Source organism: Biomphalaria glabrata, chromosome 2, assembly GCF_947242115.1.
Source record: "Biomphalaria glabrata chromosome 2, xgBioGlab47.1, whole genome shotgun sequence".
Taxonomy (NCBI): domain Eukaryota; kingdom Metazoa; phylum Mollusca; class Gastropoda; family Planorbidae; genus Biomphalaria; species Biomphalaria glabrata.
Window position 1 is genome coordinate 55859411 of NC_074712.1, and position 128821 is coordinate 55988231.

The 128821-nt window shown below is 33.6% G+C and overlaps 5 protein-coding genes across 18 annotated transcripts; 4 read left to right on the forward strand and 1 right to left on the reverse strand.

Moving 5' to 3' along the window:
- The first annotated feature begins 5997 nt into the window (after positions 1-5997).
- On the forward strand, positions 5998-69380 carry LOC106056184 (glucosylceramide transporter ABCA12-like). Its single transcript, XM_056021506.1, has 60 exons — positions 5998-6224; positions 17514-17607; positions 18349-18478; positions 18641-18783; positions 18914-19044; positions 19222-19419; positions 19758-19975; positions 20463-20610; positions 20865-21007; positions 21132-21265; positions 21362-21486; positions 22075-22254; positions 22675-22868; positions 23335-23462; positions 23735-23859; positions 23986-24183; positions 26679-26872; positions 27136-27272; positions 28152-28270; positions 28372-28560; positions 29822-30002; positions 30519-30680; positions 30783-30922; positions 31532-31639; positions 32418-32673; positions 33584-33734; positions 34292-34468; positions 34781-34898; positions 36063-36253; positions 37487-37625; positions 40972-41170; positions 41973-42089; positions 42250-42421; positions 42688-42807; positions 42958-43041; positions 43186-43382; positions 43633-43805; positions 44161-44197; positions 44366-44583; positions 46603-46738; positions 47543-47801; positions 47942-48037; positions 48210-48437; positions 48748-48911; positions 49238-49298; positions 57486-57663; positions 58152-58267; positions 59235-59382; positions 59634-59752; positions 59903-60037; positions 60388-60499; positions 61300-61368; positions 62361-62467; positions 62834-62975; positions 63105-63239; positions 63360-63463; positions 64506-64598; positions 64685-64784; positions 65003-65140; positions 67200-69380. Exons 1-60 carry the CDS (start codon positions 6159-6161, stop codon positions 67479-67481), a joined length of 8856 nt encoding a protein of 2951 aa, XP_055877481.1. The 5' UTR covers positions 5998-6158; the 3' UTR covers positions 67482-69380.
- A 1985-nt stretch (positions 69381-71365) lies between these two features.
- Positions 71366-83860, reverse strand: LOC106056194 (glutathione hydrolase-like YwrD proenzyme). Of its 5 annotated transcripts, none has more exons than XM_056021512.1 (12): positions 83565-83860; positions 80957-81321; positions 80073-80226; positions 79285-79438; positions 78978-79068; positions 78669-78784; positions 78039-78228; positions 77599-77770; positions 77232-77403; positions 76026-76134; positions 75756-75900; positions 71366-73627 (listed from the first exon to the last, which is right to left on the reverse strand). In XM_056021512.1, exons 2-12 carry the CDS (start codon positions 81042-81044, stop codon positions 73372-73374), a joined length of 1647 nt encoding a protein of 548 aa, XP_055877487.1. In that variant the 5' UTR covers positions 81045-81321; positions 83565-83860; the 3' UTR covers positions 71366-73371. The 5 variants fall into 5 exon arrangements, with proteins under 5 accessions (XP_055877487.1, XP_055877486.1, XP_055877485.1 ...); XM_056021511.1 differs by having other exon boundaries at positions 77988-78228; positions 80957-81071; positions 83571-83858; XM_056021510.1 differs by having other exon boundaries at positions 77988-78228; positions 80957-81071; positions 83565-83857.
- LOC106056208 (E3 ubiquitin-protein ligase CHIP-like) lies at positions 83860-105131 on the forward strand. 8 transcript variants are annotated; one of them, XM_056021516.1, is made up of 8 exons: positions 83860-83879; positions 95832-95980; positions 97667-97865; positions 97966-98131; positions 100010-100082; positions 100870-100926; positions 101642-101758; positions 101871-105131. In XM_056021516.1, exons 2-8 carry the CDS (start codon positions 95891-95893, stop codon positions 101994-101996), a joined length of 828 nt encoding a protein of 275 aa, XP_055877491.1. In that variant the 5' UTR covers positions 83860-83879; positions 95832-95890; the 3' UTR covers positions 101997-105131. The 8 variants fall into 8 exon arrangements, with proteins under 8 accessions (XP_055877491.1, XP_013068296.2, XP_013068303.2 ...); XM_013212842.2 differs by lacking the exon at positions 83860-83879 and adding an exon at positions 83960-84099; XM_013212849.2 differs by lacking the exon at positions 83860-83879 and adding an exon at positions 83981-84091.
- On the forward strand, positions 88064-95825 carry LOC129924775 (uncharacterized). Its single transcript, XM_056021507.1, has 2 exons — positions 88064-88597; positions 89168-95825. Exon 2 carries the CDS (start codon positions 90570-90572, stop codon positions 94446-94448), a length of 3879 nt encoding a protein of 1292 aa, XP_055877482.1. The 5' UTR covers positions 88064-88597; positions 89168-90569; the 3' UTR covers positions 94449-95825.
- Positions 105132-106108: 977 nt separating the features above from the next.
- Positions 106109-126658, forward strand: LOC106056250 (serine/threonine-protein kinase 31-like). 3 transcript variants are annotated; one of them, XM_056021518.1, is made up of 30 exons: positions 106109-106138; positions 110982-111064; positions 111280-111387; positions 111512-111606; positions 111759-111805; positions 112353-112505; positions 112659-112733; positions 113012-113161; positions 114148-114377; positions 114742-114838; positions 115087-115149; positions 115261-115304; positions 115589-115754; positions 115846-115968; positions 116812-116916; positions 117025-117114; positions 117562-117672; positions 118442-118690; positions 118775-118870; positions 121618-121698; positions 121809-121928; positions 122060-122179; positions 122299-122382; positions 122580-122729; positions 122880-123014; positions 123261-123329; positions 123438-123568; positions 124410-124524; positions 124653-124997; positions 125351-126658. In XM_056021518.1, the coding sequence occupies exons 1-30, from the start codon at positions 106124-106126 to the stop codon at positions 125486-125488; spliced, it is 3588 nt and encodes a 1195-aa protein (XP_055877493.1). In that variant the 5' UTR covers positions 106109-106123; the 3' UTR covers positions 125489-126658. The 3 variants fall into 3 exon arrangements, with proteins under 3 accessions (XP_055877493.1, XP_055877492.1, XP_055877494.1); XM_056021517.1 differs by lacking the exon at positions 106109-106138 and adding an exon at positions 107368-107519; XM_056021519.1 differs by lacking the exons at positions 106109-106138; positions 123261-123329 and adding an exon at positions 107368-107519.
- Positions 126659-128821: the final 2163 nt, after the last annotated feature.

The following is a 128821-nucleotide window of genomic DNA, read 5'->3' on the forward strand; positions in this document are numbered from 1 at the left end:
AGGCATGTTTTTATTAACTTTGACATTTTGTGATGAATTAGTAAAGTTGAAATTAATCTTGTAATGATGAAGCTGTAATGAATTGCAAAATTCTGTGAATAGAAATAAAAGAAATAATTGATGTTAGAGTGGTTATAGAAAAGAGTGTAAGAAAAAAAACTCTTTCAGGATGTCAATTCATGTCTTGCTGTGTGGGAAAAGCTTCTTGAAAATAACTGAGAACTGTAACATTGCAGAAATGAGAAAAATGTGGCTCAACATCTGCATCAGCTAATAGTAATCTATGATTGTATCTTGGCAGCACACTCTCCAGAAATGGAAAAATCGATAGTGAAATCGACCTGCGTATCGCCAAGGCCAGTGCATCCTATGGCAGACTGTCTACAAATGTCTGGAACAGACGTGGTATCACCACAAACACCAAGCTATGGGTCTACAGAGCCGTCATCCTCCCTACATTGCTCTATGCCTCAGAAACATGGACAGTGTACAGTAAACATGCAAAGAGACTAAACCGCTTCCACATGACATGTCTGAGAAAAATACTAAATGTCAAATGGCAAGACAAAATACCAGATACAGAAGTCCTTCGAAGAGCGTGTCTGCAAAGCATCCACACAATCCTGTACAGTCCCAGCTGCGATGGGCAGGTCACGTCTACAGAATGGAAGACCACCGCATCCCAAAACGACTCTTGTATGGCCAACTAAGCAAAGGAAAGCGCTCACAAGGTGGGCAAAGAAAGCGCTTCAGGGACACCCTCAAAGCTTCTCTGAAGGCGTTCAGCATAGACCCTGGCACCTGGGAGACAGAGGCACACGACAGAGCATCATGGCGTCACGCTGTGAAAACTGGCGCACAGGTTGCTGAGGAAAAACGAACAACGCAGGCAGAAGAAAAACGCCAGAAAAGAAAAGCAAGACAAACGACACTAGCTCCAGCTGGAATAACCTGCCCAGTGTACAGCCGAACATTCCGGGCTCACATAGGTCTCACCAGCCACATGAGGAGGCATAAAACCCTAGTGCAAAGCCCTCAGCCCCCTGGATGACAAAGTGGTCATCATCGAACCACGATGGACGAACTATACATGATTGTAAAGAGAGCTTACAGAACTTTGATTCACAAGCAATAATATTAAACTGACATTTTTAGCTGGATAGCAGGCTGCTCTCCATCTTTGAACATGGTTAAACGATCAACTAACATAATGTTTAGTTTTACATAATATATTTGCATGACTAATACAATTAGCATCTATGAATTTAAAATTTCAAGGCTTTGTATCTAAACATTGTTTAGGAGCTACATTTCTTAGTGAAGGCTAACTGCTCAATTAAAAGATCATTTAGTTCAATAATTTGGTAGGCGCCTCAAAGATCACTTAAATTATGAAAGACATTGACGACAATATGCGTATGACCAATGTAGGAAAGCCCGCTGCGGTTGTGCACAATGCACCTGTTTCTATATAAGTTAATAGCATTTGGCTTTCCAGACCTGTCGAAACGGAGTTCCGAAACTGTCTGGGACAGTTGTAAGGAATGTGAATCACGGCGTTCAGTTCATTTTCCACAGCTGGGGGCATAGTGAGTCAAAGTTTAGCTTGAAAAATGAAAAGTAAATATTATGTTAATAATCATATGATTCATATCCATATTTTTCTTAATTCCCATTCCAATCAAGTAAGAGTGACATTATTACCACAGTTTGAGAAATTAGGTCACGTCATTTCGTCACCTAAGTTAGCAACAATTGATCCACGAGCTCTTGATAATCTGGCAAAGAAAAAAAAAACACGATTTCTCCTATTACAAACCTAACCCTTTAAACTACATTAGAAGATCTTGGCTCATTGTTACTGTGTGTCAATGTAAAACATGCTAACGTCCAATAACTTGTTGGCAAGGTACGTGTCGTCTAAATTGAGGCGTTGCTTGGATATTCTTATTTTAAAAAAAACATCGTCAAATCCCACACGCACAACATTATTATATTTAAATGAACTTTTTAAACAAGGTTAAACAAAGACAGTTCGTGACGAAACACAAACTAAAAATCGGCCCCCGAGGTGGTCCATTCAAGCAGGTAAAAAGGCAGGTTTCAATATTTTCAGCTTGACTATTAGAAATTTTGAACCACAAGCTACCAACCATAACCAGTACTGGATTTACTTACATACGCTGAAGCTTAGGGTCCCCGTTTGTTCGGGTGCTTCCAAAATAGTTACCGGGATATTTTCAATCATTTTGAAGAAAGGGCAAAGGAAAAAATAATCCTAAAAGGAGCCCCATTATCTCTAATAGTTTAGAGCCTTATCAACTATAAATCCGGCCCTGACCACAACCAGTGGCGTAGCAACATTGGCGAAAAACGGTTCGTTGTGCACGACCACGACCAATAGAGGACCATACCGGTTCTTGTAAGGGGAAAATGTCTTCATTGTAAAAATTTAGATGCTACATTATTTTCAGTTTCAATCAGTTTATATTTATTGTTCTTAAAATATTCTACTTTTAGTATTTTTATAACAAAAAAAATAAAAATAACATTGATATCTTTTTTTTTTCATTAGTATGAAATCTATTAAAGGGCGGTAACTGATTAATTATCGTCAGTTCAGCGTTTCATTCAATTCTAACTGTTACATTTTAATAACAATAATAATAATAATAATAATGACACATTTTTAAACAAAGTGAAAGTGCTCTACTTGATGAATAGAATTGTTTTTGTTTTGTGTTTAATGCGTTCTTTCTTAAATATTACGGTACGTATTGACTAGTTAAGATACATGAATTAATATTATGAGAAAACTTGGAACAACGAAAATTTGTCTCTTTCTACATTTGTGCTAGTTATAGTCAGATAATTGATATGTCTGAATGATATACATGAATAGCTTCTTGCGTTGATTAGCCCACATTGTGGTACATAGAAACAGTTTAAGGAAGTCAAACGCACCAATTGAAACATTTATATTTCTTGGGCCTCTATGGGAAATTGGGATAGATCCTTCCGAAAGAATCCCACTATCTTCGTTCGTCAACAAGAGGACAATGGACAACCTATACCTAGTGATGGTCAAGTTTGGACAGTTCATGAACAATGCTAACGTGAATTGTTGTGTGAACCGTGAACTTTCGTTAGTGTCTTAAGCGTTGTTGGCAATGTAATCTCTTCAATACTGAATATAAAAAACTACAAAAATAAAAACACTTCTTCTTTGATTAGCAGTAATAAGTATATACTATTGGACATTATACAATGTATAAGAGAAATACTGCTGATCTGTCAAACGCACCATCAAAAACCTTTTTTATCATTCTGTTTCTTTAACTTTTTCAGCTTCCATAGAAACTAAAGACAGTTGCTTTTAAAGCAATCTCAATTTCAAGGACTGCGTTCGTTTGGCGTGTGAGAACGTGTCTAGGCCTAATACATGTGTACATACTACAGTGAACAACAGACAACCAAATGATCATCAAGTTGAACAATTTCTGAACAATGTTCACCTTAATCGTTGTAAAAACATGGAACTTACTGTTTTGTCTTGTGTTTTTTGTTTTGGCAATGTAATCTACTGATTAAAAAAAAATCACTACTATGAACCATAGAAAAAAAAAAAGAAAAAAAAAAGATCTGTTTGCACATTATCATTATAGTTGGTCTCCTATGAAGTTGATGTAAACATTCTCTCTATCAAGACAACTGCGCTGTTAGAAGTCCCTATGACTATGTTCTTGTTGTACCAAGCCCATTGATGACAATTAATACAAGTTCCCCTACTTATGACGAACAATACACATTCACACTATACAACTCTGTGCATACAACGTATAGCCTACTCTGACTAAACCATTACGTTACACATGACTCTGAATCGTAGCAAGTTACAGGGTTGACTTGTCCTTTCAAACAAGCAAAATATAAAAAAATCCTTTTAAAAAAATGAAGATTATCTTAGGGGAAAAACTCCACACTTACACCTATATCTATCAATATTGTAGAATTTATTTCCCTTTTTCGATATCAAAGACAATAATTAATTATCGATAATTAATTGACTAATTGTGTAACTTTTTAATGATTTATGTTTTTTTTTAGGTAGGCCAACAATAAATAATTGAAGTTTCAACTTGATCAGAGAATGGTTGTCTTCTTATCTTATCTTATATGATACAGACGTTGTGGTATAAATAACGTGTACAATTATTTAAGGGGGAAAAACGGTATATTGGGTCAAGAAGGTAGTAGACCTTACGTCACAACTGACGAATTCCTCAATATACCATCGTACTATGGACATCCTTTGCGTGAACAGACTAGCTACAAGACGTCACGAGGATGAACTTACGACTATCAGGCCCGTTACAAACTTACATGCTCTACAACCTGGAATGTCTGTCACACTTGAGTCTCAGCCGTCCACTCTTCTTAATTTACTTTTTAATTCACCTCCAATCTTCTTACTAGGAGAAATAGTGCATTGAATACCCAAGGAGAATGAGTTTCTGACGCTCAGAAATACAGTGAAATCGCTTGCCGCTCTGGACCCCGCTCGTGTAGCGTAAGGAGCTCCCAAAGACCCCAGCTGAGGGGGCGACGAATGTACATTATTTAGTCTAGATTGGCATCACTAATAATATTTGTAAAATGTCTGACATGTTTCGGGTGTTCCTTCGGAGTTGAAGATAATCTACTTCCTAGCCCAAACCTCCCGCAGGACGACGGGGGATGGAAACGGCAAGGATTTGAACTTGGGTAAAATTTTAGCCACACGGCATTAAGTAATGCCATTCTAAAATTCTAAAAGGTTTTAAAATTTAAGAAAATAAACAAGTTTAGATCATGTTAAGTCTCTTTCTGATTATAATAATCTAAAATGTCATTAACAACGATTTAAAAAAAACAACAATCAACACCCATTTTACAGCTGGGTAACAATCAATGAATGTGGGTAATTAAATCACTGTTCAACAAAGAAAAACAAATAGCGATAGTTTTTATTTAGAAATTTGGGGGAAAGTTGATGGGGGTGGGGGGACGCCCGGAACTAGCCGCATCGGGTGACACCGACCCTTGTGACACCATTGTCAAGGTGAATCAAACATAGAAAATTGTGCTAGATGTATTATGAATTTTGTATCTAGAATCAAACATAGAAAATAGTGCTAGATGTATTATGAATTTTGTATCTAGAATCAAACATAGAAAATAGTGCTAGACGTATTATGAATTTTGTATCTAGAATCAAACATAGAAAATAGTGCTAGACGTATTATGAATTTTGTATCTAGAATCAAACATAGAAAATAGTGCTAGACGTATTATGAATTTTGTATCTAAAACATCTTATTGTACATTGTCGTCATCCTGTATCCATTCTCATTAAGTCTTCTACAAAATATAGGCTAGACGCTAGCATATGTTCAGGAATGGGGCATATTTTCAGGAACACCACTCCTTTAATTTCTGCTTTATGGATTCCAAGGTGGCGACCAGAGAAATCTTTAAGTAATTAGTGCTTGCAGATTATGCCTCTAAAATTATAAGTCTTGGACCTGATCATTGGGGCACAAAAATAAATTACTGGCGTCGCCAAAATCAATTAATTAAGGGAGATGACTGTTGAGGAAGCACATGAAGAGTCTGAAAGAGAAAACTCATTAGAATGGTGAAAAGACATTTGAGAGGAGCTTAGAGTGAAGATCTCATCTTATATATATGAACCATAACACTCTCTTATTAACTTTTTTTTCTTGACAATGTCCTATATTAGCACGTGAATATTTCATTTGAAAATGGTAGGCCTACTCCTTTATATTACCTTTTTCGAAGATAGATAATATAAAAAAAAAATATTTAGCAATGGGAGATAAGTAACAACGAATAAAGTGGCGTATTATTTTTCTCTCCCTCTAGTCTAGGCAGTCTTGCCGAGAACAGCTGTACAATTTTTAATGTGTCAGAAAAGTGGGGGGGGGGGGGGGGGAGTAGATGTTGAAAGGAACGGGTCATGTGTGAAAGAAAATGAATAGATTGTGTTTGATATTTCAGAGTTCTTTTTTTTTTGGTCCAGTTGTATAAGATTGGAAAAGCAGAGTCCAAATACTTGGCCATGGAGTTTGTACTGAATTAGAAACACAGCCAAAGAAATGGGATTATTTCATCAATTTCTGTTCCTCCTTTGGAAAAATGTTCTATTTCGTCAAAGATACCCGGTACGTTGTCTTTTATCTTTTTTAGACCTATGAAACAATCTTTGTTCTAGTTAAATGTTAAATTATCGCAGATAAACACAAACTCATTTTTCTGTGTAAACAGAAGTGACTATGGAGTCAACTTCTGTTCCTGAAAGATGTCTGGGTTTAACTTGGGAATGCATTTACTTAACCAATCGGATTCCCTACCTTCACAAATTAATGCAATAATGAAAAGAACTGTTGAAAATAGATTCCTTATCTTATCTTCTTATATTACAGACGTTACTTCAACAAAGATCATTAAATCCCACACATTTAATGTGTCAGTCTAGTCATCCATGTTAATTAATGACTTAAAGTCAGCTAACTCGTTGGTTTTCCTGGCTGATTCAGGCAACCCATTTCATTCTCCTTATGTCAAATTACTGATCAGCACGCTTTTAAAAATATTTTATGATCAAATGAAAAATTACATATATGAAAGATTAGTGATTACATACAACCTTAGCATATTATAGAATGTGCAACTAGTTCAACGTGAGCATACCTCAACACACACTTATGTATAGCCCACCACTTTGACATCATACTATCTAGCCAGTCACGCTCCTCAACACATACTTATGTATGGCCCACCACTTTGACATCAAACTATCTAGCCAGTCACGCTCCTCAACACATACTTATGTATGGCCCACCACTTTGACATCAAACTATCTAGCCAGTCACGCACCTCAACACACTGATGTATGGCCCACCACTTTGACATCAAACTATATAGCCAGTCACGCACCTCAACACACTTATGTATAGCCCGCCACTTTGACATCAAACTATCTAGCCACTCTATCTCCATCCCCAATAGACATGAGGCGTAGTGAGCAAAACGTGTGCCCGGGGCAATAGAATTCGCAATTATACATAAAACACTGAACCATAATCTTCAAATACAAAATCTAATAAAATACTCAGAAAGACACAAAGATAAAACCAACCTCCTCACTCCATATGCTAGGACAAATTTGTATAAATGCTCCATCTTCCCTAGTGCTATTAGGGTAAGGAATGGGTCCAACTGTCTCTTTCAAAGACCATCTACTGCCAGCTACTTTCTTCTATGCCAATTAGGGCGAAATGGCGACTGAGTTGATCTTTATATCGCTTAGGCTACTGGAAGGGGGGGGGGTATCTCTGTTACGACTAAAGAGTGGTATTGGTCTGCACAATTCACATTACCCTCTAAAAAAATACCAGGCGCACAGTGGATGTCTAATATTTCATAAAACTACGTAATTTCCTATCCAATTTCATCAATAAGCTGTAGATCACATTAATATACTGCCTTGATGTCAGATTATATACCTGCGTTCAATAAAGAATAATGAAATCAAAATTATTGCTTGCAATTAATGCGCTGTTAATGTTCAAATTTAGTAGGATGTAGCTAAATAAGATCTAATCGTTGCAATTTTTTTTTTTGATATTTGAAACATATATCTTTTTTTTTCTCATCTTCAACACATCAAGATTGATAGCTTTGCAATTAAGAAGATTGCAGACCTAAAACAATGTTTCTATTACTTTTAATAGTGCAGTGGCTTTCTCCTAAACTACCACCACCAAAAATAAATGCGTTCGCGCCTTCCACTTATCCAGCTAATAGGTCTGTAAGCACAGGGATCAAGCATTTTCCTGCATTGTAAGCTTCCGAAATTCATTATCTTTTGGTCTTTATGTTTTTACTCTTAGAAAGAAAAGCGCAAGTCAAAGTGAAGATCGGGACAGGTTGATACTGAAGTGTGAGATATATTCTAGGCTTTGGAGCATGTACGTTCGTAATGGGTTTGATTGAAAGATATACTGGTGTTCAAAAAGATGTCTTGTTACGTGCCTAATTGTTTGCGTAAAAAGTGTCAACTGAACGATGGTACTTCATTCGAAAGAAATGTAACCTTCCTGGCAAAGTGCCATGTAATAAAGTACTCACTAGAATCGTAGTCTTCTTTAAATCTTTATGAATTGCTATTGTTGCAGATGCCTCTCACAAAACAGTATGAAAGGTCCACATTAGTAGAGGAAACGACTTCACTTAATTTGATAATTTACTTCTAAGAATTGATAATAATATCATTTGTTCTTGACTAATACTCAAATCTGGATTATAACTAGGCCTATAACAGTTTGTTTTTGATGGTATCGTCAATTAGGAGAGAAAGAGTTAATAATAGAAGTATACCTGAGTGACTTGGTTGAACGACAGAATTTCGCAAGAGACATTTTTTTTTGTTTGCTTGTTTGTTTGATCGGACAACTGTTCTCGATAGATGAATGCTATAAATCTGTATTTGTCTTTGTATTTTTTCTTATTTAGTGTGTTAAGCTGTGGCCAAAAAAAAAAAAGATAATGTAATGTAGCTAATAACAAAATGTCAGTCAGTGTTCACAAATCAATCACATACACAGGCAGCCTTTAAAGGTAAACTATTTTTTTTTATGTCGTCGTGTCAGTTTTGCGAGATGTACCCCCCCCCCCCCCCCACACACACATTCAAATCGACGCCTAGAGTAAGCCTAATTAAGTAGCCTTTTTTTTTTTCTAATTAGTCCAGTTGTTGTTCACGGATTTGAAATAATTAATTAATTTGTTAATGAACCATCTCATTTTTCTCTTGTGTACAAACTTGGTTTACTTCAAAACCATTACAATGTAAGTGTTAGACATTACTGCTAATACTGCGTAAAGAATAGGCTACATACATTTCGACATCCCTACTAGATATTTATAGCTTTACATTTAAAATTAGACCTCGAACGTAAGATATCTTTTGGACATTTAATTACATCATTCAATCATGATTCAATAATTCAACATTGTATAACTCTTTTGACACTCTAATTAAAGGATTTCACCTTTTTACCTTTACCTATCCCTTAGTCTGTTGGACCGTTGTGGCACCATGCAAGATTTGGCGACCGTCTTTTTCCATTCCTCTTTGTCTTTTGCCTTAATTAGAACCTTTTTTTTTCAACATTTGGATAACAATAAAACAAGCAAAATATTTTTAAAAATCATTTTTTAAAAAAGCTTATCTAAAGGGGAAGAACTCCGGCCTTAAAACTATATATTCCACAATGTACAAGTTATTTCCCTCATTCGATATCAAACAAAATAATTAATTACCAATACTTAATTGACTAATTGAGTTTTTAAAAATTAATTCATGTTTTGTTATAATAATAAATAATTTATTTAAAGAATCAACTTGATCGGAGAATGTGTGAGGGAGAAATAGCGTTAACAATTATTTAAGCGGACTAAACCCAACAAATTTAGCCATATATGTGAATAGTGAAAGATTAGTTTCCATTATTACTATTAAACAAAATAATGAATTATCAGTAATTAATTGTCTAATTGGTTACTTTTTTTCTTGATTTTTTTCTTGTCTATGTCAATGAATAATTGTTTCACCTTGATCCGAGAATGGGTGTGGGAGAAATAACGTGTACACACTTTTTACCAGACAGACAGACAGACAGAGTGAGTTGATATAAGCTTTGTAAAAAAAAAAGTTAAGCACGCTTTCATTTAGCCTCTGATAAAAATAAATACGTTTAAGAATATATTTAGGTACAACAGAACTGGGTGTGCTGCGTACCATATACATAATACAAGACATCTAGTAGATCGAGTACCTTCACGTCAATTGATATTAAGTCATGCGAGACTATTCAAATTGCACATTGAATATTAGAAGTAAACTTATTACTTCACTTATGTCACGCATGACTGCATTCACAGACCTAGAAAAAGACGAAACACTGTCTATGAGTTATAGTAGGCTCCTTGTTATATCCTCTTGTAAATATAGAACTATTTACGGGGCGGGTAGATCTATTACCTTGGCCATTTTTATGGGTACCAACACCGATTCCTTCACAATTTTCCGACACAACATGTGTCAGTCCAATCACTCAAATGTGACATCAGCAGTGTTAATTTACCGACTATCTGAAGCAAGTACAGATCTAGATTTAATAAAATAAATAAATTAATTAATAAATTAATATATATATATATATATATATATATATATATATATATATATATATATATATATATATATACCAGGGTGCGTCCAAAAAATTTATACACACTTTGTACTATTATAGACAATTTATTTCCCGTTCTACAATACTAAATTTCTGGACATGGAAAGCTTAATGTCCAATTGAAAAAATACATCCGACCAAATTATGCCACCCATAAATCCCGGTTCACGTCTCACCCTCTCCTGAACCCATTCACAAAATTCTAACTTTGGATCTGGATCGTCGTCACTTAGCTGTTGCACCAGCCTTGAAATGTACACACGAAACTTGCCTCTCCTCAGAATGCGTAGCACACTACTAGCACTTCCATCACTCTCACGTGACGCTTGCCTTGATGATTTTTTAGGTGAACGCTGAAACAAGACCGCAGTTGTGGACTCATCACTTGTAGCTGTACGAGGTCGCCCTGATTGACCTTTATGCACATCACACACTGTTCCATGAATTTCAAATTTGTCTCATAGACGTGTCATTGTTAACCTTGAAGGTGGTTCTGTACCATACTCATGTCTCCACTGTCTTCGAACCGCAGCAACATTCTCAAACTTCCAGTACCACTTAATTATCTGCTTCCGCTCTTCTAAACTCAAACGCACGTCCGCCATGTTGCAATTAGTAATGCTGAAGGCCACCAGTTTGAATATTACTCGCAAGTCGCATTAGTCACATCAATTTTTCCCTTGGACATTAAGCTTTCCAGGTCCAGAAATTTAGCATTGTAGAACGAAAAATAAAATGTCTATGACAGTTTAAAGTGTGTATACATTTTTTTTGACGCACCCTATATATCTATAGTATAAAGAATAAAGTAAGGCGTCTGGTCGTGCGGTTTGCGCGTTGGACTGTCGTTTGGATTTATCGATGGTCCCGGGTTCAAATCCTTCCCGCTCCCATCTCTCGTCGTCCTGCGTCAAAGACATTGAGAATCCACTGTATATTCATATGCTTATCAGTTATGTAATAATCATAATTTCAACTTTTTTCTAATTCTCTTCATGAGTCACAGGCATCATTTGACATTTTTCAAGTTTGTTGGCTTTGATAAAGTCTATAGATTCAATCCCTTTGTGATAATTAGCTATAAGTAGTATTAGGCCTACACTGTCGAGTCTGTAAAACATTTTAACACGATGCTTAGATGGCCCCTTTTATAAGAGAATATTATAAAATCTTAAACAATGTAATACGTGTCTTAGTAGCTTGCATGCGACCCTTTCGGTGGCCCTACCGGCCAATTGGGGTACCGGCCCACCAGGCATTTGCCCGAAGGCCCATATAGCCAGTCTGCCCCTGATCGTCACACTTACTGGATGCTGATTGGTTGAAGTAACTATAGGAGCTAGGCCACAGTACAAAACAAGGAATCCTTCTCACACACCCTCGTCCCTTTGTTTTTTGTCTATGTCGGACTAAAGTAATAGTATATTTACTTTACATGTACCAATTATTTTTATACTGTAACCGCACATAACATAACAGCACTGTATGACTCTTTATTTACGAAATAAACCATTTTGATTTGCACCTCCTGGTTACGTGTTGTTTTTTTTGTTTATGCCAAGTGAATCGATTAAAATATACAGTTCATGAGATGCTTTCTTTACCAAAGCTGAACGATATTTCGAAACCAAAAATGTCATTTTAAGAGCTTACATTGCAATATATGTATATATATATATAATACAATATATACAATATATATATAGGCCTACAAGTTTTTCTCAAACTTTTACCAGTGGCGTTATTCCCAAACCAAAAAAAAATTTGTTCGGTCGCCCTTAACCAGCTAGTATCCGGATGAACGCTATTAGCTCCCACAGAGAGAGGAGGCGGGTGCTCTGGTATTGCATGTTAATCAGTGACGTATACTCTGCTAAGTCGTTTTTCTTGCTGATTTAGGCAACTCATTCCATGCTCTAAATGCACAAGGAAAGTAGGAGCAATTACGCGAATTTGTCCTATAATATGAAAAAAGAAATGTGTCTTTCTGTGTATTTTATTAGGTTTTATTGTGTGTTTTTTTGTATTTGTAAATTATAATTCAGTGTTTTGTGTATTAATGCTACTATCTATCATCTATTCGTCTGCTTGCTTTCCCACTCAAGGCCTTGCTCCTTACAATATTGTTTTTCAAAGGCCTTTTGATCTTATCTCGTGATCATACAACATGACGTTGATATTTTTATTATTATTTTACATAACAAAACACACACATATACAGTGGCGTAGCATCCATGGCGCGAAGGGGTTCAATGAACCCGTGCCCACGACCATTTAGGGGCCCACATCCGATGGTGTAACAACCATAGAGCCAGGGCCGGATTTACCTCTATGAAACATAAGCTCTAGCTTAGGGCTTTCAAAAATATTTAGTAGTAATATCTGGACTTATATGGGGCCCCCATATCTCAAATAGCTTTTCAAACGTCTTTTCAATTCTATATACGGCACTGCATGACTCGTAGGGGTTTCATATCGCCTGGTCCAATGACTAATGACCTATTGTGGCCTACCCTACACTGCAATTTTGTATAAAAAAAAATGGTTAAAAAATTTAAAAAGTTTCCTTAAAATTTCCTAAACGTCATATCAAACTTTATATTAACTTCAAAATTAACTTAAAACATTAACCCATGTTTTCACCTAAAGATGGTATAAGGAACTGCTTTCATCAGGCTTATTGTAATGTGGTGACGGTTGAGTCCCATTATTTCTTTTGTTGTTTTTTTCCCTCTATGTTAATTAACCCGTTGATAGTATTACCTTTTTTCTGCTTTTTTTTTAAAGTACATTTAAACTTAATATTAGATATATATTAAGCAAGCAAAAGAAACATCATATTCTTTTACTTAGGGAATCGTTTAATATGTTGACTTTTTATCGACTTATCATGACTAAATTGGGGAGAAGGTTTATAACACAAAAAAAAAACTTAAGATAGAGCCATAATTACATTTATAAAAAAATATTGTGTTTCAATTGAATGACTGCTTTGTCGTCTGGTATGTGCACCGGAGAGTCGTTCGGATGGTCTCGATGGTCTCGGGTTTATACCCTGAGACAGCACCAATGTTTTCCAACCGTATCGTCAAAAAAAAAAGATAGGCCTACTATATATAATTACCTAACTCCATCAACAAGCTTGCCAAACATACAGACACCATGAACGACTGAGAACGGTGGATGATGCAAACAAGAAGCACATTGAAGAAGTTGACATTTACTGACTGAAAGTAATACATCGCATAGTGAATGTTAGTTTTAACTTAAGAATGAAACAGCCTTTAATTAAGTCACAAGTGGTCACCGCGAAGAGTTTTGGTGACACTGTTTTAGCAGTACATACATTCTTAAGGAAACAAAAACCTAAGCCTTTACCTCGACCCACAGATTCAAAACGAGATATTAGACCTGTTATGCAATGCATTTTTTTTTTTGCAAAAATACTAAAGGAGATCCAATCTGAACCATTTTTCTCTATTATGCTTGACAGAATTTATTAAATTTGCTTTATTTTCTGAAAATGTTTTGTGAACTCCGATGACGAACTACACAAACAAATTTGTTATTTATAGGTTTTCATATTTGTAAGTGACATAAGCGGTCTAAGCCACTGGCTTACTGCAGTACACTAAAACATTTCTTTGCAAACATAACAAGTTTTATTGAATCAATAGACCTAATTTAACATTTGCGCACTAGGAGGAGTGCAGTATTATACGTGGCTACGAAGCACCATCTACGACCCACATGGTTTGCCACATCCAACGCAAACATAACCAAGCATAATATATTCCGGTGGTCGATTTAAAAATTTAAATTCTCTTTTCGCCGTCTACCTCTGTCCTTGGCAGTGGATTTTATTTTGTGTATCGCTCGGCCTTTGTAAAAAAAATATCTCCATTTTTCTCGTTCTGAAGCCGCCTTCAGCCAGATGCCCTCTTCTATGTCAGTTAAATCGAGTTGTTGCCTAAACTGTTCTTTAAAGCGTTTCTGTGGGACATCTGGTTACGTCTACCAACTTTCATCTCACAAAAAAAGAAAAAAAGACTGCCCTTTTGCCGGATAGTGCTTTCTCCAGCGTAACTGTCGGACCATAAGAAATCCCTCTATGCTGTCCATACCGGCGTTCGCTAGAACATTGCTGTTTGCGGTCTAGCCATCGTATGTCCTTGATGAAACGAAAACATCTTTGGTGAAAACGTTTAAGAAGTTGCTTTCTGTATACAGTGTATAGTATTCATGTCTCAGATCCAGGAGATCTATATAGAAGGGTTGAGAGAACCACTGCTTGGTAGACACTGATTTTGTAGGCATGAGGAGCAATTAATCCGCCAACTGACTCCTGGAGGCGTCCAAAGCACTTCTGGCCCTGGCCAGACGGTTTTCAACTTCCCTTGAAAACGATGCATCATTCGATACCATGCTTCTTTGATATGTGAAGTGGTCTACCATTGACTACCACGTTAAGGAAATGTCAATTTACGGGATCTTTGGGGCTGATTAGATTGGGTGAATTCTTGACATGACTTCTGTTTTTTGTGGGTTTTTTTTTTAGTTTTATCGATATACAAAAGAAGCGACTGCTCCGACTTTTTTTGTCCAAAAATTTAATTAAAAATGGGTGAATCCTTCTTTAGAATACTAACACGATGTTTTTAAGTCTTTCTGTCATTTTATTTTGTTAAAAGTAACAAATAGTTCATTATGTTTTACTTATAGACATATATAAATATGTCTATGGTTTTACTCTAGAGATTTTGCATCACTTGATGTTTCGTACTAAAGACTCAGTTGCAATATTGTCTGAACGTAACCATTTAAGTAGTTACACCGCAAATACTTTTTTTCGAAGCCAAAAATATCCCAATACTTCTAGGCAAAAGATGCAATGTAAACGACTCGACGTGAGCTGTGGTCGGGGCCAGTGTTATGGCACTGCAATCCTATGCGGCCGAGGTGGGCCCCGCACTTTCATTGTCCCCGCGCGAATTCTAGGTGTAAATTATTAAAATAAACCATTTTAACTTATTATTAAAGGGTTTCTGGAATTCTCCTGAAATTGTAAAATATACGGAAAAGTCATGAAAATCTCCTGAAATTATTAAGATCTTCTGAAAACTGATGCAAATCTCCTTTAAAACAGACAAAATTGTCATTTCTGGGTCTCATTCAATATGATCCTTAGCAATTTGAAAAAAAAAAAACAAAAAAAAAACGGCATTGTCAGCTTTCATTTAATAAAAATGTTATAATAAGGCGAATTTTAGCCAAAACAAGAAGTTCAAATTCTTAATTTACTTTAATAGTCACTGGCATACAAATATACTCTAATATAGATCTAAATCTATGTCGATCTCTTTAAAAAAAAAAAGCAAAACAAAAGCGATAGATCTATAAAGTTAAAGGCAGATCTGAAAGAATGTTTATCAGCTTTTTTGTTGGAAAACTACTATCTACTGTAGATAGACCTAGATGGCTCGTAAAGTTAATTTCACAGTGATTTTGTACTTAGTAAAGTATGAAAAAAACGAATTTATTTTCTAATACAAAACCTAATCACAACTCAGAATAGTTCAATAGGCCCCTCGCCCTCGCAATCCGTTTGAAGGTTTCACATCCCCTCACTTAATTACAACATCATTACATGCAGTGATGTAAAGGTGGTATTTGCTTCGGTGGTAGAGCCTAGTAGTATCGACACTAGCAGCTGGGGAAAAGTGGCACTGGATATAGATCCACATGGATATGCAGAGCGAGCATAAACTGTGATAAAGGAATGGTCCCGGATTGCAGATGCCATAGGCATACACAACAGTTGTCAAGTGTTATAGAAAGAACTAAGAAGGGTGAAAATGCAACGGTGCCTGATTATTACATATATTATCATATGCCCAACCTGTGTATCAAGGATTGGCCTCTTTAGTCACACAAGAAGTTGCAAGGGGAAAAGATAATCTCAAGAGACGTAAAATGCCACAGAGAGAGCCTATCAGAATCTAGAACTAAAATAGAGGAACCAGACGTTTGGCTCACATTTTTTCCAGAGCTGAGGTCATTATATTATAGATCTACTGTCCACGCTTTCTTTGTCACCATCTCTTAGTTTAATCTTTAATATCCACATATAGTCTAGTAGGACTATGTCTTCTTTGTAGTATGCCTAGATCTTAATCTTAGCTATGCAGCCACTTTTCTTCCCATCGACAAAAAAATCTCTTGGCTTTTATTAATCTAGTCTAGATCTATAAGATACATGTCCTACGAACTAATAAGGCATATCATTATTGGCCTTTTCAAGTTGAAGAAGTGGATTCATAATGCTAGTTGTTTGGGAAAAATCAAATTGAGCTTTAATTTACTCTACTTGAACTGAGACCAGAGACATTTAGGGAAAGGGGGGATTTTGAATTGAATGAGATGCAGATGGGAGGCACAGTGGCTGAGTGGTAAAGCACTTGGCTTCTGATCTGAACCAGGGGTCAAATCCTGGTGAAGACTGAGATTTTTTTTTCTAGATCTTTAGGGTACCTCTGTGTCCACCCAGCTCTAATGGGTACCTGACATTAGTTGGGGAAAAGGAAAATCAATTGGTCGTTGTGGTGGCCACATGACACCCTCATTAACTGTATACCCCATAGACAGAGACGCAGATGACATCATCATTAAAAGAAAACTAATTTGCACTTTTTGTAACTGTGTTTTTATTTATCGCAAAGAAGCCTGCTAAAACTCACACAAAGTCAGCTGCATTAAGGCTATTTGAAATTTACTTAGTTGCCCATTTATACTTAGTTTCCCATCTATTTTTTCTTGCCAGAGAAGACTAATCCATTTAGTAGTCATATTTGTTGGGAGTTGAAAATATGAAGTCAATGTCTGTGCATTAAAATCAAGTAATCTGTTTAGTTGGAAATAAAGGTTTTGAAAGCTGTCCCTCTTTGCTTTCATGAAAATAATTTATGCATTTCTGGATAGTTGCCAGGTCATGTGCTATGCACTCTGAACTGTCATCTTCATGGCATGAGGTTCAGACCCTGCCATCTTATGAGAGGTTTGGACTAGAATGTAATAATTTTCAATTAGGAAGGAACATCTGAAACATGTAAAAAAAAATATATATATAACCTGCATTATGAATAAATTGATGTTTATTTATTTATATAAATGTTGCAAGGTAATTTTTCATTTTAGGCTGTCCTTATTTTGGAGTTTCTATGGCCTGTCGTTATGGTAGGAGGTTTGTCACTTATCAGAAGTGGAATACCTGTTGTGAAATTTAATGACTGTAAGTTGAACATTTCATTCATCTTTGAATTATCGTAAATGGGGGCAATGTTATAAATGACTTTTTTTTTTTTTTGTTTGTAAAAGAGTACAGAAGAATTGATAAACTACCTATTATAAAAGCATATAAAAGAAAAAATAATTTTTATTTAATTTTTTAGCATCACAAAACCAAATTTCTAAGCTCTTTTGTTTGTAGCATAAAGTAAATTTTTATTTTTAAGTTGAGAAGAGTGATTTTTCACTTTAGCGTCTTTGTTTGACATTGTTTATTTAGTCTGTTTATTTCACTGTCACTCCCAAACTTTATTTTATTTTTGACATTTTTATCTAGGTAACATTATATTGAACCCACATTTCTCTATATTTGCTTTATATTTCTTTCTCTCTTATTGCATTTTATTTCTTTAAAAAATGTCTTGTGAATGTAAAATAAATATTAGAAATTAAAATGTAAACATAGAACACATTATTGGGATTATCAGAAGTGGAATACCTGTTGTGAAATTTAACATAGAACACATTATTGGGATTAACTTAATTATGATAATAAAAGTAAAAAAAAAAATTAAAGTTAAAAATCGTTCAAGATAGTGTTGTTCTCTGCCATGACACTAATGGTAGTTGTTTGCTTATTGCTGACTGTGAACCTAGATCTTAATTAACATGGATTAACTTAATTATGATAATAAAGTAAAAAAAATATTAAAGTCTTATTAAAACTGTCTTATATTCAAACCAGGTTATTACCAAGCTAGAGCCATGCCAAGTGCTGGGCTAGTACCATTTCTACAAACTTTTTTATGTAACTTAGATAATCATTGCTATGCTAAAGAAGAGAGGCACAATCAAGCTGAATATAATTCCAAAAAGTATGTTTCATTACTTAAATGAGAATAGCTTACAAGTTATTTTAACTATATCTAAATAAATTTGAAATAATTCTATAATTACCTAAACTTTCTACATTCAATATTTATAATTAAGTGATAATGTCATCTCGTTTATTTTAATCCATTTTTTTTGTCCTCCAGTTTTGCTCTGGTTGCCCAAGATTTGGGTCAAATTTTTGCATCCAATGAAACTTTATATTTGCTTGAAATTTCCAATAATAGCAATGGCTTAATAAGTCTAGTTCAAAACATCATACAAAATCAAATAGTATTTGAGAAATTAGGTGAGTGAATTTTGTATATTACCGTATAGTACCGTACTTTTTAAAATTGTAATGTTTGAATAAAAAGATTATTCTAAGTATTTGGACCAATTTAATCAAAGTCAGTTATGGCATTCATTTCTGTTTTCAGAAAATATGACCTACATAAAGTATTACCTCAGAGATCTTTCGCAAGTTACAAACATATTGGTCAATGAATTTAAAGTTCTCACTTTTGAGGAAACCAAAGATATTTTGATGGCAAAATTAAATTTTTCTAAGGTATAAATCAATACCTGATGAGACATTTTAATATAATCTGTAGAATCGGGAGGTTTTGTCTGATTTTCAAAATCTATTTCATTTTTCAAATTTTCCTTCATTAACTAAATTAAATTTTTGTTACTGTTTAATTATTATTATACATTAATTATTCAATTTTAGTATTTTGCATCACAGCTCTTAAACTGGTCAAGCTTCTCCAATCTAAAAAATGTTACCTGTGATCCTAGTCAGCTGCAGAGTTACATTTTATTTCCTGCTAATGCAAGCATTGTGGATATCTCAGAGTCTTTGTGTGTATTAAACACATCTGAAGCTACACAGTTGTTATACAAAATTGTTCCACACCTGAATCTAACATCTTTAGTACAACTTGTAAGTGTTGACACTTAACTTTTAGTCTAGATCTGCTAGCTCAAACTTAGAAAGTAATGTCAAGTCTGCTTCGATCTATTATTTCCATTGGAATTATTTTAACAAAAAAAAATTGCCATTCTTAATTTTTTTAATCCTGGTCCTTTTAAGTTGTATTTCACAGTCTCTTTGATAGAAATGTTTCATTTTTTTAAAGATTGAAAAAAGAATAAATAATGATTTAGTACTTAGTTCAGGATGTCTGTCATATTTTATTGTTGGCATTTCTCTCTCCATATAAGAAATACAAATAACAGAAGTTTTTCTTTTCTTTATGTATTTTTTACTTTCAATCTCAGGTACAGTATATTGAGGAAATGAAAGAAAGGTTTATTTCTACGAGTCACTTGAGTTCAGTCTTGGATGATGTGGCTCAGATGACTGAAATTTTGATGACATCAGAACCAGTATTCAGGGCCCTTGAGAAATTAGCAGGTGTTTACAGTGTCTTGCAGGAGGTTAAAACATTGTCATCCTGGATAGGAATGTTTAGCTCATTGACAGATGTTGTTCCCAGGTCATTACACTTTAGTGTTTATATTAGTAGTAGTGTTAGTGTTTATATTACTAGTAGTATGAATGTTTATAATAGTAGTACTGTTATTGTTTATATAAGTAGTAGGGTTAATGTTTATATTTGAGGTGTTATTGTTTATATTAAGTAGTCAATGTATGAAATGTTTTGTGATAATTACATACAGAACTAAAAAAAAACATGTCTATCATTAAAGTATTATATTTGTATATACAGATTGTGATGATTGATATTGGAGATATAAATATAAGTATTGAAACAAAATCAAAGCAATCAACATAATTTATAAAAATATTGAAAACTAATTTGATTCAGAACAATAATTTACAAATTCAAGTATTTTATTTTAAAAAATTATTTTCAGTTTAACACCTTTTCACCTAAGTTACATCCTGAATGTTGAATGATCATTATCTTACACAGTGTTTGTTTTTTTATATTCTTTACTACATTGTTATCATATCACTAGGATTAAAAGCTTTATGCTGGGTGTGAAACCTCTTATGATTGTCGCAGGATTAGATAATTCAACACTTTGGTCTGTTTTACAAGATATTATCAAACTTGGAGAAAACATCAATCAATTGAAGGAAGGTAACTGGACCCTGTCTGCTCAAGTAAGAATATACAATTCTCTTGAACTGTTTGATTACTTTTTATTATAATATTCTATTAATCAAATTGATGAAGTTCACATATTTTGTTAACATTTTATATACTCATTCACTTATAGTTTTGTGATAATTTAGCATCATATTAAAAAAATATCTTTATTAATATTTATAATTGTTGAACATTGTATCAGTTTTGATATTTTAAGGCGCAATGGTATAATTCATATACATCATTCAATTTAATATTCTTTTGACAGACATTTATGGAGCCTGTTACAGCACTGGTACAAAATATAAACCTACTTTCATCAGATATTGGTGGGCAGACAACTTTTCTTTTGCTGGATTATCTTACCAAAATATCAGATGAGATCAAAAAGAATAATTCACTTCTTTCACAGTAAAATAAATTTTCTACAATAGTTAATTAATTACAAAATAGATTTTAAAAAAGAGAGTTAGATAAATAATATTTGCATTTGTTGTTTAACTGTCTTACTTAATAATAAATCAAATATATTTAGAGGAATGATTGACAGTACAAAATTTCTCCAAGAAACATTGGAAAAACAACAAAACTGGCCCTCTATACAAGTTGCAGCTAACGTTATCAACCAAGGACTGGAGTTGACTAACACTATTGCAAATACATTGTTTGGTTAGATTTTTTTTTCATTAGCATGTTGTTAAAATTGTTCACTTTATGGAGAGTTAGAATTAAAATAAAAAACTAACAAAGCAAATTTTATTTCAGATATTAAGCAGACTCTTCAAACTCTAACTGATATATATGTAAACAGCTTGAGTCAGATTAGCAATAAATATCCTCTAGTAATTCTTTCTCTTGTGGAAACAGTGCTGGATCCAACATTTTCATTAGTAAGTAATTGCCAACATTTGATAGCTTTTAGCAAATGACTAGACAGATATTGCAAAGAGGGGAAGAAAATGTACACTCAAAAGTACTACAGTAATAAAGAAGGAGAAAATCCAAAAGGGAAGGGAAATTAGATCTACTAATTAAATATTTCACAGTAAGATTTTTAAGATTAGATACCCAGCAGATGTTAGAGAAAGTTATTGTACTTGCTTTATAGCAGCTGTATAACTGATCATCATAAAAATGGATATTCTGCTTATATTGCTTCATAGATTATGATTGCCTGGTCATGTTGTATGTGCACCTGACTGTCATCATAGTAGTCCTTCTTTGAATCCCTCCTGTTTCCATTCCCTGTCGTTTTGAAGCAGGTTTAGGCTAGAATGTAAAAATCTTCATTTCTGAAGGAATGCCCTAAACATATAGAGCAAAAACAATACAAATCTTAAGGTTTAAATGGAAACATAACTTAATAATATGTATACAAGAGAACAATATTTAGATCAACTATTTGTAATGAATTTTTCTTTATTTTAAAATAATTTCTGATGTTTGCTCAAATACTCTTTTTTTTTTCTCATTGAAAGGCTTCACTAGTGAATGGAAGTGGTTTTAATTCTGCATGCAGCAAACTGTTTAACAAACTTTCAGTCATCATGAACATAAATGAAGTAAAAAGTCTAGGTGGTATACTATGTGGGAACAGTCCACTTGAAGCAGTATTGAATCTGACATCAAACTTCCCACTCACAGACTTGATCAATAAAGTAAGTAAAGTAATGAGCAGCTTCAAACTGTAGATGACTTTACAGATAAATATAAAGAAGTGCACTAAGTTATAATAGAGTGTGGCTGTTTTATTGTGAAAATACTAGTAAAAGTAATTTATGCTAAATTAAATCCCTAAGTAATCACAATGTGTTGTAACAGCTCTGTGTTCAGGTACATACACATTCCATACATACATTTTGTATAATAATAATAATTATGGCAAAGTGTTCGATCCCAGAGATTAACAATGGGTGCATGTTTTACAGGTTTTCTTTCAGAAGATACCTTTTTTTCATAATTTCAAAAAATTGTAGAATGAAAATGAAATTTAGTTTTTAATTATATACAGAGTTGAAACATATTACGACTTGTTTTTAAAATTTGACTTATTGAAGGTTTTGTCTACTCATTTACAGATCAATGAAACAGTAAATAAATTGACTCCTCTGAGTAATGGCACTGTCTCTGACCAAGCTGCCAACTTGACCAGTATTTATCTGCTGCTGTCTAAAGTTCTGACAACTTTTAAGCTCATTACTACTAGTAATAATAATCAAACTGGAAATAATATTCTGAACAGTATCATTACAACTAATATATTACCTGTGGAGTAAGTGCAACAGATTGATACACTAATTATGGACTAGCTGTTTATTTGATAAGTGTTACTAGTAATTTATGCCTTTTACTGAGAGCATAATATTCATTAGTTGTGGAAGTAAACCTTATTCATATGAACAATTTCTAAAGACATCACAATTGTTTGTTTACAAAGAAAATGTAAAAGAGAAAAGTTTTTAGTGAGGTAAGGGTAGTTGTACCTACAAAATTCGTTAAAATTTTTAAAAAAATGTTTTTGATGCCAGTGAATTTATTTTTAATTAATATAAATAGATTGTTAAGCACTCTCAATCAAATTTGGGACTTTTTAAAACTATTTGTTTGAAATATTTATATAAATGCTTTAAGGTTTTAATTTATTAAACAATTTATAACACTTTTTTTTAATTTGTGAAATGCACATATCTAAAAATAAATTAAGGCTATTTATCCTTTGTTTTCATATCATTCTAAAGCATGCTTACTTCTGTGAAGGAAATTGTGAGCTTTTTTCAACTTCCAGCAACGCAGCTACTGTTAAAAGATCCAGACTTGGCAATACTTTTTGATTTTGCATTTAATTTTATCAGCACCCCTAACAAAGGTTAATTACTATTAATAATATATAAGCAATTAGCAATATTTATTGTAAAGAATTATAATAAAAATATGTTATTGTTTAATTATTGTTAAAAATACAATTTTTGTGAAAAGGTCATGCGAGCTAAATATATATTATAAAAAAAACGCTAACTTTAATTTCTGAAGTTATCTGCTTGTAGTGTAAATTTTGTATAAGAAAGTATCTGCTCATATTTAGATATTTGAGTAGTGATTAATTTAGTACATCTTCTTAATCTCTTTCTTATTTCTCAGGTTCACTTACTGTCTCCCAATTGTTCCAAACTAATGCAAACATAACCTTGTATTTGACTAACATTTTGGGACTTCCCAGTTCAGTAGTCTACAGTTTTATCAATGCAAGGATTGGCAACAATAGAGTGAGTACTTATGAACTAACTTTGTGACCAACTATAAAATTTCTAAGAGCACAAAAATTATGGAGATGTTTGAGTTTTCTTATTCTAATTCACTGTATAGCTTCAATCTTACTTTTACCTTTTCAGACAAATATATTTCAGCAGTCAGTTCCAGGCATAGTTGGTATTTTATGTGATTCTACTTATCTGTCAACAATAATTACTTTACCAGTAAACTCTTCAGTCAGTGTCACCAATATCAGTAGTTACCTTTGCAATATGAAAGTGTACCAAACTGCAGAATACCTGAGAAACTCTTCACAGAATTCCACTATTGTTAGCAGTGTGAGTAAAATATAAGGACAAATATTTTTTTATGCATGATATTCTTTTTAAAAAGCATGAATTAACAATTTTTCTCAAATAGTTAAATAAAAATCTTTATTTTGGAAAAAAAACAGATATTAAAAAGAACTACATTTCACTTCACTTTATTAAGCTAAAAAGATTTTAGAAATCTCCCTTCGGGTCAGGATTTTGTGATTTTACCATCACAAAAGAGATACAAGACACTGATAGCAAGACAAACAGACACAAACACTCTTATGTTCCCCTGGCAATCAAATCATTAATTAAATCAAATTCAATTCTCTGATATAAGCATTTCACGTGTAAATTAAGAGTGCTTCTGGTGTGAATGTATATTTTTGTTTTCTATAATTATTATGTTTTGTTTGGTGTAATGTACAAATTGTAGGACAAATCTCCTTATGGATAATGAAGATTATTAAATTATTATTATTATTAATTTAAAATGGAATTACTGTTGTGAATTAATTAATTATATATATATGAAAGAAGTTCCCCTTTCAGACCTTGTGGTCTATAGGGCAGATGATGTAAAGGTCATCTATTTATGTGGCCTATGGTTAATGAAGGTATCATGTGGCCAGCATAATGACCAACCACCTTTACTTTTCCACAACTAATGTCAGGTACCCATTAGAGCTGGGTGGACTCAGAGGCGCCACAGGATCCCAAAATTAAAATCCCAGTCTTCACCATGTTCCGGACCCCGGTTCAGTAGCCAAGCGCTTTACCGCTAAGCCACTGCGCCTCCATATATGTGTATATATATATATATACTAGCCATATGTTGCCCGTGGGTCTTAATTTGCGTATCTCTGTTGATTAAACAAAATAATAATGTTATAAGTAAAGTGAATGCGTGAATGTAAAAATAGTATGAATGGAGCTATCAAAATAGCTAATCGACCTAAATCCATTTTTTCAAATAAAAATATTTGCTTGTAGACCTGCATATATTTGATTAAAATATGAAATGAATAGACTTTATTTTGTATGTTCATGTGTTAAAGTATAAAGTACATCTTTGAATCAATAAAGTATCATCTTTGAATTAGATCTTGAATTATAGATATCTAGATCTAGAATAATCTCTTGTTAAATATTGGCTTGGATAGAGTTCTTTCTGCATGTGCGTGGAGGCTTTGTTCTGCGCATGCGTGTCCTTTTTTGTTAGATGTACGAATCATGAATGGAAATATTAAAATGTATGTCAATACGGCTTAGCAGCTATAGTGAACGAATGTATGAAAAATGCTTTAGAAAAATAAATTTGAATGTTAATTTGATTAAAATATGAAATTAATGGACTAGCTATATATGTTTATGTGTTAGAGTATAAAACTATCTTTGCGAAGAAGAGAAGTTCTATCATATTAGAGTTGAATTAGAGTTTTAGACCTAGGAATAGAGAGATGTGTAACATTTCAGTCTTGTCTAATGAAGGAATGTACGTCAGGACTTCTAAATTCGCAGATATAAGGAACGAATTCATGTAAAAATGCTTTTGAAACAAATTTGAAGGTTAATCTTATTAAATAATGAAATCAAGAGGATATATTTTGTATTTTCATGTGTCAAAGTAAAAAACTATATGTGGAAAGTGTAGTTTTAAAAATTAGATCTAGATCCTTTCGATCTAAACATGGTAAACATGGCCTTGATTCATCAAATACTAATACTTTCATAGAGTTGGGCAACTTTTTTTTTTGAGGGTCTTTAGTTTGTTTTAGGGCTACTATACATACATCACGGTTCCAGTTAGCACCCAAGGAACATTTGTGCAAAGTTTCATCAAGATTGGTCAAATGATTTTGATTTCTAATTGAGACACATACTCCTTACAAATATCTACTTCAACATTCTACTACATACCCCTCAACTCAAGAAAACATTAAGAAATTGGAACAGACACAAAATAGAGCAGTGAGATTCATAACAAACGAATATTCACAATTGACTAGAGTAACACCTTTAGTAAAATCACCAAATTTAGAAAGCCTTCAGGACAGAAGACTCAAAAGTAAAGTAGCAATTATACATAAAACACTTAACCATAATCTTCAAATACAAAAGCAAAATTTAGTAAAATACTCAGAAAGACACAAAGATAAAGGCACATTCCTCGTCCCATATGCTAGGACAAATTTGTACAAATACTCCTTCTTTCATAGTGCTATCAGAGCATGGAATGGGTTACCTGAGCTGGCCAGGAAAACCAGTGACTTGGCAGAATTTAAGTCATTGGTTAATATGCATGACTGAATGCATGACGCGTAGGACATAATCATCTTCTTTTTTGAAGTAACGTGTGTATTATATAAGATAAGATACTTTATAGTATATATATATAATATTATTTCACAAGCATTAAATATTTATAGAATTGTCAAAGTTGTTTTACGTTACAGTATAGTATTATTTTTTATTGCTCATTGTACTGTCTGAAAATGTATTTCATTTTCTATTCTCAGTTAATATTTCAAGCCACTGTAGATGATCTGACAGCATTGGTTACATCCTCAGTGCAGATGTTCACACAGTTTTCTGATGTCATCACATTCTTGATAAATTTGTTACAGAACATCAACAGTAATATCCTGAAAGACAACACTGATGTTTTAGACAAACTTCTAGTGAACAACACCTTCACTGATATGTCCAAAAGGTTGGTCTGGGTTTTGTTTTTACTAAGTGCATGTTCATGCTTTGTGAGGTTTGACTTTGCCTATTGGATTAGATGGAAGTGTTTCATAGCATGATCTATAATGCATGTAACCAAAAAACTATTGGTGTGTATCTAGTGAAATAGATTGTGCAATGTTGATACAGAATAGCATATTTTGTAATTAACTTACATAAAGGATAGTTGACTAAGAAGTGCCTATGAAATTCAAATGTGAAATTATTTATGTGTATCCTTTTTTTCAGTGTACAACTTATTGTGAACATTTTGGCCAAAAACAAACCTTTGAGCAGCAACATTAACCAAGTCGTTTCAGGTCTACAAAAAGTTGCTAATGGTCTCTCAGCACTGGATGTTATTAAAGAATATTTTCTGAAAGAAAGTAAGGTTACAGGTTGTATAACATTATAATAGTGTTGTTTTTTTTTTAAAGTTTTGAGTACTAAAAGAAACAAAGTTTATTTATGTAGTCATTAAAAGGTCATGTTTTACTCTTAGAAAAGATGGGTAACTCAGAATTAAAACTCTTATAATTAAAAAATATATGAGCATAAAAGAAAATAGAAAAATAGGTCAAGTTTTAAATATTACCATTTAATATATTTAGAACAAAAAAATGTTCAAAATACTTTATTTCCAAGGTAGGCCTAATACATCAAAGTAGTTATTTTAGTTTCAGAAAGAAAAAAAAAAAAAGAGCTAGATCTAGATCTGTCACCTAGATCTATACAAATTTGGTTTTTACTAAAAATGAGTCACTAACTTTCTTCTCACTTGCAATGAGGCATGATCAGCTTATCTTATACCAACCTTACAAAAACTGACAGTAACTTTCTAGTCACTAGGCATGATCAGCTCATCTTATACAAACCTTACAAAAACTGACAGTAACTTTCTACTACATTGTTCTACATTACTAGACTGCAGCAAGTAAAGTAGTAGTAAAGTTCTCCTTTGAGACCTTGTGGTCTATAGGGCAGATGATGTAAAGATAACCTGTGTCTTTGGCCTACGGTTAACGAGGGTGTCATGTGGCCAGCACAACGACCAACTGCCTTTACTTTTCCCCAACTATTGTCAGGTTCCCATTAGAGCTGGGTGGACTCAGAGGCGCCCAAGGATCCCGAAATAAAAATCCCAGTCTTCACCAGGATTCAAACCCGGGACCCCCAGTATAGAAGCCAAGCGCTTTACCGCTCAGCCACCGCGCCTCCAGACTGTAGCAAACATCACATAAAAAATGAAAACTATTTTTCTACAGTTGAAGTCAAAAACCTAATTAAAACAGCAGACAATATGACAAACTATTTTATGACTAATTTTGGATTGAGTGGGGAAACTACACAAACATTATTACAGGCTATTTTCTCCTCCAGTTCAGTAAGTAACTTTACAAACAAACTTTTAGTATCAAATAATTATCTCAGCATTAGTAGAATAGTAAACAAAATATGCACAATTGTTGTTCTTGTGTTCTACAGTTGCTGGGAAATATCAACAGCAGTCAACACTTATGTAGTGATGTCATGAAAAGACTGCTCTTTATAAATGCCACACAATCCTCCATTCAAAGGTTTGCATCTGAAGTCTGTGCCTTGAATTCTACAAAACTGGCAGAACTCTTCAACTTGCTGACCATTCAATTAGATGTACAAGCTTTAGTAAAGACTGTTAGTCTATGTTTATTATTATATTTTTTAGCCTTTATGTAACAAAACAAGTGTAACTTGCATTTTCTATACTATTTAACATTGCTATAGTAAACCAATTTTGAATGGTATCTTGATCTAGGTATAATGATTGTAGACTAAATAAGTGTGATTCTTATTATTTAGCAAGAAAATACAATGCCTTATCTAAGAGCAATATCAGACACAATAAATGCTATCAATATCAGCTGTGACTAAGAATTGAAACAATGAATAGTTATCAATCAAAACCAACCAATAGTTAGATTAATTTAAAAAAAAAAAGAAATTCACGATTCAGATGAATATATTACTCCCTGCACTATCTGAAACTAGATCTTAGGGGTTTAATAGCTGCTTTTATTTTTTACATTGCTAAATAGCATGTTAAATCTAAAGAATGAAAAATATCTTTGACACAGTATGCCACATAGGCCTACATTTAAAGATGGGAAAAAGTTAAGCTTGTAAAAATAAATAGTGAATTGTTTGGATGTTTTGGTCAAGCCCACAAAATAAACACAATAATTGAATATAAAAACTTCTCACTCTAATATTTTAAAATTTCTGATTGCATATGGAATGAATTAATGTTTTGAAAAATGTTTGCAAAATATTTTAAATGTTTCAAATGTTCTCTTCAGAGTTAAAGATAATCTAATTTCTAGTCTAAACCTCCTGCAGAATGGCAGTGGGCAGGGTATGAACTTTGGACCATTGAAAGGACTGAACAACAGTCCAGCACCTGTTTACTGCTTTGCCAGGCAGCCATCCAATTGAAATAAAAAATGTTGAGCAATTATGACATTTCATACTTAGATTAGTAAAAATCTTGAAGCAAAAACTTTTGAAAAACCCAGTAGTAAAAAAAGAATAGCTGCTCTTAAGATACAAAACAATATTTGTCATTGTTATAGTACAACCTATTTAAAACATTAAAAAAATAAAATTATGACACCTAGTTGTATTTAATATTAATAGGTATAAAAGATATTGCTTAGCCTTTCAATAGCAGAATTATATTGTAAAATGAAAATAAAATTTAGAAATTTTCTTTTGTAAATTGCTTTTTGAGAGACTGAATTCTTTATTCAATGCTTAAAAAAACATACATACTTTGAAAACAAAAGTTTCATATAAATAGGTTTTTCTATTGTTGTTATTTCCACCATAGTTTTGTCAATGAAAAAATAGTATTTTCAGAAACATAATATTTCTTCATTATTAACTTTTATTTTGACAGTATTTCAGCAAAATTAGCCAGTCAGTACTGGAGGCCAATAACCTGACTAGTGACCATTTGTTGGAACAAGTCAAACTTATAGGAAGTGGAATGACAAATCTGATCAATGCTTATGACACACTTACAAAAAGCCAATCAGAAAATGAAATAATTAAAAATCTTGCTGATGCAGCTTCAAGTGGTTAGAAGTTAACTTGTTATATTAAATTATATTGTAATCTTTATCTTCTTTTATATCACTTTAATTGTCCAGTAGTTTATTTATTATTTAAGGAGCCACAATTCTGACACAAATTGATATCAACTGTTAAAATGTTGCTTGTGTAGGTATAATTAGTTTTTCATATTCAGGAGATCTGTTGTACTAGTTAATAATGTTCAACTAGTAAAATATTCAAATATTTTTACCTGAAGCCATAAAAAAAAATCTTCAAGATTTTGTTCATGAACATAGATAACAACAAAAATAAAATAATCTTAATGTTCCATGTAATGGCAAGGGAAGTTTCATAAAGGGTATACTATTTATGTGCTGTATTAATATGTGCAGAGATTATTGATCCAATTCTGGGCAAAAGTCAGGTGACTATTTTCAGGCCATTGCACCATCAAGTGTTGTTTACCTCACAAAAAATATCTCTTGTTTGTATGGTTATATTTAATGGAGTAGTCAATATGTTTATGTTTATACTCACAGGTCAATTAAACAAAGAGCAACTGACACGAAGTCTGTGCGGGAGAACATCCGATGATATCTTTGCTTTCCCCCCAACTCCAGGTGTCTCATTTTCTAGTCAAGAAAGTTTGTTATCAAAGTTTCAACAAGAAACCAGTCAGGATATTGAAAATGAACTCCCTGGTAATTACATCTTTGATTCCTATTGAATTGTTTGCATAATATTGTTGAATTTTTAAATTGTTCATAAGTAACTAAACTTCAGTTCACTTGATGTTTTCTCAGGGGAGTTCTGTGTGGATTTCTATCGCTTAATCAAGAACAGTGAATTAGGAACTATAATTTGGTCATTTGTAAAACCTCTTTTGATTGGCAGGATTCTCTACACACCAGATAATGAAATCACTAGAACCATACTAGCAAGAGTAAGATTATTTTAAAAGTTAAAATTGGATTATGTTTTTTAATAAGCTTACATGTTTTGAAAAATTGTCAGTAGGTAACAAGAAATAATCTTAACCCCTTAAACACATTCACCAACTTCTCCTGTTCTCTACCATTTCTATCTTTAGTGTGGCCAATGATTTAATTAAACAATCTTCTTAACTTTTCACAAACCATTTGTAGTTAGCCTTCAGCTCATGTAGCGGATGAAAAGAAAAAATAGTGTCTTCACCAAGACAAAAACAAGAAACTTTGGAATAAGCAAAATAACATTTTGATATATGCTATTAATTAAGATAGAGATCACTCAAGATTATCTTTTTTAATATATGAAATCCTGGTGTATAACTTCATTCATATCATGGCTTTTTTTTTATAGTCAACTATATCATTAGTCTACTGCCAGAGTCACTCACTGCCTGTTTTTGTTAAATAATTATTGAAATTGTTTTTTCTATTTAATTAGTACACTAACACAAGCTTATCTAAAAGACATTATGAACACTTTTAAAAACATGCATGTGTTTTGCTGAGCTACCTTGCTCACAATGCAAATACATGTTGAACCTTACAATTTTTTTTTTCTTTAGGCCAACCATACATTTGCTGTTCTAGAACGGGTAAAAGAAATAGCTTCAGTTTGGGCAAATAAAACATCAAATCTAAATTCTTTGATGAAATTAGCTTCTGATGCGAAAGTAAGTCAATCAGAGTTGTAATCAATAGCATAAGTTATATGCACAGGTGTTATCTAGATAGATCATAATAGAAATGGAAACTAAAAGGGACAAGGACTAGGAATACTAAAACTGTAGAAGATATTAGAATTGTTTCGTTTTTGTTTTGTTTTGTGTTTTGATTTGGAAGCTCATTCAGAAATGAAGATTTACTTCCAAAACCAAATCTCCTGCAGGATGACAAGGGATGACAGCAGACAGGGTTTGATCTTGGGACCATTGCGATGACCAAAGTACAACCACATGACCACACTGGCTCAAAATCTAATCTAAGCAAACATAGAATTATACAATATTTTAACCCTTGTTAGTTTGGGCTACCAGTAATTCATTAGTGTTGCTCAGTTTCATTTGTAGACTCAATTTTTTTACTTGTCCATCTCCGGTTTCTGCTTCACCCAGTGGTCTGAGATTCATGCTCTGTTTTCCATCATGCCATAACTTATAGAATTTCATGCCTAATGGCTTGTAATCTTCTTTCAATTAGGAGTACATAAAGTTTATGGTATATATAAGGAAAGATATTAAAAAGTATTTAAGGTTTTCTATTATGTTTTGCATTATTTCTCTTATAAGAGTGTGTATGCTATTCTATTGTAAAACAACACATCTATACCTTTTCAAATGTTGACTGTTATATCCCTCGAAATGACTGTAGTTATTGTTTAAGTTGAAAAATGGGTAGTTCTTTCCTTTTCTTTATTCAGTGGGTATTATTACAAGTATATTTATATTTCAGGATCTTGTAAGTTTAGATTTGTTCCAACAAATAATCCAAGCCACAACAGGTGTCCAATGGAATGCTCTGATGTCTAAATATCTAGGAAATCAGACAACTTTCAAAGATAGCTACTTCAGTATCTTGCAGTCCACCGCCAAGATCATCTTGAACTATTCCTCTTGTGTTCAGACCAATAGGTTTCAGCCAGTCCTAAATGAGAATGACCTAGAAAACACAGCTTATAAGTTGTCTAGGACTAATATGTTCTTTGCAGGTTTACAGCTAGCAGTAGATTTTGTTCTTAAGTACAATTAAGATATTGTAATTTGATAAGAATATATTTTTTTCTTAAAGATTAGAATCAAAGCTCCTTTAGAAGTTTGTTTAAAAATTTTCTCCAAAACAAAAAGGTCACTAATACATGATTTGCAATAATACTGAAATTATATACAAAATGTTCAGGTTAATAAATCACTTGTGAAATCAGACACAATAGAAGTTCATCATCTAATTCACATCATTTACCCTAAACTAGACATTTTCGGCACAATGCTCATTTTGGCATGGGACATGCTGTTATGTCACTAATGTGTGGGTTTTAATATTATCTAAAAGCAAAATGATAAAAAAAAATCCATGCAAATTTTGTTTGTTCACACAATAATTGTTTATTTAATTTCTGGTATCTCTATCTAAATATTAAAACAAAAAATGCACTGATGAATGTCACCCTAAGCCTTTCACACTCTTTGCCTATTATTTGGGGGTGGGGAGGATGGGGCAAAGTATGTCAATATCTTGGTCTAAGGAATTAAATCTGACCTATCATAGTTCCCAATATGCAGTCATGAAAAAGTTAAAAGCTTTTAGAAAAAAAAAGTTTTTCTGGAGGGGATGAGAATGTACTACTATAAATACCATATTAAAGTATAGTGAAAAAAAAAATACCATAAAAAGTTGTATTTTTGATTATTATCAGAATGTCTCATTCCAAAATGGCCAATACCAAAACAGCTGTGCCAAAACTTTTTCATTTACCTGGTCAAATTGTAATTAGGTTACTGTTATTGTTTATTCCGCTGGTAGTTCCTTAACAATTTTGTATTTCTCCATTTATTATTGTTAATTAGATTTTAATAAAATTGTATATGAATTGAATTTAAAAATTTTTTTTTAATACTCAGGTATTGTGTTCTTTAATGTGAGTGATGATAATACAAGTTCTTCTAATAAACGTCGCAGAGATGTTCACAAAGAATCAGTTCCCAAACATGTTGGCTATAAAATCAGAATGGATATTGATAATGTTATGAATACCAGACATCTTAAGTTACCGTAAGTTGTGTAATGGTATACACAAATAAATGATCAACTATACTATTAAAAATTGAATACATTTTTTTTACTTTAATTAATCTGAATATTTTCACAATGATCTTTAAATGCTGCAAAGCGTATTCATCTCAAACTATGCTGTCTAGTCAGCATTTTGGCTACTGTTAATTGATTTCATTATTTTGTTATATTATTTTTAAACTTTGTCCTTTTTTGGTCTGTCAAATCATTTTCAATAATTGATCATGTTATACTTTTAAATAATGAAATATTTAAATAACTTCCAATATAAATGACAAGAAATTCAATATAACTTTTTTTTTGTTCTTCCTAAAACTATAACCCAGCTTTACTTTAAATTTGTAGAATAGTTAATAACACATCTGAACCAATTAAAATATAATTTAAATCTGTTAAGTTATATATTTAAAAGACAAATTTCACAAGCCATCAGGCAAGCATGAAAGTCTAAGCTTTAAATCTTTTCCTTATTGTTGATTATCCCATAAAGTTTAGTTGGAGTTACAGATTTTGTAACTATTCACCAACGTTTTCAGAATAGAGTATATGAATTCTGAATCAAATTTTTTGGAAGATCTTCGCTATCTACGAGGATTTATCTACCTTCAAGATATGCTGGACACAGCTATTGTAGATTTGTTCAAAGATGAACGCTTGACAACCCCTGGCACGTATATTAAACAAATACCTTTTCCTTGTCATCATTTAGACAGGTATGTATCACAGTCACTACATTTTTAATGTGATCTTCATATATTAGCAAACATTGCTTAACACTTTTGAAAAATATTTACATCATTTTTTTTTTCCATGTTTGATATGACTGTTTGGTAGCATACATGGTAGTGTATCAAAGGCATATTCATTTTTTTTTTTTTTTTTTTACACTTTCTGACATTAGAATGTGGGACATCCAAAAACACTTAAGTTTGGTGACCTAAGAAGGCAGATCTTTTTCAATATTTTCATAAGAACTATATTTCAATGATTTCTTTAGCGATTTCTGTTTTTTCTCTTTATTACAGCTTAATCCATATAATAGGATCTTATTTTGCACCTATAATGTTGGTGGTTGTCTTTGTGGCATTACTTGCCATAGCGACTAACATCTTGGTTTATGATAAAGAGGATGGCCAGGAGGAGGTAATCATCAATTTCATTGTTTCACGGATTAATTTTTGAGGGGCACTTCTCATTTTCCTCTATACCTGTTTATTTCTTGTTATAGGATTTATTTTTGTAACTTTTGTTATGGTAACAGTTAGTTAACAATGTTAAAACAATGTAGTTAGCAATGTAAAAAAAAGATAGTCAAAATGTTAGAGCCTGGAGAACATTCAGAATATTATTAGATAAGATGAAAAATATCACAGGTACATCAAGTTATAAAAACTTAAATACCCAGATATATAAATTTATTATTATAAATTTATTATTTTTTTCTCCTTTTTTGTTTTTTTTTATAAAAAGTCATGGAAATCTCCGGAAATTATTAAAATCTTTTCAAAACATACAAATCTTCTGAAATATATAGATAAAAATTGTCATTTTGGGGTGTCATTCAATATAGAAAACGCCAAACCTATGCGCGATAAAAAAAAACGTCATTATCACGTAATTGTGAAATCTGGTGAATGTAGCTTCTCGCGCCTCAAACTAATGAAGAATTACTTGAGGTCAACAATTCTCATAAATAGATTTAAACATTTGGTATTTTTGCTATTGAGCGTGACCTATGTACGAAATAAAATTTTTATGATATACTGTATGACTTCACTACACGCAAGACTCGTAAAGTAGTTCTGTACGTAGTAAAGAATGAATAAAATGCAAAGACAAATTTATTTTCTAATACAAACTCTTAAATTTTACTTATTATCCGTATCCCTACCCAAACTTGGCCCCGTTCTGCATAGGGCCCCACAACGGTTGAGTCCGGCCCTGCTTTTTAGTGACTGGTGAATACGGAGTAGATTACTTGTTTTCCTCCCCCCCCCCTCTTTTTTTCGCCACTAAAACTATGTGGAGTAGAAATAAAAAAGAATGTTCTTTCCATGACTTCATGGTCACAACTGTTAAGTCTGGCCCTGCTATTTTGTGACGGGTGAATACTGCTTGTTCTCCCCCCCCCCCTCTTTTTTTTTTCATAGGGTAACTCTAGTCCGTCTTGTAGAAATAAAAGGGTGATCTTTCCTTTACTCCTTGCGTGTCCAAACTCTATGAAGAGAATTATATATAAAAATGTTTAGGCAAGCCAATGCACTATGTCTATATGTTAAACCCATGTGAATCATTATGCTCTAACAGACTCTACATGTGATGGGGATGATGAAAGGACTCAACACCATTGCTTGGTTTATTAGCTCAATGGTCATTATGAGCATTAACTCTCTTCTAATAGCTGTCATACTCAAGTATACAAATGTGTTCTTCCATGCTGATTTGTTTATACTGTTCTTGTTGGTCCTGGTTTTCTGCTTCAGTTCTGTGTTATTAGTGTAAGTGGCATTGCTATTTATTATTCATTGCTAAATGCTTACATTGTAAGAGTATTTTAGGAAAGGCAAGTGCCGATACAGTTTGCAGTCAGTGGTATTGCAGGCTCTGCCAGGGTGTAGCACTGGGTGCTGCAAACTGCCTAAGAGTCACTGGCTTCTGACTTTTCCTCAGGGTTGACTCCCAAAGCCTTTCTCATGATTGGGTATAGCTGTAAGGCAGCAGAGGTTTGAATTCATCCTTCTCCTGGGTGGGTATCCAGCCATGGCTAACGAACCCCTCCTGCCTGAAGTTAACTGGTTTAGATGCCAGTTACTCGCCTTTGCCCCTTCTCCTGTTAGTGAAAACAGAGCCTGCATGGAGAGAGGAAACTGATGTGTGGGCAACATTGTTCCGACCACATCTAAAGCCCAGGCATTCACTGCTTTGCGACTGAAGGAGACCATATATATCTTTAATTTTTGTATTCTAAACTAATGTCTGCATTGCTATATCTCACGAATATCTTATACATATATATATATATTTATTGTCATGTGGTGCACACATCAAGGTCAAAAGGAAAGTGTAAACTTGGAATGTTTTTTTATGCATTGGCTTTTAATAGTTTCAAGTTTCTTCATAGAAGAGTAAATATTTAAGGGAGATAATTACAAATGAAAACATTTTTTTCCATTTCTGCTACTAGAAGTATAAATATTTAGAGAAGACATGTTTACTTTGGGACTCTAAATCAATCCATGGATGGCTGCCTGGTCGTGCAGTTTGTGCGCTTGACTGTCGTTCAGATTTATCGATGGTCTCGGGTTCAAACCCTGCCCGCTCCCATCCCTCGTCGACCTGCGGGAGGTTTGGACTAGAAAGTAAACTATCTTCAACTCTGAAGGCACATCCGAAACATGTCAAACATTTTACAAACATTCAGTCCAAAAATTGCAAGCTTTATATTAAGTCTTCTTTTGTAAACTTATTATTGAATTTGAATTATTAAGTGTATAATTGCTTGATATATAGTATGTGTTCAATATTTTCATGATTTCTACAAGAAGAATAAAATTATTTTTTTTCAAGAAAAATTCTGTTCTCTCTTGACCTAACTAAGGATCCCAGATATACAATTGTATACTAGGTCATCAGATTTAACTACTGAAATTACCAAGACTTATTATTCACCACCCCATCCCATAAAAATATATATATATTGTTAATTCATCCTGTTTTGAATAACCTTTCAGATACATGGTGTCAGCATTCTTTACACATAGCAGCATGGCCATCCTGTTTGTGCTTATAACATTTCTGTTGACCTTTCTGCCCTACACTTTAGTTATTGGAATGGAACTGGTGATGAAATTTGAGCACAGAATCTTGGTGGTATATTGATTAGTTTTTATTAAATACATGTGTCCTTAACAAACCTGTTAGTAGTTTTTATCCAAGACTAAATAGCAGAAAAACAGTTATTGATTTCAGAATTTAGGTCTAATACTTAGCTGAGTTATGTTATAAGAACATAAAATTAAAATATTATCTAACCTTGGTTAGGCCAATAATAGAAAATGCATGCTTTGTTTGGGATCCCTCAACTCAAGAAAACATTAAGAAAAACTGGAACAGACACACAATAGAGCAGTGAGATTCATAACAAACAAATATTCACATTTGAACACCTTTAGTAAAATCACTAAATTTAGAAAGCCATCAGGATGAAGGACTCAAAAGTAAAATAGCAATTATAAATAAAACACTGAACCCAAATACAAAAACAAAATCTAATAAAATACTCAGACACAAAGCTAAAGGCACTATCTTCGTTCCACATACTAGGATAAATGTGTACATATGCTACTTTTACTTACTTAGTGGTATTAGAGCATGGAATGGGTTGCCTGAGCCAGCCAGGAAAACCAATGACTTAGCAGAATTAAGTCATTGGTTAACATGCATGACTAGAAGCATGTACGTAGGACGTAATAATCTTTTTTGAAGTAACGTCTGTATTATATAAGATAATTACTACTATTATGTCATCTTTTACCATCTCTAGTGATTTTTATTATTAGTCCACAAAACTCTAATATAAAAGATCACCCACTAATATTAAGTAAATATAAATGACTTGAACATATAGATGTCACATTTAGATCTAATAAACTAAAGGTGCTCTTGAAAATCTTATTTCCCCCTCATCTGTTGTATGCTCCACATATGTATAGCGACTACTTTTGTTTTTCTGAAACCAAACCCTTTTGTTTTTAAAATAATAAAACAAACAGTTTCTCTTCATATCCTTTTTAACGGCCCCCAAAAGAGGAATAGACGCTATTAGTTTTGTGTGGTCTGTCTGTCCGTCCATCCCGTTTAGATCTCATAAACTAGAAAAGGTAGTGAAAATCTGATCTGACACCATAATATTTTAGACCATTCAAAGTTCTGATGCAATGGCTACTTTTTTCTATTCTGAAAGCGAAAAATTTAATTTTTCAAATCAACTATGCAAGCAGTTTTTTCATAAAAATACACCATTTTTACAATTATTCACTAATAATAGTAACAAACCTGGGAGGCTACTTAGTAAGGGAGATGATTATTTGCCAAAATTTTTAACTTATTTATGGAAACAAAAAAAAAAGTTTTACATTAATTTTTTTTTTAATATTTTGTTTTATAATTGTATTGCCAAGTTTAGTAAGTTCTGTCATACTAACAACTACATTTACAAAAAATTGTTTACTTTTTTTTACAAAGAGAAAAAATCAATTTAGTATGCATATAAGTGGAACATAATTTAAAACAACAATTAGCAAGTAGTTTATTACAACAGACTATGGAACATACAATGGGAAATCACAGTTTCTATGGAATTCTTTTTTTTTTCTACAGGCTTTGAATAAGAGATTGACCCTTTACAAAACAATTAAGATCAATTAGATAATCATTATAAGACATCAGTTAGGCCAGGTTCAAATCTTACTTCTCCTTCACTATCACCTATCCCTTGGACTGCTGGACCGTTGGGGCACCTCACAAGATCTGTCAACCTTCTTTCTCCATTCTTCTCTGTCATTTGCCTTTGATAGAATTTCATTCTGATATTCTTTTTGAAAACATTGAAACCTGCCTTTTTACCTGCCTAGGTGGACCACTTCGGGGGCCGATTTCAAGTTTGTGTTTCTACACAAACTGTCTTTGTAACCTTGTTTTTTTTAAGATTATTTATATTGTACCCTCCATGCCATTATGTTGGGTAAATTAAGATGCAAACAAACTGAAAAACCAAAAGCTTTTTCTTCTGGTAAAAGAGAACTTAGAGATTTCTTTGAGACAATGTCTTAGATGTAACAAATATTAAGGTCACCATTGGGTCTTCATAGTCACTCTGCACTTTTCTTTGGACTATTTGGATATTTGAAAAAATAAAAAAATGTTCAAAGTGTTAGTAGGTGATTAGTTTTGGTCTTCTAGATTCATGCACTTTAGTCTTTAAAACTAAGTATATAAATTGTATGCATATATATTTTTAAACAATTTTTTAAAATAATTTTGTTTTATTGACATTCAAACAACACGAACCCATATGCAGCTTTTCACTGTGGAAGCAGATAAAAATCATTTGAGAAAAAATGGTAACTTGACCCCCCTCCCTTCTTAATGTAAAGGACTCAGATGAGATCAATTTATTAATTTGTGTACATTTTTTTCTTTCTGAGACCAGCCTTTCACAGTTTATTTACTTAGGATGCCACAAATTTCATCTATATGTGTTGCTTAGGGTGTTTTTACCTGCTCATTATCTCTGGGTCAGATCACTGGCAAGTTATTCCAAAGCTTAGTCCAGTCACTTGCCAACAGGGAGATATATCGGTTGAACTACTTTGACCACACAGCACAAACACACTCTTCAAGAAGAAGAAACGTTTAGTTAAATAGTTAATAATAATAATGTACAACAACTTAACATATGTACATGAAATATATTAAGGTAGTTATACAGCACAAAACTAAAATCTCTCTCTCAAATATAAGCTATACACAGTCTGACGCTCTTTCTCTGAATCAAAAATAATTTACACACCTCTTGTACCCCCTATATAAGGTGTTGACCAGGATCTCAAACCCCTCACGCTACTCTTTGTCAGCCTCAATTTATTCACAAACAGGGTTAGTGACATAGGCTATAGTTTATTTCAGGACCCAGGGTTTGTGACATAGGCTATACATTATTTCACAACCCAGGATTTGTGACATAGGCTATACATTATTTCAGGACCCAGGGTTTGTGACATAGGCTATGAATTATTTCAGGACCCAGGGTTTGTGACATAGGCTATAAATTATTTCAGGCCCAGATCTACACAAAATTGTTTGTACACACTTTAAATTTTCCATTTATTTTTTAATATGACCTAAAATATTTGTTATATCACAGCTGCTTAACATCATATTAATATATCTCAACTAAATAGGGTTTTATCTTGATAATAATAACAAAAAAAAAAAAAAGAGTAATGCACTAAAGTAGACATTTACATTTACTAATGGAATATAAAGTCATGTACATTTTAAATATTTATTACTTTTGCATTAAAATATGGTATAATGTGTATAATAACTAAAGAAAGACTATGCAACAGTTTATCTTTGTGTGTTTTGCATACTTGCTAAATCAAAAAGGATTGTTGGGGCCACATATTCATGTTAATTTTTTTTTTTACAACAGAGTCTAGTGTCCACAACTGCCTTCTGTTTTGCATTTCTAAGGCTTGGCTACATTGAGGGTACTGGTGAAGGTGCTCAGTGGTCTAATATTGACCAGGCATTGGAAGAAAATATGAGTATCAACTGGTCTTTCTTTATGATGTTGATTGACAGCGGAATCTATTTTCTGGTTGGATTTTATGTCAGAAATGTAAAGCCAGGTAAACCATCTAAACTAGATTAGATGTATATTATTGGTTTACAATTATAGTTATTGGAAATGTATGACTGCCTAGTCGTGAGGTCTAAATCAGTGGTTCCAGCTCTGAACTCTTCCCAACACCATGTCATGACTTGCTTTAGAGAGTCTCCCCAAATAACTTGACATACTCGACTTTGGAAGTAGTTCTATTTGAAAGAAAGAAGAAGAAACACAGTGTAGAATATATTTTCTTTGAGGTTACTACTTTCAGACTCAGTTTAATAAAACAAGTGATCCAGAGATGAACAAAAAGTAAAATATAAATCACTTGTGCTATTAGAATAATAATTATTATTACAATGAATAAATCATAGTAAAAATACAAATGATCAATAATTATCCATCACAGAATACTTAACACTGAGGCCCTTTATATGGTCCCCCCACAAAGAATTTTCTGGATTGTTTATTTTTCTTCAAGCTTTTTAAACTTCTATCTTAACGTTTGATCTTTTCCAAAATATTTCTAAATTATGTTTGTTTCTTATTCAATATCTTACCTAGGTCTTCAAGACTTTTCAGTTTAATAATTAAGCAAGTCCCACACATACACAATGTGATTTACTAAACTTGGTCAGCCCTCTTTTCCTGCATTGCACACTGAGTTATGACTAGCCCCTTTCTTGCATGGCTTGCACACTTAGTCATCTTATGGGAGCTTTGGGCAAGGATGTAATTATCTTTAAATAAGAAGAAACATCCAAAACATGTAAAATAAAGATGAGATTAACATTTCTTTCCTATTGTTTTTGACATGCCAGGAAAATATGGTGTTGGAAGGTCTTGGTATTTTCCATTTCAACTTTCCTATTGGAAAAGCTGGTTTATGTATAACAAACCCAATAACAATATGTTGAATTTACATCCAGTTACTACAGGTATTGTCTTCACTAATAAATTATCTTAGTTATTGATGAATACATTAAAAATGTAACTGTCATATTATTACTTTGGTCTTAAATATATTTTCTTTGTTAGATTTTTGTTTAACATAATATATGATGTCTTAAAACATCTTGTGGCGTTGGTGTTATCTAGGACCACTGTTTGAGCCTCCACCTAGTCATGCAACTGTTGGAATAGCCCTTGAAAATATCAGGAAAATGTACAGCAGAAAAAGAGTTGCATTGGAAAACTTGTCAGTCAGCTTTTACAAGGATCAAATCACAACATTGCTTGGACCCAATGGAGCAGCTAAAACAACAACAATGTATGCAACTATTAACATTTGAGTTAGAGAGTTTATGCAACTATTAACATTTCAGTTAGAGAGTTAATGTAACTATTAACAATTGAGTTAGAGAGTTCTGAACACTTTTGGCTATATTTATTTTGAGCTCATTATTTACTACCTACTAACTCTTGATTTAAAGAATACACCACACTAGAGCTTTAACTATAATTATGGTGAACTAATTAGTCTATAAATTATTTACAAACATTGTAATTGAAGTTAGCTTTGTTTATTTTTTTCAGAAAAATAATCTGTGGTTTATTGCCACCATCTTCTGGTAAAGTTGGCATCTATGGCCTTGAACCAGGAGCTATGTATAATTTTTTGGGAATATGCCCTCAGCACAATGCTTTGTTTAATTAGTGAGTTTTACTCTGTTCATCTCATGTATTTATTTGTTGTCTTTTCTTTGACATTCTTTTCTTTGATGAAGAAAAACATATTTTAGTTTGCTTAATTGTTTCATTAAATAACTTTACAACTGATTCTCACAATTTCTTTTTTTTGTTTAGCATGACAGTAACAGATCATATGAAGTTCTATTTTATTATTAAAAGTGGCAAGAGCAGACAACAAGCTGACACTGAAATCTCAAGGTGAGATCAAATCTAAATGCTACTAATTGGGATGAAAATAATTAAGTAATTACATTTTTAAGACGTTTGCAATCAAATTTTTCTAACAATATATTGATGTGCTTCAATTTCTAATATCAAGGAATTTTTTTTTTCTTACAAAAGATTGCTGAAAGATGTAGACCTCTGGCATGCTAGAAATGTTCCAGTCAAAGATTTATCTTTTGGCATGAAGCGTCGTCTCTGTGTAGCTCTGGCCTTTGTTGGGGGCTCAAAAACCATTATTTTGGATGAACCAACAAGTGGTGTAGATCCTTATGCTAGGAAACAAATATGGAATTTAATCACAAAAAACAGATCAGGTATATAATGCTTTTATATATTTAATATATTTAATTGGATCGTATGATAGATATTTATCAAAATTGCAAAGTCCTCAGTAGTGCAGAAGAGCTATTATGGTCTGGTTACATATATAAAGTAGTCTTCATTCAGTACCAAGCTGTTATGTAGCCAAGTAGTCTATACATTCAGTGTTAACCAAATAATGCCTAGCTGTTAGGTAGCCAAGCAGTCTATACATTCAGTGTTAACCAAGTTTTTTTTTAAAAGGTCGCACAATTTTGTTGACAACACATCATCTTGATGAAGCAGATTTTCTGAGTGATAGAATAGCTGTGTTACATCAAGGAAATCTTATATGTTATGGTTCACCTTCTTTCATCAAATGGTCTGTAGGGGGAAGTTATCGTTTAACTCTCATCAAACAAGAGCATAACAGCCCGGTAAGTACTTTTGGCTTTTTCATACTTTTGCAGTGCTGAAGTGAAAATTAATTAGTATAGACATTGTATTTGTTTATTTGTTTCATAAAATTACTTTTACTAATGAATAGTTGAAGTAAAACTATATCAAATGGATTATCGTTATTAAAAGTCATTGAAATTGTATTTATTATGACTATAATTTTAGAAAAGTAAAAATTAATTATAAAGGTACAAAAAATTAATGTTGAAAATAATTTACTTTCTTTTCAACACATTTTTTTTTATAATCATTTTTTTTATTTCACTTTATAAAATATTTGTATCTTTAATGATTGTCTTGATCCATTTTTTTTTCTATTATTATTAATACCAGACACATGTTAATGACAATAAAGACTCAAATAATATGAGTAAGTTATTTAAATTCAAGACTAGAGTAGTTTAGTTAAATTGTCTTTTTTTTCCATTTTCAATTGTTTTTTTAATCTTTTAATTGATAATAATTCATGTATCTTAAAGCTTGTAATAGATATTCATGCCACATATTAACATTTTTAATGGAATTTACTTTTTTTCAGACTCAAGAATTATGAACTCCACTATAACAAGTTTTGTTCAGTCTTTATGCCCCAAAGCAGCACTGGTGGAACATGTTGGTACAGATCTTACATTTCACCTTCCCAAAGACCCAAAGGAACTAACTGTACCTTTTGACCAATTCTTCAGGCAACTTGACCAATCGTTGGACCATTTAAAAATCAACACTTATGGGTTGTCTGATACTTCATTAGAAGAGGTACTCAAGCTTTCATATCATTTAAACCTAAATCTAAATTATGATTGTTACAAACTTGTGTTTCTCCTAAGTTAATATGAGTCTTGGTCTTGCTATGTTGATGTTGTTTTTATGTTTTGAGCCTTTACTGGCTACAACTATTGAGTTTCTTTAACATTAAAAATTCTTGCTGGGCTGTTGAAAATCAATACATGACTTTATTGAGGTGAACCTTTCATGACATCATTCTTTATTAAAGGAGCTCTTCTCTTCTCCAAGGGACATGGGCTAACTTAAGTAAAATTCTAGTATACTCTTAAACAGGCTGCAGAGGAGGTTTTAGATTTACGCAGGCTCCTGGGTGAGTGTCATATGTGGGGCAGACAGGATTCTCAAGTATAGGCTATATATGCCATACCACAATGCTTCTGGGCTTGCCCCTCTCTAATGCTGGACGTAATACCTTTTTTTTTTGTACTTATACTTATGTACTTAATGCTTTATGCAGGTACCTATGATCACTTAATTGGTCACTTGGTTAAGTTAGAGTTGTTCTTATTCTCATCTAAATTAAATGGCCTTTAACCAGATAAAAATATATTTTTAGAATCCCTCTTCAAATTAAGAAGAAATTTCTGCACAGCGTATTGCAGTCTTTAAAGGCAGAGGCCCAGCATATTTGCATGATAGGCATATAGTGACAACAGAATCTCCCAATTATGGGCTCCCCCTCATGTAAGGGAGCCTGGAGCGGTTGCCCCAAATGCCGCCTCTGCAGGCTGGAACCTGAGTGTGTTCTTCTGAAGGAGAGGACATTAAAAGCAAAGCTAACTTACCTTACAAATTTAAACTTGTCTTCATCAGAGATAATAATGATTTTCTTAATGTCCTTTTATCTAATGCATTGAGTGAAATATTGCTATACAATAAGCAACAATCAAAATAAATGGACCGAAATATGACGAGATGATTGTTTTACACTATACCCAATAAGTATTTGCTTTTGATAAGTTACTTTAATTACTTTCAATGAAAAGCAAATAAAAAATGCAAAGTCTATTTTCAAAGTCAATACAAACATGAAACTAAGTGCTGAACCAATGAATGATACTTACATATTCCAGATATAAAGGCAGGACTAGGGAACACATTTTTTAATGAATGAAAATGGTGAATTAAATATAGCAAAATAAGGGACAGTACTGACCAGGGCATGAACCATTGACCCTCCAATTTGACATCTCCACCTTGCGGCAAAGCAGCTCCAAGTGAATAAACCACCAGACCATCTGGATCCCCCCCCCCCCCAAAAAAAAAAAAAAAGATTTTCTGATTAGTAGTGCCTAAAAAGTAAAAATATGCACTCTGTCACCCAGAGGTCAACTGCCACAGTGGGAGGTTTAGGTGTAGGATGTAACAATCTTCAATTCTGAAGGACATTCCAAAACATTTTTTAAAATAAATAAGATGATTTAGTTACAGCTAGCAGTGACTTTTTGCTCTAGCAGAAACTGTACAAACAAATATAGAAATGTTGTTCCTGATGAAACTTTAATTGTAGATTGCAGAGCTCACATGCATATTCACAAATCTTAAATCGTTTCTAAGTAGGATTTGAATATATGCCTACTGCTCCAAGTGATATTCTTAGTTATCAGTTATCACAAAGCCTTAAGCTATATCATAACAATCCAATGCTTAATCTGTTTCCTTTTGAAATCCCTATTTGAAATGTATATGTTTTTATTTTTAATGAATTAATTTTTTTCAGTCATGTCAGTTTCAACAAAATATTCTTCAATTTTCAATGTGGACTTTGTTTGAAACAATATTCTAGGCAACTTTGACAACCTTCATGCTATCACTGTTTCTCATTGATTTCCTTTAACTTAATAGTTAAAATGTCTAGAGCAAAGTAACTAGATTATAGCACTCACTTTATGTAGTCATGCATGGTCTTTCCTTTATGTTTCAGACTAAAGCAATCATCTTACATAGTTATACATGGTCAATATTTGATGTTTTATTTCACATGTCTAGGTGTTTCTCAAGCTGACTAAATCTGTTGATGATACTGTGGAGGACAGTATAGATCAATCTAGACTATATGTAGACTCTGGTGCTAGTGCTGCCTCGTCAAGTACTGAAGAACATGAACATTCAGAAACAGGTTCTGGTAGGTTGTGGCTAGATCTACTTGTCTACTTATTTTTTATAAGATGAAAAATAATCTAGAGATTATTATGCAGTTCAGTACTAACATTTAAATTTGACACCAACTAAAAATATATCAGAAAAAATTGTTTCTAAATATTTTTATATAGGCTCCTCCTGGTTCAACTTTACCTCAACTTTTTTCTTTTCTTTGCCACATCTACCAGTGTGAGAATAAATGATTATTTATAATTTTAACACATGGGATAAAATAATCATCATCATCATCAAACTCCATTTGAGTAAGGGCTTGAGAGGCTTAAATCCTCTCATGCAAAAGCCCTGGACAGAAACCCTGTTGTCTTGCGTAGTGCATACACATCACTATACAGGTCGAGAATTTTTGGTTTCCCAGACCTGTCTAGGCGGAGATCAGCAAGTCTGGGGCTGTCAAACAGAATATGAGACATGGTTTTCTTTTCTTCCCCACAGTGGGGGCACCATGAATCAAAATTTGGCAATAGCCATGAGAAATATGAGCCATCAGGACAGTGGCCTGCCTGCACTGTGCTATAATAGCTTGCTCAGGCCTGGACAGCCTCCACCACTGAGAAGTGCTGTCAGGGCGCCTCATGCGCTCCCAGACTCCACTGGCTTTTTGGGACTTGTCCCAGCACTCAAACTACCCTTCCACCTCTGTTTTTTTAATTCAGCCAGAGCAGGATAAAAATAATAAAATAATAGATTTTTTGTAATAATTGTAATCCTTAATAAGATTGTATAATGTAGTAGAGGTTTAACTTGACCTCTTTACACTTTATTTCAGACAATTCCCTTACTTCATATTTTGCACATGTCAGGAAACAAGGATTATCATTACTACTGGCTCAAGTCATTGCCCTGTTACTCAAGCGTTTCCATCATTACAGACGAAACTGGCGGATAATTCTATCAGCAATTCTTCTACCACTTTTATTTTTCTTAGTGGCTATTGGCATGGCCTCTGTGAGATATGCTGATCAGAATCCACCTACATTAGTATTGGATCCTTCAACTTATGGACCAAAATCGTATTCGTTCTTTAAGTAGGTTATAGCTATACACTCAAATGATGATTAAATGGCATTTTTAGTTAAAAAAGACATTTTTTTTAGTAAATAAAATGTAAGTATTAATTTCATTCATTTTACTATATGTAGTCATTGTTTGCCATCTGACATTGCAGAGACTCAGCTGGCAATGAAATGTCCAGAAAATATTTTGAGACCATGGTCAACAGTAATATAGGTTTTGGAACTGCTTGTATGAAAGGACAGCAGAGGTATACCTTAACTGCTCTTATTAATTTATTTAATCATTTTCAGTTTACTTTCAATCGGTATTAAATCTTTTGTTTAATATATCATCTTGATTATTTTGAGTTACTTATATTTTGTTTGAATCTAATTACTGAGTTAATTGTCAACTCCTATATGAAATCTTGTTTTGACCAGAAATCCAGTGTGTGTGGGCAACAGCTCATGGTACAACCACTCCCAGAAGCTTTACGTGCCCCAATGTGTTGATGCTAACCAGGTTCTCCTTGACTTGCCTTTTGTCTACACCATCAATGAGAAACACATACAGGCTGATAATTACATTCTGAACATCAATTCCTTTGGCTTTGACTTTAAGCTTCCCCCATATTTAATGATGACCTTCAAGGAGTATATGGGTAAAAGGTGAGTTGAGCTTTCCTTCTTTAGAATATTACATAATGGCGTGAAAAATATTTTCATTCTTTAATAGAGATAAATGTTGTTTTTTAATTATTAGGGTCATTCGGTTGTGGGAGGGACATTTAAACATACACTACAGTCTCCATCATGATCTAAGGATCTAAGATTTTTTGCCAAGTTTGATCAAGATTGGTCAAACGGTTTTGATTTCTATGCGGGACATACATACATACTCCTTACATTCCACTTTTTTGTATTAGATATAGGACATAAATAGAAACTATGTAGTAATTTTTTTTCCTCAAATTTGCAGATTTGGTGGTTGGTCTTTGGAAGCATCAAGGAACAATGGTTCTGTTACTCCCTATGCATGGTTTAGTAGCAAAGGATACCATGCCATGCCATGTTACTTTAATTCTTTGTCCAATATGGTTTTGAGATCAATGTTGCCTGATGGAGAAAATCTGGAAGAATATGGTGAGAAATTGTGTTTCAACTTTCTTCATCATTTAATGTGTTTAGATAATACTTGAAAGTACACACAGCATATCATGTCAATGAAAGTCAAAGTTTTATAATGAAATATATTTTTTTATTGATCTTATAACTTATAGATAGTCAAATTTAATCTGTTGTTATGACTGTAGACTGCAATTTTACAATGTTTTATGAAGGATAAGTCATTCATTCATTTCTCTTCAGGATTAATATTCATACTTTGTTGACTTCTTCATACAGAGACTTTTAACTAATATTGACTAATATTTAAACAGGTAATCTAATATTAATTAATATTTAAACAGGTATAACAGCTGCTACCCATCCACTAAGACTTAGTCGACCTGCCTTAACTGCAACTGATTTGTAAGTAAACAGTGTTTCTTTATTTTCTTTTATGTATTTTTCAAAACATATTATTGGTAAAAATGTTTTAAGGCCTAGACACTTAGCTGTATCTGTATTGTGCACTCTGTAAAGTATAACCACAGCCAGGGGCTTTGCCTGCAGCCATTTTGTCTATGGCTTTATTAGCTCGGTCCTTGTGGGTAGTTCAGTGATAGCATCCAGGGCTGAGGCAGAGACAGAGCTTGTTGTTGGGTAGAGCTCTTAAGCTTGGAGTAGTGTGCATCTGTTTGCTCTTGTCTGGGATGTTTTCACCTCTAAATGATTTAAACCATTAGCTCCTTCTAAAGTTGGAAACATTTTCCTGTTTTTGTCCTAAACCGTTGTAGAACGTTTCTAAAACCCCCTATACAATAGACTTGATTTAAACTTTTTAAAAAGAAGATTTCTGATTACAAATCATTTTGGAGATTACCGATACTGTTTTTAATAAAATCAGGAAGGTTTTTATTTTTTAAATAATTTTTCAAACGAACAGGCCCATAGCCCCAGTGTATAAGCCCCCACGTGGGAAAATGAGTATTTTTGAAGTTTTTTATATTCTAGTGGTATTTAAACGTATATATTTTTTAAAACTAGACATATAGTTCTATTTTTAAAGTTGTTTGTTTGTTTATATGTATTAGATCTTCAATTTGATTATTTTTTCAAATTACATATTTTTAAGGATTTTTTAAAATACAGAGTTATCCCTCCTTGCTTAGGACTTTGGAAGGGTTTTTTTCAACTGGAAATAGGAGCTATTGGGTTAAGAGGTGCTGACTTATTTTGGGAGGGTTCTACAGCCTTTTTAATTTCCATTGATGTTGCCTGTTTGGGATGCAAGCTGAATACTTTCACTGAGCCCCAAACAGTATTCATTGGCAGAGGAGTTCCATGCTGTCCTCTACATTTCTGCTCCAGCATCTTTCAGAGGAAGCAGATTGGGATTAGTAGGCTGCATCTTATGTCATGGGTCCCTTATGCTCTAATGAGAGGTGTTAGTTTATTTGATTAAGAGTTGTACCGGTAATTTTTCTTCCAAAGATGTCTATGTGTCTTTTGTAAGATGGACTCAAAGTGTTCCCAATTTTAGTGCCCCTCATTGGGGAAAAGATGCTATTAGTTTTGTGTGGAATGTCTGTCCATCCATATCGTGTTTAGATCTCGTAAACTAGAAAAGATAGTGAAAATATGACACCATAATATTTTATAACATTCAAAGTTCTGATGCAACGGCTACTTTTTTCTTTTCTGAAAGCGAAAAATCTAATTTTTTAAATCACTCATGCAAGCAGTTTTTTTCATAAAAATACACAACTTTTACAACTATTCACTATTAATAGTAGAAAACACAGGAGGCTCTTTAGAAGGGGAGATGACCATTTACCATATTTAAAACATTTATGCAAGTGGTTTTAGATTTTTTGTCAAAAAATTATTTTTTTTAATTACATTTGTATTGCTAAGTTATATAAGTTCTGTCATACTAATTACTACATTTACTCCAAAAAAAAAAGTTTTCTTTTTTTAAAGAGAAAAAATATAATTAGTATGCATATAACTTGGACATAATTTAAAACAACAATTAATAAGTAGTTTTTCATATCATCATATCATCCCTAACCCTAACCCTAACCCTAACCCTAAAACAACAATTAATAAGTAGTTTTTCATATCATCGCATGCTCCACGTGTAAAACGGACACCAAACACATTTGTTTTTACGGAAATGTTTTTTTCTTGAGGATTTGAATAAGAGATTGACCCTTTACAAAACAATTAGATCAATTAGATATTCATTATAAGCCAGGTTCACATCTAAGTTCACTTTTATCTATCCTTTGGTCTGCTGGACCGCTGGGCACCACACAAGTTCTGTCAAACTTCTTTCTCCATTCTTCTCTGTCACTTGTCTTTGATAGAATTTCATTCTGATGTTCTTTCTGAAAATATTGCAACCTGCCTTTTTACCTGCCTGGGTGGACCACTTTGAGGGCCGATTTTGAGTTTGTGTTTCCACTTAAACTGTCTTTGTAACCTTGTTCTTTGCTGTGTTTCCATGTGCATTTTTGTAGTCAGGCTCAAAAGATTCTGCCAACTTCTTCTGGAGAACAAGATGGCACATATTACTTTTATGGGATTGAGTTTCCCCTTTCTACTTGAATGGTGAAAATTTTTAGGCAAGAGGTTAATCTTACAACATACCAAGGAGTGATCTGTCTGCACTGTGATAGGGCTTTGTAAACCTGGCTAATTCAAGGCACATGTGTCTTACCATGATTAGATGTAGTTGGTGCCAATGTTTGGAGTGAAGATGCCATGTTATTCTGTGCTGTGGTTTAATCTTGAACTAGTGACACAGAGAGAATGTAGTGAGAAGACATTGAGTAATCATTGTCCATTTTCTTTAAGTTTTCTGACACCAAACCATCCAATATAGCTTCCCACATAAGAGTTGTCAGATTCAACAAATGAATTGAGATTGCCAAGGATTATATCCTGTTCAGTATTTGAGGATTAATTGAGAATAGACAAATGGTCAGTATAGAATGTGTCTTTGACTTCTGGTGTAGAACTCAACCAAGAAGCATAAGTACTTATCAAGGCATGTGCCCAATTGATGCGTTAAGCTGAAAAGACAGGAACTTTCTGAGTGTCCTTAACTGCAAAACAAACATTGTGCTCCATTGCTTTTACTCAGAAACCTTCTCCCAAATACTCTTTCCCCCTTCTGGTCCACAAAAGAGATAAACAAAGAAAGAAATGATATGAATAATTAAAGTGGATAGGAGAACTTTGGCAATTCCACAGATCCTGAATGAAAATCCTGCTGGACACTAAAATTTAAACTCAAAATCTTGGTTACCACAACCAAGCTTTTTACTACTCTGCCTGCTCAACTAGAGAAGATAAACTTTTCTATTTCATCCAGTCGGAAAAGAAATTCAGTGCTAGAAGGGTAAACTGTACAGAGAAATACAAACATCAAAATGTGAAAGACATTTGTGTATTTTATTCTCTGCAAGCTGTGTTATAACCAAATGGTCATTATCTATAATCCTGGCAGTGTTTTGTTAACATAGAGTTGAAGCTAGGTGCTGAAACAAATGATACATACATATATTAAACATAAATGAATGACAGCACCAGGGACCAAGTTTTTAAGAGAGAAAGTAGTGAATTAAAATGCTACGAAAATAAGGGCATGTGCCGACCGAGGCTCGAACCTGTGACACTGGATTCGACACCACCGCCTAGCGATAATGCACCAAGCGAAACTAGCCTCTAGACCATCGGAATGTCCAAAAAACATTCTTCTGATCCAGAGTCATTTCGCCCGTATGCAAATTACCACCCCAGTGGTCAAAGGTCACAAGCTCCAGCTAGCCCCTCCCCCACCCTCGCAGCATCCGTTCACTAACAACTTCGATAGAGCCGACACAGACAGCCGTTAGGCATGTATTAGACAAACGATGGCTCTATCTAATTGTTTATCTCTCACAAAGACAAGTGGACAACATAAACACATTACATATAGAAGCTTCAGTGGGTACGAGCAATAATGCTGTAAACGTAAATGTAAACATAGAGTTGAAGCTAGGTGCTGAAACAAATGATACATACATATATTAAACATAAATGAATGACAGCACCAGGGACCAAGTTTTTAAGAGAGAAAGTAGTGAATTAAAATGCTACGAAAATAAGGGCATGTGCCGACCGAGGCTCGAACCTGTGACACTGGATTCGACACCACCGCCTAGCGATAATGCACCAAGCGAAACTAGCCTCTAGACCATCGGAATGTCCAAAAAACATTCTTCTGATCCAGAGTCATTTCGCCCGTATGCAAATTACCACCCCAGTGGTCAAAGGTCACAAGCTCCAGCTAGCCCCTCCCCCACCCTCGCAGCATCCGTTCACTAACAACTTCGATAGAGCCGACTACTACTTTCTCTCTTAAAAACTTGGTCCCTGGTGCTGTCATTCATTTATGTTTAATATATGTATGTATCATTTGTTTCAGCACCTAGCTTCAACTCTATGTTTACATTTACGTTTACAGCATTATTGCTCGTACCCACTGAAGCTTCTATATGTAATGTGTTTATGTTGTCCACTTGTCTTTGTGAGAGATAAACAATTAGATAGAGCCATCGTTTGTCTAATACATGCCTAACGGCTGTCTGTGTCGGCTCTATCGAAGTTGTTAGTGAACGGATGCTGCGAGGGTGGGGGAGGGGCTAGCTGGAGCTTGTGACCTTTGACCACTGGGGTGGTAATTTGCATACGGGCGAAATGACTCTGGATCAGAAGAATGTTTTTTGGACATTCCGATGGTCTAGAGGCTAGTTTCGCTTGGTGCATTATCGCTAGGCGGTGGTGTCGAATCCAGTGTCACAGGTTCGAGCCTCGGTCGGCACATGCCCTTATTTTCGTAGCATTTTAATTCACTACTTTCTCTCTTAAAAACTTGGTCCCTGGTGCTGTCATTCATTTATGTTTAATATATGTATGTATCATTTGTTTCAGCACCTAGCTTCAACTCTATGTTTACATTTACGTTTACAGCATTATTGCTCGTACCCACTGAAGCTTCTATATGTAATGTGTTTATGTTGTCCACTTGTCTTTGTGAGAGATAAACAATTAGATAGAGCCATCGTTTGTCTAATACATGCCTAACGGCTGTCTGTGTCGGCTCTATCGAAGTTGTTAGTGAACGGATGCTGCGAGGGTGGGGGAGGGGCTAGCTGGAGCTTGTGACCTTTGACCACTGGGGTGGTAATTTGCATACGGGCGAAATGACTCTGGATCAGAAGAATGTTTTTTGGACATTCCGATGGTCTAGAGGCTAGTTTCGCTTGGTGCATTATCGCTAGGCGGTGGTGTCGAATCCAGTGTCACAGGTTCGAGCCTCGGTCGGCACATGCCCTTATTTTCGTAGCATTTTAATTCACTACTTTCTCTCTTAAAAACTTGGTCCCTGGTGCTGTCATTCATTTATGTTTAATATATGTATGTATCATTTGTTTCAGCACCTAGCTTCAACTCTATGTTTACATTTACGTTTACAGCATTATTGCTCGTACCCACTGAAGCTTCTATATGTAATGTGTTTATGTTGTCCACTTGTCTTTGTGAGAGATAAACAATTAGATAGAGCCATCGTTTGTCTAATACATGCCTAACGGCTGTCTGTGTCGGCTCTATCGAAGTTGTTAGTGAACGGATGCTGCGAGGGTGGGGGAGGGGCTAGCTGGAGCTTGTGACCTTTGACCACTGGGGTGGTAATTTGCATACGGGCGAAATGACTCTGGATCAGAAGAATGTTTTTTGGACATTCCGATGGTCTAGAGGCTAGTTTCGCTTGGTGCATTATCGCTAGGCGGTGGTGTCGAATCCAGTGTCACAGGTTCGAGCCTCGGTCGGCACATGCCCTTATTTTCGTAGCATTTTAATTCACTACTTTCTCTCTTAAAAACTTGGTCCCTGGTGCTGTCATTCATTTATGTTTAATATATGTATGTATCATTTGTTTCAGCACCTAGCTTCAACTCTATGTTTACATTTACGTTTACAGCATTATTGCTCGTACCCACTGAAGCTTCTATATGTAATGTGTTTATGTTGTCCACTTGTCTTTGTGAGAGATAAACAATTAGATAGAGCCATCGTTTGTCTAATACATGCCTAACGGCTGTCTGTGTCGGCTCTATCGAAGTTGTTAGTGAACGGATGCTGCGAGGGTGGGGGAGGGGCTAGCTGGAGCTTGTGACCTTTGACCACTGGGGTGGTAATTTGCATACGGGCGAAATGACTCTGGATCAGAAGAATGTTTTTTTGGACATTCCGATGGTCTAGAGGCTAGTTTCGCTTGGTGCATTATCGCTAGGCGGTGGTGTCGAATCCAGTGTCACAGGTTCGAGCCTCGGTCGGCACATGCCCTTATTTTCGTAGCATTTTAATTCACTACTTTCTCTCTTAAAAACTTGGTCCCTGGTGCTGTCATTCATTTATGTTTAATATATGTATGTATCATTTGTTTCAGCACCTAGCTTCAACTCTATGTTTACATTTACGTTTACAGCATTATTGCTCGTACCCACTGAAGCTTCTATATGTAATGTGTTTATGTTGTCCACTTGTCTTTGTGAGAGATAAACAATTAGATAGAGCCATCGTTTGTCTAATACATGCCTAACGGCTGTCTGTGTCGGCTCTATCGAAGTTGTTAGTGAACGGATGCTGCGAGGGTGGGGGAGGGGCTAGCTGGAGCTTGTGACCTTTGACCACTGGGGTGGTAATTTGCATACGGGCGAAATGACTCTGGATCAGAAGAATGTTTTTTGGACATTCCGATGGTCTAGAGGCTAGTTTCGCTTGGTGCATTATCGCTAGGCGGTGGTGTCGAATCCAGTGTCACAGGTTCGAGCCTCGGTCGGCACATGCCCTTATTTTCGTAGCATTTTAATTCACTACTTTCTCTCTTAAAAACTTGGTCCCTGGTGCTGTCATTCATTTATGTTTAATATATGTATGTATCATTTGTTTCAGCACCTAGCTTCAACTCTATGTTTACATTTACGTTTACAGCATTATTGCTCGTACCCACTGAAGCTTCTATATGTAATGTGTTTATGTTGTCCACTTGTCTTTGTGAGAGATAAACAATTAGATAGAGCCATCGTTTGTCTAATACATGCCTAACGGCTGTCTGTGTCGGCTCTATCGAAGTTGTTAGTGAACGGATGCTGCGAGGGTGGGGGAGGGGCTAGCTGGAGCTTGTGACCTTTGACCACTGGGGTGGTAATTTGCATACGGGCGAAATGACTCTGGATCAGAAGAATGTTTTTTGGACATTCCGATGGTCTAGAGGCTAGTTTCGCTTGGTGCATTATCGCTAGGCGGTGGTGTCGAATCCAGTGTCACAGGTTCGAGCCTCGGTCGGCACATGCCCTTATTTTCGTAGCATTTTAATTCACTACTTTCTCTCTTAAAAACTTGGTCCCTGGTGCTGTCATTCATTTATGTTTAATATATGTATGTATCATTTGTTTCAGCACCTAGCTTCAACTCTATGTTTACATTTACGTTTACAGCATTATTGCTCGTACCCACTGAAGCTTCTATATGTAATGTGTTTATGTTGTCCACTTGTCTTTGTGAGAGATAAACAATTAGATAGAGCCATCGTTTGTCTAATACATGCCTAACGGCTGTCTGTGTCGGCTCTATCGAAGTTGTTAGTGAACGGATGCTGCGAGGGTGGGGGAGGGGCTAGCTGGAGCTTGTGACCTTTGACCACTGGGGTGGTAATTTGCATACGGGCGAAATGACTCTGGATCAGAAGAATGTTTTTTGGACATTCCGATGGTCTAGAGGCTAGTTTCGCTTGGTGCATTATCGCTAGGCGGTGGTGTCGAATCCAGTGTCACAGGTTCGAGCCTCGGTCGGCACATGCCCTTATTTTCGTAGCATTTTAATTCACTACTTTCTCTCTTAAAAACTTGGTCCCTGGTGCTGTCATTCATTTATGTTTAATATATGTATGTATCATTTGTTTCAGCACCTAGCTTCAACTCTATGTTTACATTTACGTTTACAGCATTATTGCTCGTACCCACTGAAGCTTCTATATGTAATGTGTTTATGTTGTCCACTTGTCTTTGTGAGAGATAAACAATTAGATAGAGCCATCGTTTGTCTAATACATGCCTAACGGCTGTCTGTGTCGGCTCTATCGAAGTTGTTAGTGAACGGATGCTGCGAGGGTGGGGGAGGGGCTAGCTGGAGCTTGTGACCTTTGACCACTGGGGTGGTAATTTGCATACGGGCGAAATGACTCTGGATCAGAAGAATGTTTTTTGGACATTCCGATGGTCTAGAGGCTAGTTTCGCTTGGTGCATTATCGCTAGGCGGTGGTGTCGAATCCAGTGTCACAGGTTCGAGCCTCGGTCGGCACATGCCCTTATTTTCGTAGCATTTTAATTCACTACTTTCTCTCTTAAAAACTTGGTCCCTGGTGCTGTCATTCATTTATGTTTAATATATGTATGTATCAGTGTTTTGTTAACTGTCTCAAACTTGGCTACACTTAGATCTAGGTTTTATTATTATAGAAATCATTTTTTTTTTACTTTTATCATTTGCTTTTATTACAGACAAGGAGATGCTGTTGATGGTGGTTTGTCTATTGTTGTTGTCCTAGCATTCAGCTTTATCCCTTGTAGTTTTATCCTCTACATCATCAATGAGAAGGTAATGAAAGAAAGACAACTCCAGAACATAAGTGGCATTGGAGTTATCACCTATTGGGCTGTAGCCTTATTTTGGGATATGGTAATTTTTACACCTTCTTTCTCTTCAAATTGAGACTGATTAATCATTAGGTTGTAATAAAAGTCAAGAAATATAAAGGTTGTACATTTGAGCTAAGAATTATGAGCCTATTTGTTGTATTATCCCTTTATTCATTCAAATAATTATAAAGAGTCTGAAAAAAAACAGAAACAATTTTGAATTTGTAAATTTTTATTAAAGAAGGTATCTCCTTCTTCTATCATAAAAAGATCGAAAAACTTATTTGAAATAAAAGCTTGAAAACTGTACTGCATGAAATAGTCTGTTTCTTTTTCATCCATCTGATAAATTCTAATAGGTGACATACATAGGAAAAGTAGTGACACCCCATTAACCATCAACCACAGAAATGGATGAGCTTGACATCATCTGCCCCATAGATCCCGTCAATTTCTCCCATGTAACCTAATGGGCTTATACTATTCGTGGTGCTTCTAACTGACCTACATTGTTTCTATCTCCTCTAGCTGATCTACTGTTTTACCCTTGGACTAGCAGTTGCACTTGTGTTGATCTTAAAGGCAGACTCCTTTTATATTGAGGATAACTTGTCAGGTTTTGTTCTAATTGTGCTGCTGTATGGGTAAGTTCATGTCTTGTTCCTGCTATGTTATATGTTAAATATGTATCAGACATTCTCATTTTTAATGTTAATAATAATAGTAATAATAATTTACTTAGATCCTCCCTTGCCATTCGGGATGTCATGTTTTACATGTTTCGGATGTTCCTTCAGAGTTGAAGATAGTTTACTTCCTAGTCCAAACCTCCCGCAGGACGACGGGGGATGGGAGCGGGCAGGGTTTGAACCCTCGACCGTCGATAAATCCGAACGACAGTCCAGCACGCAAACCGCACGACCAGGCAGCCATCCAGGTGGCAAGCTGTCTTCTTAAAGATCTGTCACTGGCAATGTCTGAAATCTCTTCCCACCTGGTGTCCACTGCTCTGATAATATTAAATAAATCTTTTTTATTCTTAAAAAAGAAATGTGTCTTACTAATGTGCATTGGATATAAAAAAAACAGTATGACAAAATATATGTGAAGTTTACATCAAAAAGTTGGATTTTATTCAGTGATTTAATTTCCAAGGGAACAAAAGAGTCCTTATGTTTGTTTTTTGTGATCAGTGTCTTGTTTCATCTATGTGATTGTAAATGTTAAAAGTCTTTTTTTTTGTTAAGAATGTTTTACATGAATTTTCAAGTGGGGTTGTTTGTTGCCAATGGTCTTACTAATAGAATAATGTTAATGTAGACTTGCATGGAAAAAAATACACTATTTCATCACAATCTATCCTCACAGTTTAAGCTCAACACCCTTTTAAATAGTATTGTACACTTCTATATTTACATCTAGCGAATTGAAAATTCACCAAAAGTTTATTTCCCTTATGTTACCAGAGACCCAGTAAAGTTAAGAATAATGATATTTAAGATACCCAGTAAACATAAGTTATATTTTATGTGTGATACAAAGACACATAAAGACTAAGCAACAGTTTTTATGTCTCAATATAATAGTAATTATGGCTTTTTTTTTTTTCAGTTGGGCCAATATCCCTTGCCTGTATTGCCTGAGTCGTTTTTTTACCAAAGGAAGTACTGCATATCTTGTGACATTGTGTATCAATGTATTTCTTGTAACAGTAACAATAATATCTCTCTTTATAATGTTACTGTACAGAGATATTTCTGTAAGTTTGTCATTTATTTATTTAAATTCTGTTTATTCTATCATGCACCAACAAAAATGATCAAAGACTTTATTTTGGATATTCTTATATTTACTTTTCAGACTAAAAGTAGTAGACATGATTTGATACAAACCATATCAGACTATTGTAACCAGCATATATATTTTGTATATTTGTAGGGGGAACATACAATCCTAGTATCAACTTTCAATGTAAAATCAATATTTACTATTTCTCACCATCTTTTGTAGACTGCAAGAGTTCTCTATGATTGGTGCAAGTATATCTTCCTCATCTTCCCACAATATGCACTAGGTCAAGGTCTTATTGACATGACAGCAAATACATATGCCTACAAACTCATTATCAGGTATAAACATTATGTACCATCGTTTTCTATTTATTTTTTCTTTTACAATGCAAGTAAGAACTGTTACATGAGAATTAGCAATGGTAGGGCCTATATAACATATTTTACTGTAATTTATGAACTTTTATAAGTATTCTTTTTCTTCCAAAGGTATAATGATGTCAAATATGAATCTCCATTCTCAGCTGACATTTTGGGATGGAAGTTACTTGCTCTGGCTATTGAAGGCTTCATTTTCTTCATTTTAAATATTTGTTTAGATGCTTTAAAAAGCCCAAAACTAAGGTTGGTTATAATGTCAAATTTTCAGAAAGCTTTCTTATATTCTAGTTCTTGGTAATGCAATGCTCTGTAGACTAGTTGTTTCTATTTATAATGTATTAAATTTGAGAATTTATTATTTTTAAAAAATTAATTTTGAAATATTTATTTTATTATTTTATAACTATATGTAATATTTGTTTAAAAGCCTATATAAAATATAGGGCATTTTCTTAAAGTAATATCATTAGCCCAATAAAATACTAATTTGTATTAATGTATTAATTTGTATTATTAATTATTTGTATTAATACTATTTGTATTACATGACTCATAGGTCTATTTTATGTTATTTCTTTTGTGATCACCTTTAGTATACCATCAAGAGATAATTTAAGCCAAGAAGATGAAGATGTTAAGAGAGAGAAGGAGAGAATTCTCAGTGGTTCTGCCAATGATTTGTTGATAGTCAGTGACCTCTCTAAAGTGAGTGTAGAATGAAGTATCATTGTTTCTTTTATTGTAAGTATTATTTAACAAGGAAAACACATCCCAATTCTTCTATCCTTGGGCAGGTACAAAATAGGAAAAATCATTATTTGTTTTATCTTGTATATCTGTTGTTGTTTTTTTATCTAAGTCGTAATTTTAATGCAAGTATTTCTATTGATTGAAGAATAGAAGCATGGGCATACAAAATACAATATGCCTCTAAAGGGATTGTTTTTTTAATGTGAAATTTTCCTTGTGTAGCGGGGAGGATAAAATGTACTGAGTTTCCAAACTTGACTGGAAAGGCTGCCAAATCAACAGATTTAAAAGAAAGCAAGAATATGGCCACTGTCCCTTTCTGCTGGCATCCTTAGCTGAAACCTGGGTTCGCATCTACCCCTTGAAGCCATATTTTGTAGTCATTGTGTACAGTTTCATTGTGTTCTTGGATGGATGCAGTTTTTTTTTGCCTGTAATCAAAGGTTGAAATCAGCCTACACCTTGTCTTCATCATTTATTCAATTCTGTGCCAAACCCACCACACTTGTAAAAGCTGGTTAGAATATGACTCAAGTCTTATAACTGACATATTATAAAGTAAAATTGGTTGGTTATTGTGTTTTCTATATGGCACCCTCATTAATCTTTGGTTTTACAATTACTTTAATGTAAAATTATTTTCTCATTGCACCACTAGGTCTTTCAGTGAAACTTCACTTTTATATAAGTACTTTTTTTTATCATACCAGTTAAGAGCATGCACCCAGTTTATTTTGTCATTGTCATTCTATTAGGTCTATAGAAGAAATGGGAAAGACTTTATGGCTGTCAATCACATTAGTTTTGGAGTTCCAGAGGGAAAGGTAACATACATTAATATTGAGATTATTTATAATGTAGCTTAGTTAGCCCACTATATGTAGGATTTAATAAGGAAATTTTTTTTTTAAATTGATGAAATGAAATATTGTGTGGCATTTTATTTGATAAGTTTTTTTAAAAGGTTTATGGACAAGGTGTTTAAATCTAAAGCTATTTGTGCATAGTTATGCCATTATTTTTTTTGTAAAAAGAGATTTTTGCCATTAAAAAAATATAAATGCCAGTTAATGTGCTTCCTAAGGGGTTCTATGTTAACTTTCTGATCTCTGTAAAGTATTAATTTCTTGTGTATGAAACTTCAGATTTAATATTTTAAAAAATTTTATACCACATCTTAGTGTGCTTTGGTACAATCTTTTTTGTAGACAGGTTAGTGTGTATCTCGCGGGAAGGTTTTTAGCCTTTAGTTGCTCATCAAAATCTACTCAGCTAGAGTATAGATTCTAACTCAAGCTCCCCTTATTAGGTAGCCAAGCAGTTTATGCCAATCAAGCCACATTTCAATTAATGATTCATTGTATATAGGTTTTGTATCAATTAAAGATTAAATAGTTAAATATTCTTAATATTTAAACCAAAAATCAAAACATTTAAGACAAAATCAGTCTTTTTGAAAAAGTTCATGAGACAAAATCAAAATTTTGAAAAGGTTCATGAATTGTTTATATAAATGTTAAAAGTAAGCATCATATTAATTTGAGAGCTAGACAGAGTGGAACCTCCAGGGAACAAGATGTAGAGGAAGACCAAAAAGAACCATATTAGATGAAGCAGAGAGGACAGGAAAGAGCTGGGAAGCCCTAAAAAAACTAGCAAGAGACCATGGAGAGTGGCATGTTTTTACTGAGGCCCTATGTTCCATGAGGAAATCAAAATTTTAAATTTATTTATGTATTGTTTGTGCGAGTTATAGTGTAATTCAATAGTAGTAATGAGAAAATGTTTCTAAAGTCATGATAAAATGTGTTAACAGTGTTTTGGGCTTCTTGGTGTTAATGGAGCTGGGAAAACTACTACATTCAGAATGCTTACTGGAGACTTAAGAGCAGAAAGTGGAACAGTTACAATTAAAGGAAGAAGGTGAAACATGATTTTCAAGTTGCACTCTTTATATCATAGTTTATATTTTCAATAATGATTATTTAATAACAGGGTTATTAATAACAATGTCCACATGCTAGGACAAATTTGTACAAATGCTCCTTCTTCCCTACGGCTATTAGACCATAGAATGGGTTGCCTGAGCCAGCCAGGAAAACCAGTTATTTGACAGAATATATTATATATTATATTATATAATATAAGAAAAACACTTGAATACTAAGATTTGTTATCTCAATGTTAATTCATGTTATGAGCTAGATTTGAAATAATTTATTTTCCTATATATATATATATTTTCCATTTCTGTGTTAATTTAATTTTGTTTGTTTTTTTACTTTTTAGCCTGACCCAAAGAGAGGGAAATTTTGGACAAAATGTTGGTTATTGCCCACAAGAAGGAGGACTTGATGAATACTTGACAGCAGAAGAAATGCTTTACTTTCATGCTCGTCTTCGTGGTTTTAATATGGAACAAACTAAAATAGTGAGTGATTGATGGTCATATATCTAAGAAACACAACTGCTTCTTACATGTTTTGAGCTACTTTATAAATTAACTGTCAACCAAGTAATTTATTGAATCCATTTTCAAAAGAATGTCCTAATATTTCAGCTTGTGCCAGATCTGCTAGAGCAACTTGCCTTGACTCAATACAAAAATAATGCTGTCCATACCTATAGTGGTGGCACAAAGCGTAAGCTATCACTAGCTATAGCTCTACTGGGAAATCCATCCATTTTATTTTTGGTCAGTATTTAGTTTACAAAGCTGATGCTCATTTTCAAGGCTTAGTTGCTAATGCTATGCAGTGTTTAACTTAACTGTTGAGTAATTATACAGCTTATTTTTTTTTTTATGTGTGCACAGGATGAACCAACTACTGGTATGGATGCTGCCACTAGAAGGCTTGCTTGGAAATGTCTTGCTAGAGCTAAAAGAAATGGTCAATCAGTCATTCTAACATCTCACAGGTAGAACTTATTTTTTAAACCTTTTTAAGCAAGGAATTTTTAAAAACTCTTTAATTCCCTTGAAAATTATTAGTTAAAAAAAAGCAACTTTAGCCCTAACTTTGAAATATTTGAAAGTTTAACATGTATTACATGTATATAACTCTTTAGTTATTTGGTATTTTTGAATATTTTTGTGAAATGCACTAGTATAAAACAAATATAATTTCATTATTGATTTTAATAATTTTTTGTATTACTGTTCCTACTAACTCACCAATCTTCAGACCTTTATGTGTTGAGCCACACCTTTACATTCATTCCCTTCACTATTCAGGTCCAAGAAGATGAAATCATCATCTGATGAAATAATCAATAATTCACTTTATCAACACAAAATACTATTAGGTTACAATCATGCAAGTACCATATGAGAATCTTTCTGTCACCCAAAATCAAAAGCATGCTTCAATTTGAAACCTTAACCCTTAAAGTGCTGAGCTGTTTTACAATGAGTGCATGCAAAATGGAATTACAATTCTGATGTTTAGAGGCTAAACTTCCACACATGTTTTAAGGGTTAAAGGTGTCGCTTAAAAAAAACAACAGATCTTCTACACAGCTATGTGTGTCATATCTCAGTTCATTGACAAGTTCTTAATATACACATATATGTAACACTTAACAGTCTTATGGGACAAATTAAACAAATGTTAGGTAATGCAAGAGTTATAGAAAGGATAGACAGTTGTGTTATTACAATAATTTTATTTTTTTATTTTGATCTAACAATTAATAACCTAGGAATATGCACAATAATTATAGGTATTGTCTTTGATTCTGAAGATTAAGCACATGTGCAGGGTTTTAAATGACCATGCAAACCCAGTTACAACCTGCAAATTTTGCCTTTTTTAATAAACAAATCCTCAGGATTATCTTTCTGTCATCTGGGCCTGTCTTTGGCAAGGGTCCTTCTTTGAGTCATAAATGTGTCACACTAAAACAATGAAGAATATAATAATTAATATTTTATATTTATTAACAAAAATACTTTCCTCAGTATGGATGAATGTGATGCCTTGTGTTCTGTTATAGCCATCATGGTGAATGGACAGATGAAATGTATAGGCAGTCCACAGCACTTGAAATACAAGTAAGCTACTTTAAATTCCTTAATTTGATTTTTTTTTATAAGTAATTTGTGTATACCTCTAAACTTTTAAAATGTCTTATCTACAGGTTTGGGGATGGCTACACAGTCATAATGCATTCTGGAAAAAGTAATTTGAAAGACATTGTCAGTGATTTTGTTACTAGATTTCCAGGAACAATTATCAAGGTATTGTGCTTTTCTCTTGGAAACTTGTGCATTTGTTTGCATTTTTATTGTTATTATTATCATATAGTAGTATTGCTAAAGCAGACTAATGTAGTAAAACCAAATTTTCATTTCTTTGAACCTATAAAGCTATCTTACCTGTGACTCAAATTGAAAGCTTATAATTAAAATGGAAGTTTGATATATTTAACTTGTTTGCAAATCTTATTCTATTGTAGGCCAACCATCACAGTAGTGTAGAGCTCCATGTACCTAAGCACTCATGTTTCATTGCGGACATATTGGCAGCTTTACAGACAGCACAAAAGGATGAAATAATTGGATACTACTCACTGACACAAACAACCCTTGATTCAGTAAGTAGTACCAACCAGTCAAAAATCATGCCTGCACTACATTAGAATAATATCAAATTGTCATTGCATTATCTAGACTTTGTGAAAAATATACCAAACAAAAAAAAAGTGCTCTGGCCTAAATGATCCAAAAACAAAGAGAGTTAGTGTTGTATACAAAGTCAGATGTGGCCCTCAAAGAGTCCACCAATTGTTGTGTGTTTAGTAAACAATGCAGCTAAAGAGACCGGCTTCAATATTTTCCACATGTATTTTAGAAGCTATGAAGTACAAACTATCAACTACCAAAATTCATCCACCCATCATACAGAATAGAAAAGTGCAGGGTGAAATCATTGCTGACATGACTGCATGACTGTATTTCTTTGATTGTTGTACCCCTGACTGTTATTAATATTACTAATATTAAAAGTGTTCAATAAACTGATTAATATGTAGATATGGTTCAGTGTGAGCCTGGTCTACCCAATGTGATTCATGGTTGACCTACAAAGGGGTTGGTGAATAATTAAATTTCTTGTTCATTGTCTTAGGAAAAAAATGTTGTTTCACGCTCAATTATTAGAGTGCACTTGTAATTAAAAACATTGTGCACTGATTATTGCATCTTGTTATTAAAATGTTATTACAAAATTAATTCTTCTTTCTTTTTTGATAACTAAAATTAACTTATTTGGTAGATTGTTAGTAGCTTGTACATCAGAAAACACATTAATTAGTAATATATATTTCACTTTATTTTGGTAAGTATCATAAAAAAAAGCCTCTACTATTTTTACTATTAATGGTAAATTGCTTGCAAATGGTGTTTTTGTATGAAAACAAAAACAGCTTACATATTTAATTTACAAAAAAAAAATGGTTTGCTTTTTGTTTTTAGAAGATAAAATCCAACCATTGCATCTAAACTTTACTAGCATCAAAATATCATGAGGGATTTTCAACATCTTTTCTAGTTTTTGAAATCTAAATGTGACAAATGGACAGACAGACCAACCATACTAAACTAATAGTGGCTTTACCCTTTCTGGGCCTGCTTAAAATTGGGACAGATTCATGATTATAACCTAGAAATAATATACTTGAAATCCGTTTATTCTCTCCCCTGTGAAATAATACTTTTGGAGAAACTCTAATGGATAAAATGAATGGAAAGATAATGGGAGTAGATACTTATTGAAACTTGTCAATATATTCAGCAGATAACCAGAAGCTCTACTTTTATCACTTAATATGGAAGGTGATCCCATTTCATGTTAAATAATTCTACTTATAATATTTTCATACAATTATTTTGACACAACAGACAAATATTAGACACTAGAAAATGTATGGTTATTAGTTATCATATTTATGTCCTCATCTTTACAATACCTCTATTCAACTTCATGGATTCTAAAACCTAACCCCATCAGGGCTCACTAAAAAATCTGGGTGGACACGAATCTTGAAAACATCTCTAAGATTTTCCTAGAAATTTGACAGTTGATTTATATCATTGGGGAAAGAATGACTAGCTCATTGGCCACACTGGGAAAACTCTGGTTTAACCATTTTAGTTCATTAGCCATTAAGAGAAAATGATTGCTCTATATAATTTGCTTCAAGGAGTTATTGTCTTTTTAAAAAAAGTATTTTTAAATGTTTTTCTTGTTTAATGTTATAGAAATCCTATGTAAAGTTTTTGTTGTTGTCTTTTTCTTTTGTCCTTTACACACCTCACCAATGTGAATTTTTTAAAAGTACCTTTTAGACGAATCCACCATAAACACTCTTTACTGAATAATGGTTATACTTCAAAATACATTACCCAAACATTCTGCGGGCTGACAACTACTGCAGGACAGGATTTAAAGCCTACCACATTAAGTGGACAATTTCATCAGCTATTATGAAACAAATCCAGTGGCCAATGAAGACAATTGCTTAAGTTTCAGCATCACACTCTGTATAGCATCAATTAAGAAACTAAAATCTAAAATAAAAGCATTGAAGAAATATATTAACTATAAACTACTTGGAAGAACTTGTTACCAATCTAATATTGAAATTGTTTCAGGTCTTCATTAGTTTTGCCCAGAATCAATCAGAGACATTTCAGGAACAAGTGATTACGAGAACTAGTTCTATAGAAGATGCAAGTGATTCTTTGGTGGACACTTTGTCTACGTCATCTGGTTACAGTAAGTCACCTCCATTGAAGAATATCACTGAAGGAAGTCCAGTAGTAGAGAACCCTTATATCAAGGAAAATTTGCTGTTTGCTCCTGCTATTTCTTACAATCAAAGAAATTATATTGTAAACATACAGCTACAGGCAAAACCAGATGTTAAGGCTTAACATTTATTGGTGAGAATGATGCATTGGATTAAAATAAGTTTGTGTGCAATAACAAAAATGAACTATTTCACAATAAATATTATGTCCAGTGGTTTTCTAAAAACCTGTTACCTTATGAAATTATAACCATGACAAGTTTGTTTTTTTATTAAATGGAAACAATAAAGTACTGAGCATAATTAAAATAGAACAACGTTCATAAACAATTACCTTTGTCATTGAAGTGTAAATATTATTGTATAAAATTTTTGTTTTTTATTGTTCTCTGTTACAACAAGAAATACTATCTCTGATGAACATCATGGAGTTTTGTCTCTAAAGTTAAGATGTTACACTGCTATTATACAAACTAAATTTGTAAATAGCTATCTTATATTAAGGCCTGTGTTTTTTCTGATGTATGGGTCTTGATATTAAAAATATCAGTTATGTTCTGAACTGCTGACTGCATACTGTTTTCAATTATTTTAATTTAATTTGAAATCCAAAAGTGCAAGAAATGTTTATTCTAAATTTTTAAAGAACAAATTTCTTGGGTGCCTCCTTTTCAATTATGCACCCTGGAAACGTGGTGTCATTTCCTGAATAAACTATCCCTCCTGGGGACCATGTCCCCAACCCTCTTTTCATGAGCAGCATTTCAAAAGTTTCTTAAAATTTAGTTTTTAGGCATGACAAAATGGACTCTGAAGCATATAAAAGCACTATGGACACTTACTTTTGTTGAAATGCTTACAGTTTTTTCCTGTACAGATTTTCTCATCGGGTTTGCTGAAGGCAGAGTTTGGGTAATTAGCAGTTTACTACTACATCTAGTTTCCACTGAGATGATGCTTCTAGATGACAAATTTAACATTTTCTTCTAGTCTCTGGCCATCTAATTCTTCTTGTGTATGAATGATCTCTCTCTGACCATCTAATTCTTCTTGTGTATGAATGAAATACTGTATTGAGCATGTGCACAAAAATATCAGGGTAAAATAATGTGTAAATAGTGTGGATGGATTTTTTTTATTGCAGAGAATGAAAAATGTTGAAATTGTCTACTTGTATTAATATTCTAACCTTTTTATTTATGATGTGCGATGTAACTATGAGCTTAAGAATTAATTCTATCAATTAAACATAAGACTTTTTATTTTTAAATAACTTCAGCTCATATTTCCATAATGATGCTCACTGTTGACTTGTTGACAAAACCTCTGTTTTTAAATGGTATTTACTGTTGCTTATATCCAAATATTGTGCATAAAATTTTATGTTTATTTATTTTATTTGATATTTTACCTACTTAAATTATGAATTTACATAATGCTTTTGAGATGAAATGTCATCTATAATTCCATTACAAACAATAAGGTAATTATATTTTAACAATATATTTATATATATATAAAAACAAACAGAAAATTGACAGTAATTTTTTTTTTATTCTTTTGTAATCAAAAACAAAAAGTAGTAAATTACAAAAAGTATTTGATTCGTCCTTAATCTGTATACATTGAAGAGTTTTCCAGAGGATCTTGTATGAAGAAATACACTTCATTGTTACACAGTCAAATACTACCACAAATAAAATATTTTTTACAAATAATGTTATTAAAGTATTTTTCATGACTTATTTTACTAGTCTGACAAAAATTGTTTTATAACAATTAAAGGATATCTATTATTTACACAATTCCATTAAACTGAAATAATGGGGTGGTAAAATTATAATGTGATCTTGGTGATGTGCATAGACAAGACTTTCGCAGCATATGATATGCAAATAAATGGCAAAAAAAATTATGATCAATAGCCAACAGGGCTTTAAAAAGGGCATCAGTATTGGGGGTGAAAAGCTGACTAGTGTCAGTAGTTTCAAATATCTCAGAGCTATTGTCTCTGGAACAAAACCTGAACTACTGGCCCACATTGCACAGTCCACAGCAGCCTTTTAAAAACATAAAATAATATGGAAAGAAAAAGGCATAGCCCTCAGCACCAAAATCAGACTGATGCGCTTCCCTGTCATGGCCACATTCTTATATGCTTGTGAGTCTTGGACTGCAGAGATAGAGAGGAGGATCCAGAAATGGAATTGAGATGCTACAGAAGGATCCTAGGTATCACATTTAAAGACAGTATCACAAACCAAGAGATTAGAGACAGGGTTACTGCAGCAACTGGACCCCATGATGACTTGCTAACATCACAAACCAAGAGATTAGAGACAGGGTTACTGCAGCAACTGGACCCCATGATGACTTGCTAACATCACAAACCAAGAGATTAGAGACAGGGTTACTACAGCAACTGGACCCCATGATGACTTGCTAACACCACAAACCAAGAGATTAGAGACAGGGTTACTACAGCAACTGGACCCCATGATGACTTGCTAACACCACAAACCAAGAGATTAGAGACAGGGTTACTGCAGCAACTGGACCCCATGATGACTTGCTAACACCACAAACCAAGAGATTAGAGACAGGGTTACTGCAGCAACTGGACCCCATGATGACTTGCTAACACCACAAACCAAGAGATTAGAGACAGGGTTACTACAGCAACTGGACCCCATGATGACTTGCTAACACCACAAACCAAGAGATTAGAGACAGGGTTACTACAGCAACTGGACCCCATGATGACTTGCTAACATCACAAACCAAGAGATTAGAGACAGGGTTACTACAGCAACTGGACCCCATGATGACTTGCTAACATCACAAACCAAGAGATTAGAGACAGGGTTACTGCAGCAACTGGACCCCATGATGACTTGCTAACATCACAAACCAAGAGATTAGAGACAGGGTTACTGCAGCAACTGGACCCCATGATGACTTGCTAACATCACAAACCAAGAGATTAGAGACAGGGTTACTGCAGCAACTGGACCCCATGATGACTTGCTAACATCACAAACCAAGAGATTAGAGACAGGGTTACTACAGCAACTGGACCCCATGATGACTTGCTAACACCACAAACCAAGAGATTAGAGACAGGGTTACTACAGCAACTGGACCCCATGATGACTTGCTAACACCACAAACCAAGAGATTAGAGACAGGGTTACTGCAGCAACTGGACCCCATGATGACTTGCTAACACCACAAACCAAGAGATTAGAGACAGGGTTACTGCAGCAACTGGACCCCATGATGACTTGCTAACACCACAAACCAAGAGATTAGAGACAGGGTTACTACAGCAACTGGACCCCATGATGACTTGCTAACACCACAAACCAAGAGATTAGAGACAGGGTTACTACAGCAACTGGACCCCATGATGACTTGCTAACATCACAAACCAAGAGATTAGAGACAGGGTTACTACAGCAACTGGACCCCATGATGACTTGCTAACATCACAAACCAAGAGATTAGAGACAGGGTTACTGCAGCAACTGGACCCCATGATGACTTGCTAACATCACAAACCAAGAGATTAGAGACAGGGTTACTGCAGCAACTGGACCCCATGATGACTTGCTAACATCACAAACCAAGAGATTAGAGACAGGGTTACTACAGCAACTGGACCCCATGATGACTTGCTAACATCACAAACCAAGAGATTAGAGACAGGGTTACTGCAGCAACTGGACCCCATGATGACTTGCTAACATCACAAACCAAGAGATTAGAGACAGGGTTACTGCAGCAACTGAACCCCATGATGACTTGCTAACACCACAAACCAAGAGATTAGAGACAGGGTTACTACAGCAACTGGACCCCATGATGACTTGCTAACATCACAAACCAAGAGATTAGAGACAGGGTTACTACAGCAACTGGACCCCATGATGACTTGCTAACATCACAAACCAAGAAATTAGAGACAGGGTTACTACAGCAACTGGACCCCATGATGACTTGCTATCATCACAAACCAAGAGATTAGAGACAGGGTTACTACAGCAACTGGACCCCATGATGACTTGCTAACATCACAAACCAAGAGATTAGAGACAGGGTTACTGCAGCAACTGGACCCCATGATGACTTGCTAACACCACAAACCAAGAGATTAGAGACAGGGTTACTGCAGCAACTGGACCCCATGATGACTTGCTAACATCACAAACCAAGAGATTAGAGACAGGGTTACTACAGCAACTGGACCCCATGATGACTTGCTAACATCACAAACCAAGAGATTAGAGACAGGGTTACTACAGCAACTGGACCCCATGATGACTTGCTAACATCACAAACCAAGAGATTAGAGACAGGGTTACTACAGCAACTGGACCCCATGATGACTTGCTAACATCACAAACCAAGAGATTAGAGACAGGGTTACTGCAGCAACTGGACCCCATGATGACTTGCTAACACCACAAACCAAGAGATTAGAGACAGGGTTACTGCAGCAACTGGACCCCATGATGACTTGCTAACATCACAAACCAAGAGATTAGAGACAGGGTTACTACAGCAACTGGACCCCATGATGACTTGCTAACATCACAAACCAAGAGATTAGAGACAGGGTTACTGCAGCAACTGGACCCCATGATGACTTGCTAACATCACAAACCAAGAGATTAGAGACAGGGTTACTGCAGCAACTGAACCCCATGATGACTTGCTAACACCACAAACCAAGAGATTAGAGACAGGGTTACTGCAGCAACTGGACCCCATGATGACTTGCTAACATCACAAACCAAGAGATTAGAGACAGGGTTACTGCAGCAACTGGACCCCATGATGACTTGCTAACATCACAAACCAAGAGATTAGAGACAGGGTTACTGCAGCAACTGGACCCCATGATGACTTGCTAACATCACAAACCAAGAGATTAGAGACAGGGTTACTACAGCAACTGGACCCCATGATGACTTGCTAACATCACAAACCAAGAGATTAGAGACAGGGTTACTGCAGCAACTGGACCCCATGATGACTTGCTAACATCACAAACCAAGAGATTAGAGACAGGGTTACTGCAGCAACTGAACCCCATGATGACTTGCTAACACCACAAACCAAGAGATTAGAGACAGGGTTACTACAGCAACTGGACCCCATGATGACTTGCTAACATCACAAACCAAGAGATTAGAGACAGGGTTACTACAGCAACTGGACCCCATGATGACTTGCTAACATCACAAACCAAGAAATTAGAGACAGGGTTACTACAGCAACTGGACCCCATGATGACTTGCTATCATCACAAACCAAGAGATTAGAGACAGGGTTACTACAGCAACTGGACCCCATGATGACTTGCTATCGTAAAATAAAATGCAAGCTAAAAATCTATGGGCATATTACAAGGTCTTCTGGGCTCACAAAGATCTCCCTTCAGGGAACAGTACCAGGAAAAAGAAGAGGTAGACAGAAAGCGAAGGAAAGGCAATATTAAAAAATGGACAGGCCTGCCAATGAAGGAGGTTCTCACTAAAACAAAAGACATGAATGGAAAAAGATGGTCGACAAATCTTGCCTGGTGCCCCAACAGTTAACAACAGACTAATAAAGGTAAAGGTAAGTAAAAAAAATAATAATGTACTCTGTTTAATTGAAGTGATCTCCTTTCTGATTAGCATCCTATTAAAAAAATCCTGGTTAGCAATTATAAAAACTACACCTTAAGGTTCTTAAAGTAATGGAATTTGAGCTATCTTTTCCTGTCATTGTAATTCCAATATAAAAAAACCTGAAAGTGAACATTACACAGTACATAGAGACTTTTTATTTATTCAATATTGATATTGGTGGCATAATTGATGTGAATATTGAGCAAGACATACTGACTACCTAACTTTACACAACATAGCATTAGTTCTTTACATTTGACAGATTTAATGCTTTAATTATTTTCATTATTGAATAGAATCAAATATTTATCTAGTTTCTCTGCATTTACAACTATACTAATAAGCAGCTACCAGGCCATCAGCCCTAGGATCAGAGCCAGCCCAATACATGGGCTTAGAGGAATTTATAGTTTTGCTATCCCACCAATGAGAACCTCTACTGATAATTTGCCCTCTGCCAAAATAACATCTTTTCAAGCCTGATATTAAGCTAGGATTGTGCTGCAATTTCTCTAAATCAAGCATAACATCTAATGGAATCCCTTCTTCTATGTCTACAGCTTGAAAAAGACATTTTGGGTTGTGTGCAGATCTGAAATGTAAACAAATGATTTTATGAAAACATTACATTTTCTTTTTTTTCTTCAAATAATATTTTTCTTAATTTCTTAATTGATTAATATTCTATAGGATCATTTTTTTTTCCCTTTGGTTTAATGTTTAATATTTAATTAATTTTTGAAAAATAATTTTTTAAAATTCTAAACAAATGCTAGAATTGTTTTAAACAATTGTGAACATAATTTACAGCATTGCAATGATATAAATACAATAAAGAAGTTTTTTTGAAATTGGCAATTATCATATTGGAAAAAATTAATTTTATTTGAATTACTAATAATATAATTTTAAACAAAAATGAATTTAATCAATAAAAAATAAGACATTCTAGACTATAGTTTATTTTAAAAAACACATTGAATTAATTTTTTTTTGTACTGTACTGAAATGCTTTCTGGGTCATCATCAGAAATTATATATATAATTCTTTTCAAGGCTCAAGAGTTTGGATGAGAAGTAAGAAGAAGTAAAGGAATGATCATTCTCTTATTTCTGCAGATAGTCACCCCACTGAAAAACAAGGAGGGGGGAGAACAAGTATTCACCTGACACTACAAATGGCTTCCTGGTCATGCGGTTTGCGCGCTGGACTGTCGTTTGGATTTATTAAACCCTGCCTGCTCCCATCATTTTCAACTCTGAAGGAACATCAGTAACACGTAAAACATTTTACAAACAAACATTTTACAAACACTAAATAGCAGCGCCGGACTTAACCATTGTGACCAAGAAGTCATGGAAAGAGAACAAGTAATCTACTATGTATATTCACCCGTCACTAAATAGCAGGGCCTAACTTAAACATTGTGGGGCCCTATGCGAAACGAAATTCGCGGGGCCCAGTTTGGGTAGGGATATGGATTATAAGTCAAATTGAAGTTTGTATTAGAAAATAGCAAAGTCATACAGTATATCATAAAAATTCTATTTCCTACATTGATCACACTCAATAGCAAGAATTACTTAATGTTTAAATTTATCTACAAGAAATGTTGAACTAAAGTAATTCTTCATTAGTTTGAGGCGTGAGAAGCTTCTTTCACCAAATTCCAAAATTACGGGATAATGCTATTTTTTATTGCACCTAGGATTGGCATTTTCCATATTGAATAACACCCCAAAATGACAATTTTTGTCAATATATTTCAGGAGATTTGTATGAGTTTTCTAAAGATTTCAATAATTTCCGGATATTTCCAGGACTTTTCAATTCCAGGAGCTCCTTGTAAATTAACAGGAGGCTGCGGGAAATCTGTTATAAGTTATACAATGGTTTAATTTAATAATTTATACACCTAGAATTAGTGCGGGTCCTATAAAAGTATGGAGCCCACTGCAGTCACCTAAGGCTGGCCCTGCGTATGCTACGCCGCCGGTCGACTAGTTAACAAATAACTTTGCAATCGAAAAATAAACTATTTTGTGAAAAAGAATGCACATTGATTTCTAAATTTATAACTTAAGATTTATTATTATAGGGGACTGAAAAAATCTATATAGAAATAGAACAACTGTAATTCAATACGCGATATGGAGAAAATTCAATTAAAGTCTTTTATACTTTATATTTAAAATGTAAAATAGGTGTTGATGAGAGAAAACCACAGACCTATATATATATATATATATGGGCATGGAGATCTTTCAACACTACAAAAAAAAATTGAAAATTTTCAAAAAGCTGAAATAAAGCATTGTTTAATAGAGTAGTTATAAGAAGTAAAGTTTCTTTTTCAACCCTAACCTATGTAACATATAATAGTTCTGTGATTAATAGCCTATTCTATTTAAAAATCTGCAAAATGGTATTGCATTATTTCTAAATTTTGAAAACTAAACATCATTACTTTTTGAAATGTCTCTTACAGCTTGAAAAAGATTTACATACATAACAATCTAACTATATAGGTCTGTGATCTGATCACTATCAGATAAGAATTTGCAGCATTTTTCCAGTCTCTGTATAATATATATAGGTATATGGAGAAAACATATTCAGAATATATTTGGTAAACACAGTGTTGCACTGACACGTTAGTGTGCAAATGTACATAAATACCAATATGTTACACTAGGTGTTTATAATAACATTTACTCACTCATTTAGAGAACCAAGATTAATCCTTGGCAGATCCAGAGCAGTTTGTGGATTACATCCAAATTCTAACATGTTAAGAAGGACTTGAACATGACCTTGGGGCTGCATGTAACCACCCATTACTCCATAGCTCATAAGAAGTTCATCTTTTGAAACAAAAACAAGAATACTGTGAAGTAATATTCTCTGCTGCATACAGTAAAAAAAAACTTTCTTTAAAAAATCTGGGATTTTATTGTTTTAGTTTAAAATATTTCTCAAATTTTCATACTTGTTTCTGCAGATGTCACCATAGATGGAATGATGGTGTGATACGGTCTTTTTCTTGGTGCTAAAACATTTCTGTGTGAGGCGTCTAAGGAGAAACCAAAGCCTCTGTTCTGTATTTACAATAACACATATATAGTTACTCTTCAATGATATAACTATTATGATGAATTCTGTATTAAAAAGAAAACAATTAAATTACCAAAACAATTAAGGTTTTTTAAAAATTGCTTTTGTATTGCCCTCTTTCATGTTATAGCAACTACAGCACAGCTTAATTCAGATTTCTTTGATAGTGTTTATGCCACTCCAGAACACATCCCACATCTACAGTTCAAACTATAATTTGAACTGTTGGTGCACCACACATGATCTGTCATCCATCCTTCTCCATTTCTCTGTCTTTTGCCTTAAATACAATCTTTTTTTCATCAATTCTTTTATGCCAATTATAATGAGACATAGCCATTAAGGTAAAGAGGGACAAAATGGCATTTCAATAATCTCTAGAGAATTACAACTTAAAATTTTAAAACAATGGAGCATTCACCCAGCTTTAATGGGAGATGACAGCATGCCAAAGTTGTTTTTTTTATTAGCTTAAGGGACGATGATGTAACAGAAGCACTATGTAGATCAACCCAAGTGCCATTTTACCCACACTGGCATATAGGAAAGTAGCTGTCAGCAGTTGGCGTCTAAAAGAGACAGTTGTAAATTTGAGGCCCAAAGGAAAGTCTTAGCTGAAGACTGGCTCAGTAGGCAAAAAGAAAACTTAAATAGACCATGTCAGACAAGGGCTTTGTCTACATTAGATGTGATCAAATGTGTATGTCATATTGGGTTTGTGTAGTCATGTGAAACAGTGCATTCATCCTTCATCTTCTGAATTATTATTAACTGATGTGACTAAGTATGAAGTTTTTATATGATGGAGTCTATACGCTTGGTGTATGGAAGTAGGTTTTATTATTTAAAGTTAAAAGTTGGTTTCTTTAACCTTTAGAAAATGTGCTTATGCCTAGTGCTGGTATCTCATTTCAACTGTCGGTGAATATAAATTTGGTAAAGAGAAAAGTTAAAACTTTTACAGTAATTCATAATTCGATGCTCCATAACAAACTTTTACTTTGAGACTGATATAACTAGCCAACTTTTTAAGTCTTAAGAAAAAAGTTAAAAAGTAACTTTTCTTATAAGGAATTTATACCTGTAAAGTGAATCCACACCCTTCAGGTACTATACCAGTACCAAAGCCCATGTAGTTACTGTTTATGAAGGAGCAAGCATTGCCATATTTGTCAGCAGTGGTGAAGTAAACTGTATCATTCCCTGCAGGTAGGTCAAGGCCATCAGTTTCTAAGAGAGAGACTGGGATTCTTCTGAAAAATTGACACATTTTTTTTCAACACCAAACAATTTAATTTCTCATATAAAATTCAAAGTAATCCGAAGAAATATTAGTATCAAAAGTTATTTTTAAACACATAAAAAAATTGTATTGTTTTAAATTTCAAATTATTCCTAAAGCAGTAATTGATATATTTCAATGATATTCTTGCACATATTTTTATTACTTGTTACTCTCTATCAAATTTCGACGTTTTTCTGCATATTCTTTTGATAACAACTTTTCTATGGGTATATCCACCTGACTTGGATCAGCACAGTAGTGCAGACCATCTGCAAATGCCAACCTTAAACTTTCTATTACATGGTGAAGGTAAACAGAGCTATTATGTCCCATTGCTGAAATGATAAATTAAAAAAAAAAAACAATGTTGGAGCAGAGCAGGGGCTAAAAAAGTTAACATATAAGTTTTTTAATGATAATTATTTTTAATGATGAATGTCCACTACAAACATTACAAAGGTATTTTTAACATTATTGATGATGATAACAATTTATCCCTTATAATGTTTCAGTAAAACAAAACTCTATTCTTTAAATATGTGTTGTTCTCACAGTTCAAGTCGAATCCTTCTAATATATTAAGAGCTATCAAGGCAACAATACCCTGGCCACTGGGCGGCATCTCCCAGACTTTACAACCTTTATACTCAGTAGATATTGGCATTTCTTCAGTTGCTTCATGAGCTGACATGTCTTCTATGGTTATCAAACCACCATGTTGTTGAATACTATCTGAAACAGCTTTTGCAATCCTTCCTTCATAAAAACCTTTTTTTCCCTGTGTCCCAAGTTCCTTTAACAGAAAAAAACAAATTTTAAAACTAGAAATATATATACAGATGTCTCTATAATTGTATTGATACCAAGATATGTCTCAATTGATATCTTTGATTTAAAAACATAAAGAAACAAATCTGCTATGGACATTGCTAAATCATAATGTCATAAAGTGTAAAAGTCTCTGACAACATAAGTCACTTGGGGAAAGAACAAATAATTGGGAGAGTTTATGTTTATATTCATAAACAATAAAAACCCTAGTTGTATATCATTTTCTGTATTTAAAAAAAAAGTGTACCATATTTAATCTGATATATATAAAGATTAATACATGGGGAGGAATTTTAGGTGGGGCAAAACAAGAGAGTTTCTTTTATTAAACTTCAACATAAAAGATTATTTTTTTCTAAATAACCTGCTACTTAAAATTAGTACATTCAAGTAGAGTCATACCTTAAATGTATTAGCAAGATGTGGATTTTTCATAAGATCCCCATGTTGTGGGGCTTCACCATTCAAAAGCAGGTCTTTGCCATAAATATTTTCTGGTCTTTTTAATGATGAGGCACCTTGAAGTAAAGAAAAAAAAGGTAAGTTGATATTTAAAAAAAATGTATTTCAAATTTTAAAATGTATCTTACAATTATTAGCAATGGGTCTCAAGTATTCTATTATGTGTACATTTCACTAATCTGTACTGTCTAAATTTTTTTTTAATGTGTTTACTTAAAAAAATGTTAAACACCATACTAATGTCCATACCAGAGGCCCAAAATTTGGAAGCTATTTCCTGCACAGGGAATCCTGTTTCTGCCATTTCTATTGCTGGTTTCAAATTTTCCAGCAAAGATAACTTGACATAGAAAAGAAAAAATGCAACAGAATTGTTATTAATTTGATTTTAATAGCTTAACAGGTCAATGCTCCATTTATAATGGGACAAGACTATAAAAAAATGTATTTTAAATACATAAATCTTGCTGTAAAAAAAAACTTTTTAAAATCAGTACAATGTTTCAAGAAAACAATACTTGATGCCTTATGATTAACATTTTACATAAGTTCTTACCTTTTGACTGCCAAACCGTGTGATAGTATCAACCCAAACACTGGCAGCACCAGGAACTGTTACAGCATGTCCATGAAGTGGAGAAAAATGGTGGTTTTTATTATAGCCTTCAGCTTCTAATCTTCTCAAGGAAGCTTTCTCAGATGATCTTCCACTTCAAGGGAGACAAACACAAGTAAAAAAAATGATACAAAAGAAATGATGTGCAACAGTAATAATGCTACATTGAAACATGGTAAAACTAATTCATCTGGGAGTTTAGGAGAAAACAAATAACTTATTTCAAATGGAGTTGCAGCATACATAGTACAGCAGCATAATGCTAGTCTGTAGTACTGTTTTTACCTATCCGTTATGAAGGAGCAACAACATAAATCAAATATAAAATAAATAGACATAGACTTTTCTTAGCTACCCAAAGCAGCCTTGTAAGAATAAGAAAAATCAAAGTCATGGGGAAGAAATACTTCAAGAACAGAAATTTCAAAGGAAGGGTCAAGAATAAATGATCATCTAGAAAAGTCTTTGGGAGATTATAAAAGGAAAACAAGATATTGGGGTCATTAGTTACTAATTGTTCTTATACAATTTATACCAATTTACACAAGTGATTTATGTTTGATGTACATTTTAGTTCATCATCACATTACTCATTTCATTTTAATCAATTTGCCGTAAGATTGACAATATTTAAATAATGCACACAAATGTCAACATTATCTTTAATGTAAATAGAGTAGGTTGTAAATCTGTTAATAACTTTGGCTTTTAAGATTTTTTGTTTATACCTGCCATTAATGCCCTTCACAGTTTTTGTCAAGCTGTCATAGAACAGACAAAATGCATCGCCCCCAATCCCTGTTGACATTGGTTCTGTAACATTTAAGGCAGCTGCAACAGCCACAGCTGCATCTGCTGCATTTCCTCCAGCCTTGAGAATATCTGATAAATAAATGTAAATACTGCATTCCTCATTAATCTTGGGACTCGAAGACAAGCGTTATTATTATATTTGAACTTATAATTTTAAGCTTTCTATAAATTAAACATTTGTTCATTAAATTAGTTATATATTTTTTAATGCAGTACTATGAGTAATAGCAATTTAAAGGCTTTTAAATTTAATATAAAAAGTGTATAGAGATTTTTTTGTATTTATAAGTACCCTCCCCTTTCAATGGAAGAGTAAAGATAAGAGGATGCTTTTATGGGCCGATTAGTGGCTTGTTTACTTTGTAAATGAAATTAGAACCTTACTAATTAAGGAGTTTAAAACATAAGCTTACACACACACAAGTTGTATCGATTGCAATGTTTAGTGAGCTAAAAGCTAAACATATATGAATTTCAATACAAGTATTCAATTTGGGAGTGTCATAAATGAATAATCCTGTGAATGTTGAAGGCTGAAATATTGCAATGTTTAGTTCATTCTGTCTTTATTAATCTAATATCTTTGATTTATTGTTTTATTTTTAGATTAATTTTCAAGGAGTATAAATTTCTTACTGAACAATATAACTTTTCATGATGATTCAGGATTGCATTAATATAAATGATAATAATTGCTAAGACAGCCATATGATTTACATGATTCTTAAATGATTCTTATATTTTGGCTTTGTGACATAAATGAACATTAATATATAAATATATATATACCATTACATACCCAGACCTGCTTGTGCTGCTAAAGGGTTGGTACAGGCTACACATCCATTTTTAGCCACTAATACTGATCTTCTGGATTTAAACTCCATTTATAAGTTTTCATTAACTTAAATTATCTTTTAAAATAAATCATTTTATCATTTTGCTTGGGAATATGCTTTTTATAAATTTTATCTAGGCCTATACCAAGTCATAAAGTGATAAACTGAAATATATAGCCTACACCCTGACACAGACTATAAGCAACACAATCTAAGATTACAGGCTTAAGAAGCCTTTTAAAGATTAGATGTACACTCAAAGTCTTAAAATTATCATTATCATTCCCAGTTAAGTTATAGATAGCATCAAATACTCTAGATGTAACTGTAGGGAGAAAAAAAAATCTTATGTAGAATAAATGAGATTGAATGCTGGTTAAATAATGTTTAGCCATAGTCCTTTCCCCAGAGGGGGTAAAAATGGAAATTTAATGTTATAAAAATTAATACAATGCCGAATACTTTGTTGTCTATATTCGATCTAGATTTATCTATAAGATAGATGGAAGGATTGGATCTAATCAGACTACTCCATATGTAGGTATATTTTGCATGGGCGTAGCCAGGGTGGGTGGGTTTCAAACCCCTCCTGAAACGAAATCCCCCCCCCTCGCAGCAGGGGAGGATCACAATTAAGTGACTGATTTTCCCTAATTTTAAGTGAGATTTTAATACTAAACCATCACTTGCCCCAGCGCAGCCAAGGGGGTTTTGAGTTTAAAACCTCCACCAGGGGTTTTGCAGTCAAAACCCCCTCTTCTATAAAACAAAACCCAAAAAAATAATGCAAACAACAATCCCCAAATTCCAAGAGCATAGCTAAGGAGATTTTGATTTTAACCCCCCCCCCCCCCCCCCCCGGTAATTTACAATAACCCACCCCTCTTCAATATAAGACTATCCAAACATCAGTCACCAGGTTCTATGAGCATAGCCAAGAGGGGTTTTGTGTTTAAAACCCCCCTCCACGGGGTTTAGAGCTCAAAACCACCTCTTCAATATAAAAAAGCAAATTACACACTCAAAATTCTATGAGCATAGCCAAGAGGGGTTTTGTGTTAAAAATCCCCCTCCACGGGGTTTAGAGCTTAAAACCACCTCTTCAATATAAAAAAGCAAATTACACACTCAAAATTCTATGAGCGTAGCCAAAGGGGGTTTTGAGTTTAAAACCTCCTGCAGTGGGGTTTGAAGCTAAAAAAAATACCTCTTCAATATAAAAAAAAAGCAGATTACACACACAAAATTCTATGAGTGTAGCCAAGCCAAGGGGGGTTTTGACTTTAAATCCCTCCTCCAGAGGGCTTTTTTAAAAGTTTAAAACCCCTCCTGATGGTTTTGAGTTCAAATACCCCCATACAGAGAGTTTTGAGGTTGAAAACCTCTCTCTTCAATTTTATTCTAAAGCAAACTGCAGTCACCAAATTCTATGAGTGTAGCTAAGGGGGTTTTGAATTTAAAAAGAAAAAAACACCACAGATTTTTTAGTATAAAACCCCCCAAAAAATTATTTTGACGATAAAACTTCCTTTTCGATATAAAATCTAAAGCAAACTACAGTCACCTAATTCCAAGAGCGTAGCCAAGAGAGGTTACAAATTTCTACCAGTGTCTGGGCTCCATTAATAAAGTCAATGCATAGTCATCTGCCAAAATTGAATAAGACTAAATGTGGCTCAACAAAGATGGCTAATACGGATTTTAGGAGTCAGTTATAGAGATGGGTCTCAATGAAGGAAATCCTATGTCGACCCTTTAGTAAGGTTGTGACAGAGCGTTTCATGAGGTTTGCGGGACATGTTCTCCGACAAATTGAATTACGCTTAATAAGAGTTGCGATTACATGGAGGCCATTACAAGGAAAGCGCAAATAGGGACATCCTAGTACAACTTGGCGCCACACTTTCATGGAGGTCCTCAGAGAAGGTGGGAAAAGGCTTCAGACATTACCAGTGACAGATTTTTGTGGAAGCAGTTTGCTGCCCAATACGCCGAACGACATGGGAGGATCTAAGTCAGTAAGAATAGCACATAAGGTTTAAAAAAAACAACACTTTTTTAATAGCAGGATAATGCACTCAGAATATGAATTTTGTTGGCTTTCAATACCGGAAATAGTAATTGGCGGCGGGGCTCTGCCCCGTGCTGGGGGGGAGAGGCTCATAGCGCTCCCCCAGATTCCTTTGCTGGCAATGGCGGGGAGTCTAAAATAATTTCCCACTAACTCAGGAAGAACCTATTCGAGGGTACATTAAATGACTTCCGAAAGAATGAAGGGTCAGAATGTAATAAAGATTAATTATGTACACACATTCAAGCATACACACACACATATATTTTTGCGGGGGGGGGGGGAGAAAAAATCCCCCCCCCCCAAAAAAAAAAATCCTGACTACGCCCATGATATTTTGAATAATTAAATGAAAACAACAACGAGAAGGTAAAATGGGTAGGGGAGGGTCAAACAAGGGAGGTAACTGCGTCGCTTTAAAAAAGTCTAGATTAAAAATAGTAAATACTAATTAGATCGTCGTGATCTAATCAAATCATCTCTAGTTAAATCTAGACCTTAACCAAATGTTTTTTATTCTTGATTAGCTCTAGATCTAGAAAAATCCGCAGATATAGATTCTATGAGTATTGACTAGATCTAGAGTCTATAATCTATATTCTATATCAAATTTAACGCATCGTGATCATGCCCTTTGGCCTTTGATTTAGCTACATGACCTTATGAGCAGTATAAAATCTCAGTCTTAAATAGTTACAACTACTGAACTAGAATCTAGGTCTTTAGATCTAGTTTTGCTTTAAAAATTTACATAAACTAGATCTATATTAAGTCTATATGATATATCCCTAACTCCGGAGCCATTAAATAATGTAAAAAAAAAAATAAACAACTGGGCTGTATCTAGATTTAGTCTCTAGCTCAATTGCGTTTTGTTTTGTTTTTGTTATTTCTAGATCTAGAATATAATATAGATCTAAGTCAATCTAAGAATAAGAATATACTAGACGTCTAGTGATATTTCGTACATTAGAAAGTCCTACTTTTGCATTGGATTCTGGGAAGTAAACATCTGAAAAGACAAGTTAAGAAGTGATATTCTAGCTCTGAGTATTATCTTGATCTAATAGATTATCTACTATAATCTAGTAGATCTATTGAATCTATTCTATTACTATTAGATCTAGACCTAGATCTCTGTCTACTACTACTAGATGTATAAATCTAGATTATTCTTGTTTCCCCGTTACAAACTAAAAAAAAACTCATTTCAATAAATTTAAAATATGAATAAATAAATAATTATTATTTTATTTATATTTATATTAATTATTTATTTGTATCTACATCTAGTCTAGATTCTAGATATCTAGATCTAATAATCTAATCTATGAACTCCCTTTCACTCATCCATTTGTCATGATTTGTCTTAAAAAGTAGATATTGTATTATGTTTTATTATATTACTATTACTACTTATGATTGTTATTAAATTGGATGTTAAAGTGGGTCAGGTCAATGCTTTCTAAGTTTCAAATTCAAGAGCTTAAAGTTTCAAACATTTTTCTAGTGCTACCTTCAAGAATCGAACATTATAAGTTGACATAAGAAACTCTCAAACACATGAGAAGTATGGTGTTTTAAAAGTAATAAAAGCGTTATAATCTTTAAATTTTGTTATTTAGATCTATATATCATTTTCTTCTTATGCCATGTCAAGACAGATAGATTTCAGTCATTTTCCCATGCTCCATATCGCCCATCTCTGCTTAGAAAAAGACGATACACATAAGTATAAGGTGCTAAGCCCAGTAATGCATTATCGACAATGTGACATATTACTGTACCGGTACTTATGTCTTGAAAAGGCTCTTTAGAAGCTATTTTGAGATTTAAGGCCATTTATAAATTCATATATTATTTATTTGGGAGAGAGCCTAATATTACTTATAAGCTTTGGTAGCCGATAATCCTGCCCTCCCCAAGATATTGGAGGACACAACAGTTTACCTGGTTGACCTAAAAACAAAACATGCGCTGTTCTACATATCTAGCACGCTCAGTGTATGTAACAGCCCAAAAGTCAGTGCTAGATATTTTTCGTTTGGGGGGGGGGGGTTGCTTGTGAATTGTGTTACCTATAGATCAAGATAAATCTGTCCTTCCCAAGCCAGCTGGTTGACCAAAAAAACTTATTTTAGAGCAAGCTTAGTGTTTGTTACACACACACACACACACGCACAAACAACATATCTATATATAATACACTTCTTAGTGTTTGTGACCTAATTAGCGGCTCATCATCTCTGCTTGTGGTCCCTTCTGGGGTATAGACCACCAACCAGCTTCCTCCAGGCATCTCAGTTCTGGGCGATTCTCTCCAACTGTCTCTACACCTTGCCCATCTGCTTGGCGTCTGTTTCCAGATCGCGCACCATGTATTCCTAGGCCGTCCACTCTTCCTCAACAGAGGATATGAAGAGATCATGGGAAAACATGGATTAGGTGAGATGAATGAAAATGGAGAGAGATTTGCAGATATGTGTGCCACAAGCAACTTATTGATTGGAGGAATTGTCTTCACACACAAACCAATACACAAAACAATGTGGATATCACCAGACCTATCAACAGAGAACAAAACAGACCATGTCTGTATTGGGAAGAAGTTCCATCGATTTCTTCAGGATGTATGTGAAAGACGAGGAGCAGATGTTGCTTCAGATCATCATCTTCTGTGCGCTCAAGTAAAACTGAAGCTGAAGAAGACTTGGGCAAGTGGGCCCAACCAACACCAACACTACAATACTATTGTGCTGAAAGACTGCAAAAAACAGGAAGAGTTCAAAGTCACCTTATCAAACAATTTCCAGCTCCTAGAAGTCTGCTAGAAGAGGAGACAGTAAAACAGACGTGGCAGAAAGTTAAAGAAACAGTAACCTTCTTATGCCAAGAAATCCTGGGTACCTAGTCATACACCCACAAGGAGTTGATTTCATCACAAACTCTTCTGAAGATCAAGGAAAGAAGAGAGAAGAAAGCAGGTGTGAACAACAGTAAAACAAGGGCAGCAAACGGAAAAGCACAAAAAGAATATGCTGAAAGAGATAGGAATGTCAAGCGTAGCATCAGAACAGACAAACGAAACTACATTGAAGCACTGGCAAAAGAAGCAGAAAAAGCAGCCCTTCAGAACAGTACCAAAGACCGGTGCTCAGTCATCAAAAAGTGATCTGGAAAATTTGCCATGTCAGAGAGACTAGTAAAGGACAATAATGGTGACGTGCTAACAGATGAAGAAGGACAAAAGAAGAGATGGATTGAACATTTCCAGGAACTTCTTAACAGACCAACTCCTGCAAACCCACCAGAGATACCGTCAGCTACGAGGGACCTACCTATCAAGTGCAGTGCACCCACCAAGGAAGAAATTTGCAGCACAATCAAGCAATTGAAGAATGGCAAATCTGTAAGACCTGACAGCATCCCAGTTGAAGCACTAAAGGTAGACATTGATACCAGCGTGAAGTTACTCTACCCTCTCTTCTGCAAGATATGGGAAAAAGAAGTGCCACCAGAGTGGAAGGAGGGCTACCTCATCAAACTCACAAAGAAAGGTGATCTTAGTTCCTGCTCCAACTATTGAGGGATAACACTACTGTCCATTCTAGGGAAAGTGTTTAACCGCATTCTATTAAACCGAATGAAAGATGCTGTAGATCCTCATCTCCATGACCAACAGGCTGGCTTTTGAAAAGAGAGATCATGCACAGATCATAATTTTGGAACAGTCCCCTCTCTATGTCAGTTTTATAGACTATGAGAAAGCTTCTGACAGTGTGGACAGACAGACCCTCTGAAGACTTTGAGACACTATGGAGTACCTGAAAAAATTACTAATTAATATCATCAAGAAGTCATATGAGGGAATGACTTGCAGAATAGTGCATGACAGACAACTGACAGAGGCATTTGAATTCCAAACAGGAGTGAGACAAGGCTGTTTACTCTCTCCCTTCTTGTTTCTACTAGCCATAGATTGGGTCTTGAAGACAGCAACAGACCAGAAGCGGAATGGTATACAGTGGACACTGTGGAAACAGCTAGATGACCTTGACTTTGCAGATGACTTGGCTCTTCTTTCTCTCACACAGCAGCAGATGCAGGAAAAGATAAATGTTGTTGCAGACAATTCAGCTAGAATGGGTCTTGCCATAAACAGGGAAGAGCAAGGTGTTCAAGATAAAGGCATCCAACGATACACCCATTGCAGTCCAAGGTGAGGCGCTGGAAGAGGTGGAAAGCTTCACCTATCTCGGCAGTATCATAGACCACTATGAAGGAACAGATGCAGATGTCAGAACCCACATTGGTAAAGCTTGAGCAGCCTTCCATCAGCTGAAGAACACCTGGGGATCTAGGAAATAAGCACCACCACTAGGATCAGGCTCTTTAACACCATTGTTAAGCTGGTACTACTTTATGAAGCAGAGACCCCTAACCATCATCAACACCATGAAAAAATCCAGGTATTCATCAATACCTGCCTGAGGAAGATTCTTATGATCCGCTGGCCAGACAAGATCTCGAATGAGGAACTGTGGCAAAGAACAAAACAGCAGCCCATTGAAGTAGATATCCTTCAGAGACGCTGGAGATGGATAGGTCACACTCTTCGCAAGCCTGCAACCAACTTAACAAGGCAAGCCCTAACCTGGAACCCCCAAGGAAAGAGGAAGAGGGGACTCAAAATCTAGTCTAGATCTATTATAATTATAGTATAGATCTAGAATCTATCACTACCTAGATTTAGATACACAGACACTACAGTGTGACTACAGATATCAAAAAAATTAAGATTATAGATCTATACATTATATTTTAGACTTTGATTATTTTAGAGTTAGAGATTTTAGTATTTTAAAATTATTTTTTAGTTCAATATACATATAGAATCTAGGCCATTCTATGATTCTATGCTCCATTCTAATTCTAGGGCCTGGGGTAGACTCGATTCTACTAGGTCCTAGATCTAGGACAATCTAGATGTAGGTTGATTCTTATTTAAAATTTAAAGATCTAGATTATAGATCTATCATCTAGAACTAGATCTAGCAGATCTATCATCTAGATTAATCTAGAAATAGATAATCATATATCATCTATGTGATTTTTTTAAATTTGAATTGTTCTATCTCTATTGGCTAGATCTAGAAAAAATAATGAAAACATCTATACAAAGCTAATAAATATCTAGTGATATAGATAATCTATAAGCTCGACACCCAATGGTTGCTCAATAAAATTAAATCTGCTGCTTTGTTTTAACACTCAACTTAAAATAAAATCAGATGTAAAAGAGGGGTGGCGTAGGTATATCAAAATATAAACCCCATGAGACATTTCTTCCCTTGACAACGATATTGAATGCCTTGTAAACTATATCAGACAAAATGCATTTAAAAAATGATTTAATAATCTAGTTCTTTCAGTTCAGGTATTTTCTGGTCAAGCAAGAGGGGAACTACCAGGTGCAAAAGAAAAGACTAATTGCCATACACATCACATTGATGGTTAAAATTTAAGCAAGGTCAATGCTATAAGTAGATATAGCAATGGCAAGGGAGAGCATACTTGATATAATTTTTTGTTTTTGGGGTGGAAAGGGAAGTAATTCTGCAAAAGTAATTTTTATTATTTATTCAAAAAAAATAATTTTTTTTTGCTTAAATAATTTTTAATTCTTCTTCTTCTTCATTCTCTTTTTACATGTCGGAGGGTTCAGATCAGTAATCCTATATCTGAGATGAACTGCGCAGTGGTTTCCAGATCAGGCAGTTCTCCTGATAGTTTTTGTTCTATAGGAAGGTTTTGGGGCCAGAGTCTTGATCGGGCCTCTTGATATAGTATGCGGCGTTGAAGGGCTAATGTTTTATAAATATTAACTGCTGCAAGGCCGGCCCTGCAAAATAATGGTATATGCTACGCGTGGGTCGACTAGTGTATTTATAATTTGCTTGCATGTTTTGTTGTCTTTTAGATACTAAAAATTTACTGATAATGTTTATTTTTACTATGAACATTAAAGAAAACATTACATAAAAATACATGAAAACTCAACAACAAAAAATTGTTTCATATTTTTACATTTTCTAAATAGGTGAGCCTTATAGAAAATCCCCTATAATTCTGAATAGATTTAATGGAAAGCAAGGGAAGTGTAATATACATGTTCTCCTTTCAATCCTGAATCAAAATATATAGTTCTTGCTTGGTTAATGCACCATGGGACTATAAACTACCCTTAGTACCGGAAGCACCCCCATTAATATATATGAGGTCAAAATAGCACTCTTTCATCCAGTGTACTTTATCGCCTAGTAGAAAAATGATCTTGGACAGGAATACAAAACTAAATGTGTTAAAAATTAGAAAAATGAATCGCGCACCATACTACCATTACTTCTATAATAACTGTCACAGATCACATTATAGAATTGTGTGTACATTTCTTATTTAAAAGAAATATAAGCCCTCGACATGAGTCTCGGGATTTAATCCTCAAATTTAGACACTTGTCATTCAAGTCAGGATTTACCCAAGGGACTTAATTAGTATGTTTGAAATCTATTGGTTGATTTGAATTTAAACAAAGACATTTTTGAAAAGAGTTAGCGCCAGAGAATTGACGGTAGTAAGAAAGTAAAGTCAGTCGATAATATTAAGTCCTTGTAGCTAGTCACGTTTCTAAGAGCTCTGTTTGAAAAGCCTTTGTAATATGTTCCATGCTCATTGATTTGTAATTTGTACATAAACTGTACTTACGTTGTATTTAATAAAGTTCCAGAGTTTTGTTTTATCAAAGAATTGTCAATTGTGATTCTAGATCTTCATTTTTGTTAACTATTGAATTCAAGTAAAATCCCCGGCATCACAACACATCGTGACATCTCACCACCAGAATGTTGTTGTGACATATTTGGCACTCTCCGACTAACAAAAGTACATGGACAACTTTTAACGAAATTTATTCAAGATCTAGATCTGGGACCAATTTCTAAACTCTTCAAAGGAACTTCATTCTTATTTAACGGAGGACAGAATTTCTGTGTTTAACAGGTCAGTTGGTTATCGATAATTCTTTTATAAAGATTTTCGTTAGAGTTACGTCTAACTCACGAAAACTATTATTATATGTAATTGGCAAAAGGAATAAGACCAATATACATAATAACTGGCATTATTAAAAGACCAGTAAAGCAAATAACTGGCATTATTAAAAGACCAGTAAAGCAAATAACTGGCAATATTAAAAGACCAGTAAAGCAAATAACTGGCAATATAAAAGACCAGTAAATCAAATAACTGGCATTATAAAGAAGACCAGTAAATAATCATTTGAGCAGCACAAAGTAAACAGAAGACCAGATTTAACCAACTGTTAAACCAGTAAAAAGTACATCGGCTCAATAGATCTATATTATTATTATATCTGAAATAAAGCCAAAATCCAGATATTGAACATTTTGCTCCAATACAAGAAACTAACAAAAAAATTAAATATGGCTTCCAGTTCTAGAACACAACGATTCTTCGAATTAATAGAATTTGCCAAAGAAAAGCAAATTTCAAAGCCAGACCAGTGGGCAGAGAAACAAGAAGAGAAAGAATATCAAGAGCAAGAATCTGAAAAACGCATGCAATTAGAAGAAAAAAAATTACAAGAATCTGAAAAACGCATGCAATTAGAAGAAAAAAAATTGCAAGACGCCAAGAAACAAAGGCAAGAAGCCGAGAAACAAAGGCAACATGAAAAAGAAAAAATGGAATTCGAAAAACAAAATAAAGAAAGCATTCCAATTCAAGGTCAATCAAATATGTTTGACAAATACAGATTAATGAACAAAATATCGGCTTTCAACGAAAACATTGACAATATGGACTCGTATCTCATAAGATTTGAAGAAATAGCTACAACATCCGGTCTACCTGAAGCACATTGGTCGAGCTCACTCCTCACCCTTTTGACTGGCAAAGCTGTCAACATTTGCTCACAACTGTCCATCAATGAACGCAGCACTTACTCTGATATCAAGGAAGCTCTACTGCGCCAATACGGAGCAACTTCAGCCAACTATAGAAAGAAATTCTATAATGAAAGGCCACAGCAAAATGATGATCCTCAAATTTTTGTAGCTAATATGTCAATGTGGTTTGATAGATGGGTATCCATGGCAAAAATAGAAGAAAGTTACCAAGCTCTTCGTCAACATATTATTATCGACAACATCACCCATGCTCACTCAGAAGATATTCAATCCTACATTATAGAGAGAAATCCTACTGATATACAGACATTAACCAAGATCATCAGACAATATAGAGCAGCCTATCCAAACAAGTCAGTCAAACCATCTGTTGAAGAAAATTTTGTCTGCTTTGCTCAAGACAAAAATGCAAGATATAAGTCAGATGACAAAGTCAAATGCAACAAATGTCATAAACTAGGGCATTTCACGTCTCAATGCCGCAGCAGAACCACAGAATGTTCATTTTGCCATAAAAAGGGTCACCAAAATCATGAATGTTGGAAAAAACAAGCAGTCTCTAAAAATCAAAATTTTGATAGACCCACATCACCAACTCAAAGATACAACAATAGAGAGCAATACAATCTCAACAAAGCACCTGGAAACAATAAACCAGATAACAACAAACCTCGCTACAGAAGTCATTCACAGGACTCCAGACCACAATATATGCCAAACAGAAGCTCATATAACAGAAGCTATTACAATGAGCACTCAACTATGACAGTCATTGCAAAGTCCAATGGTCTCAAATTTTATCCAGGCTTTGTAGGAGACAAGAAGGTGGAAGTTCTTCGTGACACCGGAAGCACGTCCACATTAGTACATGAACGCTTCGTACACGCAAACCGTTTCACAGGCAACCACGTCCAAGCCACTGCATTCAACGGAACTGTCAGCAAGTTGCCTGAAGCCATCATTTATGTTACTACACCATTCTTCAGTGGTCAAACAAAAGCATTAGTAACACCCAATCTACCAGTGGACCTAATCATTGGAAACATAGAGGGAGTTAAAGAATGCACTCCTCAAGAACTTACTGAATGGACGAATGCCATACAGCAAGGTCAAAAATGTTTAGCAGTAATGACAAGATCCATGACCAGACAACAAGAACATTTGGCACCTGAACAAGTTAGCCAAAATAATCACATGGCTACCTCAGTTACTCAAGTTATGCAGAATGCAACAGAACCAGTTACTAGTCCAGTAGCCAGCAATAATCAAGAACATTCAACATGGACACCCCCAGTTACATCAAGCCCATCCCTACCGGTCATAAGTCCACCTCCAATTCCCGAATGTCCAATGTTGAACTTTGAAGAACAAGACGATATGCCCAGAGTCTCTAACAATGATACAAGAACTCTAACTAGTCAAACTGAAGTCCATCAAGACAAGTCATATTTCACACATGATGACTTCAAAGAAGAACAGAAACGAGATCCAACATTGCGAATACTTTATCAGAAGGCTCAAGCAAACAAACAGCTGAATCTAACAAATAAACCATATTTTCAAGATGGCCTCCTGGTGAAGAATGCCATGCATAAAGACAATACCATTCAGCAAATAATAGTGCCACAGAAATACAGGAAAGAAATACTGGCAACAGGACATAACATTCCACACGCCAGCCATATGGGTGTAGTCAAAACTAAAGCCAGAATCCTCAAAGAATTTTATTGGCCAAGTATCATTAAAGACGTCAAGAAATACGTGAAGTCATGTCATATTTGCCAAGTCAAAGGACCTAAGAACAACAAATCACAGGCACCTATTCAGGATATGGAATTGACAGACAAGCCATTCCAAAAAGTCTCAGTTGATTTGATTGGTCCTATGCCAGTAGCTTCAGCAAGAAACCATCGGTATGTCCTGACATTGATTGACACATGTACAAGATGGACAGAAGCAGTACCTCTAGTCAACATTACAGCACTTGACATAATCAGAGCTTTGTCAGAGATATTTTCCAGAATTGGTTTCCCAGAAGTTATCCTCTCTGACAGAGGCACACAGTTCACAGCTGACATTACCAAAGACTTCATGAACATGTACCACATCAAGATGAAGTTCACAACGCCCTATCATCCCCAAAGCAACGGGCTTTGCGAACGATTCAACGGTACTTTGAAGAGGTGCATTTCAAAAATAGCACACGACAATCCACAGAATTGGGACTTATTGCTACCAGCAGCTCTGTTTGCATACAGAGAAAGTCCTCAAGAAACCACAGGATTCTCACCTTTCGAGATGGTTTATGGCGCCAACCCACGAGGACCAATGGCAATCCTCAAAGAAGCTATTATTCGCCAAAACTCAATCTCATCAGAAACCAAGACAGCGTTTCAACATGTGCAAGATACCAGAAACATAGTCATATCTGCATGTGAAAAAGCAAATGAAGCCACAGCTTATGGACTATTCCATTTCAACTTCATGCCATTTGGTCTAGTCAACGCCAGCAGCACCTTTAATAGAGCCATTCACAGCATACTAGGCAATCGCTCTGACACAGTGTCATATATAGATGACATTTGCATATTCCATAAGACATGGAACGAACATATCAAAGGACTACAAGAAGTTTTCAGCATACTGAAACAACATGGTTTTACCATAAAGCCTAGTAAGGTAGAACTAGCCATGTCAGAAATATCCTTCCTGGGTTATAAAGTCAGCTACAATTCGCTGAGACCTCAAGAGGACATTATTCAACGCATACTAGACATCAAAGTCCCCACCAGTAAAAAGCAAGTGAGAAGTATTTTGGGTCTGTGTAATTTCTACAGACATTTCATACCAGGTTACACAGCACTCATAGCTCCATTGATTGAACTCACTAAAAAAGGACAACCAACGAAGATTCCATGGTCTACAAAGCTACATACCACTATCGAAAACATTAAAGCTGAATTCTCAAGAGACACTATTCTCAAACTCCCGAATCCAGAGAAGCAATTTTACCTAGCCACAGATGCTTCATCTTCAGCCATAGGAGCATGCCTAATGCAGAGTTACCAAGACACTTCACAGAAATGCCAAGAGACGTTGCACCCAGTATTTTTCATCAGCAGGAGGTTGTCACCAGCTGAAACCAGATACTCAACCATCGAACGGGAATGTCTAGCCATTGTATGGGCCATTGCCAAGTTCTCCAGATATCTACTAGGTGCCCATTTCACACTCCTAACTGATCATGCACCACTAGCATTTCTAAACTCAAAGAAGTTAGCGAACAGTCGTTTAACTCGTTGGAGTCTACAACTTACAGACTACCAATTTGAGGTCAAGACAATTCCTGGACGTGAGAATGTCTTCGCTGACACACTTTCCAGATGTATTTAATTCTTAACATAATTGTATATATATTTTTCTTCCACATATTTTTTCAACAGGTATTCTATATCAGATGTTACATTTATTTTAGCACCAAGCAACCCACTGAGGAAGGTCACTCATTCAAGATACTTTTTAATTATGTTTCAGCATCTCTTTACATATGACATGCATCAGACATTTTAATTTTTAAATCATGAGCATTTTATTTCAGGTATATTATTATTGCATATATCCTATTATGATAGTACAGATACATGACAGACAATTGGAATTTTTCATGTTGAGATTTATATCACATTGAGTATTATTTTCTCAGAAGATTGTCATGTACTATCACAATTATTTTTCTATGTCAATTTTTCATATGCAATATATTTTTTCCATGTACACATTTTCACAAATGAGTTATAATGTCATATTTTAATTTCATCATGAAGCTTCATAACTTATTCAATTCAAAATTTATGCTTTGTACAACTTTTGATATTGTTCATGACAAGCATTGTCTCATTTTCATAACCACTTGTATAGTGAAACAGGTGTTCAAAGTCATCAATAATTTTATTCACTGCATTTACATATTTTTTATCTCCAAGTTGACTTTATTTTGTCATATGTTACCTCAACCATTTTTCTATAGTTTCATGTATGGTATTTATGTATATTTAAATAATTTGAATACATATGAGCATTTCTATTACCATACAAATGCTAAATGGAGAGGGGGGTAATATGTCACAGATCACATTATAGAATTGTGTGTACATTTCTTATTTAAAAGAAATATAAGCCCTCGACATGAGTCTCGGGATTTAATCCTCAAATTTAGACACTTGTCATTCAAGTCAGGATTTACCCAAGGGACTTAATTAGTATGTTTGAAATCTATTGGTTGATTTGAATTTAAACAAAGACATTTTTGAAAAGAGTTAGCGCCAGAGAATTGACGGTAGTAAGAAAGTAAAGTCAGTCGATAATATTAAGTCCTTGTAGCTAGTCACGTTTCTAAGAGCTCTGTTTGAAAAGCCTTTGTAATATGTTCCATGCTCATTGATTTGTAATTTGTACATAAACTGTACTTACGTTGTATTTAATAAAGTTCCAGAGTTTTGTTTTATCAAAGAATTGTCAATTGTGATTCTAGATCTTCATTTTTGTTAACTATTGAATTCAAGTAAAATCCCCGGCATCACAACACATCGTGACATCTCACCACCAGAATGTTGTTGTGACAATAACCATCAAAATAAAGACGCATTAGTGAAAATACTGTGAGATGTCCGATATCGGATACAAAAGTGGTGTTTTCAATAAGGCAGCTTTACTCTGGCTCTAGTCTAACAATTTAAATAGATCTATCATTTATTCATTCTGATTCTCTTTATGCAGCCAAATGAACTGGACTAACTGCCTAAACTGGTGTTTCACTGTTTTCAAGGATTAAAAAAATGAGTGCCCTAGAACTAAGAAACCAAGGCAATAAGTTGTTCGCTGCTCGAAAATATGACGATGCAATAGCTTGTTACACAAAAGCAATTGTAAGTACATTCTAGATTGATCTAATCTATAGTATATACTATAAATCTATTCATCGTCTAGAAACTAGAGCTAAGACTTGAGTAAGACTAAGTAAATGTGAGAATATCAATCATAGAACAAGTCAGTCATAGAGACTAAGTTTAAGAGAGCAATCTAGATCTAGACTCAGTCTAGAGCTCTTGACTATTCTACTAATTCTAGACTTATGGCAGGGCTTGAACCTCATACTGTCATTACCATCGAAAGACAGTCCATATCGCATGTAACCACATGACTAGGCAGCCATCTAGATAATTAGATATAGATCTAGACTCTCTCTATGTATACATATAATTATATATATTTAGAGAGAGATTCTGTATTATTCTAGATTGTTGTGTTGTACATATTTTTGCTTTGGATTTTCCTTCAGAATTGAAATCTTCCGCAGGAGGGTGGGATGGTAGTGCACAGGGTTCGAACCATAGTCCAGAGTGATTACCACATGTGTGACATCTTTTTATTTTATCTATATAGGTCTCACTCATGGTCTACATAACCATATAGAATGTCATACAGACTCTAATTAGAAGAGATCTAGAGAGAAAAAAAAACATTTGTGATAGGCCCGATTCCCTCAGGGTTAGTACAGGTCAGAAAAAAGTCTGGAATTTTCAAAATCAGATTTCAGGCTTGAAAAAGTCTGGAAATTGCTTCTTTTAATGGTGATTTTTGTAAATGTCTGGAATTTTTTTTATTTTTTATTTAAAATTCTATAATTCAAGCGTGTAACTTGTAAAACACTTGATCTAGTTGCGCATAGAGGTGTAGGTCCGCTTTGTCTGCAAAATGCTATCCTAATTAAAATAAAACAATGGGTAGTTTCAGTTCATTGCAGGATGTGGTCATATTGGACTTTCTAGAACTAGATTCTCTGTTCTAGACCCACGACCAAGGATTTAATTTTAATACAGAATCTGGCTAGATCAATTCTATAGACCTATCTAGAGACAGAGAAAAACAAAAATGCTTGCCCACTTAGGTACAGTTACAAGGAACCTTTCAACAAACTAAATCAGATCATGAAAATAAATAAAAAACACAACATTCACTTTCAAATGCAGCCTAGTGCTAGATTATGTAAAATATCTAAGTTATAAAGATTATTATCTAGATCTAGACTCTATAGAATTTTAGGTCTGTCTATTTAGACTAGGCAAGATTTACAACTTGAAAATCTAGACCAATAGTTAGTAGGCTATATTGTTATTTATCTAAGACTAATGTATTTTTATTTTATCAAATTAGTCTAAGTAGACTTAATTTGATCAAGGTCAAGACTAGAAATTTAAAGAAGTAAAATGTACATTAAATAATTTTAACTCTACCTACTCCCAGTTGGATTTTATGTGGTTTTTTTTTGTTTTTGGAGAGTGTTTTAATAAGAGGTACTCTTAATTCTGAGTATCTTTGGTTTCATAATTAACACAGTTTTAATTAGGAGTTGATAATCTTTATTACTCATTACAATTTCTGCATTGCACAAGATAAAACATAATAACTATAGAAGACATTATGACACCAGTTTCACTCAAACATAACGTGAAGTGTTTGTATCAGATAGCTTCTTAAAATTATTAAATATTTTACTTTAAGGAACAAAAGACAATAGGGTAATATTATGATTTTGGACTTTTTTTTTTCAGATTAAAAATCCAAGTACAGCCTTGTTTTTTACTAATCGAGCTCTTTGCCATTTAAAACTAAGACAGTTTGAGAAGGCTCACCAAGATTGCCAGCGAGCACTTGAAATTGACCGGTCATGGGTAAAAGGACATTTTTTCATGGGCCAAGCTTATCTAGAACAGAATTTGTATGATGAAGCCATTGCTTCATTGAAGAAAGGTAAAAAAATAAAATGAAATACTTGTCTGAATGAACATATCTAAATTCTTATTTTTTAACATGATTAGTAAATAGAGTTTAAAAGCTTTTTAATTTCCAGCTCATGATTTGGCCAAGGAACAGAAATTAAACTATGGTGATGATATCACAAATACACTGCGAGTTGCTAAAAAAAGGAGATGGAACACAATAGAAGAAAAAAGGATACAGCAGGAAATTGATCTACAAGCATACTTGAATAGACTCATCAAAGAAGACAGAGTCAGGTTTGTTAGTTGTTTCTTTGCATACATCATGTCCAATATAATACTTTAAATCAATTAAACTACTATCTAAAAGAATCATCTTTTTACCTTGCTTATTAAATATCAATTCACTCTGTCTATCTGGTCAAAATCTTTTACACGCTCTCCCACTTCCTATTCTCGGATCAAGTTGAAACTTAACAGAATTATTCGTTGATGACAACACATGTATCAATAAAAAAATTAATTTTGTTTAACTTGTTTAACTTTTGTTTAAAATGAAAAGTGTTATAAATTATAAAGCAAGCAGTGGGCTAATATAGAAAATTCTACATTATGTTGTTTGATAAGAATTTGAAACTAATAATGGACTAACAGACCTGCCTACCGTTACGCAAAATGCATATTCGTTACGCAAAATCTCCCAAAAATGACCGCCAGTACGCAAATACGCTTTTAACCCGTCGCGTTACGCATTTCGTATCCTTTTTTTTTCTCCTCTCTAGACTAGCTTACAAGCGGTCAAGGAGGTCACGCTAAGCCCACCTGTGGGGAGAGAGGGGAAACAGAAAAGGTGGGGTGAACACAATGTGCCCAGATCTATACGTTGATTGGTTCTAAATAGCAATTAGATGTCTAGAAATGAAGAACGCGAGAGTGAGGGAGTAGCGGGTTGGTACCAGGTTGGTACCGTCAGTTAGCTGAAACACCAACGTGACTTTTTTTTTTTTGTAAGTTCATTAGTAGAAATTAGTTTTAGTATGATTTAAAATTTAGATTGACTAGATCTAGATCGATAACTACCATATAGTCTAGATCTAGGCTAGATTCTTAGTCTTAGTATAGAATAGACCTACGGTCTACGTTTGTAGCGGATCCACGGCATCGGTAACACTCTTGAGCCTAGATCTAGAGTAGATTATATTCATTATATAGACATAGTTCCAGATCTAGTCTAGATATCATCTCTAATGATCTAGATTTAGATTGTAGATCTAATCATGACATCTAATATTATATATATATATATATATATATATATATATATATATATATATATATATATATATATATATATATATTTGACAAAATAGTGGATTGCGTAAGTGTTACGCATTCTGGTGCCATAATACGCATTTTGACTGTAAGTGTTACGCATTTGGACTTTTTTTGGTAGGCAGGTCTGTACTAATAAAACCTTAAATTTTAAAAGTACTTGAATAGCTTAGTGGCAAAACACTGTAGCCTTCTATCATGAAGGCTCTTTATAAGTACTTGAATAGCTTAGTGGCAAAACACAGTGGCCTTCTATCATGAAGGCTCAAGTTGGAATTCCTACTCAAGCAGACTTTTTTTCTTCTTCTTGGTTCTCATTTGTATGTTGGAGCGTTCAGATGACTAGACCAATAGATGAGATGAACTGTGCAGTGGTTTCCAAATTAGGAAGCTCTCCATACAGTTTTCTTTCTATTGGGGTGTTTTGGGGCCAGTGTCTTGTACGGGCCTCTTGGTAAAGGGAGCAGTTTTGGAGGACATGGTCAGCATTCTCTGGTGACACTCCACATGGGCAGATTTCACTGGTTCCAATTTTGAGTTTCCGGTACATATGTCATCTCATTCTGTTGTGTCCGGTCCTGAGTTGAAAGATTAGACATTGATCTTGTCAGGATAGCTTATAATAGGCATCATCTTTCTTGTGATTTGGATGAGAGCTTGTCCATTTTTCATTTATTTTATTTACTATTTCTTCTGGATAGAGTGCAATGTTTAAATTGCTTTTGAAAATGCAGAACTGAAACCTTCTCATTCAAAATAATGGATTCAATTTCACTTAATATATATGCAAGGTTTTATTTTTTTTAAAGTCTTTTTTATAATTAACTTGTTTTCTTTTTACAGACAAATAGAATCCTTAAAGAAGAATGATGAAATGGCTAGTTGTGAAGATGTTGAAAGCATTGTGGATCAATCTGTAAGTCTGTGAACACTTTGACAAATACCACAGCTTATTTTATATTTTGTACAGATGATGAATGCCAGGTTTAAGGCAATTAAAGTAACATATTGCTACACTCCTTTATTTGGAATGGGCTTTTTTTATATTTTAAAAATAATTTTTATTATGGAAATGAGACAAGAGATTTAAAATTGAACCTAGATCTAGTGATTTGAATCATTCTAGATCTAGACCTAGAATGGCTGCCTGTTTGTGTGGTGTCTAGGCTATATTTAGATTTTTTTTTAGATATAACTAATGCTATTTAGTAGGACATACTTATCTTCTCATTAAATGTAATATCTGTAATCTTTAAAATAAGATGACAAATGCAAAAGAAGCAAAGCTTTCCAAAGTTCTCATCTAAATGTACAAACAATAATGCTTTGCATGCATTTTTGCGTATGTGTGCAGTAAATCTCTTGTAGTGTAATTAGTTTGATACATTATTTGAGGAAAATACTAAAAATATAATTTCTATAAAATTTAAAAATAATTCTACTTCTTTTTTAGGTCTCTATGACATTGGGGGGGGGGGGGGGGGTTCACAAATGCAAGTGTAGAAAATCTCAAAAAAAAATTTTCAACGTCTGTTCCTGTCACTGATCATATTCTTTTCTTTTGGAAATTTTACCAAATTAAAAATATTATTGATTTTTTTGTGTGTTGATATTTTAGGAATACAACAAATACATGTAAATTAGAACATCATACATGAAATAGATGTAGAACATTCAATATATTATTAATCTTTCTGTTCTAGGAGAAAAGATTGTCTGAAGTGAACAGTTTATTCTCACAACTAGATGAAAGAAGAAAGGTAAAGTTTAGGGGGGGGGGTGTTGTTGAAATTGAAATTGTGCACTTTTTTCTTTATTGGTTGTAAATATTTATAGAAGTATGGCCTTTAAATTTGATTTGTTGACAAATTGAATATAGCAATATTTTTGTTTAATTAATACATGGGAATAATTGCGAAATAAAAATTATTATAATAATAATAATTTAACTTGTAATTAACATACTTTGAGGACTAGAAGATGTTAGCTATTGATTAGTAAAGGACCCTTTTTGTGTTTGATATTTGTTCAAATGTATCAGCATTTTATCAAGAAACTAAAACTCATTAAATAAATTTCAGAGAACTTAATTATTTTAGAGTTTGCTAATAATTAAATTTAAAATCTTTTAGCTGATCTACCAGACCCTTGGCATTGAAACAAGATGATACTTTTAAATATTTATCTATAAAAGGAACATCAGATATCAAATGGAAAATGCTAAAATGCTGACATAATGAATAATTAATTGATTTGAAATTTAGGTGATAAATATGTTTTTATAGCTTAACTTTAAGTTATGAAAAATCACTTTTTTTTTAAAATTATATTACTAAAAATAAAAAATGGGAACATATGACAAATGTTTGCTTAAAAAACAAAATTAACATAATTTTTAACAGTTGGTGCTGTTTTTGTTTTTTTTATGAATTGTAAAGAATATTTTATTCATGTTTATTAACTTAAATCTTATAGAAAAGAGATGTGCCTGATTATCTTTGTGGTAAAATAAGTTTTGAAATCATGAGAGAGCCAGTTATCACACCCAGTGGAATTACTTATGACAAAAAGGATATCATTGAACATCTTCAGGTAATGATTCTACACTGTCATATGTGATTTATATACATTTTCCTGAACTTGTTTTATGGATCATTCTTGAATTGCATTTTTTATATGATGTTTCTTTGTTTTTTTCTTACAGAGGGTTGGACACTTTGACCCAGTGACACGTACAGATTTGACGCAAGAACAGCTTATTCCTAATTTCTCACTCAAAGAAGTCATTGACACTTACCTTGAAGAAAATCCTTGGGCAGAAGAGTATTGAATCTCTAGCATCATGTCTGCTCAGTTATGATTAAACTTTTTCATGTTCTCCTTTCAAATTCTTTTTGCATTTATATTTTTTAACCATAAAAAATAGTTTTTGCTTCTAAAGAAAATGAATAACTATTTCATTTTTACCTTTAGGAAGCTAAAAAAAAAATAATAATATTTCCAACTGTTTTATTTTCTATGTTTAGTTTAGATATAATCAATCAAAGAATCTTGCCTAGTGAAAGTGATTAGTACTTGTGTGGCTATGCTCAAGTGCTGTTACTGAAATTTCTAACAAAGCACACAAATATTTTAATTTGTGTGTATAATAAGGCACAGTGTAACCAATGTATACAAGATAGAAGATGCTGTTAACAATGTTTTAAAATATTGATTTTACACAATATCTAAAAACTAAGCTTTGTATTCAGTTAGATCTACAAGTATTCCAATCAGCTCTGGTACTTGTAGTTCAGATTTTTTAAAAATAAGTTCAAATCGCTTGACATAGAGAAATGTGGATTTTTGGAGCAGATTTTAATAAATTCTGAATTTCAATTCTAATAATTATGCCTCTTAATAGTTAAAAGCATTAAAAATACAGTTGACAACAATACCAAATAATTGTTACAGACTGGTCCCTGGTAGTTTTCAAATCTGTTGTGGCAGAATAATAATTTAAAAAGTTGTTTCTTATGCGTTTTAGAAAAGTTAAAATTGGTTTTGTTACACTTAATTTATATTTCATTAACTCAAACATGTAAATATTGAAAAAACAAACCTTTATGATTGTTGTAAACTATGTACAATGTGAATGCACTACAAATCATCAATGTGTTCTATTTGACTGTGATCTAAAATCTACATGTATATATTAAAAATGAAAAGATCTACATTGGTTTTGACAGATTACATTTAAATTGCAACATATTTGATAACCACTAACAGTACAAAATAAATTAGTAGCAATTGACAATGTATAGAGTTCCTTGACTAGTTTATGGCCCTAGTAGATTCTTGTATTGGTTACATTGATTTCTATTTATTTTTAATCATTTTGTTTTCAGAAATACTCCTCACCAATTCACATCCATCTTCTAGTCTTATTGATTTTAGCTATGTTTTTAATATTACCTCACTGAATTGTAAGAATTTACTCTTACTGATGTCTGGATTTGTCTAACAATACATTTTGCTTTGATATGTATTGTTATTTATGTCTTAGCCCATCCGGAACAAAGAAAAGGCATGAGTTTGTCAGATTTTGCTGAGTCATTGTGTGATGTGTTTTAGTTATGTTTCATGGCTGCTGTTTGATTGGGGCAAAGCAATCCTGGATTCATTCAATAAGTAGTGAAATTATCAAAAGAACATGATTTATAAAAAGTATGTGTTAAGTAAAAAAACATAAAGTGATGTCAAGTTCCCCTTTCTGACCTTATAGGGCAGAAGTCCACAAATGTAAAACTGAGTATTGAATGGCTGCCTGGTTAAGGGGTATTGTTGTCAAGGTGGTTTTTAGTTCAAACCCTGCCCACTCCCATCCCCTTGCTCCTGATTGGGCTAATTCATAATAATATTAATTTTTTGATGGAATGTCCAAAACATATAAAACAAAGCATATTCATTGTTCTTAAAATATCCAGTACTGGTAATAATCAATATGAGATTGTCATTCCATTATAAAATTTTATTAGATAGTTTAAATTTAAACATAAATAGCAAAAAGATAATTATTTTTCTGATTCAAAAAAATGTTTAGGACTACATGTAAATATGTTGTTTGTTTTTTTTTCATCTTTCAGGTTCTGTATAGTTCTAACATTATATTTTGAGCGTTTTATGTTGTGTAATTAAATAATGAGTTCTATAAATAGAAGTTCAGTGTTGACAGTATTCTATAGTTTTGTTCAATGTTGAAATTGTTAACAACCTCCAAAGTTTATAACCATATTGATACAGTGTTTTACAGGATGAAATCTCAAAAGTTATTTAAAATACACTTTAAATAATATTTATTGCTTTTCCTCAATAAACATATTAAAATTATTTTTTTTTTTAATTAGAAATAATACATCTTAGAAAAAGTTTATATCTTCAACACAAATGTAATTATTTATATTTTTTGTTCTCTGTAAATAATGTATAGAAAAACATCTGTATTAATTGTTGTTGGGTTGTTTTTTGTTTTTTTTTTGGTTTTGAATTTTAAAAAAAACTTTTTTTTTAATGCATCAGTTTAATTCAGTGAAATTCTTTGGGGTTTTTTTTTTTTTATAACAAATCTCATTTATGCTTTTAGTTCAAACATTACAGTCTTCTTTTTACTAGAACATTGGCTGACTAGTGCTCAGACATTTCACTGTTCATACACTTGGTATTAGTTTATTTAGGGAATAGAGACTTAACAGCTGACTACTTATAATCTATTTATGTACAAGTATCACTAAAATACATCTACATTGACTGCTTAGCCGATAGGTATTTTATTTTCTATTCAGGTTCAACCATTTGTATGTATTTTAGTTTTCTATTAAAGTTTACCCTCTGATGTTGCCAACAGTTTACAATGGATGATCCTAATTGAAGTCATTTAGCACTTCAGTGCTTTACAGCTTGACCATTATCTCCAAACCCTGGACCAGTTAAAAACATTTTCATTTCAATATATTTATAGTTCTTGTGCAAGTATTTTTTTTAATTTGTCAAAATGACTAATTTCAAAAGTATTTGAAAAATTAAATTCATTTAAAGTAACAGTCATAAATATTTCAAGTGTGTAAACACAGTTTTAAATAGCATCACTAACTGGGCTCTCATCAGGTGTTAAAAATGTCTCTTTAGTTATAAATAACACTCACACAAAGTATTGTCTTGATTTTTATGACATCTACACTTTTAGATAATTGTACTTTTGTTACAACTTTGTTCCATTGATGTTGGATTTACTTCAAATCTTCACTTGCCTTTTTGTGTGGTGGCATTGGTTAAGTAATGTCTAATGTCAGCTGTGGAGTGGGGGCAGAGCATGTATGTCCTTTTCTGTTTCTATTTTTTCATCATCATAAATTATGTTTTGTATTCAATGACTTTCTAAGTGACAGACTGTAAACTGATGAAGCAATAAACAAAACAAAAAAAATAATACTAAGCTTTGTTGTGGTGGCTTTCTTTATGAAACAAAGGGGTGGGTTGGGGCAGAGAAAGTAATGCTCTTGGCCAAATTTGTATCTCAGTTGATTTTTGTATTTGTACACTAGTTGTATGGGGTGCAGTGGCCGGGTGGTTAAGCAATTGGCTTCTGAACCTGGGGTCCTGGGTTTGACAGATTGCTGCGGATGCTCTTGCACCCTCTACATATCTTGTATCATCCAGAACAAGCATAACCATTGTCCTCCGATGGTTTCGCAGTCTGCGTCTGTCCTCGGCAGCGGATTTTCTTTGGGTCTCAAATGTGTATCCCGCGGCCTTTGTAAGTGACCTCCAGTTGTCTCGTTCTGACACACAAAGCACGTTCTAAGATTGTGCAGACAAATACAAGAATTGATGCAAGAAAAATACCGAGTAGGCCTACGCATCACCGACAGCTATCCTGTGGTTCAATTTTAGTTGCTGAACACCATAAAACCAGCGAGATTTCTCGCGCCTATGTTTGTATATGAATGCTGAAAGCAAAAATTCCTAAAGTTTATTTAGAATAACTAACAAGCAAGTGAACACGAAGTTGCAGACGACGACGTACATGCAGCCAATACTGATGTAGCGTCTGCAAACAATGTCAAAATTACGTTAATTCAGTACAACGTTCTACGAAAATCAAGACCCCATTCCCCTACTGTTGTAATTCCCGTGAAAGCCTTTCGGTTATGGGCCTACTATATTGGCTCCAAGATGAAATGCCTATTGTACCTTGCTTACACTTTGCTTACAGTGAACTGAGATGACTGATCACTCCATATATATGTCCCTCAGAAAACCTTGCGCTCCAAGTGCCGCGTCCCCTCCCCATACCCAGCCCACACAAAAAAAAAAAAAAAAAAAAATTGTAGTTTACAGGCCTAGATCTACACGTTCAAAAGCTATTCTGCCATTTCAATAATAAATTATATGTTTGTTGACCTGCTGAGCGCTACCTACATGCATGGTCATGTGGTAGGTTCCCTTCGAACTTCAACACAATGGTCCGAGTTCGAACTACTTCGAACCCTGGCTAGTGCCATCCGAGGTTCGGGCTAGGAATTGAATATCTAAGTAGTAATAATCTTCATTTTATGAAGGGCCTCCCGAAACGTATAAAGACAACAATAAATTTTAATTAATATAGATCTAAATAATATACTTTAATTATATCTATAGATCTAATATATTTATATTAATCGACTTAAAAAATAGTACGCCTAGGCCCTAATAGACTGCACTAGACCTTTAGCATATGCCATCCTATATTATCTACAATACTACATAGACATATAGCTAGATCTATCTATATAGATCTAGGCCTATTCCATAGACCTAGACTATTGATCTATCTAGATGATAGATCAAGTCTAGTCTATTATAGACATATAGGCCTATATAGATCTAGATCGATTATAATATAAATAGAATCTATCTAGATGTAGACATAGCTGCCCTCAGTGAGGTATAATAGGCTTGGCGAGCCAGGAGGGGTCGCTGACTGAAAGAGGGGCTGGCTACACCCTATACTGGCCCGGAAGAGGCCCTGGGCACAGGCAATCGGGGGTGGCCTAGTTGAGCGCTTCCACCAAAGATGCTTGCGCTCCATCATGGACATACGGTGGCATAAGACCGCACTACAAACAGCGAAGTCCTTGCTAATGCCGGTATGGACAATAGGCTTAGATCTATAGAGGGGCTTCTTATGGTCCAGCAGTTACGCTGGGTAGGGCACGTATCCCGTATATATGGGAGACGAACGTATGCCAAAGGCAGTCTTTTTTTGGTGAGCTAAAAGTAAAGGTGGTCGACGTAACAGCTAGAGGCGCCCCAAGGAAATGCTTCAAAGACCAGCTTAGGCGTCAACTTTCCTAGGCTGACATATAGAAGAGAGCACCTGGTTGCATGCGGCCTCAGAACGAGACAGTTGGAGGTCACTCACGAAGGCCGCGGGATACACATTTGAGACCAAAAGAAAATACGCTGCTGAGGACAATAGTTATTACTTGCCCTGGATGTGGCAAACTATGTAGGTCACTGCTGGGGCTGCGCAGCCACGGGAAATACTGTACTCCTCACTAATCTTCGGACTCGACGACAAGCCTTATTATTATTATTATTATTATTATTATCTACTTTAACACTTTCTCGTTATCGAAAGTAAAGAAAAGATTATTTTATTTATTGTTTTATCCATTGTAATTTCCAATCTGGCTTTTTGAGTTTTATTGTTTCATTATAAACTACTGAACTTTTCATGGCTGTATTTGAAACCGCGATGTCGGCGATAAATCATCCTAAGAAAGTTCAAACTTTCGATGTGTATATTGGAAATTTACCTCTCGATGCTGACCAGGTTTATACACAATATTTCGTTTGATTCCTTTCTTTTAGAGCAACAGTTAGATCTAGAGTAGACCTGACATTGGCATAATTTAGCCTTTAGCTGCTTTACTCATTACTGGCTCTACCCACATATTTAATCATAATCACACTAATCACAGTAAAACACAACTTAGTAAATCAGACATAATCAGTCACATAGATTATGATAGATAATGAAATGATAATCATATCATAATGATAATGATATAATTATATTATGATAATCCGAATAATCGTGATGATATTGACATATTATATATCATATGATATCCGTTAATCTTTTTCAATGACATAGATTATGATACTGATAGATTCATAGATTATAGATCTAATATTTAGCAATATGAAAATTTAAAACTAAACTTTCAATAATTTCATGATCATAAAAAATGATCATGATGACTGTCATTAGTTAGTGTCAAGTGACAGTGTCACTAGACACTAGAATTAGAATGACTAGAATCTAGATCTTGTTATAGTATAGACGATCTAGAGATCTAGATGTTAAATATTTATATTATAACATCTAGATTATTCTAGATGATCTAGATCTAACTTAGTTATATACTTAATCATGACTTAAAGGGTAACTCCGATGGTTTTGACAATTTTTGATATAATATGTGTTTTGATTTATAGATAATGAATATATTATTCTTTTTTTTTTATTTGCAAGAATAACTTAGTAATTGATGTTTTTGTGACATAATTTTTCTGCGCATCCAAAACAGTCAGATTTTCACTGAATTTCTGTGTGACGTCACGACGGTGCACTCAAATCCTATTGATACTCATTGATAGGGAGGCGAAAAAGAAATTATCTTTGATAAAAAATTTTTTTCGTTATTACATCATTAAAATACTTTAAAAGAAATTTCTAATGGTGTATAAATTATGACTGTATGTTTGACCGTAAGAAAATTATGATTTTTTTGTGCTGTTTCGACCTAACATTGGTTGACATGGAAAAAATGATGAGAGAGCTTGACGCTGGCTCAGCCGGCGAGACACACCCCCAAGGTCAAAAGTTAAAAAGTTGGAATTGAGTTTCGTAGACGATAGATCTACTTATTAAATAAGAAATTTAATAGTAGATCTAGTATTTGTAGTAAATTTCTAGCTCACAAATCTGATTTCATTTATATTTATGAACTTCAGTTGTTTAAAATGTCTCAGTAGTATCATTAATTGAATTCTTTGGCCTGGAAATCCAATGTATTGTTGGTACTGCACCTGGTATTAACTTCAATTTTTTTTTTAAATCCCATTTCCACAGCAGTGAAGTTGCTGAAACAGCTTCTCTCAAAATGGTTTGAGCATAAACAGGAATTAGCTAATGCCTTTGTAAAATATTTGCTCTTCAGGCGAATAAATTTTCCCCATTTTCCCTTTAAAACTTCATCTCTTGGAAACAAATGAAAAGAGACACTAATTTCTGTATCAGCATACTTGCTGATTTTATCTTTGTGATTGGAACTACTGCAACAAGCTGAAGAACAATATTTAATTTTCTTCAAGTAGAAATAGAGGTTTATAAACAATGACCGATTATAAATCAACGTGGAGACTAGATCTAGCTGTGAAGCGTAACAATAAATGCGATCCGATAGGTCTAGATCTAGACTAGAGAGTTTATCGGTTATATAGGTCTAGATCTATATTTAGCCAGCACCTTCGTGACGTCACGTTTTTAAAAACTAAAAACATCTCGCAGAACCCCGTTTTTTGGGGGGCGTGGAGAATTTTCTGTCTAATTTATTAAATATAAAATTTTCCGAGCATTTAAATAAAAAATGATATAATGTTTACTATTACAACTTTTTACGCAGAATTTAAATATGTCAATAACTAAAATTTGAAAAACTATCGGAGTTTCCCTTTAACTAAATGTCTTATTATATAGATCTACTTATATATAAATGGTCTATTATAGTCTATAGACTAGTATAGAATATAGATTAATAGATCTATCTATTGTCTATACTATACTAAATCTACTTCTATACTAGCTCTATCTATAGTCAGTATAGTATATTACATAGAATGATAGATTGTCATATAGATCTACTCATCTAGATCTATATCATATATAGATCTAGAATTCTAGATTGTAATAGATCTAGAATCTAGTCACTTCAGACTCTGAGACTGTCACCACCACTCATCACTGAACTTAGTCACTTTCAGTGACATGACTCTAGTCTCTAACTCTAGATCTAGCTAAGTAGATTATTCATAACACTAGAACAACATGCTAGTGACAGTGTAGTACTAGACTAGTAGAGAGGCTATTAAGTCAATTAAGTAGTATTAAGTAAAGTAGTACAGTACTAAATAGAAGTCACTTTACTTATAACTTTAGAAGCGTCTAAGAACTGACAGTTTCCACCTGGGTGTGACATTGAGGCTGAGAAGTATTGCACAGGAATTAGACAACTTAGACCTTCTAAGTCTAGCGTCCTAAGAGACTAGTGACTTAAATGAGCTCATCTCCCAGATTTATATATTCTAGATCTAGAAACTAGAATCGACTTTACCTTCACCTATCCCTTCTATAGTCTTTTGAACCTTTTGGGCACCACATATGATCTGTTGACCATCTTCTTCCATTCCTCTCAGTCTTTTGCCTTAATTAAAAGTACAATTTATTCCAGTGGCTTTCCTGTCCACTCTTTGATGTTATCTTACCATCACTTTCTTTGTAATCTGCCTCTTCTTCTTTTTCCTGGTACTGTTCCCTGAAAGAAGTTCTTTGTGAGCCCTAAGGACTTTGTGATATATGGCCATAAAGCTTTAGTTCAGTGTTTTTTGACAGCGGTCAGAATGTCATAGTGAGGCCCAATGGCCATTCTGAACCTGTTCTGAAACTCTTCATTTGTGATACAGTCTTTGCAGGTGATACCTAGGGTCCTTCTGCTTTGTCTTAATAAAAGAGTATGAATTAGATCTAGTTAAGTATTACATTTAGAAATTTAAAACTGAATTTATGACTTTGATTTCTGATTTTGTGTGTACTGGCTCATTCTGCTTGAAATTCTTCAAATAACATCTTCTCTAGATGTCAAACAAATTCTTACATTTATTACAATCATTTGTATTTTAAATTTTTTTTTCCTGAATATATATTTGTTTTAATATTTATTTCTGATACAATCATGATTTTTTTTTTAAAGCTAATCATTTTATAGAGAAAAGTGTCTTTGAAATGAAAGAAAGACACAGATTTGTCAAGAATAACTGGATTAGGTTGAAGGAAAAAATTGTTTAATAATGCATGGTTTTTACAGAAAAAAGAAACAGTCAGTAAAGTTACTTGCAAACATCTTATAATAATGACATCTATTCACTTTTTACTTTTTTAACATTTACTCTAAATTATGACATTCTTTAATTATTTTTTTTTTTTACATTATTTTATTTTTTCTTTTAAAAGAAAAAGATTGGAAAAGTATTTTCAAAATTTGGTGAAATACATGGTATATTTACCAACAGTGGTCCAGATGGCACCAAATTTGGGTAAGTACCTACACAATGTCACTTAAGTCTTTAATTGGTACAATTTACAGTAGCAACATTTTTGTGTAGAGTACTTTTCTTTTCAATATAGCTTGAAAAGGAAAAATGCAAAGGGTTCTTTTTTTAAACAAGTCAAAACTAGTAAGCTAGAAATACAACAATGTTGCTATACTGTTAAGTATAACTTGGACACTGCTGTTTTCTCATTTGAATAGGCTGGTCAAGTTTTTTTGTGAGACTGATGCATTAAAAGCTATTGAATCTACAAATGGAACTGTTTTTGAAGGTGGTAACAAAATTGTTGTTAAAGTGGCGGGTAAAAGGTTTGTAATAGTTACTACACCATTAAAAAAAAAAATATGTTGAAAAGAGACATAATTTTGATGTTTAACCTACAGTATGCTCCATTGATTATAAATATAAAATTATTTTTTTTTTTTAACCTAGACCTGGAAATTCTTTTAAAAAAGAAGATGCTGAACTAAAGCTTGATAAAGATGATATCAAGGCTGCATTGATGAAGCAAAGAAATCCAGATATAGGTTGGGATACATTATTTTTACATTTATAATTTTGTTGCGTAGTAGCCTATAATTGTTAACACTATTTTTTGTTTTCTAAAATATTTATATATATTTTTATAGACAGTCCTATAGCAAAAAGCATTAACTTGTGTTCAATTTTTGTTTAATAGTTCCGACATTTGAAGCCAATCATGGACAAGCAAGGAGAGATACAGAGGTGAATTTGTGTGTGTGTGTTAAATTGAATAGTTAATGACACAGAATGTTGCTTTATAACATTTAGCATTTTTACTTTATTTACTAGAGTGGCTTTTACTTGTAAAAAATATAAGCAACAAGCTGTTAGTAATCATGCTAGTATACTTTTTGATCTCTTGTGAATATTGTGCTGTGAGTATGCAATTTTCCTCCGGATGTTACAAAATCAAGCTTTGTTAACAAACTCTTACTGGCTTTCTTTATGACACTTCTATACTGATGTAAAAATAGCTTAAATAAAATAACACACATTAGTTGACATGTTACATTTTCTAATCCTCTTACAATTATGTTATCATTATATAAAAATAGATTTTTTAAATATTTTTTTTTAAGTATGTTAATAGTACAATAAATTAAAGTTCATATTTTTTAATAAAGTTTTTGATTCTTTTTTTTTAAGTTAAAACTAATTTTTGTTATGGGCATGCTTTTTTTTAATCATATTTTTTGTTTACTGCAAGCTATTAGTTTTACTGATAAAAACCCATAAAAACTTATTTCAGAAAATTTTAGTCTCACATGTGGAGACGCCAATTATGCTATGGGGTCAAAAAATGAGCCAAGAAAATATCAATGAGTTAAGCTGTATACTTGACCAATTAGCGTTAACTTGTCCGGAGGCAGCTAAAGTGTCAGGAAAGCCTGAGATGGAGAAGGTCAGAATTTATGTTTGTTTATTACTTCTATAAAAATAATCATTAGTTATTTTGTGATATTGTATTTATTGTGAAAAAAAACAACACATGAGATATGTAGACCCTATATTATATTTAATAATATAATTGTTTGAATTAATTGCTTCCTTGTAGATCTATGGTGGACAGTACTCTGAAGATAAATGCTGGTATAGATGTGTGGTAAAACAAATCATTAGCACAGAAAAGGTACCAGAAATAACCTGTTTTAAGTTAATTTTTTAAACATTTTTCTTTAATAGTTTTTTGAAAACTTAAAGAAAAGTCATTGTAAATTATTTTTTTTTTTGTAAATACTGGATACAATTCTAAAAATACCATCTATTAGGTTTAACCACAAGCTACTAACTTAGTAATGAGTATAAAAAACAACAACACATCCTAAAGTATTCTACCAACAAAATTTTTTTTTTTGCTTTATTGATTTCTGCATAAGAGTAAGTAATTTCTTCAATATTTTTGTGCAGGTGAAAGTTCAGTACATAGATTTTGGGAACACAGAAGAGCTCGATCCATCCACCCTGGTAGAACTACCCAAATCACTTACAGCGTTACCTACTTGTGCTATGAAGTACATGCTCCACTCACTTTGGTGCAACAATATTCAAGACCCTACAGTGAGAAACAGTTGTAACATAATTGTCACAAGATAAATTAGTACTTAATGGTTAATTTGCTAAAGATGTTTTGGCTAAATTTGAATGCACTGAAGTGGAATGGCACTGCCCATGTCTGTTGAAAAATGTTAACAGGCACTATGAGATGGGGTAAATGGGGAATAGAGGTAGAATACCAGTTGTATTTCTTTATTGATTTTTTTTTTTTGTGGCTAAGGAACTAACAAAACTACTATGACTTACTTGACTTAATCCTTGGCACTCCCAGGGGAGCATAGGGCTGCAACCACACCTCTCCACCCAACTTGGTTATGAGCAGCTTTCTTCATCTACTCCCATGTCATTACAGTACCCTCACCTTCACTGATGACTGTCCTCTTCCAGGTTTGCTTGGGTCTGCCCACTTTCCTTATACTACTTAATATCTGGACAATCATGTGGCTAAAGAACTAACAAACTACTTAATATCTGGACAATCATGTGGCTAAAGAACTAACAAAAACTACTTAATATTAGGACTATCATGTGGCTAAAGAACTTACAAAACTACTTAATGTTAGGACAATCATGTGGCTAAAGAAATAACAAACTACTTAATATCTGGACAATCATGTGGCTAAAGAACTAACAAAAACTACTTAATATTAGGACTATCATGTGGCTAAAGAACTTACAAAACTACTTAATGTTAGGACAATCATGTGGCTAAAGAAATAACAAAACTACTTAATATTAGGATAATCATGTGGCTAAAGAACTAACAAACTACTTAATATTTGGACAATCATGTGGCTAAAGAACTAACAAAATACTTAATATTAGGACAATCATGTGGCTAAAGAACTAACAAAACTACTTAATATTTGGACAATCCTTCCTTCTACCATTCTGAAGCTAAATTGGAGTCATTTGATCTTTTATATTGTTAATTAGAAGCTTAAGGATTAGTTAAAAAAAGATTTTTTTCATATTTGAACTGTTTCTAGGCATTGAAGTATTTACGTGACATGGTGGAAGGCAAGGAGGCTGAAATCTTTACCACTGCTAGACTTTCTGATCACACTGGTTTCTTTGCTGATATATTTGTCAATGGAGTCAGTGTTAATGAAAAAATGCTTGAGTCTGGATTTGTCTTTAGAAAGCCAGGACTAGATCAAAGAGGGCTGAAGTCTAGAATTCAAGGAGGCCCAGCAGGAGATGGAAACACTTCAAATAGGTAACTCTTACACTTATTATGTAAAAAAAATATGTTTATCTTTCTCTACTCTTCCAATGCTATAAATTAATACCAATCATAATCTTAAGTAACTTTTCTAAAATTTTCTTTCTTTTATTATTTAAAATAGTTGTTTTATCAAGACTTGTATATTTTGTACCTGTTGTAAATTGATTTTGGTTAGATCTTTGCTTTTCTATCTTTAAAACCTTTATGGCTTAACTATCAATATGTAAATTTTGTCTGATAAAAGAATAATTCATGCCAAATAAAAAGCTGTGCCTTGATGCTCATATTTCATGTATTCATTTTTTTTTTTTTTTTTTTTTGTAAAAACAGTAATCATATTTATATTCTTGAACAGTTTTAATGTCAAAAGTGGTCCTCCGAATATTCGAGATGGGTCAAGAAAATTTGAGTCAGACAAAGACGAAATAACAAATTTACGTTGGAAGCTAAAGGTTATTTAATAGCATTTTTTGTGTTGTTTTTTTCTAAATGTGTTTCTGAACATTTAATCTTAATGTACAATCATGGTTGTTATAATGATATACTAAAGTCATTGTTGTTAACACAGTTGAAATATTACAATAAAAACATTAATTTATGTTGAAACATACATATTTTTTTGTTATTGACAAAAAAAAAGCTTACAATCTGTATACACTAAGCTATATTGATGTGTCTCTTCTTTTAAATCCTCTGTCAGAACCTGCAGACTGAGTACACAAGTCTTTCCAATAAAGCTCAAGAAAATGATTTATCAAGCCAGGTAAAGTTATTGTATTTATGTTTTATTTTTTTTTTAGTAACAATGATTAAATTATTCTTTTCAGTGTGAACATTAAAACAAATTGTCTAAATAGAACTTGATTTGTTTTAGATTAAGAATCTTCAATCTCTGTCCACCAATGTTAGAAAACTTAGGTATGTACAACATTTGAAAGATTTATACACATTTTCTGGTAGTACATACATTTCTCATTACAGTCTTGGTGTTCCTTTATTCTTCCTGAAATAACAAGTTAGTTTTGAAATATTGATATAACCATTTCCCTATTTTTACATCACATGATAACATGTGTTCCTTTGGACTTTATAGAGTCGGTGAAAGTTTCTTGCTGTGGTTAATATTATTTTGTAAACATTGTTTAGAATAACGTAATGTAAGATGTATGAAATGGTCTTTGTAATTTATTTTTTATAATCAGGAACCAAATCCCTCTGGAAAAAGAAACTCCATTAGATAAAGCATTAGCTGTGGTACAGAGCCCAAGTAAAATAACTATTCATGTCGCTAAATCTGTCCCTGAAGTGTGCCGATCTATCGCTGATTACAAAAATGCACAAGATGAAATATGCAAGTGTCAAGATAAAGTAAGTTTTAAGACATTATTTTTATAATTAATTCACAAATATTGTGTTCTTTTATTATTTAAAATATTCTTTTTTGCTCTTTTTTGTTCAGGTTGTGCTGAAAGAAAAAATTGAAGCCAGAGAAGAGTTTAAAAAAGAGCTTGTTACTAGGCTTTCAGCAGCAATAGAAGAGTTAAATAATGTACCTTTAATGGAAAGAAGCCAGCAAGTTCAGGTACAAGATGTTTTATAAACTCATTTATTTTGCAGAGTTTTCTGAAGTTGGATGCAGGATTAGTTTTCTAAAAGTTTTCTATAATTTATGAATTTTTAAAAACCATTTGGACCAATAATTTACTTTATACATCACTGGTAACAAAGATGATGTAGGCTCAAGGCGTTAATGATAACATTAAACAAATACAAGAGTTATAATGACAAGTGACTCTAAAAAATGTTTTGAACAGATAGGTCTTATGTTCTTCTTGAATTTAGTGATGCATATTGTTTGAGATGACTGGAGAGTGAGTTCCAAACCTTGGTAATGCACTAAAAAAAAAGCCAGCTAACTGTAACTCTGAGGGAGAAACGTGGCAGGACTAGAAGCATGAAGTCCATGGAGCACATGGCTTTCTCCTTGACATCATCAGGCTGTTGTCATTGTTCACTTAGTTAACCTTGGTCAGTCAAAAGGGAATGCAGAGAAAATAAACATCAGAAGAATACCTTAAATGAAACCTACACAAATGTTAAAGCAAAATAGTTGACCAAATAAAGGATAATGATGGTTCCTAATACACTACTGTTTGAATTACATTTCTGAAGTAGTATTGGGATTTTAAACATTTATTTCCTCCATAAAACCAAATCTGTTTTTATTTTGCCTGGATGCAAAGTAATGATAATTTTATTAACTGATAAGCCATTTACTTTTATAGTTCTGAACCTTACTTTACAGATAATTTATTTTATAAAACAGATTTTTAGTCAAAACGGCAAGCTAGAACAAACTGCACATTTTTCCAAATCCTTTTTTTTTTGTTGTTGCTGTAATGATGAATGTTTGTTTTAATGTTAGGATGCAGTTGTGCTACTCAACAAAAACTATGACAGCTACATTAAACTACCAATTCAACAGCCACAGAAAATAGAGATTTTACTTGCAACATTTGAGGAATGGAAGGTGAAGAATTAATTGATTACTTTTTATACAATTGTTAAATGTGTAATTAATGCTTGATTTCATTCTTTTTCCAAAGTATTTATTGGTGTTAAAAATTGTAACCTACAGGTCAAGAAGAAAGTGGAGATAGCAACTGCTAGATTTGCAAGTGATCAAATTGAAAAATCTGTCCATTCTGCCTTAGACAACTTGAAAAGTGTAAGTTTTGTGAGGGTGCTTTTGAAAGATTTTTTTTCCAGATTTCTGAGTTGATCATGAAAAATTATTTTAAACTTAAATGACTTTTGCTTTTCACATAGAAACTAGAGCAATTATGTAGGGTGACCCGACAAAATAGCGCCTAATACTGTTTGCCAAAATGACTAAAAAATAATAACATTAAAACAAAAAAAATTGGCTCAATTCATATTTTATGATATTTAAAGTATTTCTTTCAAAATGACTGAAATATATTTTTTTCTGCTCTGTTTTGTCAGCTCTATTTTGTTCGCACTATTTTGTCGGGGTACCTTTATGGAGACACTTGTTTAGTAGAAAACATTACTTTAGAGCCATTAAAATGTATATTTACCCACTGTGACTTAACATTACACAACTTCACCCCTAAAGAAATTAACATTCTTTCAATTTGTTTTCTCTTTCCAGTCCATTTCTTTGAATCCTGAGTTGAATGAGGATGAATTAAATCAAGATCTGGATAGCAATTTGAAAAATTATTCTCGAGCTCTACAACAAGAAATATCACTAGCAGACGTTGTAATTCACCCATTTTTTAAATCTATGTTTGCGTTTCACATTTATTGCTTATAACTACCTTAACGTAATTCAAATTAAATCTGGTAACTAGTAGATGTTAAGTGAACTGAGATTATATTCAATCAACATTTACATAAGTAAAAATCTTGATTTCTTCACCAGGACTTGAACTCAAAATTTTATCTCGACAGTTAAGTGCTTAGTGATTACTCATTCCAATCCCCCGAACCAAATCTTTGAGTCACTTTCTGGAAACATTGTGAGCATAGGCATGTATGTGCTATACTCTTCCCATTCATAAGAGACATGTTAAATTATGTGTACACAGATAAAAATATCTTCAAGTTTACCTTGAAACTAGATGCAGCCATATACAGTGTCACTTTCTTCTGAATGTAATATTTGTTTTATTGTTTCTTGGTAAACAAAAGTACTTGGTATTCTCTAATTGGAGTTTTGTGACACGTACTTTCATCTTCACCTATCCCTTAGTCTGTTGGATCATCGGGGCACCACACAAGATCTATTGATGTCTTTCTCCATTCCTCTTTGTCTTTTACCTTGGATAGAACCTCTTTCAATGGCAGGCCCATCTATTCTTTTGTGTTGTCTTCCCATCACTTTCTTTTTTTTGTGACTCTTTAAGACCCACTATAATTGTTACACAGCTGTTTATTATGTTCAGTTTTCACATTGGTAGACTGTCTTTTAGCATGCACTAGTATGGACATTTGAGATGTTTTTCTTTATGATTGCTTTCATTTCATAGGATAATACCCAGGATGCAATACTACTTGCATCACTAGTCCAAATAGTCTTAACTGAACTGAGAGAAGAGTCTAATTGTTTAGAACATCTGACAAAAGTCTTGAATGAGTTCACATCTTTAAAGAAACAGATTAGTCCATGGATCAACAAAACTCCATCCATAGCTGAACTGCAGTCAGTCAGAACCAAATTAAAAAGTCTCAAGTCCAAGTTGAGACACAAACTAGCTGACAAAATGGATGCTGAAGAGGTTTGTTTGTTTTCGATCATTTTAGTGTTATATTAATTTATTTTTGAAAATATATTAATTCATGTTCCTTTTTTTTCCCTTTAGAATCATGATACTAAAGAACTGGAAGAAATTGCTCAGGATCTAGAAGTCATAAGGAATAGCATTCATAAAGCTCTTAAAGAAGAAGACTTGTTAATGGTAACATAAATTAAAGGCTAATAAACTTTTTGCGAGCTAATGATGTTGAATAAGATTAGGATGAGGATTGATAATTAATTTTAAGTTTGTTGTATTAGTTCTTAAAGGGAAACTCCAATGGTTTTAACAATTTTTGATATAATATGTGTTTTGATTTACAGATAATGAATATATTCTTCTTTTTTTTTTATTTGCAATAATAACTTAGTAATTGATGTTTTTCCGGCGTAATTTTCCTGCGCATCCAAAACAGTCAGACTTTCACCAGGTTTCTATGTGACGTCACAAAGGTGTTTTAATCTACCAGACCTGCCTACCGTTACGCAAAATGCGTATTCGTTACGCAAAATCTCCCAAAAATGACCGTCAGTACGCAAATACGCATTGAACCCGTCGCGTTACGCTTTTAGTATCCTTTTTCCCCCCCTCTCTTGACTAGCTTACGAGCGGTCACTGAGGTCACGCTAAGCCGTTTTGTTGGCCGGGGGGGGGGGGGGGACAGAAAAGGTGGGGGAACACATTGTGTCCAGATCTATACGTTGATTGGTTCTTAAAAGCAATTAGATTATTTAGTCTAGAAATGAAGAACGCGAGAGTGAGGGAGTGGCGGGTTGGTACCTGGTTGGTACCGTCAGTTAGCTGATACACCAACGTGACTTTTTTTTTGTAAGTTCATTAGTAGAAATTAATTATGTTGAATCCCTGATTCCCGTATTCATTTGTATAGAAAAAAATATCGAAGTGCTATCGATTCAAAACACATTGAGTGACATTGTAGATATCTAGTCTAGATCTGGATTCTAGATCTAGAAAGCTTGTTATACAGGAATAGATCTAGCTAGTCATTACGTTAGTCATGATTCTCTACATTACTCAACAATCTAGATCCAATTTAGTTGTAGTATGATTTAGATTGATTAGATCTAGATCGATAACATCTACTACCATCTAGTCTAGATCTAGACTATATTCTTAGTCTTAGTATAGAATAGATCAAGGATGAAGGTAGGCTTACGAACGTTTGGAGTAGACCTACGTTTGTAGCGGATCCACGGCATCGGTAACACTCTCGAGCCCAGATCTAGGTCTGGAGTAGATTATATTCATTATATAGACATAGATCTAGTCTAGATATCATCTCTGTTGTCGTATTGATCTAGATTTAGATTGTAGATCTAATCATGACATCTAGATCTAATATTATATATATATATATATATATATATATAAATATATATATATATATATATATATATATATATATATATATATATATATATATATATATATATATATATGACAAAGTAGTGGATCTCATAAGTGTTACGCATTCTGGTTCCAAAATACGCATTTTGACCATCAGCGTTACGCATTTGGATTTTTTTTGGTAGGCAGGTCTGATCTACTGACTTATTGTATAACAGGAGACCATACAGCAAAGTTTACATTCTTGTAAAAGAAATATATCTTTGTCTATGCAGTTAGATCTAGGATCTTTTAAGCAAAGAAAAAATGCGTATTAAAAGTAGATTTACATGCTTGACTAATCACGGCAGTGTGTATTTTCTCGCCAGACCACTCAACACACAACAAACACTATCGCTTGGTTGTCTTGTCATGACCGACTACACGTAGTCTCGACTAGCCTTACACTGACCAGCTTGTTCGAATCATTCAGACACACGATCTATTTACTTCTTGGCAAAGGGAGAGGCTTAGATGAAAATGTTACTTTTTTTTCTGGAGTTGGTTATCCTAATGCTTTTGGATCTATCTATACATGATTATATATATAACTGTATCATAGCTCTGGACTAGGCCGTCACTAAGCTTAACAGCTACTGTAAGAATGAAGCGATACGATTGGTTAAATCAAGTTTCTCTTTCAGTATTGTTTAGGGAAGTGACGCATGAAATAACTTAAAACAAAATCTCGCAGAACCCCGTTTTATGGGGGGCGTGAAGAATTTTCTGTCTAATTTATTAAATATAAAATTTTCTGAGCATTTAAATAAAAAATGATATAATGTTTACTATTACAACTTTTTACGCAGAATTTAAATAAGTCAATAACTAAAATTTGAAAAACTATCGGAGTTTCCCTTTAAGCATAGTAATTGTTACACATTTTCTAGACATAATCATGATTGGAGTTTGAATGTAACAATATTACAACTTAAACCTTTATATTTTACACACACAAGTAGGTATGTGTAGAAATAAATGAAAATGTGTATTACTTCATGGTTTAGGTGTGGTAATGCAAGAAATAAGTGTCACATTTTGATCAGAGTTAAAACAAGATTGCTGTGAATATAGCTTTGCCCTAACAATACCTCCTTTAACCATTCTTTACAAATATGTAGTTGGGAGTGGAAGTGAATAATGCTGATTAATTTGAGTCAATTTGTAACCTATAACTACAATACAAATTAGATCTAGATCTCTTTGAAAAAATTATCAATTAAAATAAACATTCCTAATAATGGATATTTTATACAGGCACAAAACACGATTAGCTCTTTATCTCTAAAGCTGCAAAGAGGAGTCTGTTTACATCAATTGATATCTTGTTATTCCTTTCTCAAACCTAGTCTAGTTTTTACTAGGCAAGTCATTATCTAATTCCTAATCGTGATATAACAAGCACTAAGTTTTTAATTTGTTGCTTAACTTGGTCATAACATTGTCTGTATTTAGTTCATATAATTGATGTATCTTACTACTACCAGACTTTGTTTCTCTAGGCTGAGCTTAGTGAATTGGCAAGTGCTCACTTCCCAGAACTTATCAACGCTGAGGCAGATGCTGGATTCAATACATACATTGTAAGATAATTTGTGTAATAAACTCCTTTAGGTTTCTATTTATTTCTAGGAAGTTTTCAGCTTACAAGGTTTTCATTATGATCATGGTTCTATACTTTTTCATTTCTTAGACATATAAAGGTTTGGTGAAACTGTCTCATGCACCTGATCAGTACACTATGACCAGCCTTGGAAATAAATTAAGTGGATTATATGAGTCACAATTTGATGGTGAACCAGTGTTTATAAAGGTATCAGTTTAATGATAGTGTTGAAACACTTTGAAGGACACATTATTCAACAAATATTCATGTGTTCAATTGTTTTTTTTAATCAATGCATGATTTGTTCAGTGTAGTCAAAGTGGACTTATTTATTTCAGGAATATTTCTTGGGTAGTGCAAATCGGTTGGGGAAAGATGAGTTTCTGTTGCAAATGTCCACTTATTCAAATGCTTTATCACCACATCTTGAGCCTATTTATGCAGTATTTTTTGACAAGGTTAGTACCTTTTTTTAAAACAACACAAAAATGAATTCAATTGGGTACAGTACATTTCAAATACATTGTTTTTACTTCAATTTTCTAGTTACCTTGTGGTTGTTTCTAATTCCAAACAGGATTATCGTCATGCTTATGTGGTGATAAAAAAACAAGGAGATATTTTGTCTAGTGTAATTGAGGCCACACCTTTAACTAAACAGGTGACCAGCTATAGAAACTGTTTAATCTTATTAGCTAACATTATCTTGACATAGGGTTAGGTTTATATTTTAAATGTTTTTATAATTAAAAGTTAATTATGACCTAAATAGGAGATGGTTTATTTTAGTTGACAATATGTGTACTAAGTTATAGTTATATTCATTCAAAATTTTTTTCTTTTTATCTCACTTGTTAGCAATGTCAGTCCATAGTCAGCTGTTTATGTAAAGCCCTCCACGGTTTACATGTGTCCAGTTTCGTCCATGGACAAGTGCAGCCTGACTATGTTGTCCTTAATGACAGTGGCAACGCCAAACTTTTACCTCCAGACTTTTCTATGACAGATGTGAGTCAGCTCATTGGTAGCACAGAGATAGTTCAATCTTAGAATCAAAGGCTTAAAATAGTTTATTATTTTCTTGTGGTCGTTAATATGACTACCTGTATATGTTGTTTAAGTTATATTTACTAAAAGTGTGTTGATACAATTTGACAGGTAGATAGATGTACCAGTAAGTACTCAACTAGTAGTGGGCTTGAAATAATGGCCCCAGAGATGAAGCCAAACAAAAAGTCATCAGACCCAGCACCTTCTGTTGATGTTTTCTGTCTAGGGCTATTGACACTTTGGGCAAGTCATGCTTCTTTTCTAGTCTAGGTTTTTTTTTTTCTGTTTTTACACATTTTTATTTGAAATATTTTAAATCTGCTCAAAATTCTTTATTTTTATTATTTCATTATAATAATTGACATTTTAAAAAATGATCTCATGTTGAAGGTTTAAGTTAATTTTTTTTTGTCTTTTTATACCTTTCATTTTGTGTATGTTTGTTTATTTAATTGTCCTTTCATCATATAAGGTTTGTTTTTTTTTCAGATGCATCATCCAAATATAAGTTTTTCAGAAACCAGAGATGGAACAGTGGACTTTTCGACAGTACCATTGGTATACTTTTTAATGATTTTCAGTTTTACTTAATGGGTAAATTAGTATTGATGTACATTTTCAAAATTTACCTTAACATTACTTACTGTTTTTGCCTTTTTTTTTCAGGATAGAAATTTAAGTATTTTCTTAATGAAGCTATTACATCCCAATCCTTTACTGAGACCTACTTCTGAAAATTGTCTTCGATCTGAATATCTGTCTCAAGCTGTCACATCTCAGGCATTGTCTTCTTTTGAGTGAGTGAATAATGAAACTAAAATAATGAGTCAAATAGTGATTTTCTTTTTCTCTACAAAATTGTAAATAAACTATAAAATCTATTGAAATATGTAAAATCATAAACAGCTAACAGCCAGTTTTATTTTAGTAGTAATCTAGAAATATATAATAAACCATTTTCAACTCCAGGTATTAATATCAAACCATCTCTATACCAACTTTGACCTTTGTATTAAAATGTATTTTCCTTTATCTCCTCTATTGAATTAGTTCAAGAGGAAACACCCACCATGTGTTCTAGTAGCCTATTAATAGTCAAATACTTGTGTTAGCTTCAGGTGACAGTCCAAGAGGGACAACCTCCTCATACCACAATAACTTAATAAGCCAAAGTACTGACATGAATATCCTACATCACAAAAAATATTTATGGTTCTGAAAACAGTCTCCTTACAGAGATACATGTAGAAAAGTCGTGTTACAGAAATACAAAGACAATATAAATTTAGAATAGCTCTAGGCAAGGGCCAAAATTCCCACAGAGTGGCAAACACTATTAAATAAAATTTAAGTCACACTTTGGTCTATCCCTTCGCTGAGTGATAAAGCACTTTGTTTCTTAACCAAGGGGGTCTCAAGTTCCAATTGGGATTTTTATGGCTCCCCTGATGGGTTCATGATATTAGTTGTAAAGTAAAGGCTGTTGATCATTATGCTGGCTTTATAACACCCATGTTAACCGTCATAGAACAAATGCCACCATTGATCATACTTTTATTGTGGAAATGTATTGATAGAATATGAAAAGTGCTTTTTTACAAATATTTATGGAAATCAAATTATTATTTCATCCTACAGGGAAACTATTTTATCTCAAAATGGCTCCTATAACAGTAGTCCCACGCCTATTAGTATTTATAATTGCAATGGCAATGATGGTTATGTCTATGCTGAAAGTAGTTCAGGATTACAGGTATTTATTTTTTAGTTCACAAAATTTGAATTTCCATTTTTCATATTCTTAAGCTTTGTACAATATTGAAATACTGCCATGGGTTGAGCTGAAGACATACTGACATAATTTTTCCAATATTAATGCAGATGATTGCTAACACTCGAGTGCCCCCACCACCGCTGATGGAGACCCTAGTCATGGTGCCACAGTCCTCAGCCAGCACATTTAACCCCGTGCTTCCACCTAGCTTACAGCCACCCAGTACCCAGCAACAACAACAAATGAAATTTCACCAGCAACAGTTTCAGCAACAGCAGCAGTACCATCTCCAACAAATTCAACAGCAGCGAAGTCCACTTCAGCAGCAGCTAGACCAGCAGCAGTCCAATGATATAGCTGATATTTCCTCAGATCCTGAAAGTTGTCTTCACAGAGAAGACACTAGTGAGGCTTCTTTTGAAATAGGAACTTTTGACCCAAATGCTTTTGAGGTATTTTTTTTATTTAATTAAAGTGAGCTAAACCTCTTTAATAGGGATAAATATTTTCAAAGATTTATGTATATATTATAAAAAAATGTCTAAATTTTATATTATATCATTCTAGAAATAAAAGAAATACATTTATTAAAGCAATAGTTTAATATATTCAATACAAAAGAAATAACATTATAAATTTTTTTGGCATGATGGAGAAATGTTAGCATAAACTTTATTTGGTACCATTAAAATCATTTCCATATCGATCTTTTGATTCAAGTTTTATTTTATTTTAGATAATTATATGAAAAATACATTTTCTTCCCAACAATACATTTATATACAAATATTGTGTGTATGCACAGGTTGTGACGAGTCCCCATTCCATCAGATCCTCTGTAGATCTATCAACAGACAGTGGTGCTAAAGAACTAGCTGCTGCTTCAGTAGACAATCAAGGGGCAGAGGATGACAGTGAATGGGTGGACGAGGATGAGACGTAACCAGTTGTGTTATTTTATAACTAGAGCATCATTTGGAAGGAATCACTTTCTTAGTAAGGATAAGACAAAAAAACATCTTGCTTCCAGGAACTCTTTGGTGGTCATGTTTAGTTAGAACCATTCTATTCAAATAAGAAGACTAGTCTTTCTGTTTTGATGGGTATAGAATTTTAAATGATTGTTATAGTAGAGAAAACAGATTTTGTTTTAGTTGCATGGGAAGCCCAAATACCTTTTTTTTTTTTTACTAAGCTACACTGCTAGCTGATTTCTCATTGGCAAAGTCAATTTGAAAGATCTAACTATATTTCTTAAGTTGTTTTTTTTATATGCTTTCTCTTGCATTCTGATAATTGTATTGTTAATCCCAATATGGTAGCTTAAAAAAGAAAATTTTCAAAGTTCCCCATTTAAAATTTATTTTGTTATTTTAAAATGTCACTGATCTGTTGATTCTGTATTGATGTTTTCCAATTTTGTTTGGACAATGACTGTAGATTAGAAAATTTAGTCTTCATAATATGATAGTTGATTAACAAAGATAATTTTCTTTGATCAAGATTTTCAAATCAGCAGATTTAGTTCAAAGCTAGTTGTAGTTTTGTTGTTTGCATTGATTTTATGCATTATTTATGTTTGTTTATTTAATGAAGTTGTATTACTTACCAAAATGTGTTGCCATACATTTTAAAGTATACTGTATGACTGTTGCTAATGAGATCATTCATTAGCTGTTTCATCTTTCATTTGTACAGACTTTTAACATTTCTAAAATTGTGTTGTTGAAATAAAGGCTTCACTTTTTAAGCTGAGAAAACATTCATTCATTTCAAAATTATTGAAAAAAAAAATTTGTTTTTAGAAATTTTTGTTTGTTTGTGTTACAAAGCTATATCAACTCACTCTTGTCATGTCTGGTAAAAAGTTTGTACACATTTTTCCCACACCCAATCTCTTAAATTTCGCACAATTATTTCTTTTTTTAAGTCAATTTTGTAACTGAGGATCAAGTGACCTTATTATTTAAAAGAGTAGACGTAACAAAAGCTTCTGGACCAATCAAAATTAGTGGCAAGCTGATCAATCTATGTGCGGAGCAAATCTCTTTTATCTTCTGTCACATCTTTAACCACTCGTTGCAAACGTGCGTAATTCCACACATCTGGAAAACTTCAGAGATCATACCAGTGCCTAAGAAACCAAAAATAGATTGCTTAAATGATTTCCGCCCAGTAGCACTAACACCTATTGTTATGAAATGTTTTGAAAAATATATGCTTAAACAACTTGTAGCAAAAGTCAATAACAGCCTAGACCCTCACTAATTTGCATACAAAGCAGCTAGAGGAACTAAGAATGCCATTCTATTGCTTTTGGACCAGCTTTATAAGCATCTCCATATACCCAAAACATATGCACGAGTCCTCTTCGTAGATTTCTCTTCGGCTTTCAGTACCATACAGCCACATCTAATGATAAACAAACTGAGTAACTTAAATGTAAGCCCATACGTACAAGCATGGGTTCTAAACTTTTTAACCCAACGGCCCTAGTCAACAACACCAAATCGTCAACTCAAGTACTATGTACGGGTGCTCCACAAGGTTGTGTACTTTCTCCTGTACTGTACACTCTTTACACTAATGACATAAGAAGCTGATGATACTGCCATAGTCGGTCTTATTTCAGGAGATGAAACTCAGTATCCAGTATCGAAGCTCAATAGAAGAGTTTACAAACTGGTGCATTGACAACTTTCTAGAACTGAATGTCACAAAAACTAAAGAACTTATAATAGATTTTAGAAAGAAAAAACAAACTATACGTGAACTGCAAATAAACACTACATCTATAGAACAAGTAAAGGCATATAAATATCTAGGTGTTATCATCAACAAGCTTTCATGGGAAGACCACCTTGGAACTCTGACAAAGAAAACAGCCCAGCGACTCTTTTTTTCTATACAAACTTAATAGCTTTAAACTAAACAAGAAGATCCTTGAGACTTTTTACGGCGCGACTATACAAAATCTGCTAACATACGGAATAACTTGTTGGCAAGGCAACGCCTCATCTAAACTGTTGCGACGTCTAGAAAACATCATAAAAAAAGCATCAAAAATTACACTCACATTACCACATTTAAAGAAACTTTTTGAACAAAAGTGCCTAAGAAAAATCTAAAAAATCTTGGAAGACAACGGCCACCTGCTCCATCAGAACTACGCCAGGTCGTCGTGAACAAGAATGGAGCGGTACAAAAACTCGTTTGTACCTCACTCGGTCAGACTCTATCACCGCCACTCATTGATCAGGGAACATGAAAAGCACCAAGATACCTGTGTGTAGTCGAATGAACTCTTTTGTCTGTTGTATTTATGTGTATGTTTCTGTTGTGTTGTCTTTATATGAGAAAAGAGTCCTTGTAATCACAAATTTCCGTAAGGATCAATAAAGCAGTCTTAGTCTTTTACCTGATAATGCAAGAATCAATTTAAAAAATTAAACAATTATCTAACTATTGGTAATTAATTATTTTATTTGGTATCTTGAGCAAGGGAAAGAAATTGTACTTGACAGATGTGATGGTATAAGTTGAATACGTCCCCTTGAGGAATCTTGAGCCCCGAGTGAACATTTTTTTATGCATGTAAACAAATGATCTTGTAAACATTCAGGATGATACCCCCTTCTTCTTGCCTCCTCTCCCAACTGCTCCAGACAAGTGAAAGGATCATAGGGCATTAAGAAAGCTCAACAAAAAAAATAATAGAAAAACATTTAAAAAAAAGACAATACCTCTTTTATACAACTTATAAGGGATTATTTTTCTCTTAATAAACAGTTAATGTTGGATTAATGACCAATGATACATTGTTGAATAAAGGTAATATAATAAAATGCCTAAAGGATATAAGAACTTGCCAATAACAGAAAAGTTGTAGTTTGTGCTTTTAAGGTGATATGCTAAATAGAGATACATAAAAATAGCCTAAGTGCTAAGGTGCTTTTATCCATTTTTATGGCTTATGAACATTTTTAAATATGCCTGTATGTAGAATGTAAGTTACAGAGATTCCTAACTAAAATACCCAGAGTGGCAGACACTCCAACACCATCAAGGGGAGATAACAGGGAAAAAAAAAATCAAACTTTGTACATTTGGGTTTATCTGTACTATAGCAACATCTCCAATATCCAACTTCTCAATCTAGGCTGTCTTTTAAATTAATGTCCTCAGGAGATCTGCCTGGTTGTTTTAGTAGGGCAGAAACCAAAAAGTTTTAGGTCCTTGAAACTAAAATCTCATTTTCCTTAATAGCTTAGTCTTC

Excerpts from the sequence above, each read along its gene's own strand:
- LOC106056194 (XM_056021511.1), bottom strand. The coding sequence starts at position 81,044 with ATGGAGTTTAAATCCAGAAGATCAGTATTAGTGGCTAAAAATGGATGT. Across the intron at positions 80,227-80,956 it reads AGCAGCACAAGCAGGTCTGG|ATATTCTCAAGGCTGGAGGA; the intron begins GTATGTAATGGT and ends TTTATTTATCAG. Across the intron at positions 78,229-78,668 it reads ATCTTGCTAATACATTTAAG|GAACTTGGGACACAGGGAAA; the intron begins GTATGACTCTAC and ends TTTCTGTTAAAG.
- LOC129924775 (XM_056021507.1), top strand. The coding sequence starts at position 90,570 with ATGGCTTCCAGTTCTAGAACACAACGATTCTTCGAATTAATAGAATTT.
- LOC106056208 (XM_056021516.1), top strand. The coding sequence starts at position 95,891 with ATGAGTGCCCTAGAACTAAGAAACCAAGGCAATAAGTTGTTCGCTGCT. Across the intron at positions 98,132-100,009 it reads ATCAAAGAAGACAGAGTCAG|ACAAATAGAATCCTTAAAGA; the intron begins GTTTGTTAGTTG and ends TTCTTTTTACAG. Across the intron at positions 100,927-101,641 it reads AACTAGATGAAAGAAGAAAG|AAAAGAGATGTGCCTGATTA; the intron begins GTAAAGTTTAGG and ends TAAATCTTATAG.
- LOC106056184 (XM_056021506.1), top strand. The coding sequence starts at position 6,159 with ATGGGATTATTTCATCAATTTCTGTTCCTCCTTTGGAAAAATGTTCTA. Across the intron at positions 48,038-48,209 it reads TGTATGAAAGGACAGCAGAG|AAATCCAGTGTGTGTGGGCA; the intron begins GTATACCTTAAC and ends TGTTTTGACCAG. Across the intron at positions 59,383-59,633 it reads TACTGTACAGAGATATTTCT|ACTGCAAGAGTTCTCTATGA; the intron begins GTAAGTTTGTCA and ends CATCTTTTGTAG.
- LOC106056250 (XM_056021517.1), top strand. The coding sequence starts at position 107,421 with ATGGCTGTATTTGAAACCGCGATGTCGGCGATAAATCATCCTAAGAAA. Across the intron at positions 111,388-111,511 it reads GTTAAAGTGGCGGGTAAAAG|ACCTGGAAATTCTTTTAAAA; the intron begins GTTTGTAATAGT and ends TTTTTAACCTAG. Across the intron at positions 121,929-122,059 it reads GTGAACCAGTGTTTATAAAG|GAATATTTCTTGGGTAGTGC; the intron begins GTATCAGTTTAA and ends TATTTATTTCAG.